At 46.3% G+C, this 143,820-nt stretch overlaps 1 protein-coding gene across 2 annotated transcripts; it reads left to right on the top strand.

Moving 5' to 3' along the window:
- The first annotated feature begins 39,130 nt into the window (after positions 1–39,130).
- Positions 39,131–143,339, top strand: PTPN3 (protein tyrosine phosphatase non-receptor type 3). Of its 2 annotated transcripts, XM_088018730.1 has the most exons (26): positions 39,131–39,225; positions 69,080–69,234; positions 74,408–74,515; positions 74,592–74,634; positions 77,164–77,242; positions 81,730–81,774; positions 85,087–85,139; positions 90,921–91,041; positions 92,166–92,253; positions 95,259–95,347; positions 96,418–96,481; positions 98,003–98,175; positions 101,385–101,519; positions 103,791–103,967; positions 112,629–112,815; positions 112,983–113,060; positions 114,128–114,184; positions 115,202–115,358; positions 117,810–117,970; positions 129,691–129,781; positions 130,070–130,131; positions 132,482–132,628; positions 139,464–139,592; positions 140,547–140,692; positions 141,133–141,268; positions 143,262–143,339. In XM_088018730.1, exons 2-26 carry the CDS (start codon positions 69,097–69,099, stop codon positions 143,337–143,339), a joined length of 2,742 nt encoding a protein of 913 aa, XP_087874856.1. In that variant the 5' UTR covers positions 39,131–39,225; positions 69,080–69,096. The 2 variants fall into 2 exon arrangements, with proteins under 2 accessions (XP_087874856.1, XP_027964570.1); XM_028108769.2 differs by lacking the exons at positions 39,131–39,225; positions 101,385–101,519 and having other exon boundaries at positions 69,097–69,234.
- The last annotated feature ends 481 nt before the right edge of the window (positions 143,340–143,820 follow it).

The raw sequence follows: 143,820 nt of genomic DNA, 5'->3' as shown, positions 1-143,820 counted from the left end.
TTGGAGCACCAGGAGGAGCAGTAAATCCAGGCTAAAGTGTGTTAGGGACAATTCTGGAGGGTGTGATGACTGAGTGGAGTTCCAAAGGATGAATTGGAGTTAGCCAGGTGAACCAGACACATTTGGAGGGTGAGGGCTTTCCAGGCAGCAGGAACAGCATGAGCAACAGCAGGGAAACAAGAAGCTGGAGACTCAGGGAGTCTAAGGAAGAGCAACTGCAGGTGATGGATGATGGGGGAGGGTGTGGCGGTGAGACTGGAGACGTTGATAAGAAAGGTCCCTGATCCAGCCTAGGAAAACTGGGACATCATCCTGAAGGCTATAGGGAGCCACAGAAACATGAAGCAGGTGAGTGTTAGGACAGGAAGAACATTACTGAGATCCAAGTTGCTGTGAATGAGGGGACAATGCAAGGGATTTAGACACAGAGGAGGTGGGGGGCCAGGAAGACACAGAAGAACAAGGCAGGAAGCTGCATTAGGCAGGGCTCTCCAGAGAAACAGAACATATGCATGTTTATAAGTGTATGTGTATATATATATATATGAATTATATATATATCTATATGAATTTATTATAAAAGATTTATTATAGAGGCTGAGAAGTCCCAAGATCTGCAGTTGACAAGCTGGAGACCCAGGAGGGCCAATGGCATAGTTCCAGTCCAAGTCTGAAGGCCTAAGAAACAGGAGAACAAAGGGTGTAAATTCCAGTTCAAGTCTGAGCCCAAAAGCAAGAGAAAATTGATGTCCCAGCTTGAAGAGAGTCAGGAAGAGAGAGCAAAATCTCCCTAACTCCACCTTTTTGTTCTATTCAGGCCTTCAGTGGATTAGGAGAGGCCCACCACTTTGGGGAAGGCAATCTGCTCTATTCAGTCTACTGATTTAAATGTTAATTTCATCCAAAAACACCCTCACAGACACACTGAGAATAATGTTTAACCAAATATTTTGGCACCCCATGGCCCAAGCAAATAAATTAGGTAACATATAAAATTAACCATCACAGAAGCCCTACCAAAATCAAGGTCCCACAACAGAGCATCTCCAGCTGCCTGATGGACTTGAGTGCTGAGAGCCCAAGCTGATTCTTGGAGCAAGGCCAAATGGGAAGAGGACCACGCATGGAGAGGGAGTGAGAAGGAGGTCAGAAGTGAGCAACAGAGCTATTAGAAATTATGATCAAGGTATAAATCCATATTTATAGACAGAGAAGGAAGTCCACTCCATATTGTCAAGATAAAAAGGATTAAAAGGCAGCATTTCACAATGTGTGTGAAACGACCTCACTTAAAAATATGTTGTGTGTATGTGTGTGGGTGGATGTGCGTGCACCTAGAGGAAAGTCTGGAAGGATAAACACATACGGTAATTGCAGAGTTTCTCTGGGTGTTGGAATTCCAGGCGACTTTTACTTTCTACCTTATCTCCTTCTGAATTATCTCTATTTTCACAATTGGCATGTATCATGTTTATAAATCATAAAAATCAATAAAACTATTTCCATCTTAAAAAAAAAAAAAACATTACAACATGCAAATGAGAATCTTACCAATTCATCCTTTGCTTCCACCCTTGGGTGGTTCCTCGCAGATCAAGTTCCTTGACACAACCCACAGGATCTTTCGCAATGGGGCTACTACTACGGGAATATTGGCTCCTGACCACGGTTCTAACAGAATGGCTTCCCACCTCACACTCCCTCCTCCAGCAACACTGAGCCAGCCCATCCGGGACACTCCCTGCTGTTGGACTGAGTCTTTGGCTCCCACTCTCCCCTCTCCCTGCTAATTCTTTTCCCTTCTTCGTAATGAAGGATTACTCTTTACAAGACTCAGTCCAGGCACCTCTCCTCCCGGAAGCCATTTCTTGATGTCCCCCGTCTGCATTTAGCAGCCCTACTTCAGCCTTTCATGTATGCCTGCTGCCTATCTCTACCACCACACCTCCATGCTGAATTGTGGGGTGTGAGTGTGTGTCTTTCTCCCCCACTGGATGATGTGTCTCTTTTCTGTCTCTCTCTAGGGTTCTGGTCCACAGCCAGACTCAAAAACTTTTGGTTGACTAAATGGGCTTTTTGAGTGACCTATAAGAAGTGGGATCCAAGTTGTATTTTATCACGGCAGGTAACAGGGGGAGGAGGGGCAGGGAAGATTTGCAAAGGGGAGATGTTAATACTCTAATTCACAATAGTAGTCCCTCTCCTTTCTTCTCCTGTTTTGTCTCCTGCTCTTCTTTCCTCTCCCATCTCCCATCCCCACACCCACCTTCTTCCTTTTCTTTCTAGAGAAGTGTTTCACAAATTTTTGGTGCACAGAAGAATTACCTGGGGAGCCTGCTAAATGCAAATTATCAGGCCCTGCCTATGGTTCTAATTTCCTAGATCCGGGATGGGGCCCAAGCATCTGCATCTTAGCAAGGGTACTAGATGATTCTATTCCAACTTTGAAAAACACTGTCTTAGAAAACGTAGGATTCCTCATTTTCCTTGTCTATCCCATTAAATAAGGGAGATGAGAATGTGTTGCCTACAACATTGTCCATTTCCCAGTCACACTTCCTGATCCTACAAACTCAAATCCATCTCATAGATTCAAACCTCACACAGGCTCTGGGATAGAAAGCAATTTTCTGTGTGGTTTGAAGTGTGTACTGTGACTGAGCAACATCTCCCCGAGTCCTCAGTGCACCCGACTCACAAGTGTGATGACTTCGCTTCATTACTTATATAACAACAAGAATTATCACCATCATCATACCCACCGTAACTGCCATTTACTAAGTCCCTACTAGGTGCCAGACACTGTGCAAAGTGCTTTACTAGCATTATCTCACTTAATACTCACAGCAGTTCCATGAGCAGATACTATTATTATCTCCACTACTCCAGTGAGGAAGCTGGAATTAGGGAGGTTATGACCGAGGTCACACACTCGTAAATGGTGGAGACACCTGAACCCAGACTGATCTAACTGCACATCCCATGGTCTTCCCACTATGGCTCCTGATTCATTTTCCTACCAAAGATGTCCTATAATAAAAATAACAATAATATAGCAAACTTTGTTACCTCTTACATCAAAATCAATTTCAGAAGGATCAAATTTCTTAAAGTAAGAAGATGAAACTTAATGTTTTATTTTTTAAAGATTTTATTTATATATTTAAGAGAGAGAGAGAGGAAGCAGATTCCCAGCTGAGCAGAGAGCCTGACATGTGGCTCGATCCCAGGACACTGAGATTATGACCTGAGCCGTAGGTAGACACTTAACCAACTGAACCATCCAGGAACCCCAAAACTCAATATAAGTTTTCAAAGAACTTCTGGTGGGGCGCCTGGGTGGCTCAGTTGGTTAAATGTCCAACTCTTGATTTCGGCTTAGGTCATGATCTCAAGGTTGTGAGATTGAACCCTGCATTGGGTAGACAAGATAAGATGGATGATGCCCACTATAGCCTAGGAGGAAGGAGAGGAAGAAGAAAAGGAGAAAAAGAGAGGAAAATGAAACAGGAAGTGCTTGAAAATGTTTATTAAAAAAAAAAAGACTATACCATCTCACTTTGAGAGATTTGGGAGTGGGAGTTTGGACTAGGAAAAGAGCCAAGCTGGGTGTGAGACAGATGAGTCAATGATAGATGATGAATGGATGGATGGACAGACTAATAGATCGATGGATGATAGATAGATAGATAATCAGACAAATGGGAAGAAAAGAGAAAATGAGAAAAGAGAAGATGGAAGAAAGAGGGAATTTGCTCTTTCTAAAGAACACACTCTCAGAGCTTCTTTGAGAGGCAGAGGTAAAAATTCGGATTATTTCAGGATGCCAGATTGGTGTTTCTCGACATGCAATGGTGCCTACAAGAGGCTACTGAGTAACCCTGGCTTTATAGGGGCCACATGGAGATAACCCTCCCAGTCCTCACTGAGGTGGGGAAGGCCAGTGAGATCATAGATACAAAATTACAATGGTTTTATCACGAAGTTTCCTTTGGTTTTCTGCTCAGATTTTAGTTCAGATCAGTTGCCGAAAGTTGTGAGCAACAAGGAGCTAGGATAACAAGGACATTGTAGAATTGTAGTCTTTGCTTAGGTCTCCGAGAAAGGCTCCAGCGGTCACTTACACATGCTTCCAATCAGCCAGCACATTGCACTGCCCTCCTTCCCCTGAGCTAAGGCCAGGGTGAGGACTGTGCTTGTGCTTAGGGATATGAGACAAAGCCCTGGTCAGTTTGGTACATCCTAGAGGAGAAGGGACCTGTGCATCACACCAGGGGATACTTGAGGAGATGGAGAAATAGTCTTCTCTCCCCCACCCATGAACAGTAGAATAGGAGGGAGCTGCTTTAGAAGAAAAATGACATACGACAAGGCTAGACTAGGGGCCTGAGATAGCCCTGTGGTGTTCCCGCAGGTCCTCTCAGTAGCCCAGGAGAGCCACCAAACATCTCCCACACTTACAAGGAAGACACAGAAACTAGCTGAAAGGGGCACCTGGGTGGCTCAGTTGGTTAAACGGCTGCCTTCAGCTCGGGTCATGATCCTAGGGTCCTGGGATCGAGCCCCACATCGGGCTCCCTGCTCATGCGGGAAGCCTGCTTCCCCCTCTGCCTGACGCTCCCCCTGCTTGTGCTCTCTCCCTCTCTCTCTCTCGCTATCTCTCTCTGTGTGTCAAATAAATAAATAAATCTTTAAAAAAAAAAGAAACTAGCTGAAAGAGAGCCAGCCGTTCTACTGATCACGTTTAAACAAACAAACAAAAACACCACATAACAACGAATGCCGGCATTTTCCAAATGTCTGAAGACCAGATGGGCTACATGTTTCAATAGCAACCAGGGTGGGAAGACCTCTAAAGGCCATACACGTCCTCCATCTCTCTCTCTCTCTCTCTCTCTCTCTCTCACACACACACACGCGCGCACCTTTCAGTGGCTTGAACTGATATACAACCATGGGAAAAAAGGGAGTGGGGAATCGCTGAGCCAGCTGAGAAAATCTAGAATTGAAAGGTTTCTGCCACCAGAAGGACTAAGGGCCTGGGAGAGAACTTAATAGAAGTTATAGAAAAAGAAAGCCACCTTTGTTTGGCGGATCTGAATTTTGAGCCCTCAAATTCATACTCACTACAAATGTTTGTTGATTGAATGAATGAACCAGTTGTGTTGTGGGGAAGGAAATTGTGCTGCATGCAGCCTGTTCTGGGTAGAGCAGTCCTGGCTGTTTGCCAGGGAAAACAGTAATTACTAAAAAGAGTATCTGCTTTCTAGTCGTTGCTCAGTGCTTATTATCTGGGGTTCCTTGAGGAGGTTGCAAGGTTCTTGGGACTCGGTTCTCTTATCTGTAAAATGGGCATAATGATATCTGCCCCGCCTTCCTTGTAATGTTATCATGAGAACAGAATGAGATAAGGTACCCGAAGTTGCTTTACACGGATTATAAATAAAGGCCTGTGGATCACCTCTGTCTTAAGCAAGAGAAGAGTAAATGAACTCAAGGATCAAGGGTTGTGTGGTACCCCTCTCCTCAACCAAAATGTCTCGAGAGCTGATAGGGAGCAGATTGCACTCTCTATATTGGCAGAGCATTCTTCATTGGGAAGAAGTTCTCGGGGCACGAAACAGATTTATTTCATTGTGAAATAGTCTGTCTGCTATGCAACAACAAATTAAGCTCTGGGTGACTATTCCCGTAAAACACGTCCTGCGCTTAGCACTGCTATTATGGGGTGGATCGACGTGGTAAAGAATCAATTAAAACTCTGACACATTAAATGGGGCTCAAAGACCTGTTTCACAGGTTTCCCCAGAGGAAAATAATCATGTTGCATTATACTTTGGAAGCCGATTGAAGCAAGATTTCTGAGACAAGTCCTGGGATTTACAAGACAGACTTTAGCTTTTCTAAATCATTTTTGAAGCGCTATTTAAAGAATTAGAGCATTCAACTCTCCATTCGTCCGGCAACATCATGGTGGAACAAGAGGGATTATCGTCACGCGGGCATCCTCCTCCGGAAAACCGTAAGTTCCTTGGAAACAAAGCCTTTAAAGAAATGGTGGAAATATTGCAGTGTTTGTATTCATGCCGATTTTGGAATGAAAGCAAATGTTAAGCAAGAAAAACCAGAGGCATAATCAAACTCAATATCCTTTCTATTTTTATAATAGGGCTATGCCACCCAAGGGGCGGCCACTGTTTAGAAACTCTGTTTTAAAAGAAGTTCTAGAATTTCAAGAAGAACCTCGCAAAAAAAGAAAAAGAAAGAAAAGAAAGAGAGGGCTAGTACTAGAATGTGAATAACGTTTGTGGTTACACTGCTTAAATTGTTTCTATAACAACCACTAGGAATGCCAATGTTAGAACACTGTGTGTTTGGGGCTCACTCAGACATCTGTGTAAACCATCTTCGGTCTCAGTGCCTGAAGAACTTCTGTACCTCAACCTGAATTAAGAGAGGAGATGTTGGAGTTCAGGCAGGATATTTTCAGAAGTGTGGCCTACAAATGAGCTTCACGGAAATAAAGAATCCGACGAGACCAAAGCAAGGTGAGCATCAACAGTGACCACTGCTGAGGGGACAGGTTCTGGCCTGCCAGCACCATGGGTGTGTCAGGAAACGGCCCAGAGGGTACTCAGCTAACCCCCGGTTTTGCAGGCTGATTCCAAAGCAAAGAACTCGAGAGAAAAGGCAATGTGAGGGTACAGTGTAAAGGTTACGCTTCCAAGACATTTCCCCAGGAAAGAGAGAGAGAGAGAGAAAGAAAAGGAAACCCAGAGTGTTAGGACAAGACTAAGCCTGCCCGTTGACATGTTCAGCTTTGGTTCAGAGCAGGACATTTGCAGAGGAAATGCTCTCATGGTGCAGGAATCCATTCGGTTAGGAAAGTAAAAATGTGTGGCAATTCTGTCATGAAGTCAACGTGTTGACACTATCTTTACTTTTTACTTTTTAAGAATGAGGAGGTGAGAAGGAGGTTGTGTACCCCCTCTTTTTAACCAAGCGCACTGTTCACTATAATTTTTCACAAAGAAAGAACTGTTCTTTTCTTGCTTAAGTTGCTACCTCAATCCTTACGTTCCCCTTTATTGCTTAGAAAAAAAATACTTTTTACAGAAGAGTCTGTCCTTGATGCACTAATGCTTTCCTAATCTTTGTAGAACAGGGGCCTCTCAGAGCTACTGAGGGGAGCTCAGATTGCTGGGACCTTGGAATCTTGGGGTCTTGCCAAGGTCCTTGGGACTGCAGGGGTACAGGGTGCCCTGCGTTCTGGCCTCCCCCCAACTCTCTCTCCTCAAATGCATGCCCCAACCCCACTGGGCTTTCTCCTGTGAGTTCATAGGAAAAACAGTTTCCATGGCCTTAAAGGAAACCAAAAAACTGAATATCACTAAAATATGCAAACTTTTCATTTGACAGAGAGGAGAATCTAACTTCCCAGAGAATTATAATGAATTAGGTAAAGGCAAACCGGCAACAGAAGCCAGGCATAAGGTTAACTGGTCCTACTACACTGGTGTTCTTTCCCCTTTGTCCAAAGGAGTCCATAGGCTCTTCTCCACCTCACCCACCCTCTATCTCCACTTAGCTCATTACTCATATTCAAAGATTTACCACATATACCACATTTTCCTCAAGGATAAAATTGTATATAATCCTCCTATTATAGTCAATCCAGTTCCACAAACATTTTATTGAGCACCTTCTCTGTGAAGCCCTATACTAGCCCACCTGAGACTCCCAGATGAATAAGACACAATCCCTGCCCTCAAATACATATGTAGCCTGTTATGATTAAAGGCATCTTCTAATTGTAATATGACAGAAATTCACTTGAATATGTTGTGTTATTGAAACACAAGAGAAAGGAGAGAAAGACAGTCTGGTGGCTCCTCAAAACATTAAATATAGATTTACCACGTGACCCAGCAATTCCACTTTCAGGTATATACCCGGAAGAACTGAAAACAGGTACTTAGACAAATACATGTATATGCCCGCGCACTATTTACAATAGCCAAAAGATGGAAGCAAACCAAATGTCCATCAACAGATGAATGGATAAACAAAATGTGGTATATTCATTCAATGGAATATTATTCAGCCATTAAAAAGGCATAAATTTCTAACACTGCCACTACACAGCTGAGCCTCAAAAATACTTTATTACATTTAAAAAGCTAGCCACACAGGTCACAGAGTGTATGATTCCATTTTCATAAAATATTCAAAATAGATAAATCCTTGGAGACAGAAAGCAGATTGGTGGTGGCCAGGGACTGGGGGGAGGGGCCATGAGGAGTAACCACTTAACAATGTGAAAATTCTCCAAAACTAGAGAGTAGGGATGGTTGCATAACATTGTAAATGCACTAATGCTACTGAACTGTTCGGTTTAAAATGGTTAATTTTATATTATGTGAATAAGAGGAGGGCTCTGAAGAAGCTGGGAGGGAGCCAGGAAGCAAGCTTATAGGATCCATTGAGGATGGGCTCCCGCAACCCTGGGACATCTTTGGACTTTATCCTGAGAGAAGTGGGATAGCCAGTGAGGAATTTTTAAGCTGGTGGATGATTTGTTTTAAACTGGACGTTTTGGGGATGCCTGGGTGGCTCAGCTGGTTGAACATCTAACTCTTGGTTTCCACTCAGGTTGTGATTTTGCAGTCATGAGATCGAGCCCCGAGTCAGGCTCCCTGCTCAACATGGAGTCTGGTTGAGATTCTCTCCCTCTCCCTCTGCCCCTCTCCACATCTTTCTAAAATAAAAATACATAAATAAAATCTTTAAAAAAAAAAAAAGAAAAGGCTAGACATTTACACTGCATGGCTGATAACAGTAGGGAGGGTCTGGACCCCTGGAAACAGCATGTGGAGTCTGCTGGCCCAGGGAGAGCTCGTAATGAATGGACCAGGATGTAAACTACCTGCCTGATGATGTTTCAGTTTAGTGATGGTAATCATCTTCCACTAAATTTGAACTCAGAAACAATAAGAAGACTATCTCTGGGAAGAAAAGTTGTGGTCGTTTTCTAAACAGCTAAAGCCCCTATTTTTGCACATCCTACCACCTTTGGCATCCAACAGATTTTAACATAAAATTAACCTGCTTCCTCTTTCTCTAAAGATTACTCATGGGGTGCCTGGGTGGCTCAGATGGTTAAGCATCTGCCTTCGGCTCGGGTCATGATCCCGGGGTCCTGGGATCGAGCCCCACATCGGGCTCCCTGCTTGGCGGGGAGCCTGCTTCTCCCTCTCCCTCTACTGTTCCCTCTACTGTGCTCTCTCACTCTCTCTGTCAAATAAATAAATAAAATCTTTAAAAAAAAAAAAAGATTACTCATAAAGACCTGTCTTTGAGCAACTACTTCACCAAAGAAGAAAGGCTGGTTTTGATGAGAACAAATTGCAGTCTGAAAATAGGTTTAGAAAAGGAGGTAGGATCCAAAATTAATATACTTATTTTCTCAGTCTCAATCTCAGCCACTTTACCACATCAAGAAATACTGCATTGCATGCTGTAACTTTTTTAAAAGTAGTCAATGGGATTGCTGCGTACAGAGAATAAAAGTTTGCAGGAAGCCAGAAGGAAATCTGATCTACTCCATGCTCACCTAAGTACTAAATTCAATGTGACCTATGAGAACCAGACAAGAACCTGTCTAACCCAACTTTAGAGGGAATTCGAAAGGTCTCGATCTTGTAGTTGGTGTATCTGCCAGTCAGCTCCCCCTTGCCTTTTTAGAGTGACAAACCATTCTGAATGAAGCCCCAGGAAAGAGGGGTTTCCCAGACCCCAGACTTTCAGTGCTGAAGCCAGAACATTTGGGTACCTGGCTTTCACCTCCACCAAAACCCCTTCCAAAATTCTAGCTTCTGTGCAGGGTCATTTTCATTTGGAAAGTAAAAAAACAAACAAACAACAAAAAAAACCCAGCAGCAGTGAAGAAGAGAGAGGAAAAAATGGGCATCATTTGGCATCCATAATGTGGAAACAAATACATTCAAAGAGCAAGAATGCAGGAAGTCAGCAGGGTACAGTGGTCAAGGCTGCAGTGCGTTCCAGAGGAGCCCTCAGACTCAGGTGTCACACCTGTGTGCCGGGCCAACCATAGGACTTTCAGGCAGGCCGCAAGGGAATGTTTTTTCACCTTCCAAATCACTCATTGAGCAAATGCCTACTGAGGTCCTGACTTACCACAGACCAGGCTTGGGATCAGGTGTTGAGATCCGGAGATGAAGTTGTGTTAGGCTGGCCTAGGGAGTGCCCAAGTAGAGGAGATGTACCAGGTGACAACCAAGTCTAACCCCACGTAATTAATAATGAGAGCTCCCAGCTTCCAAGAGCCAGACATTTATATAGATTATCTGTCATTCTCACAAGTACATCTCATCCCCATTTTAAAGATAAAAAAAATAACATAAAAACTGAAACTTGGATTGGTGGAACTTGCTCACGCCCTCCAGTTAGCCATGGCAGAGGCAAGACTGTAACCCAAGATTTTGAGCAAGGCTCCCTTGATCAAACTTGATCCCCAAAGCTCTGCCCATTCTACTATTCCCAGGTCCCTTTCAGTGTGACCAGCATTAAGGCCAAAGTCATTCTGATTTCTGGCCTTACTCCAGCCTGTCTTAGCCTTTCATCAGAGAGCAGCCATATCTACACTTTGAATTGATAGCGAAAGTGCAGGGATGTAAATATTCATGCTAATGACAGAGGCAGGGTGGAGGTAGGACAAAGCTCAATATTTATGCTTAACTAGCAGACAATCGGAAACTGTTATTAGAGGTTGGATCAAGATGGCATACAGAGAAGAAAACATGAAGCTTCAATGCCATCGGAATTGGCTCTGATTTTCTTGGCTAAGACGCCAAAGTCACGAGCAACAAAAGAATAAACAGGCCAATTGGACTTCATCAAAATGAAAAACTTTTGTACATCAAAGGATGCTATCCACAGAGTGACAAGGTAGCTGACAGAATGAGGGAAAACATTTGAAAACTACCTCTGATAAGACATTGATATCCAGAATATATAAAGGATGGCAAAAACACAAACAACCAGATTCAGGTAAAGTACTAGAATTGACATTTCTCCAAGGAAGATATACAAATGATTAATAAGCACATGAAAAGATGCTCAACATCACTAATCATTAGGGAAATGAAAAATCAAAACTTGAATGAGATGCCGCTTCATATCCGTCAGGATGACTGTTATCAAAAACAATACAAAACTAAGAAAATAACAAGTGCTGGCAAGGATGCGGAGAAATTTGAACCCTTGTGCACAGTTGTAATGCAAACCGGTGCAGCTGCTGTGGGAAACAGTATGGCAGTCCCTCAGGAAGCTAAAAATAGAATTACTATCATGACCCAGCTATTCCACTTCTGGCTATATACCCCAAAGAATGAAAAGAATTGAAAGCAGGGACATGAGGAGATACTTGTACACCCATGTTCACAGCAGGATTATTTACAGTAGCCAAAAAGTGGAAGAAACCCAAGCATCCTTGATAAACATAATGTGGTATATACATACAAGAGAATATTATTCAGTCTTAAAAAGGAAGGAAATTCCAACACATGCTATGACTTGGATAAAACTTGAAGACAACATGCTAAGTGAAATGAACCAGTCACAAAAGGGACAAAGACTGCATAGTTCCACTCCTGTGATGTACTTAGGGTTGTCAAATTCATGGACACCGAACAGAGAAGGGTGGTTGCCAGGAACTGGTGGGCAGAAAGGAATGGAAGCTGGTGTTTAATGGGTACAAATTTTTAGTCTGGGAAGAAGAGAAAATTCTAGAGATTCATGGTAGTGCTGGTTGCACAATAACATAATTATTCCATGCCACTGAACTATAACACCTAGAAATGGTTAGAATTGTAAATTTTATGTAATGTATATTTAACCACAATTTTAAAAAGATGGTATTCAAAGGACATACATCTACAGACTCAAATTCCACCCCAAATTCTATTTAATGACAGAAAGAACACTTTAAAAATCCTTTAGAAGGGAAGTTGTTGCTTAAAGAGTGTAGAGTTTCAGTTTTGCAAGATAAAAAGTTCCAGGGACAGATGGGGATGAGGGCTGCACAATATTGTAAATATACTCAACACTATTCAACTCTACACTCAAAAACAGTCGAGGTAGGAACCTTTATGTTCTATAAATTTTACCACAATTAAAAATGAAAATCGGGGCTTCTGGGTGGCTCAGTCAGTTAAGCGTCCGACTCTTGATCTCAATCCAGGTCTTGATCTCAGAGTCGTGAGTTCAAGCCCCACACACCCAGTGTGGAGCCTACTAAAAAACAAACAAACAAACAAATAAATAAAATAAAAATCTATTAGAACACTGGAAATCAAGAATGGGGGCTATCACCTACCAGAAACTGTAGGGAATTTCTGAATGATAGAAAGCAGTTGGGATTGGACTGAAGGAGAAACAGGAAGGAAAACATCTAGCGTGAAATACTTGCCAGAGTCCCCGCAGTGAAAACAGGTCAAGGAAGAGGAAGAGTGATGATCCAAGAAATTAACTGGGGTACTCTATAAATAGACAGCGGTCCTCAAACCTGAGGGGGCATCGCTATTGCCCAGAGCGTGGGTCCAGGCATAGATGTCTGCACCCCACCCCTGAGTGTCTGGTTCAGTTTGTCTGGGGTGAGACCTGAGAATTTGCCTTTCTAATAAGTTCCCGGGTGATGCTAATGCTCCTGGTTTAGAAACAGAGATTTGAGAAGGACTTTGAGAAACAGCTAGACCTATCAGCCCTTCCCCCTCTTCCACCTCTAATGAGGGACAGGCAACTGCATCTCTCCCAGGTGGAAGCGTTGAGTGCAGATTCTGAAGCCCCAGATTCATAGAAAACCCAAAGGGTGGGTCCAAGAATCTCCATCTTGGAGGACAACCCCCAGCACACATCCCGTTTCCCCCACAGTTCTGGGAGGCAGCAACTTGAACCATATGGAGGGTCATCATGCGCTTCCCAGGACTTCTGAAATCAAAGAAGAGTGGGCAGCCAAGAATATTTGAGGAAAGCCAACACTGGGAGAAGAAGAGCAACAATGTCAAGAAAGAGAATTAATGCACAAGGAGGTAGAAGTAATCAAAGAGACACTAAAACGTGTATAATACTGTCAAACAGACTCTAGAACACATATACACACACAAGGAAGAAGGGAGAGGAGGAGAAGATAAAGGAGGAAGGGAAAAAGAGACTTACACACACAGATTTGATTGTAGGCATTATATATGTATATTACATATATAATACATATAATATATAGAAAAGTGCACCAACATTAATAAAATAGCTCAGTGTATTTTTACACTTATACATACCCTTGAAATCACCACCCAGATCAAAATAAACATCCAGCCCTCCAGAAGGCTCCCTACCCCCAAAGGTAATCAACATTCTGCCCTACGTCACTATAGATTTGTTTTGCCTGCCTTTGAACCTCATACAAATGGAATCAGAGATTATTGCTCTCTTGCATCTGCCTTCTTTCCACTCAATTTTATGTCTCTGAGAGTCATCAGTTTGTCCTTTTTCACTGATACATAGTTTTCCATATAAATAAATCACAATTTATTTTTTATTCTACAATTAATGGATATTTGAGTTTTTTTCAGTTTGACTGCTAAGAATAGCCATATACATGTCTTTTGATGAACATAGGAATGCACTTGTCTTTAGTATACACAGAGTGGCAAGTTTGGATGTAAGATTTACTTATGTTTAACTTCAGTAAATACTGTCAATTTTCCAAAATGGCTGTAGCAACAAGAATTCCAGTTACTCTATATCCTTGTTAACACTAGATTTATTAGTACTTTTAATTATATCAAGTGATGGGGCAGGGAAGGATGGAGGATCATGTGGGGGTTTTATCCCTAGTTTTACTGAGAAATAATTGACATACATCACTGTATACGTTTTGGGGGTTTTTTGTTTGCTTGGTTGGTTGGTTGGTTTTGTTTTGTTTTGTTTTTGGAGAGGGAGAGAGAGAGGGCTGGGGGAGGGGCAGAGGGAGAGAGAGAATCTTAAGCAGCCTCCATACCCAGCGCAGAGCCTGACATAGGGCTCAATCTCACAACCCTGAGATCATGAGATGAAATCAAGAGTCAGGCACTTAACCGACTGAGCCACCCAGGTACCTCATCACTGTATAAGTTTAAGGCATACAACATGATGGTTTGATGTACATATGGTGTGAAATGATTACTAGAATAAGTTCAGCTAAAATACAGACAAAATTTAAAAAAATAAAAAAGAATGGAAAAAAAGACAAAAAAATTTCTTCTTTTGATGAGAACACTTAGGATCTATTCTCTTAACATCTTTCCTATATATCCTACAGCAGTGTCAGCTATTGTCATCATGTTGTACACTACATCCCTAATATTTATTTATCTTATTACTGGCAGTTTGTACCTTCTGACCCCCTTCCTCCAACTCCCTCTCCCCCGCTCACCATCCACCTCTGGTAACAAGTCTGTGGTTGTTGTTGTTCCTTGTCAATAATTTTTTTAGTTAATAGACTCTTTCTTGAGCCATTATAGTTACAGAGTTCCCACATACCCCTTCAGAAGATCATGAGGTTTTAATTTGCATTAGCCAAATAAATAAGGATATTGAGTACCTATTCATAGCAATTGACATTTGGATATCCTCCTTTGTGAAACAATCATTGCTGTCTATTTTTAAAATTAGATTGTATGTCTTTTGCTTATTGATTTGTAAGAGCTCTTTATATATGCTGGGTATGAGTCTTTTGTCAAATATATGTGTATTGCTAATATTCTCTACTAGCCTGTGGTTTGCCTTGTCTGTTAATGGTGCTTATAATGAATAGAAGTTATTCATATTAATGAAATCCAATTTATCAAGGTTTTCTCTTATGGTTTATACTATTTGTATCCTATTTTAAAAATCTTTGCATACCCCAAGATCACAGAGATATTCTGGAATGTTTCCTTTTAGATTCTTTATTATTTCATCTTTCACATTTGTATTTATGGTCCATCATGAATGTTGTACATGGTGTGAAGGGACCAGTTTCTTCTTTTTCTTTTTTTTTTCTTTACTGAAAAGTTGATATTTTCTTCATTGGTTTCCTATAGAACATTTGGCATAAATCAAATGATCATATATGGATGAGAGTGTTACTGGACTCTATTTTAGTTCATTGGCCTATTTGTTTATCCATGTATCACACTATCTTAATTTCTGTAGCTTTATAATAAGTTTATAGCTGGTAGTGGAAGTCCTCAACTTTGTTAATCTTCCTCAATATTGCCTTGGCTATTCTATGTCCTTTGCTTCCGTATAAATTTTAAAATAAACTTGCCAATATCTTAAAAAAAAAAACTTCCTGGAATTTTATTGAGTTTGCATTAAGTCTGGAGGTCCACTTAAGGGAAATTCCTATCTTATCCATATTGTGTCTTCCAGTTCATGAACATGGTTTATCCCTCAATTTATTTCATTCTTCTTTAGTTTCTCTCAGGAATGTTTTATGGTTGGCAGTGTACTGGTCTTCAAAATCTTTCATTAGAGTCATTCCTAGATATTTTGTGTTTTCTGTTATTATAAATTATATTTTTTAAAGGTTTTTATTTATTTATTTGAGAGAGACATAGTGAGAGAGAGAGAGAGCACAGAAGGAGTGAGAGGGAGAAACAGGCTTCCTGCTGATCAGGGAGCCCGATACAGGACTCCATCCCAGGACCCTGGGATCATGACCTGAACTGAAGGCAGACGCTTAACCAACTGAGCCACCCAGGTGCCCCTATAAATTATGTTTTTAAATTTTTATTTTCCAGTTGTTTGTTGCTAGTATGTACAAGTATAAATGTGTTTTGTACATTAACCTTTTATTCAGCTCTCTTGCCAATTTACTTATTTAATACTTCATATTAGATTTCCTTATATTTAAACATACAATCTGTGAATGATACATTTAATTTCTTCCTTTCCAATATTCTACCTTTTTAAAAAATGGCTTAATAAAGTGTAGTTTACTATACTTATATTTATTTTAATAAAATTCACCAATTTTTGGTGCACAGTTTAATGAGTTTTGACAAATGTATACAGTCATGTAACCACCACCACAATCAAGATGTAGACTATTTCCATCAGCCAAAAAGTCCCCTCAGTGCCCCTTTGCAAAAAGGACTGGAAAAAAAGTCATATTGTTAGCCCCTTCCTGGGGCACAGAGGGAAAAGCCTGAGTTAAGTAGCATGGGGTTACAGAACGTTCACAAGGCAGCTAGATTCTCTGGAAGAAGAAGAGTGGGGGGTGAAGCTTCTCCATGAAGTTGTTCTTCAATCCTACTCGCACACTAAAATCAGCTCTTAAAAATACTGCTACCTGGACCCAAACCCCAGCACGCCTGATTTACTTCATCTGTGATGGAGTCCAGGCACTGAGTATCTTTTCAAATAGACTCTCAAGGTCATTCTCATGCACAACCCCCAATGCTAAGAACTTATTAGGCTAAAGGCAGTAATTTTTGCAGGTGGAGGACAACTTTTTTAAAATTGTAAAAACCATATAGCAGCTGTCACTAAAGGAAATGATTTGAGGAGAAAAAGAATAGATAATCCTATCGTTCTTGCACAGCAAATATTCTCAACATGCAGACGTATTTTTGCACAACTGTACTCACTTTATGACGCAATTTTTCTTTATTTACCATTTATTGTGAACTTCTTGCCTATATCCCTTCATAAAGAGGTAGTGAAGGATAGCGGATCTGAGTGTGGGCTTTGGAGTTAAACAAACCTGGGCTAAAATCTAAGCTTTTTCACTTGCAAGCTGTGGATCTCCAGCAAACCACCTAACATACTTGAACTTTATTGATAGACTCAAGCTGAGAGGTAGAAATAATGGTACCTACCTCATAGGTTCTTTCTGAGGATGGATATTTGTAAAGAAACAACAGCAGAACACCTTGCACACTTTGGGCTTTCAATTAATAGTAGCCGTTACTACCATTGGAACAAGTGAGGTTATCCACTGAATGGAATGCTATTCTAGGGCAGTAAATGCAAACAGACCAAGGGCTTGGGAGATAAAGGAAGGGATTTCATTTACCTTCAGCAACAAAGACTTAGGCACCGTGGGGAGAGACTTGTGAAAGTGGCTCTGTGTGTGTGTGTGTGTGTGTGTGCGCGCGCGCTAAAGAGCTGGGAGTCCTGGGAGTTCTAGAGCAACTTCTCTTGTTTTCTCTCCTTGAGGCTGGAGAACCAGACTGACTACAAGGAGGACGGAGGAAACATCCCTCCTTGGGGGTCTTGGACTTACCACAGGACGTGAGGCCCTCAGGAGGGAAGAAAAGTATTCTTATGTCAGGCAGATGGAGTGGGAATATCAGGCCATTTAATTTGACTGTTAAAAATAATAACAATATAGGGGCACCTGAGTGGCTCAGTCAGTTGAGCATCGCACTCTTGATTTCAGCTCAGGCCATGATCTCAGGGTTGTGAGATTAAGGCCCTCCCCTCCCCTTCCATCAGGCTTCACGCTCCGTGGGGAGTCTGCTTGAGGATTCTTTCCCTCCCTCTCCCTCCGCCCTTCCCCCAACTGATGCATGCACATGCACAGGTATGTGCTCTTTCTCTCTCTTTCAAATAAATAAACAAATCTTAAAAATAATGATAATATAAGTTTATAGAGAGGACTATTCCAGGCACTTCAATCAACTCAATTAAATTAAGCATTTACTTCTAACAACAGTCCTATGATGTAGGTGGTATTCTTAGTAACCCCATTTTACAGATGAGGAAACCAAGGCATAGAGCAGTTAAGTAAACTTGCCCAAGGTTACACAGCAAGTGGTAGGGTCAGAACGGAAAACCCAGAGACCACGCTCTTAATTAAGCAAATGAAGTGAGACATATTAGTTACACTACAATTAATTGTGAATGGTCTTTGGAAAGATATCATATCATAATTTGCTCAGCCCATTTCCTTTTCATTTCATATTTTCCACTTTCAGGGGTAGAAAGCATCTTCATGCATATAGCTTTTCGCTTTTGTCCAACTGACCTTCCTAGGATTACTTCCTGTGGATGGCATTACTCGGTCCAATGGAACAAACTATGTTTGGTTGTTGCTACATGTTGTTGTAGTGTTTACCACACAGGCTGCACCAGGTGACAAAGTCACTAGCAGGATATGAGGACTCTCACCGCCACCTCAAATGGCACGGTTGGAATTATTTGTATAAATGAATATACATTTGAAAATACATATTTTTTTCAAATTTGAGAACTACAAAAGCTGGAGATTTGCAGCAGAGGCTTGCTGGTCAGCTGTGCTCCTGGGAGTTTCCCTTTACTCAAGGCCCCTTTATTCACCTCATCTGAACTTGAACCATAGTCTGCCATCAGGTCAGATCCTGGACTTCCAAACTATCTGGAACTTGGGAAGGTGAGGGGGCACACACTTATGATCTTTCATCTTCAGCATGCACTGAATGCCACAATATTTTGGCCAGGTTTCTTTTCCACTTCACAAGCTGGCTTTCCCCACACAAACTGGGAAGACTTTTACACCAGGCTAGCTGTCCCCTTGGTCACTGAAACCAGTACTTCTCAGACTTTATGTGTCTACAAAACACCTGAGATCTTGTAAAAAATGAAGATTCTGATTCAGTGCATCTAGGGCAGGGCCTGAGAGCCCAACGAATCCCAGATGATGCTAACGCTGCTGGTCCTAAGAGCTTAGGCTCCTTTATTCCTTAGATAAACCAGATAGCAGAGAAAGCCCAGGCCATCCGGATCAGAACCCTCTAACTCCAGCTCGACCTCTGACAGCCTGCAGGGCCTCTCTGAGCCTCAGGTTTCCCATCTGTACAATGAAAGGGTGAGACTAGACCCTCTCTGAGTCCCTTCTAAGATTTTCATTTCGATCTTGGATTTCTTTAGCCTACTCATGTTATTTTTCACATAATATTTACTCAACAAAGCAATATTTAAGCTCCAAGGATGAGCACAGGCACCTTTGTAAACACCAGCAACATAAGGATGAACAAGAGAGACACGGTCCCTGCTTTCATGGGAGTGCAAGTCTAGTGAGGAAAACAAGCAAATTTTAGAGTTTGGAAATTGTTTGTTTGGTAAGTGTTTCGGTGGGAAAAAGCTCAGGGCCCTGTGGGAACAAACAGAAAGCAGATCTCACTCAGACCGATGGGAATCAGAGGAGAGTTCCCAAAGGAAATTATTACCGATCTGACCCAGGAAGGAGTGATCCAGGTGAAGCCGTGCAAGGGAAGGGGGGCTGTGTTCCAGGCAGAGGGGAAGGCATGGCACAGGCCCAGACTCAGAACTCCCCCTATACTCATGCTCCTCCTCACCCCAAACTTTCGGCAGAGGGCTCTCTCTCTTGTTGGCTCATTCATTCTTCTCACCATTTGTCATCCATTGAGCAAGCCTGAGTTGAGGGCTTTTGTGTCACACACTCTTCTAGGGGGCAGGAAGAGAATATAAAACTAACACCACCAGGCACTGTGCTTAAAAAGACCAACATGTCCGCAAGTAACTACCACACAATGTGAGGACTGTAATAATCCAGGTAGCGCTGTGGGGGGGGGGGGGGGGGGGTTCGGGAAACAAGTGAGATTGTGTGGGCAGGACTTCTAAGCCTTTGAAGGGATGGAACACGACTGGCTTTTGCTTGACGTCATGGGCTTCTCCTGGGGGTGCCCAAGCTCCCAGCTTGGTTCAGACCTAGACTGCCTCTCCTTTCAAACCACGCCCCTGGCAGTGCCGCCATTGGACAGTAGAGGGCGCGAAAAGACTGCACTTGATACAAACTGCCTGCTGCTTGGCTATCCACGAAGGACTGCTTTCATGAAGGCGTGGGCAGATGAGAAAATAGATAAAATCCAGAGAGGGGAAGAGATGTGCCCAAGATGACACAGCTGCTCAGTAGCAGAACGAGCACATACCACTAGGCCCAGGCAATTTACTCTGCAATGCTCTAAATGTTCTAAAACTCTCAATTTGTATAATTCAGGATGTTTCTAGAAACATTTTTTCTTTTTCCTTTTTTTAAAAAGATTTTATTATTTGAGAGAGAGCAAGTGAGAGAGAGAGCACAAGAGAGAAAGCGTGAGCAGGGGGGAGAGACAGAGGCAGAGAGAGAAGCAGGCTCCCCACTGGGCAGAGAGCCTGCTGCGGGATTTGATCCCACAGCCCTGGGATCATGACCTACACGGAAGGCAGATGCTTCACCGACTGAGCCACCCAGGCGCCCTTCTTTTTCCTTTTTTTTCCCCCCGCTGTCATGTAGAGGCATATTTTGGTTTATAAACCTCTTACAAATACAACATATATAGGGGCTCCTGGATGGTTCAGTAGGTTAAGCATCCAACTCTTGATTTTGGCTCAGATCATGATCTCAGGGTGGTGGGATGGAGCCCTATGTCAGGCTCTGCGCTGGGCGTGGAGCTGCTTAAGATTCTCTCTCTCTCTCTCTCTCTCCCTCTGCCCCTCCCCCCCAAAAAAGCCAGCAACAATAACGACAAATATAATATATACATAAGTGCTTTCTCTTTCTTCCTAAATCTGAAGTTGGGGTCCCATTTCCCGGAGAAAGTGCAGTGTTTCAGAGTACAGGCTCTGGAACAAGTCTGAGTTTGAATGCAAGCTCTGTCTCTTCTTGGTATGACCTGCATTTCTTAACCGCTTCTCTGGATCCTAATCTTTGGAATCAGGCAATGATCACACACATACCTCCCGAAGCTGTTGTCAGGGTTAAATGAGTTGATGGAAATGAAGTGCTCTGACGATTCCTGGTCATTCAGTCTGTCAACATGTGCTCTTATTTTCATTTTCCTGGTTGAGCAGCACTGGTCAGCCGTCGCATTCTGTGCCTGTGTGGGTGAAGAGCCCAGCCATGTCTACTCCAGCCCTTGCAATCAACCTTGTTTGGGTTCAAGTCCCAGTTCCGCCCTGTCATTTATAGGCTGTGCCATCATGGTGAGCAAGCCCCTTCACTGCCCTGGGCCACAGTTCCTCATTCCTCAAATAGGGCTGATAATGTCACCATTATTATTACCACTTCTGCTAATGCAGCAAGAATTCCTTTTAGTTCTGTTCAGCAAATATCTTCTCATGCCCTGTTATGCCCTAGGCCCCTGTGCCGGGTCCCAGAGAGAAAGAGACAAATAGGTCAAAGCCATGTGTGTGAGGATCTAGTAGTCAAGTGGGCTGGATAGGTCGGTGATCGTACAAATTACCAAAGCCTGTGATGAATACAAGGAAGGCGCGCTGGCGAGGGAGCTCCAGGAAGTCTTCCTGGAGAAGGTGAAATCTCAGTTGGCTTTCGAAGGATGAATAAGAGTTTGCCAGACTCATCTTCCTTTAAAGTCAATGGAGATAGTTTGTGGAATCAGGAGTCCCAAATGGGAAGTCTGTTGTGTATACCAGCCAGAGCTTTTCTTTCATCTTAGCCTCATGGACCCCGACACCCATTATCCACGCAATCTCCCTCTTTCCTCCCGGACAACCCTCGGAGGGCAGGCTGGTGAATCAGACCAGCGTTAGAAGGAGAGGAACCCACATCACAGCAGTTGGGAAAGAATGGGAGGTCCCTGGCCCGCAGAGAACACCTGGAGACATGGGCACCCTGACTAGCACCTGTCCCGGGGAGCATCCCACATCTCAAAACTCTGAGGCCTCCCTCTGCCTCCCAGCCGAGTAGGCATGTAGATCCCAACTTCTGTTCTCCTCCAGGAAGCCAGAGCAGACACTGCCATCCACACGAAGATTCTGTCTCTGCCTGAATGTCCTGGCTTATTCTTTTCCTGCCCACCCAAATTCTATATGTCTCCTTTTCTGGGAAGCCATCGTAGCCCACCGGTCCCCACATAGTGGTCCCCCCTGCACTTCCAATGGTACCCTGAGTTGCCACATCATCACCCTGTATTCTGGGGTCTACCTCCCATGAAGTTGTGAACCCTCTATAGGCAGGTACTGTGTCTAAGTTACTCTCTGGATCCCCAGCTTCTGGCCCAGGGCCCGGGTCAGAGGACCTCGCTCAGTAAATGTTTGCTCAATTGAATTGAACTGAACTGAACTGAACTGGGCCCAGAATTCCTGACTCTTTCCAGTCAATGTTTTTGTTTTCCGGTCTTGGCAGGAAGCAGAGGGTACATGCTAAGAGGTAATTGAAGAGCATGTAATAAACAGATTATTTAGATGTCTGGATGGAGTTAGAGGAAATAAAGACAACGAAGCACCCAGGGAGGAGCTGCTGTGAGAAGCTGTTACCCCCCAGGCCTGTGGGGGCACAGGAAGGAAGCTGGTACAGGACTTGGGGAGAGCTGCAGGCAGCAAAGGGGCTGCCCATCAGGAGCTCTGGGTGTAGCCAGCACTGCCAAACCACAGCTTGGCCAGGGGCCCCGGGACATCAATGCCCACCCTGGTGCAGGCCACAGAAGGCAGCCTGACTGGGCACAGACTCGAGCGAGGAAAAGCCAAGCACAGATCTGGATGGAGAAATAGGGAATATCTAGCACAAGCAGTTTTTCTCAAAATACGGCCCCCATTGCAACAGCATCAGAAACCCTTCGGGAGCTTGTTTCAAAAGCCGATTCCTAGGCTCCAGCCCAGACCTACTAAATCAACACATCTATCCGTGGGGACTGAGGATCTGTACTTTCAGAAAACTCCTCAAGGTAACTATGGAAATCACCTGGGGATCTCTGGAAGGTATGGAATTATAAGAATTCTGAATGTCATTAATTCATAACTTGAACCTACAGGATCAGGTTGTGGTATGGGGTCTGATGAGGTTGGTTTTCCATCTACTGCTTCCAAAGCACCAGGGGACTTCATTCAGTCATTCATTCATTCATCTGCATTACTGAGCATGTGCTAACGTCTGGGCCCTATAGAGGGTTCTGGCTGCACAAAGGTAAAAAAGGATGGTCCCCACGTGAATATGCTAGGATAACCTCTTACATCCCATGTAGGGATTCTTCTAGGACTTCAAAAGTCATTCCGACCATGTGCAGATGATTCTTCTGTGTGCCTGCAAGCACCAGCTCTGGGCAGGTAAAGTAACAAGCTAAACCCATGGTTTCAACAACCATCATACTTTATGACGCCCAAATACTTATTTCTCCTGAGTGTGGGTGTTTGGCTGCCTATGAAACATACATTTAGAGGCTCCTGAAGCCCCCCGCCAATCTACATGACCCTATGGGAACTCATCTTCCATCCCCCCCACCCCCCAAGTCTCCCAACCTCAATGAGAGGTCTCATCATCCAGCCTGTGTTTAAGCAACAACCTAGGAGCCATCTCAACACTGCTCCCTCCAAGTGCCAGATATCAGGCACTTGGTCCATCCACTCAACCTCCTAACTCTCCCATTCTCTCACTCTCTAGGTTTCTAGCAACACTTCAGATCATCTAAATTTTCCCGCTGTATTACTGTAATGACCTAACAAGCTCCCTTGTTCCTTCTCAAGCCACTATTGTCAGAGGGATCTTTTAAAAATGCAAAATCTAAGCATATCACTCCCCTGCTTAAAATCTCCAGTGCTCCCCAGTGTCCTCAGGGCCTAGTCCGGCCTCCTCACTGTAGCACACAAGGCTCTTCACACCTGGCCAGGTCTGAGTTTCTACCTCATTTCCCACCACTTCCCACACCCTGCCCACCCCGCACACCCTCATCATAGATTTTAAGTTCATGCACTTGCTCCACCTTCTTCCCAGAATGTTCTCCCGCTTTTCTACCTGGTCAGTTCCTCCTTGTCAATCAAAACTCCAGTGTCATCTTATCCTTGAAGTCTTTTCTGAGCCACCAAGCTGGATTAGTCTGTACTCCTTTAGTATCTTGTTCTCATTTCTCTGGTAGATTTTATATCTCACCACGTTGGAATAGTCTATTTATCTCTTCTATTAATCTGTGATCTCTACAAGGACAAGATCAGCCATGCCTAATTTGCCTGTATATTTCAGGGCCTAACAGAATGTCTTCCTTTTACCAATTGTGGGGGAGGGAGGTTGGATTAGACAGATAAACTGAATTAACAATGGCCTCTTACATGGAAAAAGATCTCCTGAAAGAGGACCTAGAGCAGACTGCTTCATTAAATTCACTAATTTTGCCCAGAGTTTCATCTGGTTTCACAACTAGTGGAGTATACCACGCACTACACCAGGTTCTGTGTCAATATCTCTTCCCTCAGGGACCTGTGATAGTAGAGGGGACATCATCTTCCTTAGGCTCATTCAGGTTGCAAGGAAAAGACATACTCAGTTTCTTAGGTGCTGATGTAAATGGCTAGATTAAAATATTCCTTACATGGAAGGGTTTCCTGTACAGAAGTAAGGAAGTATGAGAGCCCCCCCCTTCCATCAGCAGCAACCCAGTTCCTTTGGAGCAGCACCCCCAATACAGGGACATCAAGAAGATCTCAGGGAGGATAGACTCAACCAGCTGTTGCCCCAATAATGCTAACTTACAAACCACCTCCAAACCCCAGCATCTTAAAACAACCACCATTCCTTCACAGTTTGGTTCTACTTTATATTTTTCTCTTTCTTCTGGGACCAGCAATCTACCTGGGGCAGCCTTTTTATGGCAGAAGAAGTGCAAGAAGGATAAGCTTAACCATGCAAACACATTTCAAGCCTCTAATTGTGTAACATCTGCTAACATCACATTGGCCAAAACAAGTCACATGGCCAAGCCCAGAGTTGAGCAGGGAGAAGTCCATCTACTTCTTGTGTAAGGAACTTCAAGGTTACATGGCAAAAAGCATGGATGGAGGGAGGAGGGAAGAATTGGGGCCAACACAATCTACACTATCTTGTTTTTCAGACTAGAGGTCATCTTAAAAGCAGACATCAGTGACTCCATTTTTTTGTCTCTTCACATATAAGCTCCATAAAATCAAAGACTTCATGCTATCCCCAGAACCTAGAATAGAGCATGGCATATAGCTGGTGCTAATCAATATTTGATGAACAAATGAATGCTTCTTGCTTCCTTCTCCTTACATTCTCCCTTCCCAGGAGATGCCGTCTGATCAGATAGATTTGTTACCATCAAATTCCCTGCAAACTAAGGAGTTTAGACTTTTCCAGTACGTAGGCCAGGGCGAAACATTGTATATTTTCAAGCAGAGGAGTAACTTGTTCAAATCTGTGCTTTATCAAGATGAACCCGTTATCAGTATTCCAAGAATAAAGTGAGAGGAAGCTGGGACTCCAATTGGGAGGCTATCTGTAAGAAAAATACGGAGTTCCTGCGACAGAAAGCAAAGCTTGGGAAGGATGGGAGAAATATGGGGGTAGAATAGAGAGAACAAGTCATTTTCTTGAATGGCAAGAGAGAGCAAGTGCTTGGAGCTTGGAGCCCAGTGGACAAGGAATAGGCTTGTAGGCTGGAGCTGATCTGTTAGTTTGGAACTTGTTGGATGTGAAGTGCTTCTGAGACATCCAGCTGGATGTAGCTAGGAGAAACCAACAATTCAGAACTGGCCTTCAGAAGAGATTTCTCATTAATACCTTAATTTTTCATTTATATCAAATACTACATTTATATATAATACCCACTTAGGCAAACTCTCCTAAACCTCCTGTATACCCCCACCAGTTAAAGATCAGGCAAGCAGCTTGTTGCAAGTTGTTTGGTTTTCATAAGTCTCTGCACGGAGGCGTGAAGAGCAAAGGACAACAGCAGGAAATCAGAGTCCAAGAGACACAATTGGCCACAGCCAGGCATGAGCACTTTTCTTTCCCTAGAAGTTAAGACCCCACCAAGGACAGCCCTGGACTTTCATGCAATCAACAACTATTTACTATTCCCTTCTCTGTGCCAGGCACTGTGCTCAGGGCCAGAGACACAGAGATGAGTAAGGAAAAGTGATCTAGGTAAGAGCAACCAAGTGATACAGGATCTTGGACAAATGTTCAGTGGGGGTTCGAGACAGAGGCTGGTCAATTCTGACTACAGGGTGGAAGATAGTAACAGACATCAAAGGTTCAGGAAAGGTTCAGGTGGATGGGCATGGACAATAAAGAACATTCCAGAAGTAGTGCCCAGCGTGAGCCAGGGCTTGTGACAGAGGTGAGCCAGCATGCTGCATTAGTGTTTCAGAAGGGCTGGCATGTGGGGGCAGGGGGTGTGGAGGAGAGGGGTCAGGAGAGACCAAGATGCTGCGGGGCTCAGATGACACATGGCTTTGAACACCACGTGAAGGAATTCAAAGTGCAACCAGGGTTTCCTGTCCCTGACACTTCACATCAGGATCCCAAAGGTCTGGCTCTCCCTTTGTTAAGAGAACAAGCTAACTCATAATGAATCTGATTGCTTATCTAAAAGTCGATAAAAATACTTTAATCCCTTGCATGACATGTTTATGATTAAAGGCTTACAAATCACATGCACGGAGCGCTCAGTTTCAAAGTGCCGTCATGCACCTCACCTCATTTTAGTCCTCACGGCACTTGAGAGGCAGGTGTTACCAACATCTGATTGATAGATGAGACATTTAGGCTTAGAGTCCCTAATAAATACTTCTCACAGTCATCATGAAAACTTTTTTTTTTTTAACCCATAAAGATTAGTGTGAGAATATCTAACTGAGGGGGTGTGTGTTCTCTGTTCTCAGGAATGAGAAAAGTGTGTTCAGGGGCCAAATGACTTTCGGAGAATTGTGTTGGTTGGGCCAGCGGTTTCCAAATACCCTTAAGCTGTGGACCAGCTGCATCACATTGACCCAGGAGTTTCTTAATAATACAACATAAGTTTTCACTTTCAGCGATTTTCAGATTTGGTAGGTCAGGAGTGAGGACCAGAAACTAATATCATGAACGAGCTCCCCAGGTGATTCTGATGCACAGACAGCTAGAAAATTGATCAGTTGGCTTCTTTTGGTTGCAGATAACTTGAGGCCCTGATGATGAAAGTGTGTCCCAGAGGCCACCTGCCATGGCTTCACTCAAGTGGCTTAATAATGATGTAGTCTCCTGGACCCAACCCAGACCTACCAAATCAGAGTCTCCAGAGGTGGGGCCATGGAATCTATTTTTTATTTTATTTTATTTTATTTTTTATTTTAAGAGAGAGAGCTGGGGAGGCGGGGAGCGGAGAGAGAGGGAGAGAGAGACTCTTAAGCAGGTTCCATGCCCAGCATGGAGCCCGACAGAGGGCTCCATCTCACAACCCTAAAGTCATGACCTGATCAGGAGTCAGACACCTAACCGACTGCACCACCCAGGCGTCCCTGGAAACTATATTTTAAACAAGCTCCCAAGACCTGCTTGTTAACTTACTTAACACATATCTCCTAAGGTCTTGCTATGTGACACTGTCTCGTGGGGGTGTAATGGTGAACAAGACCCACAGCATCCCTCTCCTAAAGACACTTGTATTTTGGCTCGGCCTTTTGAATGCTAGGGTTTGGTAACAACACATACTTTAAAATAATGCAGGTTGCTGTAAGACTATAAGGATCAATAGAGAAGATGGAAGCCTCGAAGAACCCCAGAATAGACACTCCACTGGGCCCAGGCGAGCCAGGAAGAAATGCAGTTTGGAAATGGAAGGATGCAAGGTGGACCTTAGCAACAGGACCCCCTGTTGTGGTTGTCCCAGTCATCCAGTGCTGGTCACAAACCACTTCCAAGACAATGGCTCAAAACGACCATTTTTGTTTTTAATACCTCATCATTCAATGTGTTGGCTAAATGGTTCTTTTACTGGTCTTCTCTGGGTTCAGCTGAGACAAGCCTGCCATGGCTGGGCATTTCTCCTATCTCTTCTCCGTCCCGGGCTTCTACAAGGCGTCGTAGTCTCAGGGTTCTGAGAGGGGCAGTCCTCATACGCAAGTGTCTATTAAACGTCTGCCTGAGTCCTGTTTCCTGATGCCCCATCGACCAAAGCAAGCCACTCTGGCTGAGCCTCAGTGTGGGAGGGCACTGCACAGGGGTGTGGACACCAGGAAGTCAGTTTTGTGCAAGTAATCTGTGTAACATTCAACCACAGTTACTCTGGCTGTCTCTTGATCTTGGGCTTTTTTTGTGTGTCTTCACATTTTTTCCCGCTGTGTCCTCCAGTTGAAATTCCTCCGTGAAGGAATCCAACTGATCTTACTAAGCACTTCCATGGCTCATGGGCTTCCTAACTCTAGGACTCAGAAGGACTCCCAGAAGGGCTGGTATAAAGGAGATGAGGTGACCATGGGTATCAGAGGTACCACAGTTAAACCTCCCACGGAAGAGTCATGAAATTCCTGTGGTCACTGCTACAGTCACCTGGATATAAAAATATCTTCCCATACGATTATCTGGGAGCAAAATTTTGTGTTTGTATCGGTTACCTAGATTTTTAAAAAATGTTTCCTTATTTTTGAAGTGCTATGCATCTGTTCTAGAAGATTTGAAAAATATGAAGAAAATCACCAGTTGTTATAAACTGAATGTGTCCCCCAAAATGTCTTTGTTGAAACCTAATCCCTAATGCATTTGGAGGTGGGGCCTGGGGCAGGTGATTAGCTCATGAGCGTGGAGCCCTCATGAATGGGATCGGTGGCCTTATAAAAGAGACCCCAGAGAGTTCTCTCACCCCATTCCATCACATGAGAACCAGGTGAGAAGACAGCTGTCTTTAAACCTTGGAAGCACATCCTCACCTGACACTGAATCTACCAACGCCTTGATCTTGGAATTCCCAGCCTCCAGAACTGTAAGAAATAAATGTTTGTTGTTTATAGGCCATCTAGTGTATGGTATTTTGTTATAGCAGGTGAACAAACTAAGACACTGGTCATATCATTATCTAGAAATAATTATTCTTAACATTTTACTATACTTTCTTCTGGACTTTCTATGTTCATAAACGTGTTTTTCTTTACAAAGTTATGCTATGAATACAGCTTTTATCTTATTCTCTTTATCTAAACTATATCACTAGCATTTTCCCAGGTCATTTCAAACTCTTTGTAAAATAATTCTAAGAGACGATAATCTGTGGGACATAGAGTTATATATTCATTCAGTCCCTTATTTCATCTTTTTTAGCAATTATCAACAGTGCTACAATAATCCATTTCTGCTCATAAGGCTTTATCTGCATTTACATTTTTCTTTTGAGTAGATCGGGTCCATATTTTTTCCTTATATAGCACGGTTTTCAAGATTCCTTCAGTGTTTCTCAATAAATAGCGAAAGAGATCTTTTTCCTCCTGAATGGGACGGACACTCTCCTCCACTCCATATGCCAAGGCTGGCTTTTGCAGAATAGGCCCACTTCCTCTTACTCTACAGTCCTTGTCTATCCTCATTTCCGTGTGGGTGCACAGGATAGCCAGGCTGGGTTGGCTTTTCGATGACTTCACCAGAACCAGAGACAGAGCTGTACATGTTCCCACGGTCACCTCTTTATCCAAACCATGGAAAATTGACTTTATTTTTTTCATAACTGGCACAGGCTATGTTTAGGTCAGGAACCCAACATTAACTACAAAGACTGACCTCAACCCAGGGAACTTGAGAAGAAACTAGATAACACTGTTGGGAAATTGTTCTCTCATGTGAATTGGCATTTGAAATATGTACTAGTATTATGTACACTTTTTTATGCCAATGAACCAAGTGTAATGGAAAATAATATGCTGGCCTTAGTAAGTCAAGGGACTTGGACTGACTGAAACATATCAATAAGGCAATCCAATTTCAACCAATTTTGTCACTCATCACACTCTTATTAGGTGCCAGATTCTATCTAGGTTCCCAGCATAAAAAGAAATGATATGAGTTCACAGTGAGGGCAGCAGGCTTGCTCAATTGTATATGACGTGTTAAGTGTAAATCTAGCGGAATCTAAGTGCAGAAGGAGGGGCTCCTGGGTCTGCCTATGCAGTCAGAGAAAGCTGGTTACTCAGACTGTGTAAGACTGAGAGAGAAATGAGGACTGCCCTCAATGCTTTGGACCCTATAATGTAAAGATAAAATATTGTCATGGGTGCTGACAAAATTGGGGCAGCTTCCCAAGGTTGAGACTGTACATGATTCTAGATTACAATGAAATTGAAACCACAAGACATCAAGAAGGTTTTAGCCCCCCTCTATTCCCCGGTAATTTTTATGATGGATTTTATTCACCCTGCCGTTCCTGGTCCTCCTGCCTAAAGATGAAGGTCACAGGCCCCAGAGCTGGTTTGGAATTAGCTCAGTCAGCAACACAGGTAGACAACAAAGGGGTGTGGCCTTGACCTATAGACCTTCCTCCAGCACAACTATGTGACTCCCAGATCTAGAGAGGCAGGGGCAATGTCCTAATTCCTTTAATTGTTTCACACAGAAATTGAGAGTGCATAGTGACACCTAATCACAGATTAATTATACCTTATTTGGGACACCACTGCTCATGTTTCTCCCTTAGCTTATCTCCTATATTTTCTTATACTCCCTATGTATCTACATCTGTCTGTATCTCTTTTCTGTCTGTTGGTCAATTAATTATTAAGCTCGCAAGCAGAATTCCAGAAAGAACTCCAGAAGGACTTTAGATATAACCGAACTTCTTGCTCCCTGCAGAAAGCTAGGCAATTTTTTGAGAAGAGGCTTACGGCCCTTTGCACACCCTGCTCAGAAATAATAGTCACAGCCTACATGGCGTCATGGCATCATGACCCGATTCAGGGGATTTTTCCAAGAGCCTTCCAAAAGGGGCATGTACATTAATAACTACATGGGAGTCAGTATGCAATGAGAAGCATGAAAGAACAGACCAAATCCACAGGGGTGAGGGGATTAGACTGCTCATAACCAGTTGGGATAATCTAGGAAGAAGTAGCTTGTCAGATGGGCTTTAAAGGATGGGTAGGATTTCAAAGGCAGCGATGGTCGAATGATCTGTTTTAGGAGGTTGACGTGGGTCACCTTCATTCTTCAAGAGGAAGCAAGAAAGAGATTTGTGCCAGTGGTTGGGCTGCATGACCGCGGATGGGCAAGGTGGCAGCAACGAAGACCAAACTGAGAGAAGCCCAAGAAGACAAAGAAATGGACAGAGGGTAATGTTTTCTGATATAATAGCTGGAGAACTTCACCCTGGAACACGGAATGTTGGATGAAGAACAGTATCTAGGTAGACCTTGGTGGCTGCCACATGAAGTCGGTCCCTGATCACTGCTCAGGCATGTTGGCAGAAAATCTTATGACTCTCATCAACCCATACCCTGTATGCGGAGACGGCTTAGAAACTCTGACGCCCCTGGCCGAACACAGATTCCTTACACTTCACATGTGACTCGTGTTTATGGAGGCATCGTTGGACAGTCTGTTTGAACTTCAATGCAGTGACTGTGTCACTGCATGGAAAAAATGAGAGCAACATCCTAGCAGGACGCCGGGGCGCAGTTGAGGAAATCCTGTGGTATGTCATCCACGCAATACTAGAAGGTCACCAGAGCACTGGGCAGGATGAACGGTGGCCCCTGTTCTTGAAATGTCACCAGGGATTGGAAGCACGGTTTTCTTTTGGGCCCAGATCAGGTTTCCAGTGTCTCAAGAATGGAATGGTCAGCCAAGCTAGAACAGATTTCAGATGATTGTCTTTCCATGGGGCTGTGACTTCCAGTCAAGGTGTGGGTAGCTGAAGTCCTCCGTCTGACTTCCCAGCCATTTTCTTACCAGCTGTGTCAGGAAAGCACCACTCTTGATCTCGAGATCACTGAAGTGATTTTTCTTACTCCTTTACCCTCATCTGAAGCTCTCTTTCTATTCCATCCTTCAGTCACATGCATTGCCAGTAGAAGTAAGAGCCCTTGACCTACGACTGTTTCTTTCAAGCAAGCTACACCGTGTTTGTGCCCTGGTCATAGTTACAGCCTTGAATTGTTAATAACCTGGGCTTTGTACTTGGTCAGTAAAATTTAGAGGGAGCCAAAATGTAAAACAAGGTAGTTTTTTTTTTTAAAAATGATGCATACAGCATTATGCTTTTTCCCCACAAAGAATGTACTTTTAAATAGGTTATACATCACATGGTACATAAGTCAGAAGGTACAAAAGGGTTTATGGCAAAAGGTAAACACTCATCCCTCCCCTGCCCCCACTTATCCAATTCTTCTTCAGGAGGTAATGACCTTCTCAGTTTCAGGTTTGTGTGTACTCTACACACTCCAATGTGTTTATTTTAGTGTCTACTTCTCTTAGCAAACATCACCACCACTGTGACTATCCCCATTACCACCTCCTCTCCAATCACATGGTTAGCTTCCTCCTGGCCCCAGGAGAGCACAGTCAGATGGATGGAGTCCGAGATCCAAGGTCAAGAACAGAAAGCTGAAAGCCTGATAATGATCTACTAGGGGTCCCTATTTGCCTGCAGGGGATGGCCTCTATCTCCTGTCCCCTCCCCTTCTACCCCTTTAAATGGTTAAGAAGCTGATGCTGTGTCCCTTGGCCCCATCGATCTAAGCATCAATGATACCTACAAGACCATGATTATCTCTTGGTAAAATTTCCCATCCTCTTAGTTTATCAGACTAGGTTCTTAGAGTACATATGTTGGAGGCTACAGGGCAGAAGTTATAAAACTTCAGCGTACATAAGATTCTTTTAAGATTTTATTTCTTTCTTTGAGAGAGAGAGATCAAGTGCACGTATGGCTGGAGGGGCAGAGGGAGAGGGAGAAGCAGGCTCCCCGCTGAGCAGGGAGCTGGGCTGGATCCCAGGACCCTGAGATCATGACCTGCGCAGAAGGCAGATGCTTAACTGACTGAGCCACCCAGGCACCCCTTTATAGTTAATTATAAAATGCAGGTTCTTGGGGTCTGCAAGCAGAACCAGAAGGTCTGAGCTGAGGCCAAAAATCTGCTTTTACAAAAGGACTCCTTCTCTCAAGGTGATCTTGTTATGTGGTTCCTGGATCAAAGTTTTACAAATGCTGCTTTCAGTCTTTTCCCTGACTCTTTGCCCTAGAATCTTCTATTAGGGTGTTTCTTGAATATGTCCTTTATGGTTGCTGGTTTTCCAAAGCCATGACCTCTGTATGACTATTCTACATTGCCTGGGTATTTTTCTCTCTCTCCTTCTATTGTTGGACATATGAACCTTAAAGGTGTGGTTGGGAGACCTGACAAACCCATTCTCCCTGGGTTTTGTAAGATGACACCACCCATTGCTTAAATACCATCAGACACAGTTTAGGATACCAGCTCTCATTCCCTGCATTTCCCATCATTTCTCTTTGTTTCTAAAGCCACAACATTCTGCTGAGTTTCCAGAACAGGATCTCAAAATCCCTAGACTTACCTTTCCATTTCTTGTGTAGCAGCAAATCCATGTGGTGGTCTGTGGGCCTATTATGCTCCCTCTGGTCCTCTGGCATATCTATAGTGTGTGCACCAGGAAATTGTTTTTCCAACTCAGGTCTGTGTATCCCTAAGGGTTCACTCAACTGTTCTTGAAGGTCTGAGACCCCTCTGAGAGCACTCATTATGTTATTTTTGCATTTACATAATATTAAAAATGTATGCATACTCTGGATCCTATGGCTGACTCCCTTATAACAGACGCCTGCTACGTGATTTCAGTTCCCTTATTTCAATCTGTGCTTACCATCAGGTTGCATCTAGTAACCATCTGCAGGGATAGCATTTAGCTTTGGAGTGTGTTGAGAAGCACATTTGACAGCCATTACGTTGGCTTGGCTTCTGTCTAGCTCACACTGAAAGGCTGAGTCCTTCCTGGGACCAACAGAGGAGGGCCCTCAAGTTCTTGACCCGGTAACTCTTTGGCATCACACAGCTCCACCAAGCTCCTTATTCTAGATATGCTTTCTTAAGGGCCTTTGTACTGGCTGTTCCGTCTACCCAGATTCTTCCCCCAGATATCGACATGAGTAACTCCCTCATCTTCTTCAGGTGTCCTTAAGTATTTGCTTAAGTGACTAAATTTTTCAGCCCTATTTAAAACTGCAACTCCCCACCCACCTCACCTCTAGTACCCTTTCTATGAGCCTTACCCCTGGGCTCTTAACATATAACATAATTCAGTTGTTTATAATGCTTATTGTTCATTGTCTGGTTTGCCCGGGTAGAAGGCCCTCATGCCCATGAGAGCAGAAATTGTTTCTTTTGTGCACTTATGTCTCCCAAGCACTTAGAGCAGTTCCCAACACATAGTAGGTGCTTAACAAATACGTGATGAATGAATGAATGAATCCACAACACCGCTCTCGTACCCATGCTAAGTTTGTTCCTCAGTTTTACAGACAAAACTCCTTTGGCAGTGATAATTTGCGATGGAAAAACATTTTTCTTTTTTTTAAGATTTTATTAATTTATTTGTCAGAGAGAGAACGCTCGCGTACAAGCAGGGGGAGCAGCAGGCAGAGGGAGAAGGAGGCTTCCCGCTGAGCAAGGAGCCTGATGCGGGGCTCGATCTCAGGACCCTGGGATCATGACCTGAGTCAAAGGCAGAGGCTTAACCAGCTGAACCACCCAGGTGTCCTTTTTTGTTTTTTTAAGAAGAAAAACATTTTTCAATGGATAAAACTTTAGGCTACAAATGTGTTTCTCCAAGTGAGATCCGTGAAGTCCAGGAGTCCTAAGAACACAGGCTGCGGGGATGAATAGGGTCGCAAGTCAAATGAACACCCCTCTACAGGCTCCCAACTAGACCCCTGGTCAGTTCCTCCCCTCCCTCCCTCCTGGGCCAGGAGCAGACATTCTGCCATCATCTGTCCATGCTGGACAGGGCAGAGTGGGCTTCACTCTCTGTGAAAGGAACCTCTCCCATTTGTGTATGATTCCAGAATAACTGTTTTCCCTCTGTACATCATTTTGTTTGGCTTGCCAGCTTTTAAAGTTTGTTTCACTTTTCCTGATAATGAAGGAAACACACCATAAAATAAGATTTAGGGAACTATAAAGACACAGCAAAGAAATAGATGCCCAAAGACTTGAGGTTCTCCAGATTTATAAAAAAATACCTTCCATATCTTGTTTCTCTGCTTGTAAATGCAATGCTCAGATAGAGTCGCCATTAATATTTTGGTGCAGTTCTTTCTATTCTTTTTTCTATGTGTATATATTAAGTTGAAATACAGGAAGTTGCCAATGTTCAACCATTACTGACCCACGAAATGGCAGTTTTATATGGTTTAACTTCATAATTCAGAGTGGAAGCCATACTACGTATATAATTTTACATCGTATTTTCACTTGTCATTATAACAGCACCATTTGTCCATATATTTGCTGATGCTTTGGGCCCTTCAGGAGCTTGCATTAACAGTACAAATAATTGATGAGCATTAGCATCTCAGCTGGGAACCCTGCCCTGTAAATCACTGAAACAGTCCACGTGGTGCCCAGACTTCCTGAGTCTTGATGTGAATGACAATCCTCAGTGATTCTTCCAGGAAACTCTTCCTATAAATGCCCCCAGCCAATTGCCTGTGTATGGTGCTGGGCACCAGATTTTCAGTGCGAACGGCAGCTTCTGGGAATATGCTAATAACTGTACCCAGTTGCGCATCTCTCATTCCTCTGTACAAATCTGGCCCATTACAAGTGATGATATTGGGTTTGTGGCATACTTTCCTCTCCTACAAAATGACCCTCTTTGGCTTTTTGTGTTTCTTGTTGTTTGGTGATTTCTGGGCCAGGAACAGTCTACCAGCACTATTAGAAGAGAGACTGGGGTTTTGGGGGTTTTTGTTTGTTTCTGGTTTTGCTTATCAACAGTAGGAGGGCTGCTATTAGGGCCTTGGCTTTCTCTTGGCAAACATCATCAGGACAATCGGCCCTGTATCTTTTCATCACAGCAAAGTTCTGAGGAGTCCATGGACCAGGTGGTTCCATTATGTTGTGACTGTGACTCCAAAATGATTATCCAGGGAGAATCATCTATGTCTGGACTGGCCTCATCATCTGAGACTTGGGATAGCCTTACCCCTGATGAGGCCTCTGCTTGCTCTCGATTTGGCTGGGTTCAACCACACAGACTAAGAAGACTATGTGTCCATCCAAAAGCTTCACTTCCATAAAGTTTGGGAGCTTATGATACAAGATCAACTGTCATTGCTCATAATAACATCATGTCACTCCAGGTGCAACAGCTGAAAAGGATGGACTTTAACATTTTGGCTCCCGCAATAAAATAGTAACAGGAGACCAGAACATTTAAAGGCAATCTGCAGCCTACAAACACATCAAAGGGTAGAGAAAATGAGGCAAAAAAAGACACAAAATGAAATGATATGTGGTTTCTCTTCTGATCAATACAAGGCAAGCTACTACACAGAGAGGCAGTATTATAAAACCTAATACCCTGGCTTTGAGGTCAGACCAACTGTGTTCAGTCTTGACCCTATCTCTTACTAGCTGTGAATGACTCCTAGATTGTTTCCTCTTATGTAAAACTGAGCTAGAGACACCCAGTCACTGTCCAGATTAAAGACACAATATGTGTAAAATTCAAGCATACTTGAGCTTGATAATAGTAATTATTGTTATTATTATGATTAGACTTTCACAAAACTTCACAAATTTTTAATTTGGTCTTTCAATGTTTATTATTGCAAACACAACAGTGTGACAGTAATAGATAAACTTTGCTTTGGTTTTTTGGGGGTTTTTTTAGTAATAAACTTAAAAAGAGAAACCAACCACACTATCCCCCCAAATTAAACTATTTACATTTTCCCTTATTTCCTTCTAGTCTGGGTGAATGTGTAGACTTAATCTTTATGCAGTGTTTTTGTGTTTCTGGCTCCCCTCCCCCTTAACATTGTATTGTTAGTTTCCCCCTGTTGCAGTATGGTCTAGCTTAGTATAAACTAGTTATTATTCAACAAACACACCATAACCTAACTAATCATTCCACTATTTGTGGACGTTCATTTGTTTCCAGTTTGGGGAATATTCTTTCCTTTTGTTCCTGCTTCTGTTATGGTGATCGAATTGCACGATTTTAAAAAGATTTAGGTCTTTTTCCCTTAGATGTACAGATATTTTTGAGCTCGAATTTAAGAACACTGTTTAAGCTCATGACTGATGCATGTGGGGAAAGAAAAGATACTTTCAGCCTAGTTTGTGGTAGAAGGCAAATTGAGACAACTCCAAGAACTCACATGTCCATTAACTTACATTTCCTCATATTAGCACTTGGCAAACTGGTTTGCAGATGACAGATAACTGAGGCAGGCACTCACGAAATGGGTCTTTAAAGTGGATTAAACATGTTCACGTCTTTTATTTCATTCAGTCCCCACATTCTGCCCAGAGCCAAGTGATGGGTATTCGTGTTATCGAAAACACAGAGAGGGTAGGGTGCTTGGCGCAGATCGCACAACAGAGAGGGCAGAGAACGGCCTTCGCGGACTCTGGATCCCCAGCTTTCTTACTAAGCTTTGAAAAACAAACAAACAAACAAAAGCCCCCCAGACCCTCCAGGAGGCGTCGGGAACAAAGCGGGGGGCTGAGCGTCCCGCGAGGCTCTGCGGGGGGCATCGCCAACCCCACCAAGAGACTCCTCCTCCCGGGCACTCGGGCCCCGCCCGGCTCCGAGCATGCCCAGTGAACTCCCCGTCCGGCTCAGTGGGGCTGGACCAGCGGCCAGGTTTTGCGAGCGACCAAAGGGCGGGGCAGGGCTCGGGGCGGGTCCTATTCCTGGGACTCCTTGACTCCGTCGGAATTCCCCCCGACGCGACGCTCAGGCGGCGCCCGCTGCAGTGGCGCTACCCGGGGACGTGCAACTCGGGGACAAGGACCCAAGTGAGGCACCAGGTGCTGCCGGCGGCCACCAAATGGCCCTGGGCAGGCCGGCCCCCTGGACCTCGGGCATCTTAGTCCAGACCGGACGGTTCCAAACATAAGTCCATCCCTCCATTCACATATTCATTCAACAAATAGTATTTGAGCACTTACTGTGTGGCATGTGCTGCCATACAGGAGCTGGGACACTGCAGCGAAGACAGGCAGGGCTGGCTATACAGCTCCAGCAATTCCCTAGGGGAATACACAAGAAGCAAATGAGAGGAAAAGTCACTTGCCGACCTCGTCTCCCACTACGCTGTGCTTGCCAAACCCAAACGAGTGTTGCACCTTAGTGTCTTTGCACAAGCTTTTCCCTCTGCGGGGCTGAGTCGCCACCTTCTCAATGTCACTCTCACCGGCTGATCAGCCCACCTCATTGAAAACTGTACTCCCTAGACCGTCGTCTCCTTACCCTGTCCTTGTTCGTTTTTATGACTTATAACCTTTTATATAATATATAGCTTGCTTATTTACATGTTTATTGTCTGTTGCCTGCCTCTTTCCCCAAACTCCACCAGGGGACAGGATTTTTGCCTATTTGTTCACCACGCCTGAAGAACCAAAGTAGATGATCAATAATTACTTGTTGAATGAATTAATGGATAGTGATACACGTGAAGGAAATAAAATGAGGACATGGAGAATGTCCAGGAACAGGGTGTTAATGTAGTAAGGTGCTGAGGCAAGGCCTCTCAGATGAGGACATAGGTACGAGAATGAGAAGGTGCCAGCCACGTGAAAAACTGGGCAAAGAAGTCTCACAGAGCAGGAGGGGAGGGAAAGGCATGTGCAAATGTCCTGAGGCTGGCCAAGTTCAGAGTTTGGTGGACAGAAAGGTGCTGTCAGTTGAGCCACGTGGAAGAGGACAGCAAGAGCACAGATGGGGGGGTAATGGCGGGTAAGAAATTTGGGGAAGAAGGTTTAAGCCGGTAAGCTTACTAGTGGAACGGGATGCGCACTGGACTGAAAGTCGGCAGGACCCCAGCTGGGCAAGACTCGTCCTCATTTCAAAGATTTGTTGAACGCGGTCTGCTTGACATTCCCAAGCATAAAATCACTGAGGGCTCGGCACACAGTAGGTACCCAATAAATGGCATGGAACGAAAACCTGCGTGCCCGCGCAAGGGTACTGGGGGCTGCCAGGAGCTCGGCAGCAGAGCCCCAGTGGCCCTGCGCTGCGCGTCCAAGCGCGCCAGACCGGGGCGGAGCAGGGGCGCCCCGCAGGGCGGCCCGGGCGCCCGCCCCCCGCCCGGCGCGCGGGCCCGTCGCGGCCAGCCCGGCCGGCGGGAGCCGCCCGCGGGCGGCACTGGGCATGCTCAGACGGCGGCCAGGTCGCGCCGCGAGCGAGCTTCCGCGCCGCCCGCTCGCGCGACCTACCTGGGCGCCCCGCGCCCCCGGATGCTGCAGGTACGGGCGGGCGCGACCCCAGCGGGCCGAGGCAGGGCGCGGGGCTACCGGGGGCCGGGGGCGCGCTCGGCGCCGCCCCGCCCCCACCCGTCCCTGAGCGCGCGGCGAGCGCGCGGGCGGGCTGGTGGACGCCGCGGCCCCGGGGTCCCGACGCCACGTCGGGGCGGGGAGGGGGAGTCCGGGCCGCGCTCACCTGGCGGGGCCGCGGCGGGAGGGAGCAAGCGGGGCAGGGTGAGGCTCAGTCCCGGGCGAGCGGCCGGGACGCGGTTGCGGCGGCGGGGCGTGGGCGTGCGCTCTGACCCCGGCAGGGGTGGACGTGGCCGGCGACCCCGGAGGGCCCAGCGCCGCGGCGACCCCAGCCCGGGGCGCCGAGGGGGCACACAGCCCGCGGGGGAGCCAGCCAAGCGCGGCGGCCAGACCTTCTCGGCTCCCAGGGCGAATCCGCCTCTCGGCTTTCAAAGATGGCATTTCCTGGGCCTGGCATGAACTCCAGCGCCAATAAATCCTCCCTGTTCCGCGGGCGATATGGGATGATTTATCAGGTACCTGCGGTGGGACAGCTGCAGTGGGGTAGTGTATGTGAGAACGCCCAGCCCCCCGGAAATTCCCATTTTCAGCAGCCTAAACTTATTGAGAAGTTGCCGTTGCCTTAAAAATTCATGGGAAGTTGAGACAACTTGACACCTGGGTTTTCCGAGCTGGTGGAAAGAGCTTGTGACTTGGAAACTGGAGACCTCCGTTCAAGTTGGGCTCCCCCTGGCCAGCTGGTGACCTTGGGCGAGTTGTTTAACCTCTCTGATCTTCAGTTTCCTCCCCTGCAAACAGCCGGTAGTAATGCCCACTTCACTCAGTGGGGTTGGGTGGATTAAGTGGGATAAATTATGTGGAGGTGTTTGGCTCCGTGCCCAACACTAAGCAAGGGAGCAGTTGACGTGATGTGAATTTAATTCGTTTAGAGACCCTCGTGGCTCCCATTTGACCAGGAAATTAGAATTACGAAAGCATCTTTAGGGCCTAGTGGCGGGGTGACAGACCCTGTCTTTGTGCCCTGGAGAACTGCAGAAGTCAAGGGCTTTGGAAAAACAATTTAGCTGAATTGTAATCGGAGAACATCTAGTTAAAAGCAGTTTTATACATTCAGAAACTCCAGAAGTTGGCAGTTCAGCTTTACTTACAAAAGAGCTGTTTTGCAAGATGATCCATCTTGCAAATGTTTAAAGAGATGATGGAAGTACAGCCTGGTTAAAAGGATTTCTGTTGGAAAAAGCTCCCCTACCCAACTTTCCTGATTGTTTAGATCAGGGTTTCTTAATGTCAGCACTGTTAACATTTGGGGTTGGATCATTTTTTGTTGTGGGGCCTGTCCAAAGCATTGCAACACATTTAGCAGCATCCCGGCTCTTACCCAGTAGATTGCAGTAGCAGTCCTTCTCCCTCAGTTGTGCCAACCCAAAATGCCCTCCCTGCAACCCTGACAAGTGTCCCTTGGGGGGCAAAATATCTCTTCACCCCCTTTAGAGCCACCCTGCTTTCTGTCATTAGCCTACCTGAGTTGTTCAAGAATTCCACCTTATGTTTAACCTTCGTATAGCCTTATAGAACTGTGCAGAGTGCATCCACATGCATCAACTTACTTAATTTTTACAACTCTCCGGTGAGACCCGTGTTATTCCCATTTTACAAATGAGAGAATTGAGGCCTTGAACAGCCGATCATACTGTATTGACCTAGGTGGGATAGAACTCAGGTCTTCTGCTTCCTTGGGCAGGTCTTTTTCTTCTAAATCAAGCTGCCCTTTATTGTATGGAGACTTTGAAATAGATGACTTTCCTGGCGATTAAATCAACATGTAAAGGAGACTGGAAGCTGGAAACCTTTCTGAGATTGACTAGTTGAAAATTAACAACGATAAGCTATTATCTGACAGAGAGTAGGTCGTTCTAGTTAAATATTCTAGTTTATAGTGAGCTCCTACAAATCCCACATACACTTAATGGAATACCAATTTGCAGAGAATCAGAGTAGAATAAAACATGCCTAATAATCTGTATTGATCCTGAGTTGTCTCTGGTGACTTGCCATCTCCTAAAACTGGACTCTTATACGCGAATTAGGCATTAGCTGAGGAATGTAAAAGGTCAAGTTACTGAAGGCATTTTCCAAGTGGCTTTCTGTTCATCAGGCATTTATTGAGCTGCTTCTGTATATCAGATGTAGTGCTGGGTGGGGATGCTGAGTAGACCAGTGCGTCCCAGCAAACCCAGGGAGCCTGGGGGAACTTCCCGGCCAGGAGGGGGCAGGTCCTCAGGGACAGCTGAGAGCAGGAGAAAGAATCTAAATTAACACAGAATCAAATTCAGAATACCTCACTGCTTCACCACTCCTGTTTTGGACCTCTTCTTTCACATTTTTTCATAGAGAAGAATCCTGGCAGCTTTTATCCTTAGGCCAGTGGCAGGAACCTGGTCAGAGACAAATCTTACCCCTGAAAGAAGTTGATGTTCCCAGCTGGGAATGGACCTTAGGGGATTGGGGCCAACTCCTTGATTGTTGGCTGTGAACGGGGAGAGTTCACATACATTGTTTAGTTTCAGGGCTGTTCTTTCTCACTCTTGCAGAAATTGAGCTAGCAAAGGTAGTCTGGGGCCAGGAGCAGGAGGGAAGAACTGTGACCTTCTGAACCTTTGGTCCAGGCACAGGAGGAATTCTGTTTTCCAGGATGCACATAACCCACCCACAGGGCTCAGCTTTGGGGATTGGAGGGAGCAAGAAGGCCTGGCCCCCTACCTCCCTGCTGAACCCTCAGGATTTGTGGTAGGTTGGGAGGGGACCTGCGATTTTGACTGTAATCCCGGTACTCAGCTTTCTTCCACCAGACAGCAGTGGTTCCTGGAAAGCAGGGCCAATCCCTCTTCATCTGTTCCCAGGTCTGTTGCAGGGTCTGGAATGCCTAAGGCACTCTGCACTTACCCTGGCCTTGACCTGCTGGTGGAGGCAGGGCAGCCTGCTGGTGTTGCTTCCCAAGCTTGGGCTCTTCTTACCAACTCTATTAGAGATGGGCCAGGATCTGGTCAGCGTCCACGCTGCTCGGGTCTCATAGGTGTCTCCTTTCATCCACCTGAAGGGGGATGAAAGGGAATGCTTTGGTAGGCCCCTGGCTAAAATCTGATCTAGTTCATGGGTTCCCAGACCTGGAGATCTTGCAGCTATGTAGCTTCAGGTTATGTGTGCACCTGAAGCTACTTTTGGCCTCCAGGTGAAGACCAGCTGAGAGCACAGATTTCACAGCAAATTCAAACACTTTTTGAGCTGTGTGTCAGGCCCTAGGGTTACAGAGGTGAAAGACCCTTATCTTGGAAGGATGCATGGTGGAATTGGGAAGACAATGACGTGTGTGTGTGTGTGTGTGCGTGCACATACACACATGCTCTGTATCTACTTATCTGTCTCACAGTTACTTTAAAAGAGGCTAAAGCCAGATGCAAGAGAGACTAGTGGAGGCAGCCGTTCATTCTGGTGGAGATCGAGGAACACCATAAGGAATAGTCGGCATTTGAATTCAGCCTTAAAGGGAGAAAAAGATGGTATTTGGGGGGCTGACAGAACAGCAGGTGCTAAGACCCAGAGCCCATGTGTATATCGGGAGTGATGACTCCTCCCCAGGTCCAGCCTCCTGTTGTCAGGGTACTCCCTCATGTCTGTAAGGGGCCCCAGCTTCACTCAAGCCAGGGGTAAGTGCCCATTCTCCTTGTTCTCCCCCAGACAGAACTGATGCCTGTGGGTTCTCTTCGAGGCGTGATCCCCTTCTGCCAGGGATGCCTTTGGTTGTCATTAGGAAACACTGTTATGGCACTTACTGGCTGCCAGGCACTGTTCTGAGTGCTTTCTAAATATTAACTCATTCACCTAAAACTTGGAGCAACCCTCTGGCCGTGCTTCCTACCTGGGTACTGGCAGCTTGCGGGGTAGGTGGGGGCAGAGCTCTTCTAGCCAGTCTGTGTTCCTCTGTGGGTGATGCTCTGATCATGGGACGGCTTCTCCTGGCTGTGGTTTATGCCAGTGCGCCAGGAAACAGCCGAGTTGGAGTTGGGATGGAGTACCGGCTGCTGTGACCCTCTTTCCATCAGGGGGCCAGCAAGGTTCCGGTGACTACATTTTCTGAACCCAAGACTGGGATCTGTTGTCGGAGAAAGAATGTTTGTGCTGCTGCTTCGTGTAAGAGGAGGGCCTGGGAGGTGTTATTTGGATACTGAGAGAGTGGAATTTTTGAGACAGTTTGATGCTTTATGTGGAAAGTTAGGACAGAGAATTTGAAATGGGGATAGTCCTGGAAAATTCAGGTCCCATGATTTACCGTCAGGATACACAAGGTTTTATTAAATATTTAAGTGATGTGTAGTTTGGAGTGGATTTTCGGTACTGAGCCCCTTGGTGCCTCAAAAGGGTATAAATAGTACTGTCTAGTCCCAGAATCTTGTAAATCTCTACCAGCCCCACATTACTGATAGGGTGAAAAAAACTGAGGCTCAGAGATGGAGTGACCACCCGAAAGGCACATTGCTCATAAGCAGACGTGAGAGCCAAGATGCGAACCCAAGTCTTTTTCCTGGACAAGCCATTTAAGTGTAAAATGAGGATAATAATGGAACCTGTTTCCTCTAAATGGACTATTTTAAAGGAGCTAATGAATGAAAACCCACCAGGACAGAACTTGGCACAGCAAAGGGTCCCCTCCCTTTGTGGTCAGGCCCTTGACCCTCCAGACAAATGTTTTGTTTAGTGTTCAATGCCAAGAGTCACTGTGGGTGAGTAATGGCCCGCTCCGAGGCCCACTACAGGGCCTCGCTCTCAGAGCTAAAGGGACATTCCAAGGGGCAGGATCCAGGACCAGAAAGGGGCCGCGGCCAGCTGGATGCTGTGGGATGAAAGGCACTGGACTGACTTTGGGAGTGGAGTGTGAAAACCTGACCCCCAGCACCTTGCTTCCCTAAGGTTGAGTCAGCCTCAGTCTAGACCCGGGGTGCTTGTGAGCGAAGCAGCGACCAGCTCCATCAGCCATCCCTTGACCCTAACCACCAGCGGGCCTGGAAAGAGGATGTGACAGTCGGAGCCCGCTTTGCTCCTGCCAGCCCCCTCCCCCGGTCTGGTTATCAAATTCATACATGGCTGCTGTAGAAAATTACAGTGTCAGGGAACAGAAGAATCCTCCGTGATGCTCCTCCGGGACGCCACAGTCATGAGCACCTGCTGCAGTGGACCTCACATGCCTTCTCACCTGCCTGTTCTCTGCACTCAGGGGGTCTTTCAGAAACACCTCCTGTTGTTTGGAGAATAAAGGACGAGACTGATTTTGGTGTCTCCCTGGGCCCCCGGTGTGCATGCTTTGGTCCCTCACCTGCCACAGGGACTGTCAGAGCCTGGAGCCTTGCTCCTACCCACCCCCCCAGTTAACTCCTGCTTTGGGTGTTAGCTCATGGCTGCACATGATTTAGGTAAAACTGCCTGTTGTAAACGGTCATGCTTCTGGATTTCTCTCCTTTGACGGCGCTTTCACGGTTGCAATTTTGCAGTTAGTGTAATTGTTTGTGTTAGTACCTGTCTTCCCAGCGACACGGGGAGCTCTCTGAAGTCAGGGTCAGTCTGGCTTTCTTTTCAAAAAAAAAAAGGAAAAAAAAACACCAAAAACCTTTCTCTGAGACTTATTTTTTTTCCTTTAATTTTTTATTTTGACCTGATTCAGACTTACAGCAAGGTTCTCAGAATAGAACAAAGAACTCTCATATACCCCTCACCTAGATTCCGCAAATGTTACCATTTTATCACATTTATTTTATTCTGCTCTTTATGTATATATATTTTCTCTTGAGTCATTTGAGGGTTATTTATAGATTCTTCCTTTCCCTCAAAATACTTCAGTGTATTTCCTAAAGGCAATGACATTCTTCCATATGACTACAGCACAATTTTTAGAATCAAGAAATCATTACTGAAACAATACTATAATCTATAGATCTTACTCAGGTTTTTGCCAGTTGTCTCGATTGTCCTTTTGTAGCAAAAAAAACCCCAGACCGTGCATTTCATAAGGTCATCCTTTCTCTTTAATCTCCTTTAAACTGGAACCGTTACTCAGCCTTTCTTTGCCCTTTATGACCTTGACATTTTTGGAAAGCACAGGCCCATTATTGTATAGAAATTTCCTTCCATTTGAGTCTGTTTTAACTCACCATTGTGTCCCCAGTTCCACTGGAACATCAAATGCACTCAGTAAATATTTATTGAGTGGAGAGACTATAAGATGGAAGGAGGAAGAAGGGAAAAGCAGGTTTTCTGGTTTCCCCCACAGCCACTCCTTTCCTTGCTGAAGGATCTTGTTAGTTGCAGTCATACTGTCTATAGGTTTGAGTCCTGTATTTTTATAACAAAGCTTTTCCCAGAAAAGGCTTCATCAGGGGCTGGCGAGCCTGCTGTCCCTGAAGGTATACAAGCAGACACCGGGCGATGGCTTGGCAGGGGTGCTGGAGAGGAGAATGGAGCATTTGAGGAGGGGCGAGACTCAGCCTAGAGGTCCCTCCTAGTGCTCTTTCTCTATCTGCGACTCTGCAGGCTTAGGGACCCAAGAATAAAGCGATGAGAATTCATCTCCTAAACCAGAACATTTTGAGATAAGAGTGAGGCTATTAGTAATTGCATCTCATGAACTAGCTTCAACTGGGACTGCCCTAGGCAAATCAGGAAGTATGGTCACCCTACCCAAATGTGACTTTGAGTTGGAGATCAGCCTGGAAAACCCTCTAGCACTAGGAATCCTCTGCCTGGAAATAGACAGAACTAACCTTGGCACTACCTGTCCAGCCCCTGTTCATGGCTCTAGTACCTGTGGTGGGTCACACCTCGCTTGCCCGTGCCCAGTCTGCTCCTGCTATACCAGCCTTGTTTTGGCCCTCCCCTGCACCTTCCTGCTGGAGGGACTGCTATGAGAGCCTGGGACGTCATTTACATACCTTGGCTGGATGGAGGAGGAAGGACGGGGTCTATGATAGATGCACAAGGGGGACCAGCAAGCCAGCTGTGTTTTCCACTGATAAACTCTAACGGAATTTAAGAGCCAGGGTGCATAAGTGAGGTGGGACAGGAGACCAGAAGCTCCCTAGACCTTACCTTTTTTCCCCTGGTGCTCACACTTCCACTGTCCTTCCTGCACAAACACCCACATCCCTCTCCCAGCCCTAGTTCTGAGATCAGAACCAAGTGACTGGCCTTTGGCAGAGGCATGGAAGCAGGTGGCACTGCAGACCCAGGCACGAGAGGATAAGCACTGGATGACCAGGAGGTGTAGACAGGGAGTTGGATGTAGAGAAACCAGGCAGGAAACCAGCATCTAAGGATTCTAGTAACAAGGTCAATACAAGGCCACTTATCAGGAAGCCTAGACTTGCAGTGCTGTGTCCCCAGATACTTGGATCAGAGCGGGCAGGCACGGGGGTCTGTATGGTACAGTTCTTTTAACTCATTTTCTGCCTAGCGAAAAATAAAGCCCCCCCTTCCTGGATTAAAAAGTGTCATAGGATAAAAATGTGAAGGTTTGGCGATATTTTCTGGGTCATCCCAGTCATGTGGACTTCATGAACACAGGCCAGTGACCTATAGTGTTTTTATAACTCTAGGCATTGGTTGCTTTCATGGCAAAGCCAGTTAGTGAGGGAGTGTTCTCATTCTTCGAATGCAAGATACTAGCACTTACTGAACTTTGGAAAGGTTTCTGGTGAACTGTGATATGATGTCTTACCAGTGCAAGATATTCTTTCTCCCCTGCCAAGGCACAGCTATGTAAAAACAGTCTGAGGTCACGATTTTTATAGGACAGAAGGAGTCACAGGGTGTCAGAACTGGAAGAGACCTCAGAAGAAATGTTTCCGGCTCCCTGTTTTTATAGATGGGTAAACTGAGGCCCTGAAAGGTCTGTGGCGGGCTCCATGGCACACGTAACCAGTTGCAGAGCAGGGACTAGTACCCGCAGTTTCCACCCCCCAGATATTAGGTGTGTCTTCTAGATCTCATCTAAGGAAGTTGATGAGATGGACTGCATCTTTCTCTTGTTAACAGAATGTTTGTTCACTACAGAAATACGTTGTATTGGCTTTGAAACCGGTTATGCATTTCTGGCTCTTTTATGTGGAAGTTGCTAGGCTGATTTTCTTTTTCTCTTTTCATATGGAAAATGATATGTATCTTCCACTGAATTTCTGTGGTATATACTAGTGTTCCTCAGATTTTATCACATCAGAATCACCTGTTCAAACATGGGCTGCTGGGCCCCACCCCCAGAGTTTCTGATTCAGTGGGTCTGAATCAGACTCAGGTGAGGCCTGCAAACTTGCATTTCTAACAAGGCCCCAGGTGCTGCCACTGTCCCCGAGACTTGGGACCTTCCTTCGAGAACCGCTACCTCAGGCTCCACGGTAGTTTCAGACAAGTGCTCTGCGCTTTGCAGCCCTCATACAGTATTTGTCATTTTGTGACCGGTTTATTTCACTTGGCATAATGTCCCCAAGTTCAGCCATGTTGGAGCAGTGTCAGAATTTCTTTCCTTTTCAGGGAGGAGTAATGTTCCGTTAAACGTGTGTGCACCACACTTTGTTTATCGTGCATCTGTGAGTGGACACTTAAATTGCTTCCACCTTTTGACTTGCAGGTAGTGCTGCTGTGAACATGGGTGTACAGAAAGACATCACTTTGACTGATTGGGACTTGCAACACCACAGGCAGGGTGTTTAAGTATTTGTAGAGCAGTCCTGACTTTATCTACCCCAGCATCACCCACCAACACTGACCCTTCGGCCAACACTGACCTCGCCATGATGGTCAGAGACTGCTCGCTCATCAAGACCACGTGGCCGGTTCTCATGTCTCAGCCCACTGGGTCTGGATTGCCCCTCCCTCATATCAGGGCTTCTATGATGTGGCTCCACAGCCCCCTCCTCCCCCCATGGCTCATCTTTTTTCCTTTATCCTTTGTTCTTATCATTTTGCAGGCTTTCCTGGGTAGACTCACCTGATGCCATTGTCAGGGGATTCACAGGGCCTGATCATCTCTGGGTGGTTTGGGTCATATGTTTATCACATCTGAACATCTCCGTGAGTGTCCCCGGGTCCCTCCTCTGTACCTTCTTCCTTAAAGCCCTCTCCGTAAGTAACAAGTCTTCCAGCTTAGAAACCCAGGGTCACCCTTCACACACCCGCACACCTGCACTGGACAGATCCTGCCCCATCATACCTCCTTCAGCCTGCCCTTCCTTTCCACCCCTCCCCCCACCAATCCCACTCCTGCTAAAACTGGGTTCGTCTCTGTGCTTCTCCCATTTGCCTCTACTTTTGCTTCCTACCTCCCCCCCGCCCATCACCGGCCCCTCACATCTATACCTCCTTCATACTGCTGCCAAAAAAATGTTCCCTACAAAAGCACCTACGATCACCCTGTTCTCCATGGATTCCATCTGGCCTTGCTTCTCCCTGTCTCTGACCCCAACCCCATAAGCCATATGCTCTAAGCCAGGGCCTCTCAAGCTTTAGTGTTAAGTTGCAGATTCTGCTTCTAGGGTGTCTGGGGTGGGCCCACAGTATGCGCTTATAACAAATGGTGGTGTTGAGAATGATCCACAGACCAGACGTTGAGAAGCCAGACTCTAGAATAGATCTGTGTCTCACAAATAAAAGTTCTACCAACATATTTTCAATCTATAAATAATGCAAGAAATTTTTAACGTGGGATAGTTTTAATGTTTTTTTATACAGTTAATCTTAACTTTTTTCAATCATAAAGGCTAACTCACAGTTGCAGTGATGACTTGCCACTTAAAGACATTTTAGAAGACTAAGAAAGGCTTCTGTTTTTAAGAATCACCAAACAGGTCAAGGTGTGTGAATGTACAGGGGTCACGAAAATGTTTTCCTCTTAAAGAGGCACATACTCAGGATCAGGGCTCCCCCACTTAGGAGCTTCTGCAAGGCAGAGACTGTCTCTTACTCAGCTCCATCCCCAGGGCCTGGCCCGGCTCCCCTTCGGATGTTGGCTGAAGGGGAGGAGGAGTCTGGGTCTTCCTCTAAGAGGAGCTGATGGTGGAAACTGATGGTTGGATGTACCACGCCTGGGTTGGAAGGGGGACCCTGTGCCTCCAGCCCTCCTGGGGAAGGCGCTGTTCATCATGGAGGGAAGGGATTCCTGGCAGCTGGCCCTTGTTGAGGGGCGTGTTCGCCCATTTTGGGACTCTTAATAAGGCTTTGCAGAACCGGGAGTGGAGCTGGCTGGGAGAAACGTGCTGGTGGAGGTTTCCCAGGAGCTGGGCTTCAGCCTGGGAGGGGAGGAAGGAGGTCGTGGAGGGCTGAGGTCTGAGGGCAAGCCGGCAGGAGGATGGAGCCAGAGTAGCTGGGAGAGTCTGACTCTGTTTGCCACACCAGGAGGGTCGGGGAAGCAAGCACCACAAGGCAAAGAATCAGGTTCATGGGCGGGGGTGAGTAGTGGGAAGGATGTAGCCATTTTTGAGCAGCCTGCTCCAAAATTTTATTATCATCCTGTCACCCAGTAAGTCCAAGCTCTGTAGTCTGTCAACAAAGGGTTTCGTGACCTGGCCTCTGCCTGCCTCTCCCACTTGTTCTACTTTCCCTCCTTTCTAGGTCCTGGCCCAGTGCAGATGGGCCACCTCAGCTCTAAGCCCCCTTCCAGAGTTTTCTCTGCAAGGCTTTGGGGCTCCTTGTTATCTCTTGGTGCAGGTTGTAAGCTTGGGGTCCTCTCTGCACCCCATCGCCACTAACTCTGTGACCTTCATTGAGCTCCTGATGTCTCGATTTTGTCATCTCCACACTGGGAATGACAAGTACCTCCAGCTCACAAGGTCCGGGGAAGTGCTTCTCCTGGAGGCTCTGATGGTTACTTAGGAGATAGCTGCAGGTTTGCTGTCTCGCTCAGTAAGCTTGACTAAGGGACCACAGGGACATTCATCCTCAGGTGGGGCCAGAGGTCTCAGCTGGGGAGGGCTGTGCTGTGTGGGCTGCCCTGGGCAGGGTGGGGCTGAGGCGGTGCCGCTGTGGGGGTGGATGTGAAGGTCCCTGCCGCTGAGGAGCCAGACGCCCGCGGAGGTCGGAGGTCGGAGGTCGGGTATATGCTCCTTGCGTGGATGTTAAAGATAGCAGCTGGCCACAGTGAAAAGGCGGAAGCTGAAGACCAGGGGGGAGTGGGATTGGGGTGGAAAGCAGGGTCCCTCAGACGTTAACGTACATAGGAGAAGATTCGGGTCCTGTAGGTCCAGGGCAGGGCCTGGGAGTCTGCATTTCTAAGAAGCACTCAGGTGATGCTGATGCCAGGCGTCTGGAAACCGCACTTCGAGTGGCATTGGCCTGGCACCGTGACCACGGTAGGGAGGAGGCTCGTGGAGAAGAGCACATAGAAAAAGCAAAATGAGCATAGCTGCACCCCTTTCAGTTCAGCTCCGTGGAGATACCTTGGAGTGGTAGGTGCACTCAGGTGTCTGCAGGCTGGCAGCTAGATTGGAATTGGGTTGTGGGTGATGTTGGAGGAGGGGGAGCCTGAGAGCTTTGAGGTAAGTATTGAGTGATTTGATTGTGTTGTTTGATACTTCACCTTCAGGGTCTAGCTTTGCCTTAAGAATCCCCTTGGAAGCTGTTTTTGTCCCAGGCTGAGCTCCGGTCACAGCGTGGACAAGACCCCAGCAGCCAGGGCCACACAGCTGTTTTCAGAGCACTAACCACACCAAAAGGTGATTATTTGATTATGCATGTGTTTTGCTCTCTGAGCAGCCTATGAGTTCCAGAGAGCAGGGGGAGCTGAGACAGCCTCCTACTCACCTGAACCCCAGCACCTGCCCTGGAGTGTGGCCACAGGTGGGAACTCATTAAATGCCTCAGGGATTAGAGAGGGATGAATGCAGAACAGCAGGAAGGAAGAATGTGTAAACCCCTGTGACTGAAAGAGCAGGAGAAGCAAGCCCTGAGCTGAGACCATGGGAGAATGTGGGTGTGGATGAGGGAAGATGATTTAAAGGAGTCCTCAGGACCTTAAGTAAAATGCCGGGAATGTCTTCTGAAGATAGAATGGGGCCTCACGAGGGGCAGCTGCTGGGGATTTGGGCATCAACTCTGAGAGTTGGACTGTGTGGGAGCCGAGGCTTCAGCGGCGGGGCGGGGGGGGCGGATAGGAATTTCAGCCAAGCCACCATTGTATTGACTTGAGATCCAAGAGCAAACCTGCTTTCCTTCTCCTTTCAGGAGAGGACAGGGGCCGGGACTTAGGCAGATAGAGCACAAAGAACTACAGCTTCCTGAACCTGGGTAGAAGCAGCAGACTGAGGCTCAACACATGGCAGGGCCAGAGCACACTCACAGCACATTAGCCCTCCCTACAGGAGGGCCCTGTGAAGTGGGGGTCCGTTAGCTCCCTGGACTTTCAGAAGCTCCCATGAGTTGGGGTCAGCCTCATTTTTCTGAGTTGGAAATGGTGTCTCAGAGAGGTTCAGTAACTTGCTCAAAGCCCCAGAGCTGGGAAGTAGAAGAGCAAGCCTGGGGTCTGTGAGCCGGGAGACTGTTGGGTGGGGCAGCTCAGCCTTGGAGCAAGATTTCTGGGGGAGGAGTGGTTGCAGGTGTGGCTGACAAGGCCCAAGCACTGGGTGGCTGGCTGGCGGGGGGATTGGGAGGGCAGTTGGGGGCGGGCCAGAGGAAGAGGAAGAAGCAGGGTGGGGTGAATGCAGAAACGAGAGAGGAGGAGATGGCCAGACGGAGGTTTAAGCAGTTACACACCCTGGAGCCCAATAAAGTATCAGGTGACAGCTTTTTTAAGTTCTATCAGTTTGATTTTCTTCAAACTTATTGCTCGTTATAATTTAGGAAATACAGAAAGGATGAAAGGATAGGAAAAACTAGCAATTATATTTATGGTCTTGAGATCCTTTATAATTACCTTAAATGTGTTTACTGTAGATACAATTTTACAACCAGCCTTTTTTTACTTAATATTCTAACATTTCCCATTATGTCATTATGTCATTATGAAGTCTTCATGGGCATCCTGGGGCTATCTTGTGATTTACTTAACTAGCCCTCTGCAGTTGGAAATCAGCGTTTTTGGTTTGTCATTTTCAGCGCGAAGTGTTGTTGGGAGGAAAATCTCTGCAGATGACTTTGTTTCATGTCTGGATGTATCCTGGCATTGGGTTCGTAGAAATGGAGTTGGTCAGACTACCTCCCGGCATTGGCATTGTTGGGATGATCTTTTCTTATCGCTGACACAAGCCTCCTGAAAGTGTGGGCATGAGCCCTGTGTGCATTAGTTTGTTCACTCACTCCTGTGTGCATTTCACAAGCATTTATTAGGCGCCCATGGGGAAAGACTCCACTTTCTGTGGCCAGCTCAGTGGAAAAACAGCTGCCAGCATCTCGGGCTTGACTGAGACGTGTGGGAGTGTTTGATCACCCGCCCCGTCCCAGCCTTGCCTGCCCCGGGAGGCAGGGACAGCCCGTGGGTCGGGAAGGAGACTTGCAGGCCTCTGTGGCTGCAGGGTCCAGTCAGTGCCAACCATGAGTGTGGAGCTGCCTGCCTCCCCTTCTGTGATGCTTAGTGGTGTAGTGAATACCAAGTAGGGTGCCCCCCCATTTTACCTTCTATTCGTGCATTCCGCAGACACCTCTTGAGTACCTCGTGTGTGCCAGGCACTATTCCACGGGTGAGGGATAACCGTTAACTAACAAAGTCCCTTTTAAGGAACTACCATTCTCGTAGGAGGTGGGGATGTGGGAGTTGGGAGGAGACAATAAATACTTAATAAGTCCAGGGGTGATAAATGGTAAGGAGAAATATAGAGTGAGGGAGATAGAGTGAGGGAAGACCTTACTGATAGGTAAAATTTGAGCAGACGCATGGAGAGAGTGCAGGTGGGGGATGTCCTGGGGAAGCAAGTTTCCGGCAGTGGGAATGAGCTTGGCATAACCAGGGAATGGGCGGCGGCGGCGGGGAGGCGGGGAGGGGGGCGGTGGTGGTTGTGGAGTGAGAGTAGTTAGGTGCTGCACCAGGAGGGCAGGAGATGGGCTTTTAGCATAATGAGATCTGGGACTCAAGGGTTCATTTTTTTTCACTGGGAGGCTTGGGAGCCACACAGCCATTCCTGCCACTTGAAGCAATTCAGTCTAACGTCACACCTTTTTGTTGCTTATCTACAGTGGGTGATCGCTAAGGCCTGTGTTTGGTGGGGGAAAGCCCTGGGAGTTGAAACCCAGACTTTGGGAAGTTATGGCTTTCGTTAGCCCTGGGGTCTCCTCTTCTGTGCAATGAGGGACTTGAGCTAGGAGATTGATAAGGAAATGAGTTTTCCAGGGCTAGGACTCAATTAAGTGCCATCAGTTAAGTGCACTAATTAAATCTTGGTCATTTTAAGTTAACTGGAGTGTGTAAATGAGATTGTTGATACTTCTAAGATTTTTATTTTTTTAAGATTTGTATCTTTTAGAGAACACACAAGTGTGTAAGCATGAGGAGGGGGAGGGGCAAAGGGAGAGAATCTTGAAGCCGACTCCTCACTGAGCATGGAGCCCAACACATGGCTTGATCCCACAACCCCTGAGATCATGACCTGAGCTGAAACCAAGAATTGGACACTCAACCAACTCAGTCACTCAGGCACCCCAATAGATAGTTCTTAATAAGTGTAGCCTGTCAGATTTGTTTGTTACAAACAAGAGTTGCTCAGCCAGCTGTGGGTGCTTGCAGTAATGGTAGGCAGGTGGGGCTGGAGGAACATTACCCCCCCAATAATTTTATCCATTCATTCATTCATCCATACAACTGGCAGTTATCGAGCACCTAATGAGTACCAGGCACTGGGCTGCCTACATCCCAGTGGTGATTTTTAAGAGACCCAGATTCTGCCTTCATGAAGTTCACACAATGCTAGTCCGGCCAGTAGATCATGGTGGGGAAACCCCTACCTCACACCATATACAAAAATTAACTCAAAATGGATCAGTGACCTAATATATGAGCCAAAGTCATAAAACCTGTACAGATTTTTAAAAAAGTAAATCTTCATGACCTTGAGGTTAGCAATGGGTTCTTAGATATGATAAAAAAGCATGAGCAAAATTGTACTTCATCAAAATTAAAAACTGTGCATCAAAGAACATTATCAAAGAAAAGACAACCTACACTTCAGGAGAAAATACTGGCAAATCCTATATCTGGTAAAAGTTTATTCAGGGTATATAAAGAACTTCTATAATTCAACCTAAATTAAGATAACCCAATTAAAAATATGGACAGAGGACTTTGAATAGACCTGTCTCTGAAGATCTGCACATGGCCAGTAAGCTCATGAAAAGATGCTCGACATTAGTCATCAGGGAAATGTGAATCAGAGCCACAGTGAGATACCATTTCACAGCTACTGGGATGGCCTAGGAAAGGATGTAGAGGTAGAAAAATTGGAACCCTCTTCCATTGCTGATGAGGATGTGAAATGGGGCAGTCTCCATAGAAAAGTCTGGTGTCCTCAAGAAGCTAAACACAGAATTTACTATGTCCCAGCAATTCCATTCCTAGGCATATACCCAAAGTAATTGAAAGTCTCAAATAAATGCTTGTACAGAGATGTTAATTGCAACACTGTTCATAACAGCCACATGGGAAACCAAGTGTCCTGCAGACAAATAGATGAATAAGATGTGGTGTCTCTATACGATGGTATATAATTATTCAGCCTTAAAAAGGAAGGGCATTTTGACACATGTTCCAACATGGATGAACCTCGAGGATATTATGCTGAGTGAAATAAGCCAGACACAAAAGGACAAACGTTGTCTAATTCCACATATATGAAATATCTAGAAGAGGTAAATTCATAGAGACAAAGCTGAGGTTGCCAAAGGTTGGGGGAGGAAAGGAATGACAAGTTATTGCTTAATGGGTACAGAGTTTCTGTTTGGAGTGACAAAAAAGTTTTGGAAATAGTGGTTGGTTGCACAACATTGTGAATGTAATTAATGCCCCTGAATTGTATGCTTTAAAATGGTTAAAACGGCAAATTTTGTGTTCTGTTTGTTTTCCTGCAAGGAAGTTGGAGAGAAGCAGTGTGAGGTTTGGGAGCATGACGGCCAGGAGCTGCTCGGTTTGGTTTCCCTCCGATTTCCCTCCGCACCGGGCCCCCGTTTGCTCAGTCCTGGCCGCTTTCAGCCTGGTTCTCTTTTGATGTGGGAAGTCAAACGAGGTGATAGGCGTGGAGTGTGGGTCGTGGGAGACGCCTTCCCGTCCCCTTTTCTGTCCTTCCCAAGTGTAAAAAGATTGTTCTGTCTGGTGGAAAAGACAGAAAACAGTAAACCTGGTGGTTTTGTCCAAATCCTCATCAATTACCTGCTCATCTGTTTTTGCCATTTTCCTCCGGGGCGGGGGGTGGGGAGTTGTCTAGCCCCTTCCTGTCACCTTGCTGCCATACATCTTTGGTGCTTTTGCCCTGAAGCAGGGCTCCACTGGGCCCCACTTCCCTGACCCTTGTGGCAGCCCTTGGTCACCTGCTCCTTCTTCCCTTTCCACATTTACTAGGAGTTCTTTCGGAAGTTGGAGCCCTGCAAACTAGAGGTCGCTCGGACCTTGGTTATGATTTCACCAAGTGGAATATTGTGAACTCTAACAAAAAGATGCCATGCCAGGGAAGTGTTTGAAATACCTGGACAAATGTTTGGCAGTGGAATGATGGGAACAAGAACAACTTAAAAAAAGAAAGAAACACCCCCAGTTAGGACAACACTGTCAGCTGGCTTATTTTCTCTGATGTGCGTGGATCAGAGCACACCCTGCATGGCAGCTTGTCTGCACTACTGCCCCCTCCTTCCCCTCCAGGGTTAACTACCTTTGGGTGACGGCAGCAAGCTTGTCCTTCACAGCCGTGGAGCTAGATTCAGCACGGCCTGCATACCTCCCACAGCTCGCCAAAAGAACAGCAAGGCTTAGTTAGATGCTATGCAGCTGCCTGGGCTCCTCCTGGAGATCCAGGCCCCTGGCACCCCTCAGATGCCCCACCCTGTGGCTGTCCTCATGAGATCCTGGGCTTAGAGCCCCCCTGTGCAGCTGCAGGGGAAAGGGTCTAAGTTGAGCTCAAGCTAAGAAGCCCTGCCTTCCAAGGACTGCAGTGAACCGGGGCTTCCATCAGGAGTCCTCCGAGTTCTAGGATCCGTGGAGGCAGGTGCGGTGGAAGGGAGGGGAGGCAGGCAGGGACACTGGCTGGGTCTGGGACTGGCCTGTCACTCCCAAGGAGCTCCCTGGAAGGAGAGCTGCTGGTTACAGTTCGGAGAGGCCCCAGGCCACACTGAGGGCCTGGCCTCAAGAAATGAGGTGACCTACTCCTATTCTCTCACTGCTAATAATTAACCCGGGGTGGCTGCCTGTGAGCTGGAAGGACTTGGGGATGTCATGCGCACGCCCTCCAGCCCACACCTTTTGCAAAAATGAGAGGAAGTCCTTTGCTACGCTTCCTCAGCCTTGAGAGATGTGTGCCACATTTTAACTCCTCTCTCATCAGCACGCCCTTGGCAGTCTGAGGGTACTTTGTACTTTTTCTTTCATTTTTTGGGAAACACCTGTTAAATCAATTGTGTCATCTTGGAATAGGGTAATAAATACCCAAGTCATTACTCAGGTTTCTGATGTTGCAGAATTGGGCGGGGGAAGGTCTTCTGGACCATTTCCTCCTTAAGAGGAAATCTACGAACATGTGAGCTATGGGGAGTGTTTACCAAGCTTATCTCAAAAGGTAAGAACATACCTTTAGCCAGTGAATTACAGAGACCACAGTGCTTAAATGGGGCCTTCCTTTCTTCCCCGCCACAGTGAATCACCTGTAATTCATCTTCCTTCCCCGCCCTGTGGGCCAGTGGATTCAGTGGGCAGGTGTGTGATGCCCTGCCCTGAGCTTGGGATCATCACCCCATTTGGAGGCCATGACTGGAGCATGGCTCTTGGAGTCGAATCTACCAGGAGTACTGCCCGCCAGGCCCCGTCAGAGTGAATGGAGTCGAGAGGAATGGGGGCAAAAGTATTTAGAAAATTCTGAAGCTCTGTGGGACCCTTGGCTATTCCTCAAGACGAGAAGCCTGGGGATGGCAATGGCCGGGGGACTAGGAGTGAGGTCCTTGAATGGGCGGGCGCATCAGTGCTCCTAGCAGCCGCTGGTGTCTGCCGTGGGCCAGGCAGAACAGCATTGCTCCTCAGAATTATTTACATAAGAGGAAACAGACTTAGGTTCTTCTGACCTAAGGTCCTAACCTCTTAGGAGTGGCCGAGCAGAGACAACTCACTGAGGTCTGGCTTACTCCTTCCAGACTCCAATGGGCCCTGGCCACCAGGAGCCCTGAGGCAGTGGTGTTACTCTTCTCCTTCCCCTAGGCTCTCCTGGACATCAAAGAATGGATTGTATTTCTGTCTTCCCAGCTCCCAGCACGTGGAAGCCCTGGTACAAATAAATGTAACAATGGCAGCAACAAGATACAGTATTTGCATTCAAATATTCCTAAACCCTGTTACTCTGATCAGCATTTTGGCATGCCTTTATAAATCTTTTTTAGAGGCTATGCAGTTTCCTTTCATTAATCTTCCGACTCCATCTCACCAAGTCCTAAAGCCCTGACTGACTAGGCTGCATAAAAATACATTTTGTCTTGGTGTCTAGAGATGCCAGGTTGCTGCGCCTAATATAACCCGAGATGGCCCCTCGGGTTAAAACCTTACAGGCAGGCAGTTTAAAGCTGGAAGAAAACCAGTGAAAACTGAAGAAAAACGGAGTAGCAGCTTCCCAGGTCACTTGGCTGATTTAGTGACAGATGGGATGATGTTTTTTGGGGGGGGGGTGCGGCTGGAGGGTATTTTTCTGTTGATATTATGGCGAGGGCTGCTGGTGGTGAGGATTGGGTTTCTCTGGCCAGGCTGCCACTGCCTTCAAACTCCTTGGCAGGAACAAAGCTGGCGGGATGGTCCTGTTGTGAGAGTCCAGCTTCTTGGCTGGGATGAGTTGCAATTAGCACATCTCAAACCTTTCAAAGTGACTTTAGCTGTTTTCTTTTCTGAAGGCTTCTGCTACTTTTGGCTGTAAAGGGGTGGGGGCTGGAGCCCAGGATAGAAATATCAGGGACTGACACCCAAATGGGCGTGTCTGTGCCCCGAGGGCAAATATTAGCACTGTATTTTTGTAAAATTTATGCAACTTGATTCATGTCCCTGTAGAGTAAATTTATTCCATCCTGTTTTCCAGTCCATTTGGGGCCTCGTGGAACTATCCAGAGGGAGAATGGGAAGAGATTGGTAGCTTTATTTTAGGGGGAAACAGCTCAATATAAAACATTCTATCATCGATGTTTTGGGCTTTATGTATTGCTTTTTGTCCACTCATATTCTTTTATCCCCTGTTTCAGTGATGGTCCATTTTAGTTTTTTTCAAGAATGAGGTAGCCGTTTAGAATTCTTTCCCATGAGAGGTCTGTGTAAGGAAGCCAGTTTTAACGGTGCTGCTTTGAGTGGGCTTACATGTACAGAAACTTAACCTTGGCATTGTTGAAACAGAAGTCATAATAGAACCTTGGTCTTAGAAGCTCAGAGTGCACCCCCCCCCACCTCCTTCAATGCCAGCCTACCCTGTGGAACCTTCTCACCAGAGGTCTTATCCAGCTTCTCTGCTTGATCACCTCTAGTGATGGGTATCTCCCTCTCTCCTGACACAGTCCCTTCCAAATTTGTGCAGCCTTGACTGTTCAAAAGCTCTTCCTTCTGTTGAAGGGAAATCTGTTTCTTTCATCTTCCACCCATGGAACCCTTGGGGTTTAAATAAACCAGTCTAGGGGCGCCTGGGTGGCTCAGTCGTTAAGCGTCTGCCTTCGGCTCAGGTCATGATCCCAGGGTCCTGGGATCGAGCCCCGCATCGGGCTCCCTGCTCCGCGGGAAGCCTGCTTCTCCCTCTCCCACTCCCCCTGCTTGTGTTCCCTCTCTCGCTGTGTCTCTCTCTGTCAAATAAATAAAATCTTAAAAAATAAAAATAAAAAATAAAATAAATAAATAAATAAACCAGTCTAATGGTAGTAGTAATAAGTACCATTGATTGGATACAGCTAGGTGCCAGGTAATTTGCATATATAGTCAGTGCATAAAACCTTGGAAAGCAAAGAAAATTCTCCCCCTTTTATAGGTAAGGAAGTGGGTGAGTGATTTCTAAGTTCACGCAGCTACTGAGTGGTTGAGCTGGGGTTCCAGCCCACATCTGATTCCATTGTTGCTGACCTTCCCATAGCCTCATACCATATCCTGTGTGATGGCCACTTGGATTTTTGAAGCACCTTACCTCCTCCTCCTGGAGATTTCTCTAGGCTACCACTTATTCCTTAGACACTCCTGCTAAATCTCTTTCTTTGGAGTTCTTAAAATGCGTTTCCCCTCCTGGCTTTTGCAGATGCACTGTGGCGTTAGCACCCGTTCTACCTAGTAGACTATCTTAGCCTGCAAGATTCCCCATGAGACCTTGGTGAAAACGGGTCCCACTGCCCACCACCGTCAGGTTGGGAGCCCTCCTCCTTTTCCTCTGAATGAGTCCTGGGTATTCGTCTCCCTTAGAAGTTGAAAGTCCAGGCACCTCTGTCTCCCCGCCCCGCCCCTCCAGCCTGGCCTGACACAGAGCAGGTGCCCAGTAAATGAATATTGAGAAATGGTCCGGAACTCCTTGGCCAAAGGCTGAAAGTAATTATAAACAAGATTAAGGGTCTGTGAAATCGTAGTTGTAGTCCAGTGTGGGACTTTGGCCAGTTGTTGGGAGGACGTAAGGACAGCTTGTCGGGGGGGGGTCCTGGAAGTCCTTTTCCCCAGCATGGTTTGGGTCAGTCCCTCTAAGGGCTGATGTGTGTCTCCCTCTTTGTTCCAAGAGGCAGGCTTGCTGGCCTCTGAAGTTTCTGGGTTCACGGAGGTGGCATCTTCACAAGAGAAGTTCACCAGACACTGTTCAGAGCCTTACTTAGGGGGAGACCACATCCCAGCCTTCTCATTTCTCGGTAGCCCACACTACGTAGGTGCCAGACACATCCACACGCATGCTGAAAACAGCCCTGGGTGGGCTGAGTCCTGGGAAATTGCAGTTTAACATTGCACCATGATAACCTTTCCTAAACATGTAAAAAAAAAAAAAAAACATAAAAATCTCACTTAAAAAAATCTCATGAAGGGGCATGTATCTGGCTTGGTCAGTAGAACATGCCACTCTTGATCTCGGGGTCATGAATTCGAGCCTTGTGTTGGGAGTAGAGTGTACTTTTAAAAAATCTCATGAAGGTGGTGTTAAAAGTCAGAAGAGTAGTCATCTCTGGGGGAGGTCATGTTTGGAAGAGGGCATGGGCGGGGGATGTGCGGCTCATGCCAGGCTTCTTGAGAGCTGTGCACTTAGGATTTGTGCTTTTTTTTTTTTTTCCTCTTGTGATCCTTCAAAAAGAGGGGGGGGGCGGTAATGACTTCATTTAACAGAATCACACGTCTAACAAGAGTTTTCTCATCGCTTGGGGGCAGACTGTGTTGAGTTCCTCAGCATCTCAACGCCACCCTGAAAACTTTGCCTCGTGGAACAGAAGAGGTTTGGCTTCATCACCTCTCTCCCGAAGCAGCCTGCAGCTCCCACCAAGCTCAGCTGCTAAGCTCCCACCAAGCTCTTTATCTTGCCCTTCAGGGAGCTTGAAACGACTCCCTTGTTATCCTCCCAGTATCAAGTATAACTCCTATTTTGTTAGTTTTGCCAGTGTCATGGTGTTGAACCTATAAATAAACCTTGGCTCCATAATAAGAAAACTATTTGGCATTTTGAAGTTGTAGAAGAAGGATGCTAATTACCGGTCTCTGTTTGAATACAACTAATCCTACAAATTACTCCTTCCCCGGGGGAGGGGGGGCCCCCCTCTGGTTGGGAGATCCACTCCCTGAACAAATTACAGGATCTATGGAACAAACGATTTGATCCCCAGATTGTACTTCTGGAGTGTGAGGATCAATAATTGCAAGATAATTTGAGTATTGAGCTGTGCTCTGGGAGGGACTTGGATGAGCATTTTCTCCCACGTGGTGGCAAATAATGTGAAATGTGAGAGTTACGAACTTTCATAAAAGTGTTCACAGAAGCATTTATTTTTTTATAAATATGATATTAACTACTCTTATATATGCATACCCCAAATTAAAAAGAAGTCTTGTGCACCAATACTTTCCATTGTCAGCTGTGATTATTGTTTTCAATAACAGGCTTTAAGCTTTAAAAATGCTGTTGAAAAATTAATTTGTCCTGAGCCTCTATGCTGAAGAATTAGTGCATTGGCTGTAACATTGAATTAGCAATATGAAAATGCCATCCTTAATAGAATTTTTCTACTTTATTGATATTCATAGTGATTGTTTACTTTAGAAACTAGTTTTTAAAAGAAGTCTGTGTATCTTCGTATTGTTATGCAGTGTTGTACTTTGGATATTAAAAAAGCCAAGTAAGTGGGGGGGGGGAGATAATTGCCAGAAAGCAGTGTTGATAAATTTATGGAAATTAGCCATGAGGAAAATTAAGTTTCATGTACCAGTTGTAATTTTATCAACTGCACATAATTTAAAATTAATAAAGTGAGGAACACCTGAGTGGCTCAGTTGGTTAAGCATCCCACTCTTGCTTTCAGCTCAGGTCATGATCTCAGGGTCGCGAGATTGAGCCCCATGTCAGGCTCTGTGCTGGGCATGAAGATGGGTGTGGAGCCTGCTTCTGCTTCTCCCTCTCCCTCTGCCCCTCCCCACTTGCACGCAAATACGCTCTCTCATTTAAAAAAAAAAGTGAAATGGTATATACGGCAGTGTTTTTTTAAGGTATATGGGTATTTTAAAAATGAACTAAAATCACTGTTGGTTGGGCTAAGTTTCATTATTAACATTTGCAAAGCCTAATAAATCACAAAATGCGTGCATCTCTTTTCCCTTTTGTCTCTCTCCTTCCCACAATAGTAGTTGACTGCCCCTCTTTTCTGAGGAAGTGCATTATAGAAGGCGCTACTGTCTTTTTTGTAACTTGGATATTAGGAATTGTTAAGAGTCACTGTCTGAAAGATGAACTAATTTGAGCAAACAAGCCAAGACATCTGGTTACATAATATCAAGTGATAGAATCCTTTTTGAACTAACATTATTTTCGTGTTGCTTTCTTCCTCTGTTTTGACAACAGTGCTAATCCCAGAACTGACATATAGACTGGAAAGTCTGTGTCAACAGTGCGCTATGAAGGGCTTCCCCAGACTGAGTAAAGGGACAGCTGCTAAGCTACAGAAACTCCTTTCAGCTCTGGGAAGTGATTTGTTATGTAGGAAAACTGACGTAGGGTACCGACCTGACCAAGCCCCTGGCTGTAGACACAGACGGTCAAAACCGAAAGGATCTCTAGGATGATCTGGTTGAGTATTTTCCACTGCATGGTGCTCAGACCTGCGTATTTGAGTCCCCTGGGGATGCTTATTAAAAATGCAACTTCTGGGGGCGCCTGCCTGGGTGGCTCAGTTGTTAAGCGTCTGCCTCTGGCTGTGGTCATGATCCCAGGGTCCTGGGATCTAGCCCCGCATCTGGCTTCCTGCTCAGTGGGGAGCCCGCTTCTTCCCTCTCCCATTCCCCCTGCTTGTGTACCTTCTCTTGCTGTGTCTCTCTCTGTCAAATAAATCTTTAAAAAAAATATTAAATGCAACTTCTGTCTGACCACTAAAGCAAGGCAAGGTCCTGGTTTGGATCCTGGATCAGGAGGAAAGAAATAAAGGACATCATTAGAATAATTTGCGTATCTTTAATATGGGCTATGTATTACATAAGTGCTTTATCAATGTTAAATTGTCTCAGTGCAATAATTGTACTGTGGTTTGAAAGGTCCTTATTCTTGAGAGACATGCTAAAATATTCAGAGGTAAAGGGGCATGATACCTACACCTTCCAAGTGTTCAGTAAAAAGCATGAGGGGTGTGTGTGTGTGCAGGAGAGAAAGCGTATGTGGCAAAATGTTAATTAAATCCAGGCCAATGAGGGTGTATGGGAGTTCTGTTTTTCTTGCAATTTTTCTATAAGTTGGAAAAAATTAACTTTTAAAACGCAGTTTCCTCGGTCCTTACCAGACCATAATTTCTGTGGGTGGTGCCCAAGAATCTATTTTAACAAGTTCCCCAGATGATTAAATCAAGCACATTAAAGTTTTATTTAAGTCTTTGGTCTAAAAAGTCTCATTTTAATCACTATGTCTTTCTTAGCAGCTTAATTACTAAGCATACATTCTTCCAGTTTGATCTGATCTTAATCTAGTGCTTAATACATAAATCCCCATCCAGATGTTTATAAATCTTTAGAAGGGAATACGCCACTTCAGAGGAGTTTCAGGAACACTTAAGCCTGGCCATAAAACAGACCAGAGATAGAAGCTATCCTAGGTGAGATGCAGTCAGCAATCAGAAGGTGGTTTATGTTCTCCTATCAGTATGCTGTGAAGTTGTGAGTGATGTGCATTTGCCCCCTAAGACTTGCTTACACCATAAATGCAGCCCGAATGCTGTAGTATTTACAGTGAAAAGGAGAAGAAAGCATATCAGTATTTGGTGAGTCATCTCTCTAGCATGGCTGATTATACATGAGTGTTTATTACTTTTCCATGCGAGGGACGTTCCTCTCTAGCTGATCAGACATCTGTTGGGGCTTATAAATATCCTCCCCACGCTCCAGAAGGACCTCTCCTGAGTTCACTAGGGAAGAAGAGTTAGAGGAAAAGGAAGGAATTGGGATACAAGGAAGGCCTTCTAATATCGTGAGAGATTTTTTGAAGTTGAGCTGGGATAAGAAGAAGGGAGCATGGCTGTGCCTTTTGCCCTCGAGAAAGGAAGTAGGAGTCGTAGGGTAGGAGGTGAAGTGATTTCCTCTGGTGGCCACTAGGTGGTAGCATTGGCCTAGGTCAGCTTGATGATTATTCGGGTTGATTCCCATATTGAGCCACCTGTGGTTCATTTGTAGGGTTTATTCACAGATTAGGTGTTAATAAATCAGGATTGCTTTTTTTTTAACTGAAACTTGTGCTCTTGAGTTAGAGGTCTAAATTGTTATTTTTGAAAAAAGGGTATGAAATAAGCTTAACACTTTGTTTTAAGATGACCAAAGTGGAATTGAGTTGCTTTCTGGCTTTGTCTAATGGAGAAGAGTATAGTGCTCTTCTTCATTTCTGTCTGTGGTTCATGGGCTTGTGAAAGAACAGAGTTCCCCAGGTCTGCGTGTAGACTCTTAGGAAATAAAGCATCAACTCTCCCCCGTCCCAAGCTCCAGCGCAGACAGGGAGCCCAGAAGGGACAGTGGTTGAAGCCTTGTTATCCAGCCCTACCCACGAGGGCTCTGGTGTCCCACATGCCCCAGATTGCCACACTCCAGGCAATGTGCTCCTGCCCTGGGACTTGAGTTTGTAGAGCAGCTGATAGGTATGTTACACATTTATTGTATCTTTTAATGTTAACTTAGCCGTCTTTATTAAAAATTTAAGAAACAGAATATCTACATACCTATAAGGTATTTAAAATCAGGATTGCCTACAAAATCCAGAATCTAATGGGCACCTGATGGATTAGAAGCTTAGCATTATTAGTAAAGTGGCTTTTATTGAGTACCTGCTCTGTGTCTCACATTGTGTAGGCACTTTACACGTGCTAACCCTAACCCTCATGGTATGTGCTGGGCCCCTACTGTGCACCAAGTGAGATGTGGCCTCCTCCTTTATGTCGGATAAGAACTGTAGTCACAGTAGAACCTCTGTTGTGCAGAATAGGTACTGAAGCCATTAACTGATTGATTGAAGAACAAGCTTGGCTTCCATATTATGAAATGCATCAGTTGCAGCCATAATCACTTGGGGTTGGGGAGGCCGGTGTGTTCCTGGTTGGGTTGTGTGGCTTTGTTTAGAATGAAGAGGCTTATAAAGGAAGCCATAGAAAGCCCGAGTTCCCCAATTGCTGTGGTACAGGAAACAGGGCAGTCAGTCAGCACCCATTGTCTTGACCCGATTGTTTAAGATAGAATTTCAAGACAATCTGAAAACACATGGTTCAGTTACATGGTTATTCAGCGTGAGGCTTGCTCTTATCAAGGCTTGCTTTAGGAACAATTGTGGGAAGAACATTTCTGCGACTTTCATGAAATTCCTCTTTAAGACATTGTCATTAGGTTTCGAGCCCCTTTATATAGAGAGATGGATGTGTCTCTTCTGGGTTGCTGATGTCCTTTGTCAGCTGGCTACAAGACTGTGCTGGGAAGCACCATTAATCATGGTCAAGTTAGTAAGTCCCACTGGTACCCACGCTTGTGCCAGCTACGCAGAGCTGCTCAGGTGAGGGGCAGTTTGAAGATCAGTGCCTGCAATGAGCACGTCAGTCTGCGGTACTTTCTCTTGGAAACTCTTGACTGACATCACCTTTGGCTTTTTCCATCCAGAGTCATGGCGTGTCGAGCTCTTCGTTTGAGCTGTTCTGAGGAACGGCCCTATTGTTTCACGCGTGCACCCTCAGTGAATGGCTTAGATTCCATGGGACCCATATTCTGAGTGTGACCGTCCAAAACACATCCTGAGGTTCCCTAAAAAACCACTCTCCTGGCCATTGGCTGCCTGGCCCTTCCTTTGAGGGCTTCCCAAAGGGAAAGTCATTCAGTGCCACACCCCACGATGCTGAATCACCATCTACGGGTGTGGCCAGGACAGGCCTTTTTTTTTTTTTTTTTTTTTGGAAAGCACCCCAGGTAATACTGCTGTACACCTCCTACTAAGAACCACACTCAGAATGATTCTATTGTATCTTAAAAAAAAAAATTATAGCCCACCTGAAATTCTTAGACAAAGATTAAACAGTTTGACATTTTAAATGCAATATGGTTCAAGCATTACGGAACACATTTGTTGTCTTTTGATCACTTTTGGCATTACTCAGAAAACGCATCCCTGCTCCTGATGACATTTTTGTTGGAAAGGGCAAGGTGGAGGTGGTGGGGTGGGTGGAATTGTATAAGTGACAGAATGAGTTTTCTTCCACTGCTGGTTCCAGGGACTTCTGTTATTAATATTTGAGATTTCCCCGTCCCTGACTGCAGGAGGATGGATTTATGTCGGAGCTCCTTCAGTAGGATAAGGGGCCAAGACCACCCTTGTCTCCTGGAGCCTCCACCTCCTTTGTAGTTTAGCTTCCTGCTGATCGGCTATGCCTCCGTGATTCCCTGAGGCTTGATTCTCAGGCTCCAGTCCGCCTTGTCCTCACCCCTTCCTTGCTACTGATTCCCAAATCCAGATCTCTGGCCCTGCCTGACATTGAGTGCTGCGACTTGTTCCTCACTGTGTGGACCCTGGATCAGAGGCTGCGTTCCATGCAGACTGTAGGGCCTCACTCAGCCCTGCTTGAATCCTAGTTTGCATCTGATCAAGATCCCCAAGGGGTCTTGTGTGTCCACGTTACAGTGTGAGGAGTCCTGGTCTACGGGATGTCCCCACCCTCATTCCATCCTCCTTCCTGCTCCCACCAACCCAAGTTAGTCTGTCAGGTAGCACTGGTTTTTTGGGGTTTTGTTTTTAAGATTTTATTTATTTGTCAGAGAGAGAGAGACAGAGAGGGAACACAAGCAGGGGGAGCAGCAGGCAGAGGGAGAAGCAGGCTCCCCTCTGAGCAGGGAGCCCGATGCGGGGCTCGATTCCAGGACCCTGAGATCATGACCTGTGCCAAAGGCAGACGCTTAACTGACTGAGCCACCCAGGTGCCCCAGGTAGCACTGTTTTTCCCATGCTTCATTTTTCATTTCTTTCTTCCTTGTACTGATTTGTTCAGCTGCTTATTGACTGCCTCCCAGAGGCAGGTGTTGGGAGATGCAGTGAGCGAAACCAGACGGGGCTCCTACCCCTGTGAAGCTTGGCTTCTAGTGGCAGAAGCAGACATTAGGTACACCATCAGCTCTAGCGGTGGAATTAAAATGAGCAGAGCATTGTAGAGGAGAGCTTGTACCGCAAATAGAGTAGTTAGGCACGCCAGGGAAGGCTTTGCTGAGGAAGTGATGCCTGTGCTGGGTCCTGAAGCCGGAAGAGGAGCAGAAAGAACTTTCTAGGCAGAGGGAATAGCACGGGCAAAGGCCCAGCTCATCATAGAAAGTTTACAGAGAATTAATAAAAAGAAAGAACATTAAATTGCACTTAAGTCCTTCATCTTTATCTGTTCTTCCATCCAGCCTCATTAGATTTACACCTTGTCCATTCCCTAAGCCGAGGAGCTAGCCCAGACCCGTGGCTGTCCTGCCTGCATGCTGCGACCGGGTGCTCAGTTGCACACTTCCTCGGTCTTTTTTAGTCTACTGTTCTACAATTACATTCGCTAGGGAAGCCTCTTTCCTCACCGTTCCCTGAATACACACCATAGTTGGATTTTAAACTAACTCCCTCTGCATACACATGTTACTTTAAGTGAACCTGATACTGAAATATATAGAAAAGTACACAGATAGGTATAGAGCTTGATGAAGCTTCACAAAGTAAATACACCGGTCTCATCAATACCCAGATCAATAGGTAGAGTGTTCTAAGCATCCCGGAAGACTGCTGACACACACATACACACCCCCACCCCTCATCCCTTCCCACAGCTGTAACCATGCTTCTGTCCTCTATTAGCGTTGATCAGTTTTGCCTGTTGCTGCACTTTATTTATGTAAATGGGTTCATGCTGTCGGTAATCTGTTGTGTCCGGCAGTTTTTGTTCAACATAACAATAGAAGAATCCATTCGTTTTTGGCCTAATGGTCATTCATTTATTTCCTTTGCTGTATAGCTGTGTGTGGTAGGAGTCTACCATAATTTCCCCATTCTGTTGATGGGCATTGGAGTCTTTTTCAGTTTGGAGCTATTATAAAAATTCTCATGCATGTCTTTTAATGGATAGATACAAATTTTTCTGTTGGGAATATGCCTAGGAGTGGAATTACATCACAGAGTATACATATGTTCAGTTCTAGTAAATACTGCCAAACAGTTTTCCAAAACAGTTGTGCTAATTTTCAGTCTTACCAGCAGTGCCTTTAAGTTCCAGTTGCTGCACACTGTGGCCAACACTTGGTTTTGTCAGGTTTCGTTGTGGCCACTCTGATGGGTATGCGGTACTATTACTTTGTGGGTTTTAATTTGCATTTCCTTGGCAACTAATGTGGTTCCCATTTTCTATCAGATTGCGTGGTTTTTCTCATATTGATTTGTGGGAGCTCTTTATATATTCTTTGTATTGCACACATATTGCAAGTACCTGTGTGGATTGTCTTTATTATTGAGTGGTGTCTTTAAATTTAATAAATAGAAGTTATTTAACATAGTTTATTTTACCAATAAGTGTCTTTGTATTTTAGATCAATTTTTATACCACATTTAGTTCTGTAAAAAAAATTAAAAATAGTAGAATACACAAATATATCAAGTATATATTTTTTAAAAAGTATAAAAAATTAAAAGCCTGGGAAATATAAATTAGATTTAGACCAGGGAGATAAGACACACAAATAAACCGTATAATTATATTAACATGTTATAATTGAGCAATAAATTTTGCTTAGAGACACCTAGAAGTCAAAACTCAAATGGAAACATGGTGTGTTATCTGGTTCTCATTTATCTGTGAGTTCTTCAGTTTATGAGTGTCAAAGCAGGCAAGGGATGGGTGCACTGTGAGGAGGATCCACATGTAATGGGTAATTTGCTTGTCAGAGAGCTAACAGGTATACCTTCTGTTACAGGTTATTCAGCGATAGTTATGACCTCCCGGTTACGTGCGTTGGGTGGAAGAATTAATAATATACGCACCTCAGAATTACCCAAAGAGAAAACTCGATCCGAAGTCATCTGCAGCATCCGCTTTCTAGATGGCTTGGTACAGACCTTTAAAGCTAATGTAAGTTCTCCAAATTTAATTTTTTCTGAATTAATGCCACTAAGAAATAATTTTTCTTCATTTTGTAAACCAAGAGATGAAAACTATTTTAAAATGAAAGCTTTGGGGGGTACTGGGTGGCTCAGTTGGTTAAGTGTTCGACTCTTAATATCGGCTCAGGTCATGATCTCAGGGTCCTGGGATCGAGCCGCGCATTGGGCTCCACACTCAGCATGGAGTCTGCTTCTCCCTCTCCTTCTGCTCCTCCCTCTGCTCGTGTTCTCTCTCTCTCTTTCTCTCTCTCTCTCATAAATCTTAAAAAAATAAAATAAAATGAAAATGAGAGATCTCAGATCTTGTATGTTGAGATTGGACTAGAAATAACCCTAAAAACTTTGCCCACATTCTTGTTCACCTGGAGTGTCTTTCGGAACCCCTCTTCTTGGTGACACGAACTGAGAGACCCTTTGATGTTACTTCTGTGACATCTTCATCAGCTTCCTGAATTAGTTATCCCATAATGGTGCCCTGTATGCTTTATTAGAGCCCATGTCACATTTCATTAATAGTAATTATAATCTCTAGGTTATATATATGTTCTTTAAACCGTGAGCTCCTTGAGAACAGGAATAGTGTCATTTCCCCGGGGCCTGGTCCTGAGCCAGGCACACAGCAGGTGCTTATGACATGTGTGAGGGGATGGGTCCGATCTGGAGGGTGGCGAGACGGTTCCACTCATAGATGGCAGGGCTCAGGGAGAGCCTGGCATCTCCCACTGCAAGCCTACGACAAGAGGCAGGACTGGAAATTCGGCCTCCCTCTCGGGCCAGCAGTAAGGTGCCTGAACCGTAGCAGTCCATGCTGCCCTGACCTACCCCAGGCAGTGCTTAGGCTAATGCCCTCTGCCTGTCTCTCTGGAGGGTGTCTCACTGAAAAGTTCAGTGTGCAAGGAAGGGGTCAGAAAGAGAAGACTGGGTAGGAAACAACCAGGGGTAACAGAAGGCCATAGGACTGGAAAGGGTAACAATAACTGGCCCCTGGGTCTTCCACCCCACCCCTCAGTTTGCCTCCCACTGACCCCAGCTCACTATGGCCCTTTTTAGCCAAGAAGCCAGGAGGAGAGGGCTGTTTGCATGAAGTCACAGCATGGTGGGTGCTCCGAAAAGGTCACAGGTGTCTCTTTCAGAGGCTGTAAACTGACAGTATATGGCTGGCTCCTTTGTTGGTTTGGGAGCTCTTCCTTTGCTATTTATCTTCTTCCTGACAAGAATGTGAATGTTTATCCAACAAATGTTTCCTGAGCACCTACTATGTGCCAGACTTCATGCTGGGTATAATGAATACAGCAGTGAATGGAACGGCGAGGTATCTGGCCTTTCAAAGCTTACATCAAGTGTGAAGAAATGGACCATAAAGAAATGTATACTTTTGTCAGGCGGTACGTGCTTAGAAGAAAAATAAAGTGGTATAAGGAGGGTAGAGAGTGCCAGAGCAGGACAGGGGCGGGGTTGTCTTGCTACAGATGTGATCAGGGAAGACCTCACCTAAAGGAAGTGAGGGCAAGAACCATGTGATTCTCTGGAGGTAAAAAATAGCAGTGCAGGGGCGCCTGGGTGGCTCAGATGGTTAAGCGTCTGCCTTCAGCTCAGGTCATGGTCCCAGGGTCCTGGAATCGAGTCCCGCATCGGGCTCCCTGCTGCTTGGGAGCCTGCTTCTCCCTCTGCCTCTCTCTCTCTCTCTCTCTCTCTCTCTGTTTCTCATGAATAAGTAAATAAAATCTTTAAAAAAAAATAGCAGTGCAAAGGTCCTGAGGCAGGATCCCACTCAGTGTAGTTGCAGAACAGTATGGAAGCTAGTGTGTCTGGAGTGGGATGAGCAAGGGGGAGAGTAGCAAGAGAGATCAGAGGTAATTGGTGTCAGGTAGACAGGGGGACTGTGGCGAGCCTTATAGGTCATCCTGAGGGCACTGGCTTTATTCTGAGGGAGGCAGAGGGCATTGGTAGGTCCGAGCAGAGACCTTACATGATCTGACTCAAGTACCATTCTGGATGCTCTGTCAGCGTAGACTGTGGGGGGCGAGGGCTAAGAGACTATTATCACAGCCCAGGGGAAAGGAGGAGGAGGGCTGGACAGTGTGGTGGTAATGTGAAAGTAGTAGCTAAGAGTAAACCAAGTCTGAAACTATTTTTGAAGGCGGAGGCTGTGGGGTTTGCTGATAGATGGAATTTGGAATGTGAAGGAGGCCTCACGGTGACTCTCACGGTTGTTGGCCTGGGCAACTGGCAAGATGGAGTTGCATTTGACAGAGATGGGAACGGCTGTAAGCAGGGCAGGTTTGGGGTTCTTCTGGGGACACCTTGAGTTTAAGGTGCCTGTTACTCATCCATGTAGAGACGGTGATCACTGTACAAATGAGACGGTTCAGGGAAGGGTCTGGGCTGGGCTACAGATGGGGGGCTTACTAGGGTGGAGATGGTAGTGCAAGCTACGAAACTGGATGAGGTCACCTGAGAAGCGAGGACACAGAAGGTACGAACAAGGTTCCGTGTTGAAAGGTCTGAGAGACAAGAACAGGCACTCCAGGAGATGAGGAGGCTGTCCTGGGAGGGAGGAGAATCCCAGGTCAGAAGTTCTTGAGGGAGGAGTGATGAGCCCCGTAAACGGGGATAAGGAAAGCGCCTGCCCAGAGTGATGATCCTAGAACACAGCCTGGCATTCAGCAGGCGCCCTGTCCTTCCTGGTCATGAACACCATTGTTCATGTGTTGCTTCCCCAAGCCTCCAGCAGTCGGGTCAAAGCTGACTCATGTTGAACTTGAATCTGAGGGTCTGGCAGCTTAAATCCCATTCACTTTAGATTTTCTACTTGTAAGGATCATTGGCACCGACTCTGGAGCCTAAACTACCATCTCGTGGGCCGGAGGGGGCCTCATCAGGAAGGTGGCCTGGACATCAGCTGTTCTTAGCCTGGCCCAAGGAGCAAGCCGGTCATGGACAGTGACCTGGCGCAGCCAAGATGACCTCTCATTGGGTGGGGAACTGGGCTGGGAGGCTTGTTCTTTATAAGTGTGTCCTTTAGTATATTTAAGTTCCTTTTGAGAACTGGGAAAGTTGGGCAGAATATACTAGAATGGGTGAATTACACACTCTACAGGGGAGATGCAGTGTGGTGGGGACGTGCAGGCTTTGGCAGCCAACAGACTGGAGTCGGGCAGGCAGGCTGACCATCCCAGGGCCTCTGTTTGCTCACGGCCAAGGGGATGCTGGTGATGACTTCACAAGTAGCTACAGAGATTAGAGATTATATATAAAAAGTGCACATAGTATCACATCTGGCTTGTTGTGGATGTTCAGTAGTTATTTACCTTTTAAATATAAAATCCTGTAGAAATTTTAACAAGGGGAACTGATCGCTCTTTGATGCACCAGGAGAGTATCTCCTAACTTAGACTATGTGGACTGGGCCATCTCTTCTACACTCTGCTGATTTCTCTGTGAAGGAAGCTGTTCTGGGTAGAGGAAGTAGCAGGTGCAGGGCCCTAGGGCAGGAAGGGGGGATATGTTCAGGGAAATGGGCATGTCTCATGTTCCCACACTTATGACCAAACAATACGATATCCCACCAAAAGAAGAGGCTGCAGGAGGGGGCCTGACAGCTCCCTAATTCTCCTCTTTCTGGTCCCTGTGGCCTGTTTCCAGGTACATTATCTGCTCTCAAGCACTCAGAAAAGGAGCTGTCTTTTGCTTGTTCTATATAGTCTATTTCTGAGTCTTATTGTCCTTAAGTCAAATGGTTGTGTTCAAAGGATTCCTGAGAAGTCGGACTGATAAAGGAGAATTTGCGAGTTCCCAGAGGCACCATGCTGTCTCCCTCCTTTGTGTCTTTGTGCCAGGCCCTGTGCTTAAAAGGCCTTTTCTTAATTTCACCTGGAGGGGAGCGGTGACACTCAGCCCTGTCACCCCCCCCAGCCCAGGTCAGCAGCTGCTTCCACTTGTCCCCAGGTTGAATTACCATCTGTGTTGTCTTCTGTGTGTTTATCATGCCTTGAGTGTTCCAGCATTTGACACACACCACGTTCCGGCCACTGCTTCCACACCTGGCCTCTCTAGGACACGTCCTGTGGCTCTGTCCCCACGCCCAGCACTGAGTGGTGATGGTGGCTGAGTCCTGCTCTGGACGTGAAGGGTGCTTGAATGTCTCCACTGGCTTCTCACTTCAGATGGCGGGGAGCAGAGAGGCAGATAATCCCCCTGGGTGTCACATACCAAGTCACTTTGAGGGTGTTGAGGATGGCATTTCCATGTTCTTAGCCATCTTCCTTCACACTGTTAGTAGAGTTTCGTTGCCTGTACACACTTCTGTCACTCCCAAGGCGCCAACAAACTGGCGTGGGATTAGCATTTTGCTGTGGATAATCCATGGGTAGGTCATGGAAAGTTTACTCTCATTGTGATATCTTCGTTTTCCCATTCAGACGTCACTTGGGAATCTCAGCTAAGGGGAAGGAAGAGGTCTTAGAAAACGAAACCATGCCGTCTTAAATCATACATATGTGGTTCTTCTTAGCTCCTCCTTCCCATAGGTACCGTGTGACTTCTTGACATGACATTTATTAAAGCATTTCTTACTGTGAGGTGTGAGTGTGCATAAAATCTCTAAATGTTTTAACTCCTTTTTTGCCCACAATAAAGACTTTTTTTAAAAGATTTATTTACTGGGGCACCTGCGTGGCTCAGTCGTTAAGCGTCTGCCTTCGGCTCGGGTCATGATCCCAGAGTCCTGGGATCGAGCCCCATACCTGGCTCCCTGCTCCGCGGGAAGCCTGCTTCTCCCTCTCCCACTCCCCCTGCTTGTGTTCCCGCTCTCGCTCTCTTTTTCTCCATCAAATAAATAAATAAAATCTTTAAAAAAAAAAGATTGATTTATTTGAGAGAGAGAGGGCCACGTGCGTGTGAGCGGGGGGGGGGGAGGGGCAGAGGGAGAGGGAGAGAATCCTCAAGCAGACTCCACACTGAGTGTGGAGCATGATGCGGGGCTCAGTCCCAGGTCCCTGAGATCAAGACCTGAGCCGAAAACAAGAGTCGGCTGCCTAACCAACTGAGCCACCCGGGCGCCCCTATAATAAAGATGTTTAACTATCGGTTCTTGATTCATTTTAAACATTTGCCTACTAGACATTTTTTTTCCCCCCTAGAAACAAGATACCGGTCAAGTTCTTCTGGATATGGTATACAACCACTTGGGTGTGACTGAAAAGGAGTATTTTGGTTTGCAGCATGGCGATGACTCAGTAGACTCTCTAGTGAGTACTGTCCCTTTAACACATGCTGGACTCCTGCGTGGTTTGGTCTTATAGCTTATGTTTTCTTACCCGACAGAGATGGCTGGAATCAAGCAAACCCATCAGGAAGCAGTTAAGAGGTGAGTGTGACCTTCTCATTTCCGTTGAACACGGGGTGTTAGTGTACCCTAGCCCATTTCTCTCCTCTGACCATCAGTGTGCTCGGAACATCTGGGACCTGGATTCCAGGTGGTCCAGGCAATGTGAGTGAGCCAACTTCCCCGTCTGACTTCTCAGTGAGCAGAGATGCTTCCAAATGAGCCCTCACCAGCTGTGAGCAGGAAAGGGAAAGGTAAAAGAAGGCAGCCAAAAGCCCAGGAACCCACTTTCTTCTTACAAGGGAAGGAGGATGGCCTTTCGTAGTCCAGTGTGAGTCAAGGTGGGAAAGACACATGTGCATACACACACACACACACACACACACTCACACTCACTCACACTCCCTCCCCCTGGAGCCTAAGGCATAGGTAGGTAATATCACAGATAAAACATACTGCTCCCCAGCTGTGAGTGGGCCCCAGTGCCATACTGTAACTCCCAGCTGGGAAGGGCTTCACAGCATGCCCCGCCCCACCCTCTGTCCAGATCTGTTCTCAGCCTGGTTTTCCCGCATCACACTCTGTGTTCCCCTTTATGCACCTGCTGCCCCAGACAAACCTGACTGACCTGCCAGGCTGCGCACATTCCTCTGTGCCTGTCCTCAGTCTGTTCTCTCTGTTTGGAATGCTTTTCCCTCTTCCCTACATCCAAATCTTGCTGTTCTTCCTAGCCACTCAGACTCGCATCTCTTCTGTTAGAAGCCATGCCTCCTACCCTCCCTTACATTTGTTGTAACTCTCCTTCATCTCATAGTTGCCTGCCTTATTCTTCCTTGGAAACCGCAAGCTCCTTCAGGGAACGGTGCTTGCCACCTTTTCTCTGCATTCCCTACCATGCACCCCTCCACAGGAGGTGGCCAGTGAATGGCTAAGGGGTAAACGGCAGGTGGATTTCACACAAGTGGACACACACCACCTCCCCCCACCTGCCCCAGCACCCAGATGGGAAGGAATAGAGACGAGGAACCATGGCCATGGTGCCACCGCTACCCTCACGTGGAGCCTGGGCCTCCAAGCCCTTACCTCCTGTAGCATTCAGAACTACCTACCCATGGGGAGCTGCAGAGCTACTGTGCAGATAAATACCTGCCCCCCATTTGAATTCTCAGAGCACTGAGTCCATAGACTATAGTCATAGTCACTAACTCATTCATTCAGGAGATGTGTCCTGAGCTTAGATTTTGGCAGCGCCCTGGGCTAAGCTCTGGGAATCTGGTCCAAATCAGATTTGGACCCTGCCCTCAAGGAGCTGACAGCCAAGTGTGGGGATGTAGACGATGAGAGTGACGGTTCTAGGATAGTTCTGAGCACACGATAGGTTGCTCTGGGTGCACAAAGACATCCTGAGACATACAGTGACAAGTTATGGTGAGCAGGGGAGCTGAAAGGCTATCCCAAGGCAGTGGGAAGACTGCGCTATCCCCTAACATGCAGGTGGTCAGACTGTACCAAGTTACAGCGCCACCCACTGGTACCCAGGCAACTGTACAGAGGAACATTCATAGGTGCGCACACACCACTCATATCTTTGACACTGACGGAAGCTACTAAAGAGAGGGAAGGTGAGGTCGGCAGATCCGTGGCCGGATCAGTGCGAGGAGCAGGGTGGAGAAGGCTTGAGTTTCAGAAGCAGCAAAGTGCTGAGCACATAGATAGGGCCAGTGAACATTTACTGAGTAATGGAGAGGGGTAAAGTTGACCTGAGGAAGAGCGTGGAATCTTAGCAACACAATCTGATCTCCTGTTGCCATATCCAGGAAAAGAAATGGGCTAATTTTATCCCTACAAGCAAATTGACTGTTGGTATCGTTGCATAAAGCCATATTTGAGTGTGTTAATTGTATAATATTTGCTAGTATGTTTATCACTTTGGGAATTCACTTTGCATTAAAAGTATGAACTGTTTCCCAGTATCAAAATGATTGAGATGTGGCATAGCGGAATCAAAAACCTCACTGCTTGAGTTCTGGTTTTGTCATCAGCTGTGCAGCTGAAGGCAAGGCTCTATGCCTGTTGGCTTATCTGTAAAACAGTGCCATCGAGATCAGCCTAACCTACTCATTGCCATGGTGATGTTTAAGTTCAAGAATGTATATGAAAATGTTATGGCGGTGTTTAAGTTCAAGAATGTACATGAAAATGTTTGGGAAAAGTATAAAGTCGCTATCTGTGTGGGATTATTTATGAATGTTGTACAATCTGTTGATTTAAGGATTTTTAAAATTCCTGATACAGGTAAGGAGTGCCTTGAACACAGCCCTAAGTTAAACCTATAGTAGGGAGGGGATAGTACCTCATTCTATGCTCTTGTTGCAAAATATTTGACTCTTTGCAGACTTGGAGATTTCTAAACGATGATCTTGTGCACTCCTTTTTTGAAATTAGTCCGTTTATTGATGAAAAAAGCTGTGGTCTAGTGAAAAAAATGCATCACTTATGGGAGAGTAGCCGCTTACCTGCATTGACTTTTTTAAAAGGAAAACTTAAATTTGTTTTTGAAAAATGTTGTAGGAGGTTTCCCCTGTACTCTGCATTTTCGAGTAAGATTTTTTATACCTGATCCCAACACACTACAGGAAGAACAAACCAGGTAATAACATTTTTTTTAAAGTTTCCTTTGTAGTATATAAAAATGGGTAAACCACTAAAAATGTACTCTTATCTTATCACTGTGGTCGTACACTTCCTTTGGGTATAACCACACCAGCGGTTATGAAACAAGCAAAAATCGGAGGGAATACATACTGAAATTTTCATCAGCTAATTAATTCTCTGTCTGGGGCCTACTTACTTCTTTATTTGGTGCCATTTGGAGCCCACTGCCATCCGCTTCCTCCTACCTCTCCTGCCACCCCAACCCCTCCTGCCCATTGAGCCTGCAGGCACCCAAAGAAAGCACTTGTTCATTTGCTATGCAGGCAGGGGTTTGGGAGACCAGTTTGCTGAGACAGTCGTCTACACATCAAATAACCCGGTATCTCTGGGGGGCTAGAATGGGGGCTCTTTACGATAACAAGAAGTGTCTGAACTGAGCATTCTCCACCAGATCCCCAGTTGGTAGAAATAGAAAGGAATGCAAGCTGGAGCAGCTTCTCTCCTGGGTGAATCAGGCTGTGCAAGCAAAATGTGAGCCAGATAAGGGAAAGAGAGCCGAGATAGGATTGTTTACCCCTCAGGGCTTGGCATGGGTCCTAGCCCTTGTTTTGTACTGGCTCGTGGGTTTTCTGGGTGGGGAACAGGGTTTGGAATGGAGGGGGCGGGCACAGGAAGGTTGTTGCTGTTTGAACAGTGACCCTGCCTCTAATTTCCCTCCCCCATGGCAACGTTGAGCCCTTTTATTAATGATATGTTTATTTTTCATAGGGAGGGAAACTTCCAGAGGTTTTTTTCTCTACCAGAAAAAAAAACAAAACAAAACTTAATGGATGTTCAGGAATATTGACTCCTATTCGGTGTTCATTGTGCCCATGAGGCCATCACCAAGAAGGTGACATTAACTCAGGCATTGAATATTGTTTTTTGTTTTGTTTTGTTTTTGAAGGTAATCACAGGATGACATTTTAGCTTTTAGTTACGTTTATTTAAAGGCTAAGTATTAGTCTGTTATTCTGTTTTGCCCTCTTTGTGCACCTCTTCCCTCCAAAATAACAGACATTGGAGATTTGACTGTGTTTACTGTTCAGCTGAATTTTAAGCCAGAGTGAGAGATGTCCGTGGGGCTCATTGAGCCACCATGGGAAGTTCACATGATGTTTTGAGTTTTCTGCATAATGGTTCCTCATGCCGGTGGACTAAGGGGTTATTAGTGCAGCAGCTCAATTCATGAGCCAGTGGACCCAGGGGGCGACATCTATAGAAATCACCCTACCAGAGTTCCCCCAGGCCATTACTAAATACCAAGTTCTGTTCAAGGGACGCTTTAAAAACGTTATGATAGATTGTGTGTGTGTGTGTGTGTGTGTGTGTGTGTGTGTGTATACACACACGTGTGTGGTTTTAACCAGTGGATTTTTAAATCACAACCACACAGCAAAAATATATTTTGCTTCACAGTGCAGTCCAGGTAGACATTACAGAAGCAAATATTTAATAAACCAAGAGGAAGCGCAGAGCACTCTCAAGTTCTCTGTTTTCTCTTTCCTTCTTTTAAAATGCCAGTTGTGACCCATTAAATTTTTGAGCAACTGATAGGTTCCAACAAATATGTATGAACCGCCCTGCCTAAGCTAGTGATTGTCACCTTTCGTTCTGTCTGCCCCCCCTGTGATGCTAGAGCCCAGGAGTGTGGTGACCAGCAGGCATGGCAGAGTTCTCCAAACAAAGAACTTGAGTGGAGGGATTGCTAGGGCTGGCCTAACCCAAGAGTCCCTCTCCAGGTCCCTCTTGGTCATTGGGTACCCACTTCCCTACCCCACCAGAGAGAAGCTCACCACCTCTGGGTGCCAACAAAATCCTCCTGCTGAGCCTCCCTGTCGTTTGAGGGACATTTGAGGAAATGTAGGAGGTTTGGGATGGAGGGAGGACTTGGGGAGAAACAGGCTGCCTTGAGATCTGTAAGGGCTGTCACGGTAAGGGGAATTAGACATGCTTGGTGGTAGAATCATGGCCAGTGGGTGGGGGATGCCGAGAGGCAGATTTGGGCACAAGATGAGTAATAGATGAATTTTTGTTCTTCCCTAAGTCCAAGATAAAAGTCAGTTTGCTAGTATCCCCGCTAGAATTCACTGCTTCAGGACTGATACCTGACCCTACCACCCCACCTCCCAACTTAAGGTGGGTGGTAGCCCCAAGGTTGGAGTGGAGTGTGGCTGTCACCTCCTGGGATTTTGGGCACCAGCTTTCAATGTAACAGGAGTCTTTGCAGCAGCCGCCCACATGGCTCCTGTGGAGCTTGTGGGCAGGCAGGACTGCCAGATCTTTTTCTTATGCTGAGCTAGACTTCCACCATTAATTCACAGGTCTTTTTTTTTTTAACTTAGAGTTTTGCCTATATTCCTGACACACGGTATCCTATTAAGCCCCACCTCTGTAGCCTATCCAAAAGTAAGTTCCTTTTAAAGAAGTTCAGTTCTCAAGTGTCAGAGAAAGTAGTATTTGTTGTTTTCTGTTTGTTTTCTAAAATCTAGGGAGGCATTCGTTGCTTTTTTTGTGAAGTTGAGATCACGGATGGGATATACTCTAGGAGTGACCTTTACATTTCTGAGTCAGGTGTGCTGATATCTCTTCTGCATGGTTTTCTTTTATTCTGATTGTCAGACCTCTCCTTGACTGGAAGCCTCCACAACTGCTGTTCCCGATAAATTTAGGTCATTGTACACAGAATTTCATTTACTGGCAGTCTCAAAACGAGGCTCCTTCAGGATTTCCAGGAGATCCCCTAAATTTGGGCCTCCTTCCACTATGACAACCTCTTTGTATGATGTCATGAGGTTGATTCAGACAAGGTAGCCTTTGATGAATGGTGATGTCCAGGTTTGTGTTCTCATTTCTGTCCCTAGGAAGATAGACCAATTAGCCCGGCTCATCACTGGAGGGCCAGATTTACCATCATATTATCCAGATTCTCTCCCTTGTCTCATTTCTCCCAGTACTATTGTAGGAGGAGAGAACACTTAATTCTGGTTGAATGTCAGCTTGGATAAACATAGGAACAAACTAGAAAGGACTGATGATGTTCTCCTAGGTGAAAAAGATAGTCTCCAATACAGAGTAAGCATGAATCAGCAAATGGATGCTACATGGTATCTCAGCGCCGGTCTTCAACACGTTCAGGGTAGTTGATGATAACTACAGGCTACATAAGAATATCAGAGTTAGGAAATTGACGCTAAGCCTGAAGTTATTAGATGTATAAGAAATCTGTAGCATAGTCAGGTTTTTTCATAGCATGAGTGTCCAGGTTAAAATAAGATCTAACTGGCGCCATGTAAACTATCTGAATGTCTTGTTTCCTCAAAAAAAAGGAGGTGGTGGTACCTACTTCAGAGCTGGTAGGAGGCTGAAATGAGGCAGTACATTATGAATAATTCCCTGCACCCAGCCAAGATCTGTGCAGAGAGGAGGTTGTAATGCCAGGTGAAGCATTCATGTCTCGGAACACCAGCACCTTGACCTTTGAACATATAAACTTGAAGGACTAAGGAGACTGCATGTGTTTCAAATTGCCAAATGATCACTCTCCTGCCCCAGAACACTTCTGCTGCATCTGTATTATATTTCAAGAAGTTTCCCTTTTGTCCTCTTGGCCAGACACTGGAATGTCTATCCCATTTGAATCTGGGCTTTAAAAAGGAGTGGGAGCTAGTAGCCAAGTGGGTGTATGCCACATCCCTAAATATAAAGCTTTCCATGGCCCTTGGTGGCCGGCGCAGCACTCCTACTGCTGTCTCTTACGCAGTCCCTGGACAGGAAGCAGATTCACAGGGTGTGGGGCCCGGGATGGGTTCCCGAGCACTGCCCACAAATCAGGTCCTGGGTTTTGACATTGCTGGTGGCTCACGGGCAAGTGCCGAATTCAGCTCAGAGGTCCTGGCAGCTGGTAGCTGACTGATGTTTATGCTTTTGCTCGAGTACCCACAGTTCCCAGGACACGGGAAACAACTCAGCTGGGTGTTTGCACCCAGCCAAGGCAGTGTCCTCACAGACCCAGCTCCTCTTTGCAGCTTCATGCAGAGGGAATGTGGGTGTGTTCTGAACCACCGCTGCCCAGCACCTGGGGGGCTGCCTGTGCATGATGCCCATGGGGCCTGGTGCTCTCAGATGCCCCACGTTTGATGGGGAATGTCCAGGGTGGGGGTGTCCACTGGCAACAGCACCGGCTGATCGTTGGCGGGGTCAGCCATCCCTGGGACGGTATGTGCTGGCATGAGGCTGTCTGGAAATCAGCAGCCACAAGGAAGCATTGTTACCGAAGGGGCAGCTTTGCAAGGTACAAAAGAGCGCCCGAGACTTCAGGCGAAAATGTGTGTTTTTGTATTTTGTTTTCCAAATGTACAAACCTTGTCTTTGACTTATCACCTCTGTTTTTTGTATCTCAATTTGAGTATTATGCATTAATAAAAAACAATTGTTTCGTAGGCATTTGTATTTCTTACAACTGAAGATGGATATTTGTGAAGGAAGGTAATGAGAATTTCACATTCTTCTTTTCCTGTCAGTTGCCAGACACTAAAATTCCTGGTTTTAATCTAATGAGCGTGTATTTCTGGAAACAGTATTAAATCTAAACAAAGGATGGATGTTGAAAGCAGCATCCTGTACGACATTATGCTCCGGACATCTGTTTTTAACTCAGTGTTGATTTGGAGAAGCTGAGGATGGATAAACTTCATTTCATGTTTCAATTTTATTAGCAAAGATACAGTTATCTTTCTGGTAAAGACCTGAGAAAAGTTACAGGGAGAATGTGAGACACGCTTCATTCAGGAAGGCAGCTCAGGCCTAATTTAGGTCCACTTCCAAGCCCCTTAGTACCTCTAGATGATTCATTTTTCTCTCTGGGAGACTTTGTGCTGGAAGACGTGAGTGTCTGCCTGTGATTCAGCACGTCTTGTATGGCAGGACCATCTCAGGGGCTGGAAGGATCTGAAATGGCTGGGGAAGGAATGAGAAATGCCAAACCACTTGTCCCTGAGCTACCTCCTGCAAATCCTGACTTTTCCTTAAGGGAGAACCTGCAGCCAGTGAACTGGTAGAAACAGCTTATTCCCATTCTCCTCATTCCTTCTTTCCTCCTGCCAGCCCCGCCCCCCCCAGGAGGGTTTTCAGAAGCTGCTGTGAGGGAGCCTGCCCTGTGGTTGGGGGCAGTGAGACAGGAGCCCGTGAGACGATTGGGACCAGTATGAGCTGTGCAGACCCCCGTTGCCACGAGGTTTTAGAAGGAGAAGTGCAGGCTGGAAGGCTTTGCCCTGCCCCAGCCCCTTGGTCCCAGTTGAAAAGCACGTGTTGGAGGCTTACAGGAGAATAAGGGAAAGGGGGGGGGGTCTCTCTTCATGTCAAAGCAAGACCGGCATCTTGTGTCCAGCAGGCAGAGGAGAGCTGTTGGAGGTGTTCAGGCAGGAGGCATGTGGCCAGAGCAGCCGCAAGGGTGAGAAGGCTGGAAGAGACTGGGGGGCTTCATCTACATGGAAGGGAGGTTTGCAGGCGGGGCTGTGAAGATCCTGGGGGTGGGGGAGGGGAGGAACATTTAGAAACAAGACACATATTGAAATTGGACTGCCCTAACCTGTTGACTGTTCAGAGCTCCTAGAATGGGAGAAGTTTTGCAATTGAGCTCCTTCTCTCACTTGGAGGAGGAAGGAGCCCCTTCTCTAGCACAGCTGCAGGCCTTGGCCTCTGCTTAAGCACCCCCAGAAATGAGCTCCCCCTTTTGTGAGCCTTCTCACATGCGAGGGTGACTCTAGAGGGAAATGACCCATCCCTCTTCTGGGTCCAGGCTGCCCTCTGCAGAAGCAGAAACTTGTCTCTCCTATGCGCTAATTTCTTTTTCCAACAAGTATTTCTCAAGCACCTGTTAGATGATGGGCTCTGTGCTGTGCTGATCAAATAAAGCAAGACCCTCAACCCCCAGGAGCTCTCAGTCCAGTGCTCCCCATAGTGGGAATTAGCTGTCTTCATTTTTTCTTCTCCCAACACAATACCCCTTGTTAGTTTTGGGTGACACCTGTTGAGGGACACATCCTGCCTTAAATCCCTGGCATTCCTCATCAGGCATGCTGGTGGCCTTCACCACCTCTCTCAGGAGAGGGTCTCCTGTCACCAGACACTTCCTGGGTACGTCAGGGTGGGTCTGGCCATTTGTAACTATGACTCTTTTGACAGACGGGATGGACCTGGTTAGTCTTCTTCCTGGGCGCCCTGGCTTGTTTGAGCCATCAGTGGCAGGCGGTTCCCAAGGCATGCTCTCCTTCCAGCTGAGCTAGGTGACCTTGGCCATCAGATGGAGACCCTAAAGCTTAGAGGGAAACAAAGGGGTCTTTTTAGGGGCCACGTTGAATGGCCATGCAGGCTTTCAGCATTCTTTTTTAGTTCGCATTTACCCTATTCTTTGGAAATGTTCATTTCTGACTTATTCATAGGATTATTCCTTCCATGTGGATGGAACCCCCTTAGCCTGTCTTCTCAGGTGTTCCCCAAGTCCCATTCACCTGCTCCGCCTCTAGCAGGGACACTGACTTAGGTTTCCTTGAAGCGCATCTTAGGAGAGTGAGTGGCTGGTGTCTGCTCTCCCCACGGGCTCTCTGGGTCTCCAGATGAACAAACAGGTGGTGAATATCCCTGGACATAGCTCCAAACTTGGAGAGATGGTTTAGAAGTTCTAGCAGGGAACACCTAGTAACTTGAGGAAAGTTGGGGGCCCCTCACATAGGGAAGGCTCCCTTCTCATGCGGCTTCAGAACGGTACATAGCACAACAGACAGGAAGGGGAACCCTGCACTGGCCAACCTGATTAGTCAGAGACATGGGGGTGACTCACATCTTGGGAATTTCATGAGCTGCCATGGAAACAGCACTTTTTCTCCACTTCCCCTGGGGCTGCCGGGAAGAATGCTTTCAAAATCTGTGTCTCCCCACCCTGCAAGCCTTCATTTGCACTGCTTCTAGTCAGCCCCTCCACAGTGTATTTCTCCACCTGGCAGGGATCCCTGGCCCAGGTCTGCTGGCCGAGCTCCTAGGCAGATGGTGGAGTTCATGCTTGGACAGAGAGAAGGGAGCGACCAGAGGATTCGAAGTATGACTAAGCTAGAGATGGTGTCATTGGCAGAAACAGGGTGTTTGGAGGGCAGTGAGCCTGAGGGGAAGGGAGCTCAAGTCTAATGTCTGATCCATGGGTTTCTAGCAGGTGGCAGGCAAACTGGGAGGCAGACAGACCATCCCCTATAGATCGGAAGCTTGAGGAGGGTAAATAGATTTAGGAATCTTAAGTAACTGTTACTAAGTAATTTAGAACTCACAGGAGTTTTAAAATTTTAAGATCCTTTTCTATTTTTTCCCATCTAAGAGGATGTCACCTTTCTAGAAAGGTGGCAGAAGTCAGGGATTTAGTTAGAAAGCCCTACGAAAAGTCTCACGTCTTTACTAGAAAGATACAAAGGCTGCCCATTGATCTAAGAGTATAATTTTTCTCACTTTTCCTCTTAGTGATATGAGCCTGACCTTTCTTGACCGGCCAAAACCTTGGCCAGCATTAGGCCTCCAGCTTCATGGTGTTTGTATTAGTGTGTATTATTTTAAACATGACAAAGTTCTCTTTTAGTTGTGAATCTTCAGTGTTACATTTATCTTTACTGTTTGAGTTACATCCTAAAAATATCTTTATTATGATTCATGATGTTTTTTAATGGTTAATCTGAGAAAGAAGACAGGTGTCCCCCATCATGGATGTTTCAGGCTGTTGGCTCTTGTGACTTTGCTAATATGTTTTTCTCCCGACAGGTTAACCTGCCCTCTTAACTCGGCAGTGGTTCTAGCATCCTATGCCGTACAATGTAAGTCACCAAGGGAGCGTTTCACAGATGGGCAGACTATTCTGACCGATGTATTAAGAAAGTCACTAGCCTTTCCCGTTTGACCAGATCACTTCCCCTCTTCCCAGGAATCCCACTGGGCAAGCTTACCTCTGGTTGTCGGGATACTCCCACTTTCACCCTGACTGACGCACTCTGCCGACACAGGGATCTTGATTAGGGAAGGTGTGAATGAGCCCATACAACAGAAGTCACCTATCACACATTGCATTAAGCAGTCCCTCGCTCACATATTGGATCTTACAACAAAGCCCAGTGGGGCAGATAGTTCTACCAGTCACCTCTTACAGAAACAGAAACCAAGTCCCATGGTTAAGCAATTTGCTGGCGGCCACTCATGCTACTTTCTTAGGATCTTAGGAATTTGTTTTTAGAGTTTCAGTAGAGTTAATGGGTCATCCGTTGGTCTGTAGCAGCAGTGTCCAAAAGAAATATAATGTGAGCCACATATGTCATTTTAAGTTTCTAGTACCCAGTGTTAAAAAAGGAAAACGAAACAGGTGAGATTAGCTTTAGTATTTTAACTAATCCAGTATATCCCAAATATTATCATTTTCATATGGAGGCGATGTAAAAAAAATTAACCAGATATTTTACATTTTGTTTTCATATGAAGTCTTTGAAAACCAGTCCAGATTTTATACTTACAGCACATCTCAATTTGGACCAGCCACATTTCAAGGGCTCAGGAGCCACATGTTGCTGGTGGCTGCCACATTGGAGAGAAAACCCATATGGAATTTTCCATCAAGGCCTGTTTATGCTTAAGAAATCACTGATTCAGCAAAACTTTGTTGAGAGTATATACCACGTCATGCCCCGTGGTAGATGCCGGGTATGCACGATGGAAATGGTCCCGAGCCTGAAGGAAGGTGAAGTACCCCATCATAGTTAGCCGTGTGGTGCCAGGGCAACACACTAACGTAGAAATCGGACAGACTTACATGGGAGCCCAGGACGTAAGAAGGCCCCTGTACCTTTCTATGAGCCCCACCCCCTCTTGGCCTGTTAACCCTCTTGGCTGACTGTGTGTTAGGCGGCTAAGAGGGCAAGATGGTCAGGTCTCAGAGCAGGTGGAGGCTAAATTACTCACTCTGCTTTGGTCTCGAAGACAAAATAGCAAGAGAGGGCTGACATGGACTCCTGAGGTGGCCTTAAGTCTTTCCACACCCCCGGCTTCAAGGATCAGGAATAGGAGAGGTGAAGAGCAAGGTGGCTGGAACTTACCAGCTTACCTGCCCACCTGTGTGATACCAGGAAATGGAAGACAGACTTTTAACGGTGACCCTACTCACTAGTCAGGTAAGACCTAGCATCAGTCTCCCCTGGTGGCCTGCACCTCCTCCCTCTCAGGTTCCTCTCAGGGAAACTTCTGAGAAGAGGTTGCGCAGTGGTAGGTCTGGGTAGATTGGAAAGTTCCCCTCTCCCTACAATGCAACTGGAACAGACCCAGCCATGTTGCGTCCAGGTGGGAAATGACATGGCCACAGTCGACCTGTATCCCTACTGATCTCTAGACCTCATTTCCTCTGTCTCTGCCAGGCTGATCGGCTGAAGAAACAAGCTTTGCCACATCCCAGAGTGAGTTTGGTGTTCACAGCTAGAGCTTCAGGTTTGAGGGCCGGGAACACTTTTAGAAAGGACGTAGCTTTGGATGCAGCCAGACTCAATTTTAAGCCTGGCTTCTCCATTTGCCACTTATGTGGTATTACCTTCCTGATTTTCCATTTTTTCCTCTGTAAAATGGAGGTGAGGACGGTGACTGTGACGACTCAGAATTGACTATTTGAGTCAGATCACACGTGTGAAGTAGTCTATAACTAGAAACTCTACAGTTGGACCCTTGCCTGAGTCGACGAGAGCACACCTGAAGCCATATTACCTCGATTTTGGCTCTTCCCCTCATACGTGCATGACCCTGAGCCTCCCTAGGCCTCAGCTTCTTCATCTGTCAAGTGGGGATAACAGTGTTTACTTCATGGGGTCGTAGTGAAGATGGAATGAGTTATTATATGGAAAGCTCTCAGAATTGTGCCTGGCACATGGTGAGTGTTAACTCTCACTCTGTTTTCATGTCTCTCCAGAAGAAAGCTTTCTAAAGAACTGCCTGTTGTTCAACAACAATAAACTCTGCTTAGAGTAAAATGTAAGGACCAAATAAGAAAAAACTATTCTAAGCTTCAGTGGTCAGGTTCCCCCTCTGCAAACAAATGCTAGACTGGGGGCTAAAGGAATTTATTAGCACCTAAAAAGTACAAACTAGTTTCAGTGGAAATATTAGCATGACTATCATGCTAATAAAATTATGGGTGGTCAGACAAGCATTTTTAAGTATAAGTTCTTTATTCCTTCACTCTCAGGAAGTACATGTGTATTTTTCCTCATACTTCTGTGCATGCATTCATGTAAGATTAATTCTTGGATACTGCTGGATGTCTAAATTGTATCTGCTACATTTCACCAGATTGTCCCAACAGACGTGTGTCATAGGGAGATAAACCCTACCAGTGATGAGCAAACCGAAGACACATTTTCTTACTAGATAAAAAGTAATATAGGCAAATACCTGAAAAGACTTCAGGTTGCCAGTGGCCACAAGTATTAATGAGGCTCAAAGAATGACATTTTTAGAAATGTGTATTTACTCCGTAATGTCCGTTGACCTCTCTTACATGCAGGTTCTGCACCCGCCTCAGGGTTGCACGGACAGACAAAGCACAGCCTCTCTCTGCAAGGGTCTCCTGCCTGGTGGGAGGCACAGGTGGGCCAGCTGATGCTGGCAGTGAGGGTGAGCACGGAGGATGCACCCCATCCCGTGTGGGGGAGGAGCGAGCAAGTCCAGAAAAGCTTCTTAGTCGTGACCCCCGAGAAAAGCCTCCAAGATCAAGTGGGAGATGGATAAAGAATGTAAGGGGCATATATCATGTAAAGGACTTTCCCAGCAGAACAGTTGCACAGCTTGAAATGCTGCACATTTGAGTGCTTAGAATATACTCTCTCTCTTTCTTGCACAATATAAAATATTAGCCAGAAGAATGCATGGGACTTAAGACAATGTATTTCCCACATAAACACTCATTTCCTTTTCTTCCTGCTATAATTAGCTTTTGCGTGTGTTGCTTCTCCACAAATAGGAAAGTGTATTACTCTGGAGGTTAGGGTATGTGGTATAGTAAGTAGATGAAGAATATGGACTGTGGTCAGAGTCTAGGCTCCAGGTTACCAGCTGAGCAAAGTGGGCAGGTCCCTTCCTTGAGTCTCCCTTCCCTTAACTGTTTCATGGGGATAAAAGCAATGTCTGTCACTTGGTTGTCATGAGCATCTGATGGGTCCATGGCTTTGAAACCATCATGGGAACCTCCCTGTGCCTTCCGAGTGTTTGCAGATGACTGTTTGACTTTGTTTCCCTCTAGTGGTTAGCATTGCACTTTGCACAGAGTAGCTGACTACGATTTCAAGGGAAAACCACCCTACAGGAAGGTTCATTGGTCATTCATGTTCAGATGTTTGTCAGTGACTTGACTAAAGACAGCCTTGCTATTCATGTTCGTAGAAGGGCCCAGGGGTTGGGACTTGTTAGCCAGTATGGATGACCAAATCAAGATCCAAGAGGATCTCTATGAGCTAATGAAACCAACGGAGTAAAATTCAACAGGACTCTGGCTTGAGGCTTAGGAAAACCTCTTGCAGCATTTGGCTGCCTTCTGGGGCCGTGACCACTGTCCTCAGCAGATGGCCAGCCAGCAGCAGCTCGGACCTGGTAGGCAGGCTGGTGGGGATGATGGGAGCCCTAGCTGGGGCATGGATCACCTGGGTTCTGGTCTCGACTGCTAAAAGTGGCTTCTGTGGACCAGTTTCTTCCCTTACTTTGTTTCTTCCCTTTTAAAATGAATTTACGCAAGGTAATTTTAAGGCTTTCTCAGGCTTTCTTCATCGGGAACTCTGTCAAGGCATCTAAATTATTTCCTATAAACACACTGTTGTACACTTCACCGTGTACGGACTCGCCTGTAAGCCACACTTGTGCTTACATCATCCAGCCTTGACATTTCTGTCCATAGCTTAGCTGCATTCGGCTGGCCTTTACAGCCTATGGTCTCCCCTTGACCAAGTCTGTCTGCGTAGATCATTTGACTTTCTGCCCTCTTCCCCTTCGAAAATGGAACTTTGTAGTAGCCTTTGTTTGGGTTAGCTCCAAGTACTGCATCCATGAGCACCTTCTGTGTGCCATGCATAGGTGCTAGGCCCCACAGATGAGTCTGCCTCGCTCCCAGCCCTCAGGGAAGACTGTAAGGAGGAAACAGATCCCTTCATTACAGTGTGGATCTCAAAGGGCAGCTCTTATGTGTGATGGCAGCTGAGGGGGAGCAGGGCCACACGGATGTAAAGAAAGACATGTTTGTGTCTTTCCTCTCATCTTTGTGATGAAATCCCCCTAAGCAGCTCCCCGGCTCCTCTCCTTCCCTTCTGAGATTGGCCGTGAAGCATCGCCACAGCTTCTCCCAATTCCCATCCTTGTGACACAGAAGGAGCTGTGTGATTTAGAAATCTGTGTCGAATGGGCTGTGAAAAGTCAGTCCTCAGAAGCCCCCTGGCAGTGAGGCCAGCTGCAGGAAGAATTCATTGAAACCTTTGGAAAGATCAAGGTTAATATTTTTAAGAAAAAGATGAAAGTGTCTCATTAAGAAAATGAAATACTAGATAAATTACCCATCAGAACTAGAACTTGTTTTTCTCCTATTTTTATAAAGCCGGAAAAACTGAATCTTGGAGAAGCAAAGCAGGTGTCCTTGGGTCCCCCAGCCAGATCCTTGGCTGTTCCACCCAGGGTCTTTTTCCCAGTCTCCACAGTCCAGACGCCCAGATGGTTTGAATCCTCAGGGCAGCCATGTACACTTGTACAGGTTGGCTACTGCACCACTCTCAGGAATACCTGTAACACCTTAGACATCAATGAATCATGTTTGTAGAATGGCAGTCAAGGATCTTGAGGGAGAGGTGCTGTTTGGACCAGGGATGCATCTGGTAATCCCTCTAGGAGGCCCCCTTCCTCTTCCCTTTACAAAGGGAATTGCAGGTTCCCAGTGTTTCCCTGACTCCCCTAAGGTTTCCTTCTTCCCAAGAACTCTGCCCTCAGCCTTGCCAGGGCCCAGACCAACAGCCCCACCCACTCCCATCCCTTATGCCATCCCCCACCCTCCCACTGTGCCTCCGAACACATCCTGGTTCCATTTCTTCCACACTTCTCCAAATTCCAGGGAGTCGGTCAAGGTGCAGAGAGTATTCAGGTCATCATGACCTGTTTTCTGCCCACACCCATTGTTTCAGAGCAGGTTGGTCCAGTGTCGTAATCACCTTGGGGTAGTAGAGAGTCTGTCTGCACAGTGCCCGGCATAGAGGGTGTGGCGTATTTGAGTGGGCTCCCTTCTGTGTCTGTATGCAGGGGTAGGGTACCACCTGCTGTGCTCACCACAGACTATGGGTTTACAACAGGACCTAGCTTAGACTGTTTAAACGTCTGGCCTCGGGGAGAGAGCATTCAGCCAAAGCCTGCACGGTAGTACTTAGCCCATATAGGGTTCCGAAGAAAATGTGAAATCTGGAGCAAATGAGAAGCTCTATTGCATGTGGTGGTAGAACCTCTCGGAAGAATGCTTCCAGTGCCTTTCTTGTGATGCTGTCCATGTTCGTGAATACAGACCATACTGAAAAGGCAATTTCCTCCTCATTCTGTCTTGATAGCTCATTTTGGAGACTATAATTCTTCCCTTCATCATCCGGGCTATCTTTCCGACAGTCAGTTCATCCCAGATCAGAACGATGACTTTTTAGCGAAGGTGGAATCCCTCCATGAGCAGCACAGGTAAGGGGGAGGGGTACGGTGGCCTACTTTGGGAGCCCAGGTCGGGCATTTCAGACCTCGTGTTCCCTTAGGTTTGATGTGTGGCTTCCTTTTGTTCATGCATCCTCTTTTAAGCTGTTGGGGGTTTGTGAACCTTTGGGCTGTTATGATGGCAGATATATTTGGCGTAACTAGCATTTCTGTAAAGTGCAAAATCCATAAGAGTTTAGGGGGATTTACAGCGTTCTATTTTTAGGATGTCGTTAAAATCCGTTAACTCCTAGGGGAAATGCCCTTTTTAAATCTGACTGCCCCACAAATTGACCTGCCAGGCAAACCTTTGAACGGATGACCACACTTAAAACATGCGGCCCCTTCAGGCATCGTGGAACAGGCAGGCCAATGGACGCATGGCGCCAGGCTGTGAATCCCGCGTCCTCTCTGGGCTCAGGTCACGAAACGGCCTTCATTCCAGAAGGGACACCAGTTCTCCACGGCTGCCTCAGGCCACACTTGCACTCCAGCAGATGTGCCCACTTCTAGCCCCCTCGTCCTTTGCCGCATTTTATTCAAAGCTGCAGTGGCGCCGGTGGAGTCCAGGTTAGATAAGGGCCCTCCTGACCGGGAAGGCCAGGTCTCAAGGGACCTGCCATTCTTGGGAAGGCTGGAAAAACAAAGGCCAAGCAACCAGCGTCCTTCTAAAAGGCACCGCCGGTCCTCCCTCCCAGAATTGTTTCCCAGGCAGAAGCCAGCGTCCTAAAATAGTACAGTGACGTTTGGGAGTTTGAGGCTGCCGAAGAATAGATAAAGGTGGAAAGACCTGAAGAGCACCTATCAAGTAAGCAACTTGGAACAAGGAGGGTGGGAATTTCACAAGGTGGCTGTCTTCTGTATCTGAGGACTGAGAGCTTACCAAGTGAAAAGTAGTATTTACTAAAGGACCGAGCAGGCTAGATGAAGTCCTCTGCAGTGGACAAGAAAAAGGCCTGCTTTAGAGTTCAGGGCTAGACTGTTTAAGATGAATAATGTAAGGCATTTAACGACCTGACAAATGTTACCAACTTGGAGGGGGATTTTTATTTTAAAACTTGGAGTTATATACTTTATTGATTGGCAAACTCTCCATCTTCTCTCCTTTTCTATAGTGGGCTAAAGCAATCAGAAGCTGAATCTTGCTTTATTAACATAGCACGGACCCTCGACTTCTATGGAGTGGAGCTGCACAGCGGTAGGGTAGGTACCCTTTCCCCAGTCGGGTTCAGAAATTAACTTCCGGAAGTAAAACTTCTTGAACTGCCTTTTCTGGTATAATAATAATAATTTTTAAAAAGACCTTTTTAGGGCGCCTGGGTGGCTCAGTCGTTAAGTGTCTGCCTTCAGCTCAGGTCATGATCCCAGGGTCCTGGGATCGAGCCCCACATCGGGCTCCCTGTTCCGCGGGAAGCCTGCTTCTCCCTCTCCCGCTCCCCCTGCTTGTGTTCCCTCTCTCGCTGTGTCTCTCTCTGTCAAAAAAAAAAAAAAAAAAAAAAAAAAACTTAAAAAAAAAGACCTTTTTAAACAATATTCAGAAAGTTTATGAGTAATGTTGAGTATGGTTGGTTATTTATCCAGTCGCTTTTTTCATGTTTCATGTTTCCATGGGGTGGGGGGTCATGGGGATTAGAAACGAGTAGTTTTTGTAAGATGATTTCATGTTACAGTTAAAGAAGCAAAAAAATGTATATGTCCATTTTCCAAGCGATACTTTGGTGAGCCAAGGTTTTTACTGTTTCATCTCAGTGCTGCTCAAAATACAGTTAATTGCTCAAATATGACAGCTTTTAAAAATTATAATGGTATGATCATGAAAACCAATAAATATTTTAAATTGACTGTGACCTTTTAAATGAAATTGATTAATATCCATCATCTACTGAGCAATTTCTATCTGCCAGACACAGCAGTTTTCTTATGTCCCACAGTAATGCCATGAGGTATTATCACTACCCCCATTTTACAGATGGAGAAACTGGTACTCAGGGACTTCTCAGAGGTCACATAGCACAGAAGTAGCAGCTTCAGTACATGACCCCAGCACTGTCTAATTGGCATCTGACCTTTATATTTTCTACCAGTAATTGGGCCACATCATATCTAAAAGGAAGCAAATATTGATTGAACACCTAGTAGGTACTAGCCATTGTGTGAGATGCTTTTCACGAGACCCCAAGGTCCATTTAAAGATTATAGCAACCTTGTGAAGTCGGTATGCTAATCATCGCATTTTACAATGAGAAAATGGAGGCTTGGGGAAGTTGAGTAAATAGAGTATTTTTGCAATTCATAGACACACTTTCGTCTCTTTTGTGTCCCCTTCAATCTCATAACTGTGTGATAGGCAAGTTATGACCTAAGTAATAAAGTAGGAAAAAGATACGGGATCTTAGAAAAATACCAACTGTGGGACTTGATGGTTACTTTTTATTACATTTGCAAATAATAATTTGTCATAGAATGTTGTGGAGAACGTTCTGCAGTGGTGAAGTGGGCTTTCTATGTCTCTGAGTCGATCTGTGCTCTCCCCACCACCTGTGTCCCACGAGAGACCTCAAGCCAGATGATTACCTGCCTGGCTGACACCTCCCAAGGTATCAGAGGGAGTTGGGCTACCTTTGGCTATGCTGGGTCATCCGAAAACCCCTATCAATAACTTGATACCACAAAGTTCCTTCCTCAGTAGTTCAAAAGCTGCGGTGGGTCCCAGCGACCCTCCAGGGAAGCCTTCCTACTTGCAGCGACTCCGCAGCCAGGATGCTTCCGTTTTGTGGTGTCACCAACTCCACACGTGGCCTCATGCTTGTGGCGAGTGAAGGGGAAGCTGGAGGGTTGCACAGCAGCTCTTAAATGATTCAGCCCAGAGGAGACCCATCACTTCTCCTAGAACATTGACCACGACTAGACATGGCCCTGTCTTCTACATGTATAGCTGGGGAATGTGGGGACGGCCTGGGAATTTAGTGAACAGTGACCATCAGGGGATGAGTTGCATGTGATTTCAGCTGGCTGCCCAGTAGTGAATGTTCTCTGGACTTTTGCCTGTATCAGCACTGTTTTCTTTGGCCAGGTTCTCTGATTTCCCATGTTCACATCACTGTTCACAGTAATTTGTCCCACAGCATCTTGGAAGGCAAAAGGGAATGAAAGTTTATTATACCTGCCACATATTCTATAATTTCAGCCTGATAAAAACCCTTGGAGAGGTGGCTTTAATAATCCTTATTGTACAAAAGGAAAAAAATGAGGCTCAGTAGCCCAAAATAACACAGCTAGTAAGCGGCAAACCCAACGTTCACGCTCAGTGGTAACTAAGTCAGACTGTGCCCCCCCCTTTTTAATATAATTACAAGTATCTGAGTGGGTATATTGGGATATAGATGACTCGGGAAGGAACCGTTTTAGTTTTAAATTTTACTATACTCACCTTGTTCTCAGATGAATTTAAATACCTTATAGTGGCTGTATCTTCCATATTTTCATTGTCTATGGCAATGCATAGCATAGCAGGCTCTTTTTTTTTTTTAAGATTTTATTTATTCATTTGAGACACAGAGATAGAGAGAGAGAGAGCATGAGCAGGGGGAGAGGCAGAGCGAGAGGGAGAAGCAGGCTCCCCGCTGAGCCAGGAGCCAGACGTGGGGCTCGATCCCAGGACCCTGGGATCACGACCTGAGCTGAAGGCAGATGCTTAACCATCTGAGCCACCCAGGCGCCCCAACATAGCAGGCTCTTAATGAATGTTGAGTCTATTGGATTTATAGGCAATATTTATTCATTCATTGGATTTAAAGTCAGCAGTTCTACGCTTCATGACAATAGGTAGCTAACAACTTTCCCATGATGGGAGTTGAGATTGGTGGAAAGCTATGCAGAGGTCGAAGCCTTGCTGATGCTAGCATGGTATCTAATTGTTGAAAATGTATAATTGGATGTTCATGTCAGGATTCTGTGGCAGGACGAGTGGGCCTGCCTGGTAACTCTCTAAGCCAGTGGGACCCAGCGGCTGCTCTCAGATGGTGTATGTTCACTTTAGAAGAGTTTTGCTAAGTACTGGGATCTGAAGTATTCTGTGCCTGTTTTCCTAACATTTTCCCTTTGGAGCATATACATACTGCTATTTATAAAAGCGTGGGTGCTTCAGTTACCGGAGGGCATCAATGTGACCGTGACACACTGTGAATCTGAGCTCTTCCCTTTTACAGGATCTGCACAATTTAGAGCTAATGATTGGGATCGCTTCTGCGGGCATCGCCGTGTACCGAAAATATATTTGCACAAGTTTCTATCCTTGGTAAGTGCAGACCAGTTCTAATTATTTTCTGAATCATGCTTTAAAAAAATGCTGAACAAAAGAAATGTTATCTCTAATTTTACACTTTTATTTCTGAAGGAGGAGTGGAGACTTTACCCCTAGGTTTTTCCCTCTGACCTCTCTGGTCGACCCAGATTCAGTACTTGGGAAAGGTAGTTGGGTTTTCACCGGCATCCCCTTCCCCCGGTCACCGTATGGTTTGGGATACTCCGTGGAAACAGGGATAAAATGGTGCAAGGCAGGTTTTGGAGTTAAGGAGGCCCGGGCAGTACTTTGGCCAGAAGTCAGAGAACTTCCTCTGGGCAGGAACTGTATTGTCATTGTGGTTCCTTGGTTATTAGCTGGACTTTTACCAAGTGTTCAGACTTGAATCCTCACGAGACTGCTCTGAAAAAGGCAGTACTTTCCAAGGACTTCGCGGTGCAGGACTTGAGAGCACAGGCTCAGATCCACGCATTCCTAGTTGAACGATCTTGAGCACTTAGGTGAGGTCATTGAGCCTCAGTTTTGCCATCTGAAAACTGGGTGTAATCATACAGTTCAGGACTGTTGCAAGGCTTAGTTGAGGGACTGCTAGTAAAGCTTTTAGTAGGGGACCTGGTATATAAAAATACTGACTGTGGGGGCTACGGTCGTGTTCTTGTGCAAACTGTAGAGGAGCTACTTGACACACGGCCAGTAAGTGCCAGAGCTGGGACGTGGACCCACATCTGTCTGGCTGTTCTCTGTCCCTCTGCTCCACGCTGCCCTCAGCTGTCCTCCCTGGGCATCACCAAAGCAGCTGACTGCAAAGAGAGCACTTTGCCCGTGGTTCTTGTCATTTAAAAGTTACATCACAGTCCAGCGGCCCTCGTGTGATACTTGGCTTCAGTCAGCTCCTTGGTATCTGGCTGAGGCGACGGGCCCGCCATCATTTCTACCCTGAGGTCAACCCCGGGAAGCCTCGAGCCTGCGCTCCTCATGGTCAGGAGCAGAGGACACATGTTGAGATGCATCAGCTGCCACCCGGCTGATCCCTAAGTGCATTTTGTGTGCTTGCTTTCTTGCAGGGTGAACATTCTAAAAATTTCTTTCAAGAGGAAAAAGTTCTTTATACATCAGCGACAAAAACAGGTGAGTTACGTCCACGCTTGCTTTGTTTCTTGTGTTTGTAGTCACTTCAGCCATTCGTTCTGCAGCAGGTGAAGGCAGCTGGGCCGTATGTGTGACCGGGGAGAGAGAGCCTGGCATGTGCTGGACAGAAAATGGATGCCGGAGTCCAGAGTGCCCTGTAGAATTCACTGTGCTTATCAGGCTGGACACATAACTTGCTTGGGAGGCAGTGATGATGGATTTGGATCCTTGTTGCTCCACTTCCACTGACCGGCTGGGCAGGTTCCTTCACCTCCCTTAGCCCGAGCTACCTTGTTGCAGCAGTGCAGTAGCACCTGCCTCTCGGGGAATCCAGAAGATTAAGTAAAAGAGCATTGGTCAGAGCACTTGGCATGAGCCCTCTCAGAGTAGCAGTAAATGTCGGCAAGAGCAGGCCCTGCCCTTTATGTGTTTAAAATACACAGTAAGGAAGGGCACCTGGGTAGCTCAGTCGGTTGAGTGTCTGACTTCAGCTCAGGCCACGATCTCGGGGTCCTAGGATCGAGCCCCATGGCGGGCTCTGCGCTCTTTCTCTCTCTCTCTCTCTCTGTCTCTCAAATAAATAAAGTCTTTAAAAAAAAAAAAATAATAGAGTGCACAGTAACTTTCGCCTGTGTCTCCTAAGAGGAGACCCCTGCTCTCCGGATTACTCTGGGTGAAGAAGAGGACTTGAAGGTATGCAAGCTGAGGCTTCCACAGCTACCGAGGGAGGAACTGGAATTTGAATCCGAGACTCCTGATCTTTCAACAACACCACGCTCTGTCCTGTTAATGCTCTGCGTTTTTCACTTACTGTCACTATGTTCATTTCCCAGGGTTTCAGAGATAATAGGTTCCTAAAATGGCTTCACCTAGCATGGAATTAGGACACTAAAGGACACATGGAAATGAGGACACAGGCTCAGAGCAAACTAGGACTAGAATCTGGGTCTCCTGACACCCTGATTGCAAGATCGAAGGTGGCCCCAAAACGCACGAGGTGGCAATTTAACATGAAAACAGAAAACTTAGGTAGAGTAGAGGTCCAGGAAATGATTAAAGTGATGATATCTGAGGGCTTGATTTAACTCCGTGCTTGGGGGATAAACAGAAATCCAAAGGCTTATAAGATCTCTAAGTTTCAGATAAATGGAAGAGTTATTTCTTCAGGAGAGATTTTCCCAGAGCTAAATTTTGAAAGAGATGTATCACACAGCCTTTTTCTGGTTGCTCCAAATATATCCAACCCAGGAATGTAAGCACATTGGAAATCGGAGTCTTCATGAAGGATCACAAGTGATGATAAAGAGTAGAGTCAGGTCGTCTTTACCTCGTTAATAAGGTGGTTAACAGACCCTGCTTCTGACTGTTCCTGTAACATTGGTTTGTGGCCTCAGGCATTTCGAAGCTGGTGTTCTGCTGTCTGTCACGTCTTAGCTGATGACCGCCGATGCGGGCATAGAATCCCTGTGAGCCTTTGCTCCTTCATCTGTGCAGATGAAACCTCTGTGTTTTTCCTCCCAGACTGAATCCAGGGAACATATCGTGGCCTTCAACATGTTAAATTACCGATCTTGCAAAAACTTGTGGAAATCCTGTGTCGAGCATCATACATTCTTTCAGGCAAAGAAGCTGCTACCTCAGGAAAAGAATGTTCTGTCTCAGTACTGGACTATGGGCTCTAGGAACCCCAAAAAGTGAGTATTCTTTAGGGACGGTATCCACAGTAGACTGAGATGTGAATATGTCCTGGTCACCTCCAGGTAGGGGACATCCTCGGGGGGAAGGGGATGCCGTCATCCAGGGGCCCCAGTCACCAGGGCCGGAGCCCCCAGGCTGAAGGTGTCTCCAGGGGCAATAGTATCTCCTTCCGTGCATACTCAGTTACTGCCCATATTCCTATCCTTCGTTTCTACCTCCACAACTCAGCTACCCTGGGAGCACCTAAGCAGCCCAAATTACAACTAGTCCCACACCATGTCACAATAAGGGGAGCACGTGGCCATAACTCTGAGGGTTGTCATGCTCCTAAGACATCCTCTCCCACAGAATGTTAATTCCATGCAGTGCTCCCGAATAATGAATGAGCAGGAATAAAGCTTCTCAGAGTCAAGTGGCTTTGGGATATACTGCGTATCACAATCACAAAATAACAGTAATCATGAAAACTGGCAATTGAATGTTTACTTTGTACCACGCACATACTTAATTATATCTAAATTATATTTAAATCCCATGTGTACTAATATCTATGGGAATGATAATCAGAATATTTAATGAGTAGTTCAGTGAAAGAAATTACTCTCCTAAAATTTTAATTCTAAAGTATATTCCTAAACTAATCCTGCAGTTTATATTTTTGTGTATTTATTCTAAGACTGCCCTCTAAGTACAAGATCTAGCAGAAATTACCAAGTTACTGTAAACTGTGTTGGTTGGTTTGAAAAATTGTTTTCATAATTTTGCATTGCTGTTGATGTGGCTGTTACTAATGAAACAGGGCCCCTGTCTGAGCCATTATCTGATATGTGGGACTGTATCAGACTATTCCGGTGACATTCCTATTATGTTGATAATCATTAGGTAGCTTTTTATAGATTCAATAAGCAGTGAATTTCTGTTAGTATCAGTGATAGTATTTATGGTGCTAAGTGTTCTTTCTCAGCTTCTGATGAACCAAGAACAAATATATTTTCAAAGTTTCCAGCTCCCATAATATTTTCTAGTACTTTATACATTCAGTGGCTCTCATGGAACGTGTCACAAACACAACTTATGGGAATTGACTGTTCACTTTAGTTGGACCTAAGCCTTCGGGGCCAGCTGACAGGATTGGATAGTGAGCAGTGGAAAGCATGGACTTTGCTGAGAAGACTGAGTTCAGATCCTGCCTGTGTCACTTTCAATGTGAATTTACTGTTTGAATTTCCTCATTTCTGTAAAATATAGCCAACATAGAGTTGGGGGTGAGGTGGGCAGGTTCTGGTTACCCATTGTGAGAGAAAAAACTACCCCTATTTTGGTACCATAAAACAACCATCTTGGAGCACCTGGGTGGCTCAGTCGGTTTGGCATCCAACTCTTGATTTCAGCCCATGTCATCATCTCAGGGTCATGGGATCATGTCCTGCGTGGGGCTCCACACTCAGCACGGAGTCTGCTTGTCTTTCTCCCTCTGCTCCTCCCCCATGCATGGGTGCTCTCTCTCTCTCTCTCAAATAAATAAAATCTTTGAAAAACAAAAGAGCCATCTTTCTGTTCCATTTCAAGATTTTGTGGATCGAGAATTTGGGAAGGGCTTGGCCAGCCACGTCTTCTGCTCTATGCGGTATAGACTGGGGTTTCTCAGCGATAGGCAGCTGGTGGCTGGGCTGGGCTGTGGATCCAAGATGACTTGGCTCCCATGCTTGATGGAATGATTGGAAGGCTGGACTCACCTGGACCCCTTACTTCTCTCTGTTTTCAGGGCCTCTTCATGTGGCTCTCCAGCACGGTTGTTGGGTGTCCTACGCAGAAGTTCAGGGCTCCGAGGGCAGAAGCAGCCAGTCATCTTCGAGGCCAGGCCCAGAACTGGCACAGCTACTCTTGGTCAGAGCAGTCACAGGCCAGCCCACATTCAAGAGTCCAAGAACTTGAGCCATTTTTGACCTGCCACTGGGGGGGTCAATTGGGATATCGGTGATTCAGGGGCACGGGTCAGCAGTTCTTTACTACTAAGACCAACTTCATTGTATTGCAAATTTCAGCCCTCACCGTGTCCATTTTATAGATGAGAAAACTGAGGCCTAGTTCACATGATTTGCCCAACCTTAGAGCTACACCTACATCTTTGCATGTGGGGCCTCCTAATAGAGGTTCCATATAAAAAGAATTTGTTCAGTATTTTGCAAGCTTAAGGGACAATGGAACACTTTTTTTTTCCCCATAAAAGTATCTATTAATAACCTGTGACACATACTTTAGGGAACTGTGACATTAAACTTTTAAATCCTCTCGCTTGCTCCCCTTGTTCTGAGGCAATGTTCTCAATCAACGCTAATTTGCTTTCTGATGTAGATTCTGTTAGTGATGCTGCTGTGAATGTTTTGATCAGGGTGACAATGGTATTTCTTACTGTAAATTAGTACATTGATATTCTAGGGAGAGTTTCATGTTTTTCTGGGGTTTTTGTCCTCTTTTTGTTTATTTGTTTGGCTGCAAGGAAATGCGTGGAATGTTTTGATAAGACATTAAAACATTGTTTAAAATGTAGGAATGGCAGAACTGAGTTTCCTTTAAACTGACTTCAAACCCCATCCTTTCAAAGAATTCATTCCTTGATGGGTCTAGGTAACTACGATTTAAATTCTCTAGGTATAAATAAAACACGAAAGTTAACGTCAGGGAGGCCCATTCAGATAGCACGTGGCCTGGAACTCCAACACCGAAGCATATTTTCGGGCCTTCTTTCAAAGAGTTATCTGTGATTTATAGCTAATGGCTTCTGCCAGCTAGGATGTTGAAGAGCACCTTCCTGGAAGGATGGTTAATGTTTGTATTCATGCCATTGTGAGTGATGTGAAAATTCCTTGAAGTTATTTGAGCTGTATTTCTATGTTATCCTGAAAATGCCTTCTCATCTCGTGGTAAGGTTTGGTTATATTCTGAGAGCAACTTCATCGCTTGCAGTAGTAGGGCCCAAGAAAATATTTTCACCAGAAGAGAAGAAACGACAAGGGAAGGCCAGGACAGAAGGGAACTACTTTGGACCTCGTACCTCTACTTTGTAACCTTGGCTGGTGTCATCCAGGTGCCAACCAGCCCTCCACCAGGGAGGGAGCATGGACAGACTGTTTCTCTTATGGTGTAATTTCTCGTTGAACACGTCTGTCCATGTAGAAAGTGAACCTTGCTTCTGGTTTTTCAGGTCTGTAAATAACCAGTATTGCAAAAAGGTGATTGGAGGGATGGTGTGGAACCCAGCCATGCGGAGATCATTATCAGCGGAACACTTAGAAACCAAGAGCCTGCCTTCTCGGTCCCCTCCCATCACTCCCAACTGGTACGTCCGCCTTTTTTTTGTTCTACCCACCCGTAAACACTTGATCTCTCTTAAAAAACTCAACTTCCTAAGTTTTCACAATATAGGTGGCCCGCAATCAAAGTTTACGTTCGCATGCTTGGCTCTTGCGGAATGAACAGTTTACTGTTTTCATGACATGCGCAAGCCTAGCTAAACATTTTCCTTAGTGTGTGATGCTGGGATGTCCTTTTTACTAAAAAGTTATTTGGTCTGAATTTGAGAACTACGGCCTACTGAAACGCCCCTCTTGGAATTAGACTACACACTGGCATATTAATGTTCTGGGGAGTCTTGTGATAAGGAAGCACACTGAGCTTTACTTTATCTGTGTTCCGTTAACATCACACAAAATAAGCTTTGGGGAAACCTAGTAAAGGGTTGCAGTGTAGGATGTGTGGTCCTCAGCTGCAGTAGCAGATACACTTGGGGAAGTAGCCTGTCTTTAAAGGAAGAAAGTGGCAGTTGGCAAAGTGGGAAGGGCAGTGTGTAGCTCCATCACCCGGACTCAGATTTGGACTCTTTTGTTAACTCACAAGTTTCTTTACCTCTCTGGTCTCAGTCTTCCCATCTGTCAAAGTGTTCAAAAAAATCACCACAAGTGATTTAACAGTGTACAAGTGCTTTGTAAGTGAAAAAAAAAAAAAAATCGGGTGGAATTTTTATTGTTGTTATATTAGAATGTTGTTCCTCAGAGACATCAGGCCAGTTTTGTGAATGGGTCTGAAATGGCCAGGCATCGTCTTGCAGGAAGGGAAACCAAGCCAGAAACATTACCCCAGCTCCACACTGGACTGGAGAGTATGGCTTTGTATTCATGTCACAAAAGATGCAGGTGGACCTGTGAATTACCAAGGAGGGGTCTCTAGGACTAAGGGAGATTCTAACAGGCACAAAACGGGGCTGCTGTGCAGGGCCGCTGGGTGAGGACTCCCCCCGCCGCCCGGGGCCAAATGCTCTAGGCAGAGATGCTGATGGTAGTTAGTGTTAGAAGTCATAGCATGACTGAGTAGATATGTTTCTTGGTTTCCCAAGATTTAGGCACTTCATCCTAGAGTGGTAAATCTATGCTGTAAAGTAGCAGCTCAATTTGTTTGAAAGCCGCTGGGGCAGCAATGCCAGGGCCCAGGAACGGAGGCTCAGGACAGCATCCAGGAGAACAGCGGGGGTTTGATGTCACCACACCCGTGGCCTGGAGCTCTTACTGCTATTTATAGGTCCCCTCCTGAGGAGTCACGAGCCTTCCTCCTCTACTCTGGACACAGTATTATTGATTACCTGGGCCCCGGGGGAATGGGAATAGTGGAGGCCCTGACAGTGTCCAGGAGAAATGGCTAAGGAAGAAGAAGCTAGAAAAACGGAGAGAAAATAGAAGAAGGCTCAGCAGCCTGGGGTCACCCACTGCAGGAGCCGATGCCCAGGGGCCACAGCAGGCGTCCAGAGAACATTGCTTCATTTGGTTCGTTCTCAGGAGCAGGTATGTACAGCTGAGGCCCAGAGAGGTGGTGTGACTTGCCTAAAGACAGGGTGGTACTGCCGTGCCCGTCTAATAGGGCATACAGGGTACATTTTTAAAAGCAAACATTTTGGGGCACGTGGGTGGCTCAGTTGGTGAAGCATCTGCCTTCGGCTCAAGTCATGATCTCAGGGTCCTGGGATTGAGCCCCGTGTCGGGCTCCCTCTCTCTCTGCTGCTCCCCCTCCTTGTGCTCTCTTGCTCTCTCTGTCAAATAAATAAAAATCTTTAAAAAAAAAAAACAAACAAACATTTCTTCTTCGATTAAGTGAAATTCACATGAAGGGATGTAGTTGAAGTAAGGTTTCGGTTTTGCCAAAAACTGTACTTTGGCTTCTAAACCCATTACTTAATACTGGTGTTCGAATGAATCCAAAGAATTGATCAGTAATCAGTACGGTCTATTATTTGGGCATTGAGAGCTTGAGTCTTCCTAGAAGAATAACTCACCCTAAATCAACACTCACAGCCTCCCAAGGGGCATAAATTAATCTCATCTGCCTGTTTTTACAGCCGAGGCTACCGTTCTGGGGGTTACAGCACAGGGGCTGAGGGTATCAAGGACTCATGGCCCTGGGTGGATTCTGGTGTAGTAATGGGTTAACCGGTTCTCAATTTACAACAGCATCAGCCAAGGCATCCTTAGGTCAGGGCACAAAGTTAGATCCCTAATGCCTGGTAAAGTTTTTAAGTGGAATCTGCTTTCAACACTTCACACTTGACCTTTCCCCCACACAGGCGAAGTCCTCGGCTCCGGCACGAAATCCGAAAGCCTCGGCACTCTTCTGCCGATAACCTTGCGAACGAGATGACCTACATTACCGAAACCGAAGATGTATTTTACACGTACAAGGGCTCCCTGTCCCCAAAAGACAGTGAATCCGAGGTTTCTCAGAACCGAAGCCTGCACCGAGAGTAAGAAACATGTTCTTTCTTTGTATCTGCTTGTTTTGGCTGTTGAGGAATTTGCTCAGGCCCAGAGATGGCCATTTAAGTCAAGGGCTGGAGCCTGCAGCCAGCTCCCTAGGCTGCTCTCTGCCGGGATAATAGCATACATCAGACTGTCCCTGCCGCCGCAGGGGGACAAGCTGTATGCCTGGGGTCTCGAGCTTGCGCTTCTTTTTGTGTATGACAAAGACCTACTCTCCACAGACATGTTAGCTGCCTTGAATCATCTCCAGTTCATGAGCAAAGCCCCGTTTAGATCAGTTCCCATTCCAGAGCTATAGATATGTTAACCTTAATAGTAGTTTTTCTCTAGATTGCCAAAGTTTTAACCACTGCAAGATTTCTAGATCGCTGGAGATAGGCTTACTTGTACCCTTCCACAGAAAGCCTTCTCAGATCTACAGTGTGCCCTCAGGGTTTTTTGGGGAGAGGGGGTTGTTTTTAATGAATCATTAGTGTAAAGCAAAAACACGCATAGACCATCTCCTGCATTTTTGTTAAATTTTTGTTGACAGTTTGCATTAAATTCTTTTATGTCCCCACTTTCCCTTTTTTAAATGTGACAAACTCCCTTCCCGTCGCAAGGCCAGGGGAAAAAACGTCTTTCCAAAAGTACTGGAGCTCTTTGATTATTCAATAAGCTGTATCGAAATCACTAGTTCCCTTCGGTCCTGATTTGGCAAAGAACTCAGAGCTCCACGTTAGGCGCGGTGCATTGGCTTCCCTTACTCCAGTTCCTGAGATAGTGCCTACTTTTCCCTGCTTTATTCATGGCTCTTATTTTTTTTTTATTTTTTTATTGTTATATAAATCACCATCATGGCTCTTATTTTTTTTCCTTAATGAATTCATAGCTCTACTCTGTACATTTTAGAGTAAGCGATCTCAAATCAAGTTTTTGAGGTGGACAGACCTAATCATAAATAAAATGACATTTTAAGCTGAAGTATGAGAGGACTGTATCAACCATTAGGAAGTCAACCGTAGGCGTTTGGTATTGATGCTGTTTAAGTGCCATACTATACCCGAAATAATAAGGAAACACAATGCCTCCCCTAATGGCACAGAATTAGCGAGAAGGCACTTTAGTTTATCTGTAAATTTTTACCACTCTAGCTGCTAGGTTTATGGCATTCAGCGCACCCTGATTGTATTCTAGACATCGCAGGTGAATTGCAAATCTGGCTTCTTCCTTATGTGTGAGGTTGCTACCTCTCTGGTGACCGCAGCAAACATGGTTTCCAGCTTATCTGTGTTCTTAACACCTCTGGTTAAATAATCCTCTGGTCACTGTTTCCTTGTGACTTGAGCTCAGATGATGCTTTTGTTGAAATGATCACTATCTCTTGCTCCAACTTGCAGCCCTGTTGAAGTGACAGTGTGGAAGGGTGTGAGTTCCTTTGTGTGACACCATGGTTTTGCAAATCTAGATAGACAAGGCAGGAATGCAGGCATGCATGACTTGAGCCAGTTTGAGTTGGCGATGGGGTGGGGTTCTGTAGCTTTGGGGAAAGGAGAAAGAGGGTTTGGGAAACGAACTGAGGGCTCTGGGGAGCTCAGTCTCACTCCCTCCATGTCAGCCCTTCCTCTTGTGGTTTGCAGTCCCATCATGGAATTGTGGACCATCCAGACTCCCGTGGTCCAGTGCCGTAGCCATTAAGCATGTGTGGCTATTCAGATTTAGGTTACTTAACATTTAAATCCCATTCCTCAGTCATCTGAGCCTCATTTCAAGTGCTCAAAAACCACATGTAGGTAGCAACTACCGCGCTGGACAGAACAGATAGATACCTTTCCATCATCACAGAAAGTGCTACTGGCAGTACTGATCGGTGCCGGGTAGAGAGAGATGGAGTCTGTCCGGTAGGGTGTGGATGTTTTCCAAGGCTGCATGCGTTGCTGAGCACAGTAGCACACCATATACACCCTTTGCTGCTCACGGAGGGAACATCAAGGCAAATTAGACAAGTGTGTGCTTTTAGGGGCCGCCAGGCCAGCCGGGCAAATAGCACATTGTCAGCTTTCAGCACTGCATCTTCTACCACTTTGGTAAAAGGAAAGAGTTTGGGGAACGGTCTGAGGGTCCTGAGAAGCACAATTACATGTCCCATGTCAGATTTTCCTGCTGTGGCCTGCCACCCACATCATGGCATCGTGCAGCAGCTAGACCCTCACACTGTCCAACACAGAAGCCACTAGCCACATAGAGCTATTTAAATTTACATTCAGGGGTGCCTGGATGGCTCAGTTGGCTAAGCAGCTCACTCGTGCTCTCAGCTCAGGTCTTGATCTCAGGGTCATGAGTTCAAGTCCTGCATTGGGCTCCACACTAGGCAGGGAATCTACTTAAAAAAAAAAAAGAATTTACACTCATTAAAATTAGATTCAAAATTCACTTCCTTAAGTCCTGTTTGATTCAAGTAATTTCAGGCCCCATGTACCCCCTATGCATGGCACATCAATTCTTTGAAACTCCTCCATGAGACCTTGTAAGATGTGTCATCCTGGGGCACTTTTTATTTTGCACCTAAATGTTCAAAGTGGCAAATAATGGTGATTCGGAGGCAGCCTTCCTTGTCGTGGCTCTGCCCATAGATGTGTCTTACGGAGTCACGTTAACGGCCGTGCGCAGCAAGTGGGGTGAGCAGGTGAAAAATGACAGGCCCTACCTCCTCAGGTGGGGGACCCCTTCCTGCTGGTAGGATACTGCCTCCCGCTGGGTCTTCAGAGGCAGCTGCCCCCCACAAGAGTCTAGGGGCCCTCCACTGCCCAAGGCAAGCAGGCAAGGTTGGTCTGTGTTTGGTGAAAAAAACCCAGGGTAGTTACTTGAGTGCGTATTTATTTGCAAGGTGTTCAAGAAATGTCTGACATATTTTATACAGCCTATTTGTGCTAAGAGGCAAAAAGAAGTATTCTGTCAGAAATCAGAAGAATAATATCACAGTCTGGAGGGTTCCTTGTAGAAAGGAGAATTCAGTGTAACGTTCGTACCCATGTAAACAAGAAGAAGAAAGAGAAAGGAAGAAAAAGAGCAGATAGACTTTGGCTCTCAACCCAGAGTGGCGCGGCTCAGGCTCTCTGAACATTCTCTTAGCGGATGAGTCACCGTCCGGGTTGTTCCGTATTTATAGCAGCACAGCCAAGTTTATGATTATAGTTATGAATCCTTGGCAGTTTGCTTTGTGCCCGAGTCCGCTGTACTCTTTCGTTACTCCCAGGGTTCTCTCAGCCCTTCCGTGCTCCTTTGCTTGCTTCAGAGCATAGGTGGAACTCTGCAGGAAAGGAAGTTTTCTTAATGGCAAAAAAAAAAAACCCACCACTCCCTACCACCGAGAAAATATGGGAGGGGAGGTTCCCTAAAGGAAAAGTGACTTTGCAGAACAGAGGCTGGTGGAAAAGCCACTTCGGCGCAATGGAGGGTTGTATTTGAAGAACTTCTTTGTTGCTGCTTTTCCACAGTTGTCCTGGTGGGTCCTCCAAGGGCATGGGGCTCTGTGTTGTGATGCCTCGATATTTGCTTGCTTCTCTCTTTAGAGCCTGCCTTGTTCCAGGGGACACGGGCGGCTGTCATTTTTTATCTCAAAACTCTGTGCAGGCGACGATGTGAATGCACTTAATGCTACGGAACTATACACTTCAGAAAAGGGTGGAATGGTACATTTTATAGTGTCTGTTTACCCACCACTACTGAATGCTTTTAAGAACTTCTGCGCATTGAGAGGGACTCTGGGAATGCCCTGTGGAGCCACACCGGCCGTGCAGGAACGCCCCCAGCCCTGCCACCCAGTCGCCCCGCCGGCGGCCGGGAGCTGTCCTGCAGTGTGGCAGCCTGACCTGGTGCTGGGCATCCCCGTTGTCCGGCCTGTGCAGGAAGCCTTGTCCTGGACGCTGGCCCAGCACGAGCCCTGCCGTCCACAGATCCCTGCCTGGAGCTCCTGGGCAGCGCAGGTAGCGTCCGTTTCTCATTCTCCCTGACATCCCCTGTTGACTCTCCTTTAAGTTACTTCCCATCCCGTCGGCCACAGGCCACCCTTCAGCCTGCTAGTCACCGTTCTCTGCACGTCAGTCCTGGACTAGAGCATGACTCTGTGTACGTCTAAGGGTCTCTGTCAGAGGAGGCCCGCCCACCATGGGGCTGCATTAGCGGTTCTGTGTTCTTCTTCCCTGCACCTGGCCTGTCCTCCACCAGGCATCTGTCCGCTTGCATGTGGATGTGTGACCGACACTTTAAACCCCAGGGACCCCGGTCCCCACTCACTGTCTTCCTGTCCCACCGGTGGCTCCCCCTCGGTCTTGGCGAGTGGGGACTGCATTTCGCTACCACCTGTTTGCACCCATTGGAAACTGGAGCCATCCTAGCCTCCTTCTCTTCCACCTTCCTCTGCGAGGTCCTCACCTCAGGAATCCTCCTCCCAGACCGCTCTCAGACTGCACCCCTGCACCATGCCACTGTGCGGCCCGCGGCCGGCCACCATCCTCAGTCATGGGGACCATCGCGATCATGCCCGTAGCCTTGGGTCTCCTCCTCACAAGCCAACAGGCTTCTCTTTGGGAAATTTGTGCCCCAGCAAGTCATGCCCCTGTGCTTTTTCAGAGTTTTATGCCTCTGCATATGCTGCTGTTTTGTCTTTTTTGTTATTAGTATTTTTCCTAGACCACCTTCTCCTTCCCTCTCAGCTACCTGTTCAGACTCCTGCTAAGTCGTCTCTCAAACTCCAGACCCAGTGCCTCAGTGAAGGCTCTCCTGGCCTCCCACTGTACCCCAGACATCTGAGCATCTCCAGTGCAACATGATGATATTCTTTATTTTTATACTTTTATGTCTTCTCTCAAACTAGACCCTGAGCTCTCTCTAGCCCCTCACACTCCCGTTTTGGCCATAGCTCAGGAACATCAGCATCTCCTGAGAGCTTGATGGAATTGTGAACCTCAGGCCCACCCCAGGCCTGCTGAATCTCAGAGTCTGCGTTTTAACAGGATCCTCAGGGGACCTAGATGAACGTGACGTTCTCAGAAGCTCTGAGCTCACCGAAGCTAAGAACTATGTAGCTAACCTTTTACCACCCCTCCCCCGCCAGCTTCCAGGTGATCGAGTGAATTCTGTGCTCTTCTAGAGTAATTCAGCCAAGCCCAGGTACTTGAGTAAGGTGGTTTTCTTCTTCATTCACTGAGCACATTGCTTGAGCTCTCACTGCGTGCCTGGCCGGGTGTTATGTGCCCTAGGATAGGAGAGAAAGAAGAAGTGGACGAAGGTCTCTCCCAATCTGAAGAAGCTCATAGACTCAAGAGAGAAATGTCACAGCAAATGGCCCCTGTTCTGTGACACCCATACAGCACACACCTCCTCACCGGGCGCCCGGTTAGAGCCGGGACGCCCTTTGTGGAGCACGACATTGCTCCCTCTAACAGGCTTGAGGGTGCAGGTCATTGTCCTTTCGTAGGGCTTACGGAAGCGTGGTATAAAAGCATCACGATGTAGAAGTCTTTCTTTCATGGGCAGTCCTGCCATTTATAATTTCTTTGGCTGAGGAATGAATTCTAATGGCTTTTGTTTTTCATACCTGTAGTCAGGGGCACTTAGAGTTCTGAAGCATCTGTTTCCTGAAGGTGAATACCCTTTGGTCTGCCTGTCAGTCTGTCCTTGCCCCTGTCTCCCCAGGGAGCTGGAGGTGGACAGGCCCTCCCTGGCTGCTCTGGATCCCAGACAGCAGTGACAGTCCCCCCCCACCGTGTCTCCCCTCCTCTGACAAGTGCCCCCTCCCTGCCCTGGGGAGAGACCTTCTTCCCAGTTACTGGCTTTGTCAGCCCACACTGGCTTCTTGCTTTGGCTCGTCCTACCCCTTTCTTCACTCCTTTCCCTAGAACCCAGGTACCTCTGGCAGCTCCCCTCGTCCCTCCTCACCCACCAGGCTCTCCCTCAGTAGCACCTCATCTCCTGCCCCAAGGAGGGAGGAAGCCCACTTGGTTTGGCATTTTGGCTCCTGGCATCCGTGTGCTGCATCCAGCTGCCATGTTCTTGTTGCTTCTCATTTGATGTCCTCCTCACCATCTGTCTGTCCATCCTCCACGCTGAGCAGAACGTTACTGCAGCCTACAGGGAACGTCTGTACATAGTTGATCAGCCAAAAAAAAAAAAAATCGTCATATGTTTAATAAATTGCTCTCTAAAAGTAACCTCTCTATCCCTACTTAGAAAATAGGATTGGGCACACAATGACTTGGAATATATTATTTTTAGCACTGTGGGCTGTGTTAGACCGTTACATTTTATACTGAAAAAGAAAAATACTTCAAAACTTTATATGATGTAAGCCACACATTCAAAATGTAGAAATTAAATATAATGAATATAAAATTAGACTTTTACTGAAATTAGTCTGTTCTCTTCTGCTCTGTCACTTTGCTTTTCTGGATTTTTTTTGTTTATATGCCCTTCACCCTTTCTGTCACTATCACCCTCCAGAGTCTCCCAAACGTTTGAAGTGTGTTTGCTATTTGCAACTTCATATTAAAGGTTCATTTCCACCCCTAGAACTGGAAATAGTGTTTCCTAAACCGGGTTTGGCTTGATTTTTGTCTGGCAACTGCCAAGCAGTTGCCCCTTCTGCCACTAGGGGGTGCTCATATAAACATGAAACTGGCCAAGTTACCCTTTTTGGGGGTAATTTTTTTAAAGCTTTAAGTAAATTAAAGATTTGTTCATCTTCACTCTGAAAACTTACCACTGGCATACAGCTTCACTTCCAAAATACCCTGTCTCTGAAATGCCTTCCCATCCATAGCACCCTTCCCTAACCCAGCAGCTCGAAAGCCATAGTGCCAAACTCTAGTCTTGCATATCGCTGTTATTTCTACACTGGTCTGTCACTGAATTTTTATATTCACATAAATTGAGATTGTGAATTATTGTGTGACTATGATACAGATTTTATATTTAGAGTAAGATCATTTGAACTTGCTAAGAAACAGAGAAGCCCCAATTTAATGAAAAATCCGCAGAAAAGGGTTTGAGATAAAAATTTAATGAGGCAGCAGCACCTGTCTTTTGTCTGTTATGTGTCACTGAATGCCTTGTCTACTCTCCTCTGTCATCTCTTAAGTCCGTTTGAGGTTAGAATGTGGCAGAGTCTGTAGAAGGTAAGGAAAACCCTATATTCTGTAGGCATTTTAAGGCATCTTTTGCTAGGCCTGTGACTCTGGAGGGGAGATAATGTGGGTGTGTGTGATGCAGAGAAGTCGAGTGTGACAGCTGAGATGGTTAATCCCTGTGGCCCTCTGTGGTGGGGCGGAGGGGGTCTTAGGAACAGACTTGGTGTGGCCCAGAGAAGAAAGAGATGCTCCAGGACCCAGGTCCATCAGATTCTGTATGTTAAGTGAGGGGAAAGCTGATCGCCCTTGGGCAAGTCACTCAGCCTCTCTGGACCATAGTTTCTTCACCTGTGAAATGGGAGTTGGACCAGAGGACTTCAGAGGTCTGTTCAGTTCTCATCGTCTGTAATTCTCTAAGACAGCACTGTCTAGTAGAACTTCCTGTGCTGATGGAAATGTTCTGGGGGCACCTGGGTGGCTCAGTTGGTTAAGCGTCTGCCTTCTGCTCAGGTCATGATCTTAGGGTCCTGGGATCAAGCCCCACATTGGGCTCCCTGCTCAGCGGGTAGTATGCTTCTCCCTCTGCCCTCCCCCCTGCTCATTCATTCTCTCTCTCTCTCTCATCAATTAGTCAATCTTAGGGCACCCAGGTGGCTCAGTCAGTTAAGCATCTGCCTTCAGTTCAGGTAATGATCTCAGGGTCCTGGGATCAAGCCCCACATCAGCTCTCTGCCCAGCAGGGAATCTGCTTCTCCCTCTGTGCTCTCTCTCTCTCTCTCTCTCTCTCTCTCTCAAATAAATAAATAAAATCTTTAATAATAATAATAAATAAATAAAATCTGAAAAAAAAAATGTTCTGTAACCATGCCATCCAAAACAGGAGCCATAAGCCTTGTGTGGCTCCTGAGCATTTTTGAGATGTGACTGATATAACCAAGGAACTTCCTGATCTTCATTTAAATGTGAATGGCCACGGGAGGGTATATATTAGAGGTGAAAAAAGTGTAATCTCATTTTAGGCAATTAATGGAGATCACAGGGAAATAATGCAAACTAGGATTAATATAAATTGTCTTGGATGTGGAACATTAGTCCCATTTGGGGGGGGTCGGTAGCCAAGAGTCCTACTGACACAGAGCTAAGAGCAGGAATGAGATGGGAGGGAAAAGCTTTTAGAAGGGATGGAGGCATGCATCTGCATGAGCTTCAGTAATTAAGCCACCAGAGTAGCTGGGCACATTTCCCTGTCACCTTCAGAGCAGCTGGGAAGGGAGCTGAGTTTTCAGCAGCTCCTGGATCCTCCCTGCCCTCCTGCCTTTTTCCCCAAAACTAAAGCTGATGATATTCAGGCCAGACAAGGGCAAGGGCGGCCCGTGGACGCCGGGTGTACCAGAGCCCTGGGATTGACCTGTAGAGCTCTCCTAAGGTTGCAGGGATTCATGACAGCCCTGGGATGCCAGGCCCTGACAGTCAGTAATGCTTGCTCTGCTAAAATGTTGATCCAGTTATTAAGATATCTCCTCCTTCCCCATAATGAAGGAGTATATCCGAGAACAATCCAGCACAAAGCTGCCTGACCCAGAAGTCATCCAGTTCTGTGTCTCCATCTTCAAATGCTCCAGGCTCCTGCTCACCAGATGGCGTCGATCAGCAGTTCTTAGAGGATTTCCACAGGGTGACCAAAGGGGGCTCCACCGAGGACTCCAGCCAGTACTACTGTGACAAGGTGGGTGGACTTGGGTCCTGTGGCAGTGGAGGGGGCAGGCGACCACCCAGGCTTCCCTGTGCCCAGGCACCTCATGGGCAATTTAAGTAATTAGGACCAAGAGAAAATATCTCCTCACCACCCACAGGAGAGAGAAGTAACATAATCATTTTTGCAACATTTTCCAGAATGATAATGGTGATGGCTATTTAGTTTTGATCCGCATCACGCCAGATGAAGATGGAAAATTTGGATTTAATCTGAAGGTATGTTGTGTGTCTTTATAAGGAAGCCATCTTTAGATGGCTTTTAAATTTCCGTTAGGAGTGTGCTGCATGCCTAAGTCTACATGAGGAAACTGACTCAGCCCTCAGAATTGGGGAGTTTTTAATGTGGCCATAGAGCTGCCTCACGCCAAGGGCCTACTCTGTGCTTGGTGCTCACTGTGCACTTCTTTATGTCACCTCATTGAGTGCTTATAATCGGTGAAGTTGGTATTTTTAAACCCGTTTCATAAATGTGTACTAAGGCTCAGAGAGGTGACACACAGTTGGCCAAGTAGCTCTACCTCCAGAAGAAGGGTTTTTGAGGGAACCCATCAGCATCACTAAAGCCGATGAGAGAGAATAGCAGCGCAAGTTCCAGGGTCGTCACCCACCTCTGCCGGCTTTGGCCCACAAGTCACATCCCATCTGTTTCTGCAAATAAAGTTTTATTGGAACGTGGCCACACCCATTCATTTTACAAGTAGTTATCGGCTACCTTCACACTGTGGTGGCAGAGTTGAGCAATTGGAACAGAGCCCCCTCTCCGATACCTAAAATATTTACCCTCGGGCACTTTACAAAGTTGCCTAACCCCTGCTCTAGAGCAGAATGAGGGCAGGTGGTCTCCGCTGCCCACTCCCCCAGCTGCCACCTCAGACCCCCCTTCCTCTACCCCAGCACCCCGCTGAGGACCTGCCCTCACAGCTTGTGACTTTTTCTACAGCTTCTCCCTCTGATGCGGAAAACTCCCTTTCCAGCAGCACTTCTAGGCTGTGCTTGTGGAGTCCTCTGGGGATGTTTGCGTTTTTAAAAAGAAGCTTGACCCTCCGAGCACATCTTTAGTTCGTGGAATGTGGGGATGGCAGTGAGAGGCTTCTGAGCAGTCGTCTGGTTATCCCACTGGACCCTACCGAGCCAGGGACCTTGTAATCCCAAAAAGATGCCAACCCTTGGGATTAGAATCGGTTAAAGTGAAGTTGGAGCCCTCCCTGTGTCAGCGGTATCTGTGTGTCTTTGTTGCTATGAGCTATTCAAGTGTTTTGTTTTTCAATTTAACATGTTTATAGGGAGGAGTGGATCAAAAGATGCCTCTTGTGGTATCAAGGATAAACCCAGAGTCACCTGTAAGTGAACACATTTCGTTCTCTCCTACGTTCGTTTTCTGTTAAATCTAACATTTCTATTTCTGTGTGCTGTTTCTTTACCAGCAACAAAGAGCGTGTGTCAATGCATGCGTATAAATGGAAAGAGAGAATGGAATCCATGTTTTTTCCAGAATTTTGCTGGTCCATGTAGCACCAGCATCACCTGAGAACTCATTAGAAATGTGGAATCTCAAGCCCCACCTGACCTCCTAGACCAGAATTTGCACTTTTAACAAGATTTCTGGGTGATTCATGTGCACATTAAAATTTAGAAGTACTTTCAAGAAAAGGAAACTGAGGCACAGAGTATGTTTCTCTGCTCACTCTGTGCACATAAACCCACCATCCCACCACCAGCACCCTGCCCTCTGCCCTCTGTCTAGCCTCCTCAGGAGAGGGTTTGCTTTTCTAGAGCAGTAAGCAGCAAAGAGTCACTATGTCTCCTAAGAAGGAACCAGGTTGGGAGTTTTACTTGTAAGTGGTCCTCAAGCATGTAGTTTACTTTTTCTTACTGCTTATGGCCTCTTCAAATTAAGAGGCTTCTGTTCCTGCACTGTTCAGTGCATTGCTTCCCTCCATGCTGGTTTCTGCCGTTGGTCTTATGCTGACAGAGGCTTTCTCTGTTGCAAGATAGACAAACACGTTTGGCTGACAAATCATTTTCTAACAGCACATCGAGAAAACAAAAGCTCAGAAGCCTCACAGTTACTACATTACAGTAATAAGTGAAGATTGGCTATCATAGAGGAATGGCTTCAGTAAGTTTCGTAGCTTTATTCTGAAATGCTGCGTGACTCACATCATGACCATTTACAATCCCACAACCCACAACCATGTCAGCATAGCAGCGGATAGAAAAATAATGGCATGGTCACACCCGAGGGAGAAGAGAACTCAAACATGGTCTCAAGTGTCTGGACTCCAAGAGCATCCATGTCCTGCCCTTGAGGATTGTGTTATGGTAACCGAAGAAACTCGCTTTTCCTCTCTACCCAGGCAGACACCTGCATTCCTAAGCTGAATGAAGGGGATCAAATTGTGTTAATCAATGGCCGGGATATCTCAGAACACACTCATGACCAAGTGGTGATGTTCATCAAAGCCAGCCGGGAGTCCCACACGCGGGAGCTGGCCCTGGTGATCAGGAGAAAAGGTAACAGCCACCGCAGGGGAGGAGCCTTAGCGAGGTGGGGCCCTATCTCGCCCGTTCCATGGTTTTGAAAATGTTGAGCCTGTAGCCAACATTGGACAATCAAGAACTTGCGCTTCACAACCAAGATGTGGAACTTCTCACTTGCAAAATGTGAAGATCTGCCCACGCAGGGCCCAGCCCCTGGTGGCCAGCCCTCTGGAGGTAGGCAGCACTCACCCACCCCCTTTACACGGGACATGAGCCCTGATCCCTCCCAGGCTGGCTCCCCCTGCATCATGCCCCTCTCTCAGCTGCCTGGCCCTGCAGACGTTTGTGTTTTCAGCCCCTTCACGAAGGATCGGGTTCTGTTGAAGTCAGTAGAGCAGAGCATCCGGGGTGATCCTACCTCCACCACTACTGGGTTGAGGGACCTCGAGCAAGTTTCTTGCCCAGTTCGTGCTTCAGTTCCCTCTGATGTAGGGTAAGGGTACAGTAACCACTCCGTCACGGGGTTCTTGTGAAGACGGACTGATGCTTAGACTTGGAAGGCACCTAGAATGCTTCCTGATACCAGGCAGGCGTTTGAAGGATGGCTTCTTTTAAATACCATGACTTGTGTTGTTGTGGTGGTGGTTGTAAAACAAGCCAAGTCCTTGAATCCTTCTGCCCAGGTTTAAAATACTGAAGGGAGATGAAGTGTGTGATTTGAGGCCCGGCTGCGCAACCTGTGTTCTGGCTGCACAGGTGTCTGTATGCCCAGTCCCCAGACCCCTGTGCCTGCTTTCCCTCTGTACCCGTACATCTCTGAGCCCAGAGCTGGCTGCGAGTGTGAGGCCTTGCCCCATCTCTCCAGATCCCTACCGACACCCCCGCCCCCGCCCCGCCAACCACCGACGCCACGCCCAGCCAGGCCGGTGTTCAGTGTTTAGGGGCCATAGTTGCTGATGTCGAGCAGCACCAGGCAAAGGGTCCTGTGCTGTGCCTATGGCTTTACGTAACCCTCTTAGATCAGTACTTAGGTCAGTACGAGGGAAGGGATGAGGAAACCAAGTCACAGACTGGCTAATGATGGGAAACGAATCCAGTGATGGGGAGTAGGCCTCCTCACAGGATGCACCCCGGGGCATGCGGACCATCCTGGTGGGGGGGGCGGTGCGGACTAGAGTCCTCAGGCCAGGCGGGGGGAGGGGAGTCCTCCACCAGCCCGTGGCAGGGGCTGGCGCTGGTCTGAGAGGGAAAAATGGTTGCTTGTAAACTATTAGAGCTAAAAGGGCAGGGCCACAGGCTGTCTAGAACTAATGATAAGGAGTTTGTTTTTTAAATAAACATTTAAGTAAAAATGAATTGACTGAATGAAAAATAAGTAAACAGCATAGGGAGTAGCAGACATAACAGAAATCATATCCTTACAAAACAACAGAAGCAGTGTGCTTCCAGGGTCTGTGGAAAGAATGTGGTCTTTTGGATCAGAGATATGTAGACTGGACTCCTGTCTGTGCCCCCCCCCACCCCCTGATAGTCTGGGTCACTTTGGACACTTTAGACAACTTCTTCACCCTGATAGTCCATTTCCTCAACTGTAAAATGGGGACAATGGCAGCTACTTCAACATTCAGTTCAGCTATGTGGGAAAATGCCGTGGTTATTTTCCTTCTTCTTTCTTGTCGTCTTGAAGGCAGTAGGGAGCCATTGAAGGCTTTTGAGTAAGAGTGACTTCCCTTCCTAGGTGAAAAGGGAAAATTGAGAGATGATGCCAAAGTTTCCAGTTTGGGAGATCGGAGAAGAAAGTGGCAGTGGACAGAAAGAGGCACATGAGACTGGGGAGGAAGTTAGTATAGGGCAGGGATGGGGGAGATCCCAGGTTTGCCTTTACCCAGAGGAGTCTGATGGGAAGGGAGAATCTGTACTGACGAGGTAGGACTGAACCCAGAGGAGGTGTTAGGACTTGATACATTTACTTGGGAACCTCCCACCTAAAGATGGCCTTGAGGGAGAGGCTGACTGGGCTCTGTGGGATAAAGCGGTCATAAAGTGCCCATGAAAAATACTTGTTTTAAGGAAGCAAATGAAAGGGACCTGAGAAAGAAATAGAGGAGGGGAGACAGTTGGGTGGAAGAATAACCAGGTCAGAGAGAACAAAGGTGGAGGAAGTAAGGTTTCTTTAAAAACATTCTTTTCCTTTCTCCCACCTTTGTCAAAAGGCTCTGAGTACAAAACACCATCATTTAAAACTAACCAGAAAGATTAGTATGTCATTTTGTATAATTAGCACTTACTGAATCATTCAAGAAGTAGTGTCTTTGGTGAAAGTGATTACCATAAGCTTAATCGTTTAATAAGCTGTTTTATACCATCTGCATTCAGGTGCCATAAGTGTGTGTGTATATATATACATTTTTTTTTTTTTTGAGGAAACAGATCTACCAGAATGTTCCTACCCCTGCCAGACACACTCTTTCTTGTTCACTACAGCTGTGCACTCATTTGCTGACATCAAATCTGAAGATGAACTGAACCAGCTTTTCCCAGAGGCCATTTTCCCCATTTGTCCGGAGGGTGGGGACACCTTGGAGGGATCCATGGAACAGCTAAAGAAGGGCCTTGAAAGCGGGACAGTACTGATCCAGTTCGAGGTAAGAGACCTCGAGGGCCAAGTCCTGCGCCCATGGGGAGGCCACAGCAGCCTCAGTGGGCTGCTCAGTTGCTGCTGCATGACCCAAGTCACCAGGCAGCCCGTGCTCATCGTGGGAACACAGTGGGGGCTCAGAGCCTAGGGCAGCAGAGCAGGCCTGGAAGGCTGGGGATGGGGCCACAGCCTGGTGCTGAACTCTGCCTCACCCTCTTATCTAGTAATGCTCGGTAGTCATGGAGAAACATGTCAGAAATCGAGGAGGAGGGACTCTGAGCATATTTAGCTGCCAACACAAAAGCTCAAAACGCTCAGCAGTAGAAGGTGCTGGAGAAACAGTGTGGGTGAGCCCCAGAGGATGGTGGAGGAGCCTGTCCCTGACCCCACCAGACATGCTCTGTAGTTTAGAGCAGGTTGCGTCATCCCATGAGGGCAGAGCGGCTGGCCTGCCCAGGTCCCCCAGAGCCGTGTGACTAGGAGTAGAATCCAGAGTCAGACCTTGTCTTCCTTCCCCAGGAGGGGCCTCTAATCACAGAACTGAGACTGTGACAGAGGCACACACAGGGCCCTCGCAGAACAAAGCGGGAACAAAGGAGATTTGGTCTTTAAGTCCACTGTATTGATCACTAACAGAGTGAACAGAGTGAACAGATAAACACAGTGTGTTTATCTTCCAAATTTTTTAAAGGTAGAAGTGTAGTTCATACAATAAAAGATAACAGAAGAGCACAAAGAAGCCTAACATAGACAGTTAAAATAGATCATGATTAATGACAGCATACACAGTCTGGATTCATAAATTAGGAAAGAGTCCAGATCTGAATCAAAAGCATAAGTCAGCAGTGCCGTTTTTTATTGGAAAGCTATAGAAAGGGAAAAGTCACAGAAACAAAACTAAGAAGTTGGTCAAATGCACGTGGTCACATACTGATTCAGAAAAGCATGAGTGATGTGCATATCAAACAGGAAACACTATAAAGCAAAGAATCTTAAGTGAAAAAAAGGTTTATAATGGCATAAGGAATGGAATGTAAATAATATATGTTATTAGAGCAATGTGTATCTGAACAATAGTAGAAAGTATAAAAACCCGTAAGTAAAAGGTGAAGATAACTAACCCCATCCTGAAAAATAACTTCATATCTTGTGGAAATAAAATCAGGGTAAGGGGGGAGGAATAATTTAATTAATTGGCAGAATTGATGGACATATACTGAGTATCTACAAAGAGAAATAGCCCTTTTTTCCCAGTGTCCTGCAGGAGGCTATGTTGACAAGATTTTGAAGGAAGAAAATGTAGAGGTTATGTTCTCTGGCCTTGCATTGCAAAAAAGTTCAAAATTGAAATATACATTTTAAACACTGTAAAGCTCAACATTTTTAAACACTCTCCCAAGTAACTGAAACAAGGAGAAGGTAAAAGCCAGTTACAGAATATGAATAAATGTTTGGCATTGGAGGGCATGGGAAAGGTGGGGAGGCACTATGGAGATGCCTGTCCAGCGAGTGTGTATTGGGTATTTACCATGTGCCAAACACTGCGTGAGGAACATAATGAGGGAAAGAGAGGATTTCCGGCCCCAAGCAGCTAACAGTCTAATATTGGTATATTTGGAGGATGTATCCTAAGTCCCAGAAACAGCTAAAGACCAAGGTAGGGGGGCGCCTGGGTGGCTCAGTCAGTTAAGCATCTGCCTTCGGCTCAGGTCGTGATCCCAGGGTCCTGGGATCAAGCCCCACATCGGGCCCCGCATCGGGCTCCCTGCTCAGCAAGGAGTCTGCTTCTCCCTCTCCTTCTGCCTGCCGCTCTGCCTACTTGTGCTCACTCTCTCTCTCTATCAAATAAAGAAATAAAATCTTTAAAAAAAAAAAAAAAAGACCAAGGTAGGGCAAGATTTCCTTACGTAGTAGATGTATGTTTTCCTCCATAGGAAATGGAGGTGCGGGGGTTCCAGGTCGTCTGAGGTAAGATGTGTTAAGGAGATGGATGGGATTAAGTGTGGATGGAAGGTCATTCCAGCAAGGTCACAGCCTGAATGCAGGCTAAGCTCCTCAGGTGTCAGGTGGCGCAGGGAAGCACGCCTACCTGGGTTGAGCAATGCCAGGAGTCCTGGGAGAGGCTCCAGGTGCTGGGAGTCCTTCCATCGCACACCATCCTTGATTGGATTGTCCACAGGGAGGCACTGTGGGCTCTCAAAGAGGGAAAAAGCTTGACTGTGGTCTTACACAGTGCTCCAGAAAACCCCCTCCACTCAGCTGGCCCCACTTTGGTTTCACATGTGGGAATCCCACATAAGATTTTCCTCGAACACTGTTCACTGAACTTCATTGAGAAGTTTAAAAATACCTGAGAGAGGAGTACCCACCATCCCCTGTGGTTTTGAGTAGCATCTCTCAAAGGGTGACCCACGGACCACCTGTATGGCTATCACCTGAGGAGCCTGTGAAACGGGGCCCAGCCCCCAGCTGCTGGATGAGCCACGCTGGGATAGGTCCTGGCTGTTGGTCCTCCTCACAAGATGGGCAGGAGGTTCTGATGCCCAGGCTGATCCAGGGGGCCGCAGAGTGGGGATGGTACCACCGCTGCCTGTGCGAAGTCTCGTCTTTAGAGCTTAGAGTCGGACCACAGCATAAGGAATGGAGAACATAGAAATGTTAGGTTAGGGTTAAATTTTAGTATGTGCACATTTCATTTAGTCTATATGTTTCCTAGGGATCGAGTAGGAAAACTCTCTTTTTGCCTACTATCGCTTGCAGCAGAGTTAACACCAGAGCCGCTCTGTGCTGGAGCTGGTGGGGTACATGGAGCCCTGCTGCCTCAGTCTCCCCACACGGCCCCCCAAGGAGCCCTAGAGCGTGGAACGTAATGTAACGACCCCTCTTACAGAAGCGGGAAGACGCCTTCCCCAGCTGCTAGAGGGGAGCAATGCTCAAGGAAGCCAGATCAAACTGGAAACTACGACAAAGGGAAACCCTGAATTGAGCACTTAGTATGTGCCAAGTGTTTTATGGGCATAACCTCACAGAACTGCTATCCCCACTGTATAGATGGAGGAGCAGAGTCTCAGAGAGCTTGTTGCACAAGTAAATGGTTCTGCCCGATTAGAACCAGACAGGCTAACTCAGGAGCTTGTTCTCTTTTGGAAACAACAAAGTGCTGTTTATGTGGGGGAGTTGTTATTAGAATAGTACAGCATCAGAGCTAGAAAAAATCTGAGAAGCAGTCTCACCACACAGAGCCAGACTTTAAATCCTGACTCTGCCACTTGCTTCTTATGTGACCTCAGGCAGCATGTCCGTTTCACCTCTCTGTACCCTCTACTTACCCATCTATAAATTGGGTATGTCATGGGTCGGTTGTAAGGCTTAGATGAGATACTCAGTGTGTTATTTAGCACATGGTAAGAATGCCATAAAGAGTAACAACTATAATTATTTATAAAAAAAAAAAAAAAAGGCTCAATCTCCATACAAGAAGTGGTCATGTCTGCTGGGTTTGGAACCCTGGGCTGTCTGACTCCAGAATCTTGGCTGTTCTGATTTTCCACCTGCTCCCCCCACCTCCCCTGGTGGCATTAGCAGATGGCAGTGTATCTGATGGGGGCTGTGCTCTGGACAAGAGCAGAAAGAGGGGGCTGGTCCCTAGCAGGTGCCCATGCCACCCACTCCACAATGCCAAGGGCCTGCCCTGGGGTAGCAGGGCCATGGATAGAATCCCCCCTGTGATGGCTAGCTGGTTTTCAGCAAAGCTTGTTTTAAAGCGTTTTTGCATTAGGGGAATTCCCCGTCCCTCCCGTGGCTTTTGGTAAACAATTACTAATGTGTTCCAGAAAGCATTTGGTCCCAGCTGTAATAAAACCATGCTTAATAATTATTAGCATTTCTGTAGCATTTTGGAATCTGCTAAGTATGTTTCCCATATGTTGTCTCTGTTGATTCTCACAACTTTAGGATGGTGCCTTTCTAGATGGAGAAAACGAGGCTGGGGGTTGGGAACTTGCCTCATGTTAAATAGCTGGTCAGATAGAGGTAGGATTAGAATCTGTGTGAAGGTCTAGGCAGTGTCAGAACTCACCATTGCCGGGTGCCCCCCAGCTCCTCACCCAGCCTCCAATCTGAGCCCTTCCCTCCCGGAGCTATACCGCATGAGCTACCCAGTGTGAGCTGTTTGGCATCAAACTGCCTGAATACTCTACCTGGTTCAGCCAAGGTTGGGCGTCACTCTGTCGCACGTCAAGGAGAAGATTTGGGGTTTGCATGGCTCCAAGTCTTAACATCTCCAGGATGCTCTTTTGTTAAGGAACTCATTAAGTCTGCCCCAGGTTCATTCCTTCCTGAAGGAAACCTGTGGCTCATTTCATACTTTCCCTGAGTTGACCTTTCTGTTTAAGCAAGGGAAGGTGTGTCCTTTGAGAACCAGCTTTCCTGGCAAAGGACCTTTGTGCCTGTCTCCATCCAGTGACCGGATGGCTTGCAACTTCTCTGCCTCCTTGTCCAGTGAAGACTTCTGCAGAGACTTTTAGAGTGAGGTTGATAGGAAATGAACCTCTCTCCTCCTCCCTCTCTGCACGGATATGAGCCGGGGCTACAGGGCTCCGCCAGAGACCACGTCCAGCTCAGAAACCCTCACACATCCCCCTTCAGCATCTTCCTCCTTTACAAAACCAGAAGCCCGTCTTTTTCTCTCTTTTGACCGATTTTCCCTGAAGTCCCTCCTATATCACCCTTATAGGAAACATCCATTAGTGTCAAAACAAGTGACTCACTGGCTCCTGGGATGACTATAAAAGTTGATCTGGAAGGACTAAGATAGCCGAAGGCTTAATGAGAGGTTTGAAGTGACACACGTAGAAATTAGTGAAGGCAATTATACCTTCGAGATGAGAGTGCATACCTTAAAAAAAAAAAAACCCATTTAAGAATTTTTCCAGATTTTTTTTTCCTTTAAGGAAAACGTTCTGTAATGTGCAGAATACTGGGAGCAAGTGTGAGGGCTTTACATTTCAGATTCCAGAAGCCCATTTTAAAGAGGGTGCCACCCCAACTCATTATCATGTATTTACCTGTGAAAGGGACTTGAAGGAATACTTGATCCCAGCAGTGGGATCTGCTTCAAGTAGCACTTTTGAAGGTCCCCAAATTACCAGCAATAGTGTTAGTTTGTTTCAGCACACCTTTATGGGAATGTAGGGGGAGGCTCCAGGGTGCCTCCAGGCAGTGTCCCTTGCCCTCTGGCTGGGACAGAGACAAGGGAAAGTGGGAGTTCCCAGTGTAGACAAACTGCCCCTGAGTAGTGAATTATGTCTACAAAGTACTACTAGGGAAACAGCCTCTCAAGGTCTTCATGAAAAAGGAGTTACCCTTAGCTTAATTGTATGGTTCCATGACTCCACTTGTCATGCTTTACTCAGTGGTCTGCACCCTCTGTTCAAAGCTACAGACCCCTCTATTCCTTCACTCTACATGTTTTGATTAAACGCATACTGTGGGCCAGGTACAGTGCTGGCCTAGGGCTTATGGTGATGAACAAAAGCAAACAAGATGCCTGCCTTCATGAAGATCACCGTTGGGTGCTTGATACAGGAAGTAGGACGTAAGCAGCTGTTTAAAAAAAAAAATCATTGCCTGCAGTAGATCCTAGTCATTGCTGAGGGAGTGAAAGGGAGTCTTTCTACTGTTTGATCTCTCCTTGCCCATTGCCCCTTCAACTCCTCCTCCCTTTTCTTTTTCCTCCCTGTCTTTTCCCTTTTTCTCTCTACCGCTTTCCCCCACCTTGGGTTCTCAGCCTTCGAGAATTCTCCCTTTCTCTGGTCGTAGAGTTGATGGGATGTTCGATTCCCCTGTGCGAGGCCTTGCCCGCCTCCACTGGTCGAGCCTGGGGGGTGTCAGAAGCCTTCGTCTGAGGCTGGTGACCAGATTTCACACCTTGGCTTGGGCCAGTAGTCTGAGGAGATCAGAGTCCTCTCCTGATGCCCTCTCTCTAACATTAGAGGACTTTTTCGAAGAAGAAATGTTTAGACTGGAAAACCACATCATGTTACCCATGCCAGCGGTCCTGCGTTGGAGAGGTCTAGCTTCCACTGTTCAGCTTTCTGTCTTTGGAAGCCAGAGCCAGTGATATTGGCGCTAATTTAAATATGGTTGTTCCATAACAACCCATTCTCAGCTGATCTTTTTATAATTTACCCTTAGTTTCACAGCTTCTTAGGACTACAGTCTAATAAGATGAGAACAAAGCACTTTAGGATTTAAAAATTAATAGGTTTTTTTTTAAGATTTTATTTATTTATTTAACAGAGAGACACAGCGAGAGAGGGAACACAAGCAGGGAGAGTGGGAGAGGGAGAAGCAGGCTTCCCGCGGAGCAGGGACCCCGATGCGGGGCTCGATCCCAGGACCCTGGGATCATGACCTGAGCCGAAAGCAGATGCTTAATGACTGAGACACCCAGGCGCCCCCAAAATTAATAGTTTTTAATAAAACTGTTACAACTTCTAACCCACTGCCCCTGGGACTCCCTCGCCAGGCTCCTGGTTGCTCTCGTTTTAGGGCAGAATTGTGACTGGGAGCTCTTGCTCGCCTCGCACACCTTTAGCCTGGGATTAACCCAAGCCAAGTGTTCTTTTACAATGAGTAGTTCTTGAAAGAGGCTTGTCTGAATTCTGGCTGATGGTCTTTAATTCCTTTCCCACCATCCCTGACCCTTCTGGAAAGATATACCTGGGTTTCCAACACCTCACTCTCCACCCTGGAGCCCCCCCTTCTCAGAGTAGTGTTTTCATAGCCTGCTGAGCAGCTCACAGGGTCTGGAGAAAAAGTCAATAAATTAAAGGAAGTTGAAAACCAACTCTTAACACCTTCACAAGCTAAGTGGATGACTAGGACTTGAAGCAGTTCAGCAGAAATAGGGCTCAGTGTTCACCTTGGCAAGGCAGACATGATATGAGCTTGTCCTACTTTCTGAAGGCCCCCAAAATCATCTTCCTGTTCACCCAGCTTTTTGTTGAATTTTGAATGTATAGATCTATTCTAGTTTTTTTTTCTCATTCAGTCATTTGCAAATTTTTTTTTACAATTTTTTTTTTTTTTTACGATTTTATTTATTTGACAGAGAGAGACACAGCGAGAGAGGGAACACAAGCAGGGGGAGTGGGAGAGGGAGAAGCAGGCTTCCCGCAGAGCAGGGAGCCCCATGTGGGACTCGATCCCAGGACCCCGGGATCATGACCTGAGCTGAAGGCAGACGCTTAACGTCTGAGCCACCCAGGCGCCCCTCTCATTCAGTCATTTGAATTTAAGAAATAATTTGGCTGAGGCTCCTGGGTGGCTCAGTCGGTTAGGCATCCAACTCTTGGTTTCGGCTCAGGTCATGCTCTCAGGGTAATAGGATTGAGCCAGTGTCCAGCTCCATGCTCAGCAGGGAGTCTGCTTGGGATTCTCCCTGACCGCTCACGCTCACATGCTCTCTCTCTCTCTCTCTCAAATAAATAAATCTTAAAAAAAAAGAAAGAATTTGGCTGGAGGGGAGGTGGGCAAGGGGTGGGGTAAATGGGTGATGGGCATTGAAGAAGGGACTTGTGATGAGCACTGGGTATTATATGTAATTGATGAATCACTAAATTCTACACCTGAAACCAATATTGTACTATATGTTAACTAACTAGAATTTAAGTAAAAGCTTAAAAAAAAGAAATAATTTGCATTGTAATAATTCAGGTAATTTAGAAATAGCCCAAAGTAGAATTGTCTCCTGACTCCCATCTTCTTTAGCTTCTTGCTCTTTGTTACAATTTACAAATAACTACTTGGCGCCTGTCCTTCCACACCTGTTTTGGTGCTCATGCAAATATATTTTATACACAAAAGTGCACACACATATACATTATACACATGTTATGTGTATGTGCTGTTATATATAAAAGAGATCACCACTTTATTCTGTAACTTGCATTCTTCACTTAAAAATAGATGAATGATTGGGGCGCCTGGGTGGCTCAGTCATTGGGCGTCTGCCTTCGGCTTGGGTCATGGTCCTAGAGTCCTGGGATTGAGCCCCTCATCTGGCTCCCTGCTCCGAGGGAAGCCTGCTTCTCCCTCTCCCACTCCCCGTGCTTGTGTTCCTGCTCTCACTGTCTCTCTCTCTCTGTCAAATAAATAAATAAAATCTTAAAAAAAAAAAAAATAGATGAATGAATATCCTTCCAAATCTGTACTTTAATCTTATTCTCTTCATTGCACATAATTTTGTGGTATCACTGTGCCATAATTTAAGGCAACACTTCTCCCTATTGGGAAATTTTCAGGCTGTTTCCAGTATTCTGCTAATAAAAAAATACTTTGCTATGGGGAAATTTCTTTGATACGAATCTTTATGCATTCCTGTCAGATAAAGCCCAGGGTGTGCACATTTAAAAATCTTTAAACACTGCTATTTTATTTTTTATTTTAGTCCTTTAACAATCTTATCAATAGATCATTACTGCTGAGATGTATTTATATACTTCTTATAATTAAAGCCCTTTGCTAGATCTGTGCTTTCCTGCTAGACCATCTCAAGTTGATTACATTTACGATTTTATTTGGGAAAAAAACTCTTTGAACCTTCGGCTTAGCTTTACTGATTATATTCACGTAATTGGGTTTTACCTCCATGCAGTTAGTCAGTTAGAACTAAAAGGTCATTTGGGGAAATTTGACTCAGACAGTCTCCGTACAGTATCAAATCAAACCTTCCAATAAAACATGAATTTATTTCTAGAATGGTCTCCGTCCATTAAAGCTGGCAGACATTTAAGAAGTTGTTCAGTGGCTACTTGATTGTTATGAACTGAAATTATGAAGTTCAGTAGCTGAGCTTGGGGGAGAGATTGCAAATTCTAAACATCTGGTAAATGTATAAGATATGACACAATTATTGTTGCCAGAAATCTCAATGCTAATTCTCTCCTGATGATTTCTGTGCAGCTTGTTTATTTAATCGGAAAAGAACTAATAAGAGAAACAGACTCACAGAGGTCAGTTTACAAAACAAGAAATACAGTTTGCAAAAATATTGGTGGAAAATACCATTTAGCCTTCTTATTCAAATTGCAAACACACTGATGATGTTGGCCACAATTTGGTGGACTAACCATTCTCATACACCCTGGTAGGGCAACTTAGTTATACATATCAGAGTCCCTAAAAATATGTTTTGATGCTGTAATTCTCCTGGAAATTTATAAGAGTAAAAACTTTGAAAACGGCCTAATCAAAAAGTAGAGTAAAAGTTAAATTATGTGAAACTATAAATTAATCCAGTAAAAATCATTTTATGTAGAGAATATTTAGAATATTTAATGGCACGGGAAACTAGGCACTGTAATAAGTAGGAAAAAACAGGCTTCAAAATTACAGTAGTATTTCCCAGAATACTTCTTATGAGATGTGAGATCCTCCATGGCCTCCAAATGAGCTTGAGAAATGCTTAGCTAATCAGAATTAAATTAAGCTGAAGTACTGCAGGGCTGGGCTTCTTGGAGATTCATAGAACATAAGATGACTTGTATTTTCCAAATTTCTTTGACCTTGAAACTTTCTAAGGAATACCTATTAGCATCCTTCAAAACACTCGTGTTCCACAGAACATAGTATAGGAAGTGCTAATATGGAGTTGAGTCTCATTTTTTATTTTTAAAAATGTGTGTCTCTTGGGGCGCCTGGGTGGCTCAGTCGTTAAGCGTCTGCCTTCGGCTCAGGTCACGATCCCAGGATCCTGGGGTCGAGCCCCACATCGGGCTCCCTGCTCCGCTGGAAGCCTGCTTCTCCCTCTCCCACTCCCCCTGCTTGTGTTCCCTCTCTCGCTGTGTCTTTCTCTGTCAAATAAATAAATCTTTAAAAAATAAGTTAAATAAATAAAAAATAAAAATGTGTGTCTCTGTCTGATGTGTATACATGTGTACTTATGTTTATTTGTATACATGTATGCATAGAAAACTAGAGAAAACCTATGAAAAGGGTCATCTTGGGGGTTGTGAAATTACTGGTAATTTTTTTTCTTTATACCAGTCTGAATTGCCCAGATTTTCTGGGGGAAGAAAAGAACACTTTCAGTATTGAAGAAAAGTTGTGTTGTTTTTAAACTTTCATAAAGTTAATTAAAAAAAAGAAACACTGGTGAGGGGTGTCTGGGTGGTCAGTTGGTCGAGCACCCAACTCTTGGTTTCAGCTCAGGTCATGATCTCAGGGTCGTGAGATGGAGCCCCAAGTCAGTCGAGCTCCCTACTCAGCAGGGAGTCTGCTTCTCTCTCTTCCTCTGCCCCTCCCCCCCCCACTCGTGTGCTCTCTCTCAAATAAATAGATAAAATCTTAGGAAAAGAAAAAAAGAAATCTCAAGGGCAGGAGGAAACTGGGAAGGAACGGATGTGTCTGTGGCCATTGTGGTGGTGGTGGTTTTACTGGTGTGTACTTATCCCCAGACTCAGCAAGTTGTATACATGAAATATACACCACTTCTTACATGACAATCATACCTCCATAGTGTGGTTTCAAAGAAAAAGAAAAAAAAAAAACATAGAGTCAGATGTGAATTCAGCCTCTCGTTTGTGATTGTGAGCAAGATATTTAATCTCTGCTTCTTGCTTGTAAAATAAGAGTCCTCTTAGTCTCTCCCACAGAGCTGTTGTCAGAATCGTATTGGGGAAACGACACAAATGTATCCAGTAGGTGCTTACAGATGTACAAAGATGGCTTTAATTGCATTTTTTGCTAGTTATTAAATGCACAGGGACATACCCCTTTAAATGAAGTTTACCCTTTTTACTGTGGAAACAGACTTCTTAATGATGAACGAAATGCTCTTGTTCTTTAGTTAAGAACAGGGTTCTCTCCATTGAACTGGAGGGAAATGTTTCTAGACTAATATAAATGGTTTCCACGTAACCTTGAGTCAGGATCCTTTCCTTTCTCTACTTGCTTCTAGCATTTGTCAAATAACTGTCATAAAGACGAGGTTTTACTTACCATGATCCATTATCTGGTGACTCAGACCCCTTCCTATGACTTCCTTTTCCCCAAAGATCCTCATGTTAAAAAAGAAAGAAAGAAAAAAGTGAATGTTGTCAGTTTCTCATGGGAGTGTAAAATTTCTTCTTAGGAAGAGTTTTCTTTTTTTTTTTTTAATATTTTATTTATTTATTTGAGAGAGCGAGAATGAGAGAGAGAGAGAGCACATGAGAGGGTGGAGGGTCAGAGGGAGAAGCAGACTCCCTGCTGAGCAGGGAGCCCGATGCGGGACTCGATCCCGGGACTCCAGGATCATGACCTGAGCCGAAGGCAGTCGCTTAACCAACTGAGCCACCCAGGCGCCCCGGGAAGAGTTTTCTTTTAAAATATAGCACCTAGGGGTGCCTGGGTCGCTCAGTTTGTTGAGCATCTGACTCTTGATTTTGGCTCCGGTCAAGATCTCAGGGTGGTGAGATCAAGTCCCACGTCGGGCTCTGCACTGGGTGGGGAGTCTGCTTGAGATTCTCTCTCCTTCTCCCTCTTCCCCTCCCCACTCACACATGCTCTCTCTCTCTCAAAAAATAAATAAAATACAGCACCTAATCACTTTTAAATGTTAAGATCTAGTGCCAGGAGTGGTAGACTTTATTGTTAAAGTATGTTTCCACACTCCCTCCATAGCTGTTTTTTGCAGTGTCGATTTTTGGGGGTTTTTTCCTCACTTCTGTATTTGTTATATAGCAACTCTACAGAAAGAAGCCCGGTCTGGCCATAACGTTTGCAAAGCTGCCTCAAAATTTGGACAAAAACCGATACAAAGATGTGCTGCCTTGTGAGTATCCGGTGTGAATGCCTCCCTCCCCTTCCCGCCCTCCCCCAACACGCTGAGATAATGTTTCCCTTTTTAAAACAGATTGTCTGGTATTCTGGAACGATTTTCAGTGTGTCTGTAAACACCACCGTCTTTATTGCCGCCATGTCAGACTCAGAACAGTTGGGGAATAGTGTTTATGCTAATGAGGCGAGAGCTGCAGATGGGGTTGGGGACTGAACTCTTGTTTCCTTGGCATGATAAAAATAACGCTCGGAATAATCGGTAAATTGTTTTTCTCCCCCACAGATGACACCACCCGGGTCTTATTGCAGGGAAATGAAGATTATATTAATGCGAGTTATGTGAACGTAAGTCAAGAATCTGGATACTAAGAGCACGTTGATCACTGTCCCAAGCATGATCGTGGCATGGGTGGTGCTTTGCGGTGGACGAAGTGCTTCCCTGTTCGCCCCCTCATTTCAGCACCTCAGCAGCCCCTGAGGGAAGGCACAATAGTCTCATTTTACAGAGGACAAAACTAAGGTTCAGAGAGATTAAATAATTTGAAAAGTCACAAAGCTAACAGAAGGTGAGACCAAAACTCAGACTCCGTGTCTCTGACTCCCATCGTCCACATGCCTTCTGTCCTCAACTGCTGACATTTTTGTGGGGTTTTTTGTTTTTTGGCTGTTTTGGGTTGTTTGTTTGTTTGTTTGTTTTTGCCAGTGGTATGCTTGTAACTTTGTGTCCCCTCCCCCCATGTTATTACTGTACATCCCACCTAAAAATAAGGGGAAGAAAACCACTTGTGCATATAACCCAAAAAGAAAAGGTAAAAAGATGTCACATGTTGTGAGAAAGGCATTCATTTCACTCTGCAAATGCATGTTGGACAACTTACTTGGCCTCTCTGAACCTCATTTTCTTCATTTAAACCAGGGGTCAGCAGGCTTTTTCTGTAGAGGGCCAGGTGATAAACATTTTGGTCTTTGCAAGCTGAGGCAAAATAGAGGATATTACTTAGGTATTTACACAACCATTTAAAATGCAACCATGTAAAAATATTTTTTAAAACACTCTTAGCTTGCAGGTTACCTGGATGGCTCAGTCAGTTAAGCATCTGACTCTTGATTACAGTTCAGGTCATGATGCTCAGGGTCATGAGATTGAGCCGAGTTTGGCTCCGCACTCCAAGTGGGGTCTGCTTGAGATTCTCTCACCCTCTCCCTCTGTTCCCAACCCCTGTTTACTCTCTCTAAACAAACAAACAAATTCTTTTTTAAAAAACCTTGGGGTACCTGGGTGGCTCAGTCAGTTGAGCATCTGCCTTCAGCTGAAGTCATGATCCCAGGGTCCTGGGATCGAGCCTGGCATTGGGCTCCCTGCTCAGCGGGGAACCTGCTTCTCCCCCTCCCGCTGCAGCTTCCCCTACTTGTGCTCTCTCTCTCACTCTCTCTCTCTCAAATAAATAAATAAAATCTATAAAAAAAGAAATCTCAAAAAAAAAAAAAACCCAAAACACTCTTAGCTTGCAAAGTGGCTGTCAGATTTGGCCCTCAGGCCACAGTTTGCCAACCCCTGATCTAAATGAACAGATGATTTCTCAGGTTCTCAAGTTATAGCAAAATATCAAAAACTACCTAATAAAAATGGGCCCTATCAGTGATTCCATTTATTCTAAAACATCTGTGGAATTCGTTGACTCTCACTTCACCATTCCTGGTGTCTTGAGAGCAGAGCATCAGAATTGGTGGGGTCAGCAAGGTCACGCAGTCCGGTCTCCTTGACCATGAGGATATGAGGGAACTAAGACCAGGGCTGAAGAAGCCATTAACCCCAGCATCAACCAAATCATGAATTAGGCACCTCTCTTGGCCTTCTGCATCTAAGATGAGTGAATCCTAGTGTCGCTTCAAAGCTCAACGGGTTCTGAATGTTTTTCATAGAAATGACTCAGTTCAGAGGGAAGAAATGCAAGCAGAGCAGGATGGGGGAGGGACACTGAGGACAGTTGAAAACATTTTGATGTTTAACATTAATGAACTCAAGTGGTCACTGGGTGAGGTGATGGATGTGTTCATGAACTTGATTGTGGTGATCATTTCACAATATATGCGTATATCACACCATCCTGTTGTACACCTTAAATACATGCAATTTTTATTTGTTGATTACATGTCAGTAAGGCTGGGTGGGGGGAAGGATTGGTCAACTCAAGGACACGAGCACTGGCAGCCGTGCAGAAAGCAGGGCATAGCATTTGTGGGGGTATACGCCTGTATGGTCTGTGCGTCAGAGAAAAGTCAATGGATTTTGATAGAAAACCCTGTGTGGGGAAAGATTTGGGTATGAGGACTGGTATGTATTGCTGAAAATACAGATGGCCAATATCGATTATATTTAGGATATAGCAGTAAAGGTCACTGAAACTCTACTGCCGTCTCGTAGGCACGTTTCTGATTATCGCCTGCTGCGTGTCGTACAGCTTTACCTTAAGTAGTTAATGCTAGCGTCATCATCAGGCATCTTTCAAGGATTTTTTAAAATAGCTTTTTCTTTGATTTTCCTTGTTGGCTATAAATTGATGGGGTATTCTGGTGTGATGTCAGGCACCAACTAGAAGAGTTTAAGATCCAGTTCCGGATCAAGGTAGGACAAGGTAGACAAGTCTACCTTGTCGCGGTGACAGGTACTAATGCCTGAACAATCTCTTGCCAGATGGAAATTCCTGCTGCTAACCTTGTGAACAAGTACATTGCTGCTCAGGGTCCCCTGCCACACACCTGTGCACAATTTTGGCAAGTCGTCTGGGATCAGAAGTTATCACTCATTGTCATGTTGACGACTCTCACAGAGAGAGGGCGGGTAAGTGGCTTGATTTCCAATTCAAACGTGGGCATGTCACACACTGCCCTGTGGAACATGAATCTCAGACCTGGATGTCTGGTCCAGCCCCTATGTGACCCATAAGTCTCCTTTAGAGAGCTACTACTGATAGACACCTTGAGTGAGGGGCAGCTCAGCACTCCTGCCCACTCCCTGGCTTTCCCCGAGCTAACGAGTGATCAGACAGCCCTTCCCGCTCCTGTCTCAGATCCATTATAACAAGCCAGAAGGCTGTTCCCCTTGTCTCACTTCACCTGCCCCAGAACCCCCGTGTTGACTGTAGCCTCCGCCACCCAGGACAAGCGCTATCCTGAGAAGAGCAGTGTGGGTGCCACAGCGGCCATAAAAACTAGGAGAAATTACAGCCTCTGTCAGCCTTCACTTGTGATGCAGCAAAATCTGATGCAAAAAGAGGAAGAAGGGCTTGATTAGGAGAGTGATGGGCACCACACTGTGCTTAGCAGGGCATGCATTTTCCAGAGGAGCAGATCACTGGTTATGGAACAGAAGTCACTGTGCAAGGGGTACCTGTATTGTGCATTCTCTTAACTTGTGCATACAGCAAGATATCTTCATTAGGAAACATTTATTCAGAAACCCATCCAAAATCCGATATAAATTAACTTTGAGCCACCTGCTTTGAATGATTCGTGTGCTGCTTCCTCCCAGGCCTCCCTCCTTGGCACATTGCTCAGAATACCAAATTGATCCATGCCAAAAATTAGAATATGCAGATTAGAATGAATAGTATGTTTGAGAACAGTCTACACTGTCACCTGCAAAAGCAAAATAAGAATTCCTAACTAATTCTGCAGAGCCCCGTGGATTGCAAAGGACTTCTGTGTGTTGTCCGAGGCAGAGGGCTCCCCACTTCTGCAAAAACACCTCCAGGGCTCATCCTATGGGTGTTCGGCTCCAATTTAAAATATATGTATATTCCTCCTTACAACTAGCTGAAATCTACATGGCTTTGAACCTCCACCCCTCCTGCTTCTCCCATCTGGAAGACTCAGAGGAAGTTAGCCCTCTCTTCTAGGCACTGGCCTGTTAGGTATCTGAAAATAACCTTAGACTTTGTCAAAGTTTATAAGCTCGGCTTCCATTGATCCTGTGACCAGCAGAAAGTGTCCAGTCTCTGTCTTGGTGTTGCTCTCGGGCCAGTTGCCCCGTTTTGTACTCTGCCCTTGACTCTTGAAAGCTGCATAGAGAATGCTGCTGGGGCTCTGGAGACAGACGACCCGGTTCACAACCTCATTCCCCCTGAGCAAGTCACTTCACCTCTCTGGCCCTCAGCTTCCCCGTATATGAGGTGCAGGTGATAATAGTGCCCATCTCGGATGGTTTGTAAAGACGGAGACGGTAGATGCAAAAAGCTTAGAGAATCACATGTGGCGAGAGTCCAGCGTATGTTAGTGTTGTTTTGTGTGTCATCGTCACTGGTTGGATTCGGCCATCGGATCTGGCCTGTCACGTGTTCTCTGGGGCTTTGGGGGCTTTCTTTCTGTTGTTCTTTGTGTCGGCTGTCACTCTCAGCTTCTTGTCACTGACAGCTTTGATCAGAATCCCTTGTCTTTGCGTAAGTCACTGTTAAAAAAACGTGAAGGTTCCTCAAGAGGCAGTAGAAACCTCCTTCTAGAACGCTGGGAGTCAGAGACGTCGAGGGCACCCTTTGGGGAGCAACTGTAATTCTCCCGGCTCTGCTCCCAGCCCTGCATTTCTCCACCTTGTCTTACCCCGTCACTCTGAGAGACTGTCGAAGGCTCTCCTGAAATCACACAGCATCACCTGATCTTGTCCAGAAGTCTCAGTTTTGTCTATTTTTTTAAATTTTTGTTTTATATTTTGTGATTTTCTGATTTCATTTTGAATAGGAAATGAAGAGACTTGGACCTGTTTTTGAACTCAGGAAACCCTGGCTGACTCACAGTCCTGCCCTCTCTCTTTCTGAAGCACTCACAGCCCTCTTGCTCTGTGCTGTGGTGGGCAAGAAGGCAGACTCAGATTCAGATCCCGGCTCTATCATTTCCTACCTGTGTGACTTAGGAAAACTACAAAACCTCTGGGAAAAATGGAATAATAATAGCGCCTATCTTGTGGGAATGTTAGGGGTTAATACAGGTAGGTTTCTCGGGAGGGTGCTTGGCACACAATAAATATTACGTAAATGTCAGCTAGCAGAGGTAGCACTTTGGGGACCACCTTAACAGGTATTGCTGGGACTAGACTGTATTTATTTTACTATAGTATTATTTTTTCTTTAAATTGACTTACCTTTTTTTTGTTTTAATACATTTATTTTGAAAGATATACCTTAAGTGGAAGCCAAATACCACATGCCATAAGGAGAAGGTATGCATAAAAATACGAAGACCCCAGGGGCGCCTGGGTGGCTCAGTCAGTTAAACATCTGACTCTTTTTTTTTTTTTTTTTAAAGATTTTATTTATTTATTTGAGAGAGAATGAGAGATGAGAGCACGAGAGGGAAGAGGGTCAGAGGGAGAAGCAGACTCCCTGCCGAGCAGGGAGCCCGATGCGGGACTCGATCCCGGGACTCCAGGATCATGACCTGAGCCGAAGGCAGTCGCTTAACCAACTGAGCCACCCAGGCGCCCAACATCTGACTCTTGATCTCAGCTCAGGTCTTGATCTCAGGGTTGTGAGTTCAAGCCCTGTGTTGGGTTTCACTCTGGGAGTGGACCCTACTTAAAAAAAAAGAGAGAGAGAGAAAGAGAGAGAGAGAACAGTGTTATTAAATTCTAACTAAGTACTCATGCCTTGCCTTGCGGGCTCTGAACCCAAAGCCTGGCCCATATGAATGTGTGCACACACACTCTCTTTCTTCGTCTCTCATAAAAAGGGAGTTAATGTATTAGGGAAGTGATGTTAAAGCCACCCTCAAGACAATCCTTGGCACATACGAAGAAATTTGCTTGGGGCACCTGGGTGGCTCAGCCGGTTAAGTATCCAACTCTTGGTTTAGGCTCAGGTCATGATCTCAGGAAGCCTCGCATCAAGCTCTGCAGTGAGTGTGGAGCCTGTTTAAGATTCTCTCTCCCTCTCCCACTGCCCCTCCCCCCCCACTCGAGCGTACTCTCTCTCTAAAACTAAATAAATAAATCTTTAGAAAAAAAAAAGTTTGCTTTCCCACCACGCATGCAGGTCTGTGTTATTGAATCCCCCGATGGTACCAGCAGCTCCCACACTCTACAGGCCCTGCTCTGGACCATTTCTGCTATTTTGTAGGTGACTAACGTCACCTTTGTCACCTTCTCGTTTCCACAGCCTACGAGGCTCCCCATTTGAAACCTGTGCTCTGCTTGCCTCTGTTGTTCTGTGACTTCTGGGTGCCTGGAAGTCCTCTCAGAGTATTCATGGAGGTGCCACTCTCCCGTGTCACGGGGTCTCTCGGCGCAGCGGGATGCAGTGTCCTCCCCTGGGTTAGGCTTCTCTTTCCCCTGTCAAGTTGGCTCTGCCCTTCCCAGCTCTGAGGTCATTCACGAGCTGCCGCGGGTGTGGTGGGTGACAGACGATCCGCCCTGCAGAGCAGCCCCTCTTCCCTGGTTCTGTTTGTTCCAGCCCGGACAGAAAGGCTCTTTCTTTCATCCTACAGGCCCTGCTTCTTCCACCTGCTTTTACGGGTCCTCCCTCTCCTGCTCTGTCCTGAGGACATCCCACCTCCCCGCCTTTTGTTGGCATCTGCTCTGAACCTGAGCTCCTCTGAGGTCTCCCTGTGACCCAGGGGCTTTCTTTGGTTCCCAGCCCGTGAGCCCATCCCAGCCGGCCCCTTCTCCTGAGTCAGTATTGCCTTTGCTGTCTCGGACCCTGGGGACTTACTCCCACTGTGTATCAGTTGTTAGAAACCTATTCTTCTAAAAATCCAGGCTACATGTTTCCTCCCTCTCCCATTACGAACTCTCAGCTGACCTGAGCCCTTTATCCTGAGGTCCCTTATCTGCTCCTCACCACCACCCACGGGTTCTCTCCAGGCCAGCAGCTTCGCCCCTTCCTTGTTCTGAGAGTTGAGGTTTTCAGCATGCCCCATTTCCTTTTTCCCCTACCGTGCATTTAGTAGAGTGGGCCTCCCCGCGGACGTGTGGCTGGCCAGAGTCCCTGATCACGGCTGTGCCCAGCAGGTGCGTCCACGAGTGGGGTCTCCTCCAGCATGTGAGGTGCTCCCACTGCAGCATCGCCTTAATTTCTGCCTTGTTTCATTCCCACCCAAAATGTTTTTCGTGATAGTCTCCCTTCAGGTTCACAGGTTTCCTCATAGAGAAAAAAGACCTATAGAGGTATCGCTTTTCTATTGAAAAAACATTCTCCCGCACCTTCCATCAGGGTTGCTTCCTCCGGGTGAAAAATTATTTTTTACATCTATGTATGCACCGTTTCTGATATGTATAATCTGCAGTAGATTCACACTCAGAGCCTCAGTTTACTCAAATGCAAAATAGAGACACTAATAATACCTACCTCATAGGGTTTTTTGAGGCCAAGCTAATGTCCATAAAAAGTACCATTTAGTGCTGGGCATACCCTGATCAATAGATAGTAGGTTTAAGTTGTTAGCATCCTCACCCCCCACAGCCAGCATTAATGTGGAAACAGAGACTCGAAGTCTAGTAATTTGCCCAGGATCACACAGTTGGTTAGTGGAGCTTATTAACCAGGATTGAAACTTGGGGTTTCCACAGACTCCTTGCTCTTTCTACTACACCCTCAGTGCTTTGAGATCCAAATAGACTTAAAACCTAAATTTGATCAAGGGGTAGAGAGTCCAGTTCTGGTCAGATTCACTGGGAGTCTCTGGAAATAGATATTTGTGGCTCTGCCTTGTATGGGCTGATCACCTCAGAGACCCTTCGCATCAGCGGTCCTATGGGCAGGACCCTTGGGGGTCTATGGCAGAGAGCCCTCTGGGGAGCTGCCCAGGTGTGATCTGAAGCCGGCCCCCATATGCAGAGGGCAGGGGGAGACTGAAGGAAGAGGCGGGCCACTCCAGCTTGGTAGGTGACGGTTTTAATAAGCGAAGGGAACTTACAAGGCTTGTCTTGGGTAGCAGTGAGACAAATGGATCCCCGCACCTTCCCGTCAAATCTTTAAAGTTTATAAAGAGGCCCTACCTGGGCTCGGTTACGTCTATGGTATAGGTGTTTCCAGCACCACATTACTGTCTTAAGGCTGTGTCCTCACAGCAACCTCTGGGAGCAGGAAAGGCAAGCAGAACCCACATTCTAAGGACAGGGTGCAGGGGAGGCGCCTCTGAGTGCCCAGGTCCCGCTCATGGGCCAGTGTGGGGTCACGTCATTTTGTTGATGTTCCCTAGCACCCTGTGAGAATGAGGCAGATGTAGACCAGTGGGTGTCGACTCTGCCTTGGGTTCTGGGGACAGCAGCCCTTTCACGTCTAAGGGAAATTGGGAAATGGCCACTAGCCCACACACCCATATGTAAGGTTGACAAGTAAATTCTTAACTCCAACTTTCCGTCCGCATACTTTAATTTCGAATATTCCCTGTGCCGTTTGAAAATAAGAATAGAAAAGCTGTTCTAGACAAATCACGTGCATCTGTTGGTTTATAGCCTCTTTTAGCTGTACACAAATATAATTTTTATGTAAGATGTTGCAACTATAAGCTTGAAGGAAAAAAAATTGAATGAGTCAGAATTTGATGGCACTGTGTTGGGATGGACAGCTTGGCCCTGAGTTTTGCTTTGAAGCCGGAGGCAAGAACTAAGACAGCTGTGGCCCAAGCTTCAGGATTTGGAAGGGAGGATAAAAAACAGGGAGAGGCGGCGGGCTCTCCGTGAGCCTGCGGGGAAGCCTGAGCCTGCGGGGGAAGCTGCAGCAGCCCTATGACCTTGGGCAGGTCACTTAAGCCCTCTGATGCCGGGGCTCCCCATCTGCCTTCTGGGGAGGGTGTCAGCTCCGCGAGTCACGGACAAAAGCCTCTGAGGGCCAAGGGGACTCTGCTTGAATGTAAAGGGATGTTTGTCTCTGTTTGGGGACTTCTTTCACTGGGAATTCTATGGGATTTCTGATCACCCTTACTGAAGTTGATGGGGGGGCTCATAGCAACAATGGTAACCTGGCCCCCCACAGTGAGCCTGGCACTGCTCACCATTACCCACAGCCTCTGTCACCATCTCGGAAGCAGGTGTTGTCCCCATCTATCCAGTGAAGACCATGAAAATCCAAGAAGTTGAGAGGCAGGTTCCAGGTCATAAGGCTAGCAGGTAGAGGAGAAAGTGAGTCCGGTGGAGTTGTGACTTCCCACTGTGCGCTCGTAACCTCTGGGCCTTGAGGCCTTCTACTCGAGTGGGTAGGGGATGGATGGTGAAGGAGGGTGAGGTGGACAGGGGTGTGGAGAGCAGAGAAGGGACCTGAGCGCCAGGAGTGGGCTTGATGGGGGATGGAGGACGGATGAGGAGGAGAGGTCGCTCCTATGTCAAGGCACCGTGTCTGAGGCCTCTCCTGTTCTTCCAGCAAGCAGACCCTGGTGATAAGGAGGATGAGCTCTGTACTCATCCTCCGGGCGGCAGCCCCAGGCCGGTTGGAGAGCTGTGGCCTGGCCCCTGGCAGGCCCACTGCGACCCTACTCTCTAGGAGAAGAGGGGAGCCTCCTCTGCCGCCCTCAGGGAACAGACAAAGAACAGATGGGCTTTGCCTGAGTCTCCCTTCCACCAGCAGCTCTCAGAGTACCTGGTGTGTGAGTGTGAGGGCGCTGACCACATGCCCCACCTGTCCATCCAGGTGACTGCTCATGTGCACCGCCCCACAGTGGAGATTAGCTCACACCCGGTGGTTCCCTTGCAGACCAAATGTCACCAGTACTGGCCCGATCCTCCTGATGTCATGGAACACGGCAACTTTCACATCCGATGTCAGTCAGAGGACTGCACCATCGCTTATGTGTTCCGAGAAATGCTAGTCACCAACGCGGAGGTAAGCCGCGCCCCTGCAGGAGAGGCCGGGGAGGGAGGGCACAGCTTAGAGGCAGGTGCTAAAGCAGCATCCACCGTGGTCCTGGATAGGGCAGTGCTTCCAGATCTGTTCTACATTTTCACCTGGTGAGCATTTCAGCAAATGTACAAGCCGACTTGTGAAAGAACCAGCACCCTCATTCCCAGCACCGCTGCTCACAGTGCGCAGGTGGGAACATCCAAGTGTCCATTGACAGATAAATGGAGAAACAAGATGTGGTCTGTTTATACGGTGGGATACTATTCAGCCTTGCTAAGGAAGGAAATTCTGATGGATGTTGTAGCAAGGATGAACTTGGAAGATGTTCTACTAGGTCAGACCAGCCAGTCACGAGAGGAAAGTATTGTACGATTGTATGGAGTACGTGGCGTAGTCAGAACCTGAGACAGAAAGTGGAAGGATCGTTGGCTGGGCGGAGCGGGTTGAAGAGTCAGTGCTTCGTGGCTACAGAGTTTCTGCTTGGGAAGATGAAAATCTTCTGGAAATAGCTAGCTGTGATGGTTGCACCACCCCGGGAATGTAGTTAATGCCACTGAACTATACACTTAATGCTTAAAATAGTAACTTCATGTTATGTGTATTTTGCCCCCCTGAAAAAAGAAAAAGCCAGTGTGAGTGGCCCTAATGGCAAGTGCCATCAGAGCGAAAGGGAAGGAGTCGCAGTGGGCAAAAGTGGGGAAGGAAGCCGTCCTGAGGGAGGCTGGAGGGGTGGCCTGAGCCGTGTCCCGGAGGATGGGTGCATGGGAGTGGATGGATTCGTGGAGGGTGAGCGTGGGTTTCCAGGGGCCTCGGCAGGGCTGTGCGCAGCGGGTGGAAGGGCAGCCGGAGACAGGACCGCCATAGCTGAGGCCGGGGTCCCCCCCACCCACCCACCTTTTGGATGGGCTCACCAAGGCCACCCTGCATCTTCTACAGACTGGGGAAGAGCACACTGTGACGCATCTCCAGTACGTCGCATGGCCCGACCACGGCGTTCCTGATGACTCCTCAGACTTTCTGGAGTTTGTCAACTCTGTGAGGTCCCTGCGAGTGGATGGTGACCCTGTGTTAGTTCACTGCAGGTACTCTGGCTCTCTGGTTTTGCTTGTTTTCATACACGTACTCCAGAGGGAAAGACCTGGAGAAAGTTGGCAAAGAGCACCCTAAATCCCACGAGACCAGATGCTTTTATAAGAAGGCTGTTTATTTCTTCCCTATTTCAAAAAATTTAGAATTTTATGAAAGCATAAATCCCTGAATGTAGACCAGAAGAAGAAAGCCCCACCCTCAGCCCACACTTAAATGTGGGTTTCCTTTCATTGGTGTTGAAGCCCCTGGCCTCAGAATATATGAGGAGAGACCTTTTCAGCCTGTTCAAGAGCACGCCCTGAATGTGTGTTTTGTATTCTTGAAGGTCAGGGGAGGAAAGCTCTGAGTAAACGTGGGAACTGGCTAGGAGTTAAGCTGGGCCATGCAGAAATACTGCCTGAGCAAATCCCAAGTCTCTGCTTCTGTCCCCCAGTGCTGGAATAGGGCGCACCGGTGTGCTGGTCACCATGGAAACAGCCATATGCCTAATTGAGAGAAACCTGCCTGTTTACCCACTGGATGTTGTCCGGAAAATGCGAGACCAGCGTGCCATGATGGTGCAGACATCAGTGAGTAGAAATCCACTGATAAAAGTAGTAACGATGGGGGCGTCTGGGTGGCTCAGTCGTTAAGCGTCTGCCTTCGGCTCAGGTCATGATCCCAGGGTCCTGGGATCGGGTCCCACATCGGGCTCCCTGCTCGGCAGGAAGCCTGCTTCTCCCTCTTCCACTTCCCCCGCTTGTGTTCCATCTCTCGTTGTGTCTCTCTCTGTCAAATAAGGAAATAAAATCTTAAAAAAAAAAAAAAAAAAGAAAAGTAGTAATGATGGCCAACACTTTCTGGGCACTTGCCCTGGGCCAGGCCTGGGAGGAAGGCTTTGCAGGTTAAGAGACCAAGGTTCAAGGGCTCTGCATCACTTGCCCAAGGTGGCAGAGGTTGTCAGAGGCTGAGCAACTCCAAAGCCCACCCCACGTGACCTCTGTCTTTCACTGCCCTTTCCCTTTGCTGCCTCCGTGGTGTGGTTCCTGCCAGCCATGCGGCCAGGGAGCAGCCCTGGTTACCTTCTACATGGTCGAGCCACTGGCCCATCATTTGTCCATCAGAAGTAAGCAAAGTCCCCTGAGGGTTTTACCCCACCTGCCTGTCTGTGGGTGAGTCTTCTGGCTCAATGGACGTTTCACACGGCCCTAGTCTCTCCTCCTTGGGCTGTCTCCCGTGTGTGTCACATCTGAGTCATTGATGCTGCAAGTGTCCTCCAGAGGAAATCTCGTGGGTTTCTCCTAGAACTTCAAGAGAGGCAGGTCAGGTGGTGTAGAAGAAAGCATGATTCAGGCTACCCCACATACTGGGTGACCTTTGGATAGTCCCTTAACCTCTCTCCAAGTCTCAGTTTCCCCATCTGCAAAATGGGGACCATCCCACATTCCTTTAGGTAATTGCACACACCGGAGAGACCCAAGCTTGTATGTGGTGGGAAAACTGGATCAGTCCATTATAAATCTCAACAGTAATGGAGGAAGTCCAAGGGGAGTCTAAGAACTCAATGGAAGAGTATCAAAAGCAGACTTTGGAAAGTCAAGGAAGGCTTTCTGGAGGAGGAGATGGAGTAAACAAAGAAAGGGGTGGAGGGCACCTGGGTGGCTCAGTTGGTTGAGCAACTGCCTTCGGCTCAGGTCATGATCCTGGAGTCCCGGGATCGAGTCCCGCATCAGGCTCCCTGCTCAGCAGGGAGTCTGCTTCTCCCTCTGACCCTCTTCCCTCTCGTGATCTCTATCTCTCATTCTCTCTCTCTCAAATAAATAAATAAAATCTTAAAAAAAAAAACAAAAAACAAAGGAGTGGGAATTCCACGTTGCAGCCAGCTCTGTGCCCTCACGAGCTCGTGGGCAAAGTTTCTAACATTTCTCTAATGATGGTGAGCTCTATATTATACTCAGGAAATACAATTCAGAGGAAAAGATCAGGTTATTAAGACTCTCGTTCTCTGCCCTCTTCCATGTTATGGAAGACCTCACTGCGGGTTTGCAATGTTTACAGTGCATCTTCTGGGTAGATTTTCCTAGCTGGTGAAGTGCCGTCGAAATGCTTTCCCTCACCCTGTACACTTCACTAAATAAGGTCCTTAGGTGTTGGTTAACATAAAGAACCATGTCCTGCAGAGCAGCATTCAGTGGCCCTGCCTAAGACAAAGTCCAGACTCCTTACTGTGGCACAAGGCCCCGCCGCCTGTTCAGCCTCTCTTTCAGGGCCCAGGTGTTCCCGGCCGGGGCTCTGAGCCCTGACTGTGCCACGTGGAATGGGCTCCCTCGGCTGTGCCTTCCATTAAGCTTTGCCCATTGCTCTCCGGTAGCCGCCCCTGGCCCTCATGATGCAGGAATAACAGCCGCACGGGGGGGGGTGTCTCTGCCCTGCTGTGCGTCCCCTGCAGGTACGCAGGGTCTGGCCTGGCCCAGAGCTGGAGCTCAGAGTACTTGTGAGCGATGTGAAAGAGTGAGCATAGATGTGGTACAAGGCCTGTTTATGGAGCTGCGGGTGGACTGACAGCTTTCTTTTCTTTTCCAGAGCCAGTACAAGTTTGTATGTGAAGCAATTCTTCGTGTTTATGAAGAAGGCTTAGTCCAAATGCTGGATCCCAGTTAAGACAACTGTGAAAAACGTTCATTCCTCTTTCCCAAGGGCATCCTCCTTAAGGACAGACGCCTCTCTGGAAGCAGCAAGAGGAAATTTGTAGGCTGTGGGGAAGGAATGAGCACATTTGAAGCCAGGCACTTTAAAGTTCTATAGAAGAGGTATCGTGTACATAGGAAGTGTGTAGATACGCATGCACTTACAGCAACATTTAGGCCCGTTTGTCCTCAGAAATAAGCAAAAGGGGATCTCAGTTTGGGGCCTGTCCTATTGCCTTCCTCCCTAGACGTCACCGTGTTCCTGTAAACCATCCTTGGGCAATTGAGAGGGGAGGCCAGCAGTGCTGTGGACCTCCCAGAACAAGAGGGTGTGGCTACTTGGAGTTGCTTGGATGTTTTGTGTGTATATGTGTATAGGACTCTAAGGGCTGAGCTTTCTGTGCTTCGAGGCAGAGCTGGAACTGTTCGCATTCACCTGCCGATGCTAAGGGATC

The sequence above is a fragment of the Eumetopias jubatus genome, unplaced genomic scaffold (genome assembly GCF_037043125.1).
Source record: "Eumetopias jubatus isolate StellerSeaLion01/CBP00866 unplaced genomic scaffold, mEumJub1_p1.0 scaffold_15, whole genome shotgun sequence".
Classification (NCBI taxonomy): Eukaryota; Metazoa; Chordata; class Mammalia; order Carnivora; family Otariidae; genus Eumetopias; species Eumetopias jubatus.
The sequence above is the reverse complement of the archived record's forward strand: the minus strand, read 5'-3'. Positions and strand labels throughout refer to the sequence as shown.

What these genes read in the sequence shown, in the direction of transcription:
- PTPN3 (XM_088018730.1), top strand. Translation starts at nt 69,097, where the DNA reads ATGACCTCCCGGTTACGTGCGTTGGGTGGAAGAATTAATAATATACGC. An exon ending in TACAGACCTTTAAAGCTAAT is followed by an intron (nt 69,235 to 74,407) that starts GTAAGTTCTCCA and finishes TTTCCCCCCTAG; the next exon opens with AAACAAGATACCGGTCAAGT. An exon ending in TGCACAAGTTTCTATCCTTG is followed by an intron (nt 95,348 to 96,417) that starts GTAAGTGCAGAC and finishes GCTTTCTTGCAG; the next exon opens with GGTGAACATTCTAAAAATTT.